We start from the raw sequence: 121,097 nt of genomic DNA on the forward strand, positions 1-121,097 counted from the left end.
CTAGAAATCGCTGTTAAATTGATATTTTCTTCATATTATATTATTTTAGTCTTTCTCAGAAGCAGATTTTCAGTCACCGTGACATTGTTTCAAATTAATGTTGATGACATAAACTTGAACAAAAAGAAAGAACAATGAGAAAACTTGTCAGCGATATTTGCATTGTTATGAGTTCACATGAAAAAAAGAAAATCTTTTCGATTACAATATTCTATTAGTGTTTTAAAAAGCTTGTGGTCGTCGCGCAGCGCGTGTTCGAATTCCATGTAAATAAACAATATATTTTACACGCGTTGTGTACGTCGCTATGAGTCCCATATCGAACAGGACGCGGAGCGACGACCACCGCCCTTTAACCTAGAGGATTGTAGTTGGTTTGAGTCACAATCATTGGCGTTTAAGGGAAACAAAAGCATGTGTATTGACTTACTCATAACTAAAATTAGTTTGGATCAATAATTGATACATTTTTGTACTCAACAATTAAACATTTTATTTTAGAGGTCAAGTTCGACGAAAAACCTTGACGTAACCTGAATTGTATATAATTTGACATTTTTCAATTCAAATGGCCACTAAGCAGGCATGGTTTAACGCTGTGGGACAAATGGGTAAAACAAATAGTTCGTCTAATCTTCTAATTACTGTTTCCATGGTAAAAGCATATTATGGTGAAATGTGATCGGCAACGTGGACTGAAAAACTCGTATATTTTTATTGAAGCGAATCCTAATACAAACATATTTGATTTAATTTTCAGTAACTTAAAATAAAGAAACATAATATTTTCCCACGAATGTAGACATCGAATAAAAACCTTATACAACAAACGAGTCAATTATATATTTTAACCATATCATGTTGACATGTTTTTGGCATTATTGTTTCAAGTTGTAATGGTGATAACTTGTTTTTTATCATAAGACTTTATATACATAGACTATTTATACAAATAAGTTGCTGCTTATGTCAAAGGTCAAGACAATATCGTACAGACAGATATCTTGTAACGTATGACGGCAACGTCCACTCGCTGCATGATATTTTTACTGAGCTGTGACGTGACCTGACCTGTTTACTGTACATGTACCTGCCAATCGTTTTGAAAAGGGCGTACAGGTATATAGGCTGGTTGATTATACAAACCTTTGCATAATTCCCAACAAAATCCCCTTTTAATTTCCTAACAAAATGTGAGTTCCTAATGTTAGAGAAGGTCTCATCGTTTTGTTTTATTTTGTTAAATTAGTATGTCTCCCATGTAATCAAATAACAAATACAGTATTAAATCTTTAAAGCAACTTATAGGGAAACCACTATAGATTTAAGTACATCAACCCGTGAATATGTAGATTTCTAAAGTCAACTTATAGATTATGTATATATCGGTTTACCGATGCAGAACGCAAATAAAACATAATTTCTGTAGATTATATGTAGTGCACTTATTGTGTGACAACGGTTTATTGCGTCCAGTGAGAACACCACACCACATATACCAACCCGAACTGTAACAGTATGTACTGTAAGATGCTTTATTTTAGCTGGAATTAATTTTCTCTGAAAGACATTTTGACTGTTTTGTATAAAGTTTTTATTGGATTACACTTTAACTTAGTACTTCAGCGAAAATAACGAAGTGAATATTAAATATTTTACATTATTGATTTTATGAGTTTTACCCTGTGTTCCATAGAATACACAGAATATAATAAACTGTGTATGTTAACATTCAGTATATTACAAAATTAATGTATTATGTTGTTTGCAAAAACATTTTCAGTTCATGATAAATTATACAATCCAATCAACATACAGTATCACAATCATGGTAAACATTCTCGTCCATAGTGCATCTAAAACATTGTTACAGTAAATCGTTTTCACTTCACTTAGACAGAAATCACAGGGGAGTTCGTGTTTTCCGAAAGTTATGTATATAAAAACATATGACCCCCCCCCCCCAAAAAAAATGCGTGACATAAGATGACCTCACCCCAGTCAGTTAAATGTTGGTTTTAATGATTACCATAATGTAAACCAATATGTTATTAACCGCATTGTTATTTAAACTTATTTAAATTGTAAGTCACATAATATGATTATCATACACTTGTGGTTTTAACTTTTTAACCTTTTCGAAGTTGTGTTAACAAATACAATACAACCCACACATAATAATAGTATCTCACCATCAGTATTTATTAAAATTACACGTACTATGTTGGGTACACCACGGTTACTCTTTTTTAGTAACCGTGGGTAGACTGGCAAAGTCGGGACTTCTTTTTTGTTTTACACAAAGGAATAATAAATTGTTCTTTTAGTCCTTTTAGCGTGATCGCAAAAACTAACTTGACCGCTAAAGAAATCCCAGTTGGGTTATCATGTATTGATTACCACATGGCCGTGTATTTATAAAATTTGGGATTGCTTTTACCCGACATCTGATTAATTTTCAAAACTTTTAACTGCGGGGTTCGGTAGGACAAATACTTGGGGTATATTTGCAATAAGGTCTACCAACTTTTCAATCACTTTTCACAACTTTGGACGCTGTTTAAAATTATACATTCACTTCGTATAATCGCCTATTTATATATTTTGTGATTGCTTTCAATTTTCTAACGTTTAACTGAGGGGGTTCAGCAGCGGAAACACTTTCAGTTGGGAACATTGCAAACAAATCCAGACATTTTGCAATCGCTTTACACAACTTTGTTACACAACACTATTTCTTAACTTTATACATTCAGTTCGTATTCAAATAAAATAACCAGCTAGCATGAGACTTTAAGTGCAAGTCTAGGCGCTGCTTTTTTTACTCATTAATAAACATACTTATTTGAATTATGTGTGATAAAATTTGTCATTCTTACACATGCAACTATGGAAAAGAACACGCAAACTGGTATCATTCCTACCATACAACAAAACCCAGTATAAACAAATCCATATTTAAGATGATGTTCTGAACCATCAACAATGCGTCAGGTCTTCTTCCGATGACACCATTCCAAAACTTATAGTCCAAACCAACAAAACAAACCTTACATTCACACATAGTTTCAACTAAAGCGCAACTGAAAAGGTCTTCGTTTTTTTCGGTGAGAGTGCATGCATTTAACTTGCATATGACATATCACGCTATCACGTCATTATGTGGCCGATGCATGGCAAATGCTGAATGCAAAATCAAACAGACCATATTCGATAGTGATGGTAGCCTGGTGTTCGTCTTCACTTTCTAACTCGATTTGTCTATACAATTTTCAACAAATGATACCATGTAGGTTACACCTAGAAGTGTAAACTTTACCAAACTGTATGCTAATTAGATACAGTTAATAGTTATTTGATTTGCAGTGTAAACGTGCTTTCGTGTGCACACAAAATGTTGTGATTCTCGCTTATTTTACTGCCTTGATTAGTGTAGCCCTCCCACTGTCGCTTGTACAAAAATCGGTGACCCTAAAAAAACACCAACCCTCCTTCTTGTATTTTTTGTCCAGCTCCTTACACTGCATGGTGTAATTGAAACACATATCATGATTGCCATGACTACCATCATGGTGTTCATGGTAATAAAAATAGTGATGATATGACATCCATGGGAGTGACATAGTGTGACTTCTATCTTTAAATGTTACAATTTTATCATTTTAATTTATTTGTAGATTTACGACTTACGAATTATGTAATAGTCAATCTAATGAAGGCAAGCATTCAGTTGTGATTTAATAAATTATCTGGGTCGTATCGAGGATACACGTAGGGGCCGCGAGTCTGTAAAGCTTCAGCAATAGCTACAACTCTCTAAATATTTGGTGCATGTGGCTGTGAATATTCAAAACAAACCTTTGGAACCCACCAGTAAAAAAAACAGTTGCCTGTGTCTAAAAAACTATTCGTGAAATGCACCCTTTGTGAATTAAAAAATATAATGCCCCACACTTTACTAACGTGCCAGTGCCGAAACAAGTCTTTAAATTGAGGTGAGATTGAAACCTTTTTCTTATTACTTCGTGTTTTCATTTGCCCATCGTCCGAATAGCACAGTTTCGCTAAACCCGGCCCACTAATGTTGAAGCTTCGGCCGAATAAATGATCCTTGGCTGGCGAATATGTCATTTGCCCAGAAACAATGTATTGATGTTTATTTTATTATTTATTTCATTAGTTTTCTTTACAGTCAGTTTTGAATATTATATCACAACAGTGACATTCAAGGTCGCAAGGCACAATTAAAATTGGAGTATGATTTATCGTAAACTAAATGCACATCCTAAGCACTGTGTCCATATAAACACTTTTGTGTCCGTTTCGTTATCGCGCCCTCATGAGGCGTAAGTTTGTTATTGTGCAATAACAAGATGGCTGCCACCGTGTCTGTCGAAAGTGCTGCCGATGATCAGAAGGAAACCACCGCACAAGAACCTGCGACGTTCAAGTCTTTGGTGAGTATGTATCACTGGAACCAGCATGATGTACAGGTGGACATAATACGTAAAATGTTCTGTTGTTTGTGACCGTGTGTACTGTCAAATCCGATGTGTTTTTCCGGTCGGGTATGCTGGGCATGGCGCATTGACGCTGCAGGTCGGCGTCTTCTACACCGATCTGACGCATATCACGCAAGGTGTGCCGGGAGTTTGTTCGAAACTTCGAACGTTTTTTAGTCAGTCGTCGGTTAGCACGTATTTTACGGATATATGAAATCGTTTCATGTGCCTGTTTACTAAATAATGATAAATGAAACTTAGAAAACTTGTAAGAACAAACTGGGCCTAAATTGCGCAAATTGCAATAAGTTTACGCTGCTAGAGTCTGGGGCACGGATCTAGAAGCCGTACCTACACACGAATTGGTGACGTCACAAAATACATGACCTTCAATCGGGGTCGTTTCCTTGGTATATACGAATTGGTATATACAAATTACAATAAAGATACTTACGACATTACACATAAGGTAAAATAAATCATGTGACAATATAATGATAATAACGGTAATAAATCCTAGCTTAACAGTTGAACAGAACGATCATATAGTCAGTCGGGTGACGCAGAGGGTCACGCACTTGTTACAAAATGGCCGTGTGGTTGAAACTGGGTCATGGCGTGACGGGCGAGGAAGACATCATTAAACACTCTCAAAATCACAATAAAACGGGGAAGTGGTTGCATATTACGGTGTAGCCAACATGGGAAATAAAAAACCGCCCATTACAAACGACATGGGTTCGAATCACACGAGATACACACTCACCAGAACCGAAGCAATCAGAAACGAGCAATCGTTTTGGCTTTTCCGTTCAACTCATCGGAACACTGGAGTAGTTAGAAAAACGAACACCACTTAACGACCAACGTCGTGGCGTGGTACACAAGCGTGCCATCAAAATAAAAGAAAATTAGCTTGAAAAGACAGTGGGTTCGAGTCCCGCTCAGAGCTACCGTAAAAACGTAAATCAAATAAACTGAAATCTCTCAAACCGTAAACAAGTAAGCAAAGAACGTCACGAAAAAATAATAAACCTCACAAAACTCCACCGTACAAAACTGAATGAATAAATAATAAAATAACTTACGTCTTAAACTGGACGACGAGCAATTTGTTCAACAGTTTCTAGTCACAAGAGATAAACAAGACCCAAGTAAAGGTAAGTTTTGTTAAAGTGTCGATGGCGTTCCCTATATTACGAAAACAATTCAGGCAACAGACGAATATCTTCTGTGGTGTTGTGGAATTTATACTGTGTCTGCGGAATTGTTGATTGAGGGTTCGAAGCCAGCTGTTAACATTTTGTTAGAAAGTTTCACAATTAAATCAAATATCCAATGATACCAGTATATTTATTTCATTATTTTAACAACTTGCAATGGTGTTAGTTGGTCAAACACGAGTTCTTACACCTAAATATGTATCAAATATTTATCCACACATTTATTCTCTCAATTTAACAACCTTGTAGAGGTGGAAATTAATTAAACAACAGGTATTTACTCACAAATATAATGGTCAATATTTGTCCATACATTCATTCTGTCAATTTAAGAACTTGTAATTGTTGGAATTAATCAAATGAGAGTTGTCTACACCAAAATATTTGTCTGCACATTTATTCTCTCAATTTAACAACTTGTAATGGTGTAAAATAATTAAACGAGAGCTGTCTACACCAAAATAAGTCTAAAATATTTGTCCACACATTTATTCTCTCAATTTAACAACTTGTATTTGTGGGAATTAATCAAACGCGAGTTGTTTACACCAAAATAAGACTCAAATATTAGTCCATACATTTATTCTCTCAATTTAACAACTTGTAATGGTGTAAAATAATTAAACGAGAGCTGTCTACACCAAAATAAGTCTAAAATATTTGTCCGCACATTTATTCTCTCAATTTAACAACTTGTAATGGTGTAAAATAAATAAACGAGAGCTGTCTACACCAAAATAAGTCTAAAATATTTGTCCGCACATTTATTCTCTCAATTTAACAACTTGTAATGGTGTAAAATAATTAAACGAGAGCTGTCTACACCAAAATAAGTCTAAAATATTTGTCCACACATTTATTCTCTCAATTTAACAACTTGTAATGGTGTAAAATAGTTAAACGAGAGCTGTCTACACCAAAATAAGTCTAAAATATTTGTCCGCACATTTATTCTCTCAATTTAACAACTTGTAATGGTATAAAATAATTAAACGAGAGCTGTCTACACCAAAATAAGTCTAAAATATTTGTCCGCACATTTATTCTCTCAATTTAACAACTTGTAATGGTATAAAATAATTAAACGAGAGCTGTCTACACCAAAATAAGTCTAAAATATTTGTCCGCACATTTATTCTCTCAATTTAACAACTTGTAATGGTGTAAAATAATCAAACAAGAGCTGTCTACACCAAAATAAGTATTAAATATTTGTCCACACATTTATTCTCTCAATTTAACAATTTGTATTTGTGGGAATTAATCAAACGCGAGTTGTTTACACCAAAATAAGACTCAAATATTAGTCCATACATTTATTCTCTCAATTTAACAACTTGTAATGGTGTAAAATAATTAAACGAGAGCTGTCTACACCAAAATAAGTCTAAAATATTTGTCCGCACACTTATTCTCTCAATTTAACAACTTGGAATTGTGGGAATTAATCAAACAAGAGCTGTCTACACCAAAATAAGTATTAAATATTTGTCCGCACACTTATTCTCTCAATTTAACAACTTGTATTTGTGGGAATTAATCAAACGCGAGTTGTTTACACCAAAATAAGTATTAAATATTTGTTGAGAAATTTATTTTCTCAATTTAACAACTTGTAATGGTGTAAAATAATTAAACGAGTTGTCTACACCAAAATTAATCTCAAATATTTGTCCACACATTTATTGTCACAATTTAACCACTTGTTAATAGTGGAAATTACTTAAACACGACTTGTTTAATCAGTTGACATCAATGCAACTTACCTGCAGACAGTGCACAACAGAGTATCATTATTGAGCAAATATAAACAGGAACGTGTCTTGGCATTAGGTTTAGGGTCGGGTCAGGTATGGGCAACGGAATTATTAACAGGAATGTGTCTTGGCATTAGGGTTAGGGTCGGGTCAGGTATGGGCAACGCAAATGGCAAACACCCAATTGGCAAAATGTACACTAACGGGTTATGCCATGTATATAGTTTACACAAGTAAAAACACAAAATTGCCAATTTTTTGGACAATTGTAACTCAATAATAGAAATATGTTGTATTTCTATATATATACACACTGTATAGTTTTATCAATTGCAAACACAACCAGTCAATCCATCGTGGTCTTGTGGGTCAGTTCTCTACATAGTGATCAGGAGGAGCCGGGTTCAATTCCCTTGCCTGCCCATCTTTTTCTCGCAAACACTATTTGGCAATAAAGCTAAATATGACAAAAAATTATTCAATTTGCATGACTACCCACATAGCTCAGTTGATTTGTACTATGTCAGCAATGTGAGCGATCGCTGGTTCGAATCCAGTATGTTTAGTTAGATTTTTGAATGCTAGTGAAGACAGTGCTCCTATGAATAGGACTTAAATCCTATTATTTGTGTGAAGACACTCGTGGTACAGTGGACAAGACAGTGCGCTGGGAACTCAAAGATCGCAAGTTCGAATCACGTCGAAGTCGACGAAGAACGAACACAGTTGACAGCTGTAGGTCACGTGCAACAACAGACACGAGGAGCATGGCTGCTCTCCAAATGGGTCCCTTCTTTTGTATTGACCCCCTAATGATTACTGATCCCCCTTTCTAACTCTTCCCCCCAAAATAATATATCGCCCCTTTTAAAATGTATTGACCCACAAATTAATGAATATTCATGAGCACAGAAACTGCTACGTCATGAATAAATTAGCATAATTAAAAAAAAATTTGCATAAAGTGTAGGTACGTCTTCTGGAGTCCTGCCGAGTCTGGTTCGGATGGAGTCCTACGCGCGATTTTATTGCGCTCAAGGACGTTATATTTTCGAACTAGTTGAAACCGGAAATAACGCAACTACTTTCGAACTTCAAACACAACTTTGATTATCGTTATTATGTGTTAGTTTCTGTTGTTTCAAAGATTGAATTATGTATGACAATAATATTTCACTCTATAAACAATGTTTCACTAAAATATGTGATTCAAAGGCAACCCAAATTGTAAAAAAGCAATATCAAGTTCCGCATATAAACACTGTTGTAAAGAGGCGCCGGAGCGGAATTTTAGCCAAAATCGGCTAGTAAGGCGTCATATGACACAGGTCTGTGCTGGGACAGCGCTTCCGGTGACGACACAACGGGGCATGGCGATCTAGTAGTTGCAACGAAGTTGCATGGTTGTATGTTGTCTTCTGTCTTCGCCACGTGTGTGATATCTAGTCTACAAATAAGCATGTATACCTATATTTCAAATGGCGAAAATGTGATGAACATAAAGAAAATCCACTTTTCTTGAGTACATCACATTTTCGCGGATGGCTGTCCCAATATATGTTGTGCCGGAAGTAGTCACGTGGTGACCTTGTAAACAGACTGAAGACGTACTCAGCATTGACCTTTCCACCTTGTTGAGATATGTGGGAATGAGAAAAATCACTAGATTTAGTCAGAGGTACATTACTTGGGGTTTGCAACTCGCATAGTACTGTATGGTGACATCATGTCAAGATCCCATTCAAGTCTCTTCTCGTAGATAGCGAGACTGAGGCTACGACCTTCTGACATGACGCATATCAATGTTCAAGGTTTGTTATGAAAAAAATAAACTTTTCTTGTCACTATCATAGTGAAAAATGTAATACATCGAAAATGTACAGAAAATATAGTTCTCGTAATCCGTCATATCGTGGGCAGCTATTTTGATCCACCTGGACATCCCAGTATCCTAGTTACCTCGGGCATGCGCATGCGCATTTTTTCTGAGTTGGAACGCTTATGCGAGAGCGAGATTGTGATGGGATCTTGGTATCATGTCACCGGAGTTACAAACCCCAAGTAATGTACCTCTGATTTAGTATATATATCAAGTTGGTGCCACACACAATTCTTGCGTCTCCGCTGATTAAAATTTGACCCGAAACACTATTCAAAGTTGAAATATTTTCAGTCTGTTGCCAGAAAATGATTGCCTTAACATTGAACAACATCCAGTAGGTGCTTTATCATGAATGAGCTGTCTCACTTTGCATAATTTGTTAAAACAACAAGCCGAATGGCACAGAAATGGCACTGGTCCAAACTCTTAGAGTATCGTATATAGATTTCTTCCATACTCCCTTCTATATATTGAAATTGCCAAATACTTAAAAGTGTAACTGAATAAGGCCAATTGACTTTTTTTGTGTGCAAAATTTATTTATAAACAACATTATGAAAAAAAAATCAAGTGAAAAGGGTATATAATGGCGCCACCAACGAGACAATAAAGCAGGAGATAGCTAGCAGACAAGATGTTTTATCATTTTCCATACGCACGCGTTTAGTAAACCAGCATATACAACGAGTTACCACGATCGTTATCATGGGGAAACGCTGTGTTGTTGGCGGGTGTAGTAACACACACGGCAATCGCGCAAATGCGTTCCCAAAAGATTCAAATTTACGACATCAGTGGACCAAAGCAGTCAAGAACACCAGGAAATATTGGGATGGACCTTCTCCTTATAACGTTATCTGCGTTAGTGCTCATTTTATGCCCGAATCATTTATCAGTACAGGTTCATGTGTTTCGATCTTGCAGTTGTAGGTATTTGTCCTACCGGAAATAGAACATGTGATGTATCGAACGCACACAAATTTATATTTTAGAGTGCAGATTTTCTAACATTACCGATACATTGTTCAGGTGGAGTTTAATAAAAATAACAACGTTAAGATTTTCGGTCACAATGTTCAAACTCTGTGCCTGAATCGTCAGTCATTTTGGGGAGGTACACGGTCACCCACATTGCGTACTTTTCTCGCAGGTTCAAACCTGTATGGGCCACTTTGTCCCTGGCACTCTAAAACAAAATCGTGACATCTCTCGTTGTCATCATATTCCTCGATCTCACAACTCTCGCCAGATGATGATAAGATAGATTCCGTGCCGCTTTCAGAGCACTGCATGCGTATAGCGACCATTGTGAAACGATGACAAATTCACGCCTGTGACGTCACAAATCACCCTTGTATGCTAATTCACTACGTTCAATTACCCATCATAGGTTCGCCAGCTGGAGCCTCGTTCTGAGTCGGCCAAGAAATTGGACGTGGGTGTTTCCTTATCCAGAACATTTTTCACTTGATTTTTTTTCATATTAGTACAAACAGTACAAAACAGAAAGGATACTGGCCTTCTTTCTAGACTAAGACTAAGTGCACATAAATTAATCATTGAATCTGGAAGACACCAAAAACCAAAAATAAAAATTGAAGATAGGAAATGTGCAAAATGTAATATTACTGAAGATGAGCTACACTTGTTCACATCATGCACTGAGGCCAGAGTAAGATTATACACAAAGTTCTCAGAATCAATTGAAAATTTTGTTCAAGCAAATAATACAGAAAACAGACTGCTGAGAATAGACCATTGATAAAAGAATTAATTAAATACATCAAAACAGCATATACAACAAGAAAACAATATTATCAATGTTAAACAAAAACTCATGGAAATGTAATATTCAAATTTTTATCTTCAAGTACCAGTAATATTTCTTTACTATATCTTTATGCTAAGTATAGTTTTAGTTTTTTAGAATAGTTTGTTATACCTTTATTACATTTGTATTCACCTAAATTGAATTTCTTTCAATATGGTTGTAATAAAGAATTATCTTATCTTATCTTATCTTATACATGTATATACAAATGTTATCTATAGATCTTGCTTCAAGAATGGCTGTTGATTGCTCTTGCTATGCTCGGTATTATGCCCCACACCTAGGATAACCAAAAAATGTCTTATTATTCTGAAGTTGTTATTCCTCCTAATCCTGATACTGGGCCGCGTTAACGCCATGACCATGGATTGCAGTTCTCTGATATATACATGACAGGTTATTACATGGTGTAGTCCTTCGTCTTTCAGAATATAGCAAATTTTGAAAAAAAACAACATTATTTTGTTGTTGTTGTTGTCAGACGACTACTGATCAACACAGTATCAAAGCTGTAATCAATGTTTTTGTATCATGCTAAAGTCTAAAATGTACATATTAATTTATTTGTAATTTTAATAAAGCCATGGATGAATAGATGTAAACTCAAACAAGAGTTACACTCGTTTGTATAAATCAGTTGGTTGAATCAAGTTTATTGCTTTTACTTATATAACTTTTCCAATAATGAAAATCAAAAAGACATCACTTCAGTATAGATTATTATTATAAATTACAGGGACTTGTTGATGTATTATGTGAAACATGTGAGCAGTTGAAATGGAAAGAACCTACAAAAATACAGAGAGAATCCATTCCCCTGGCGTTGGAAGGTATGAATTATATCCTTAGATGTTACATAATGATATTCAGCATAACATGTACAATTGAAATTGCATTTCTATCAAATAATACATCAGTCTATGAACCATTGAATGAGAACTAGATACATGAATTATAAGACTAAACTAAAGGAGTTTTTATATTACATGAAACATTGACCAATCATACATCATCACTGACACATGGTTAAAGCAAAGACAATCTCTTTCTATTGTCTAAGTATAACTTTCAAAGCAGTACATAATGATGAGATCCCAGTGCAATGCAAACTCAAGTCTGTCTTGTTTGGAAATATTGAAATCCTATACCAGAAGCTGATGTAAATGATGCATAATTTAATCAATGATGAAAACAAATTAGGGATTATAAATTCAATATTCTATTTTCAAATTCAATTTTGCAACTTTTGTGGTACCATTAATTCCTATTGTGATGTTACCCATATCGAAACTAACCCAATTATTAAAAAAGGAGGAGATATTTACTTGATTAAATATTATTTTAGCAGATTTATTATTGCTGGGATATTCACTACAATACATTTTATTGTCAACTTAACATATTCACAAGATTTTAATTTATGCACATTAATAGCAAAATAATCGAAAATTAAATTAAGCTCTATACAATATTGCTGACTATATCTAAATGAAGAACTGCAGGTTAAACAATAATTTGTAAAATAAAATAATATTTTGTTTTCAATAAAATTATTTGTGGGCTTCTGTATTACAGGGAAAGATGTAATAGGTCTAGCAGAAACAGGATCTGGGAAGACTGGAGCCTTTGCTCTGCCGATATTACAAGATTTATTAGAACACCCACAAAGGCTATTTGCATTGATATTAACGCCCACAAGAGAATTGGCATTCCAGATATCAGAACAGTTTGAAGCCCTTGGATCAGCAATTGGAATCAAATGTGGTAACTATCAGCTGATCTACACTATCCAATCACCTTCCATCTCAAACATCAGCTGATCTACACCATCCAATCACCTTCCATCTCAAACATCAGCTGATCTACACCATCTAATCACCTTCCATCTCAAACATCAGTAAATATACACAATCCAATCACCTTCCATCTCAAACATCAGCTGATCTACACCATCCAATCACCTTCCATCTCACACATCAGCTGATCTACACCATCCAATCACCTCCCATCTCAAACATCAGCTGATCTACACCACCCAATCACCTTCTATCTCGGACATCAGTAAATATACACAATCCAATCACCTTCCATCTCAAACATCAGCTGATCTACACAACCCAGTCTATCAAGAGATACACTGGTCTATATGTACCAATGACTGTCACAGCTATGTAACGTCTACAAATGTTTATTTTCAGCTGTGGTTGTAGGTGGTATTGATATGATGTCACAGGCTTTACAGCTGGCAAAGAAACCACATGTTGTCGTAGCAACACCGGGACGATTAGTGGATCATTTAGAAAATACAAAGGGATTTAACCTCAGATCTGTTAAATATTTGGTAGGTTATAATCCAAGCCAGTGATTGGTTTGATATTGTCACATGTCAAGTGCATCAATCATTCATTGGTCTGTTATAGTATTAATTTGAATAATGCCTTGAGTGGTTACTAAAAAAGTAAAATTCACCAGGGTACAGGCTTTAAATTTATATTCTTGTAACAATTTTATGTATTTAGACAAACATTGTTACGTAAATGTGTGACCTGGTCACGCATCCTGGTACTTTCTAGAGGTGTAACTGAGAAATTTTAATAATTTTGCCAACAACATGCAAGCAGCGTAATGTTCAAAAACTGCTTATCGGTAACATTGCAAAAATTGAATATTAGACAATACCTCTACAAAATGCCAGGATGTATGACCCCTAGGGGTCATATATGTAGTTATGTGTAGAAATAATAATTACTGCTTATTTACATATATGCATAGGTGATGGATGAAGCTGACAGGATTTTAAACATGGATTTTGAGATTGAATTGGATAAGATTTTAAAAGTGATTCCAAGAGAAAGAAGGACTTATCTATACTCGGCAACCATGACTAAAAAGGTGAGTCTCCCTGACATGCCTATATTGAAAATAATCTTCCTCTTTGGATGAAAAATCTTTCATACTGCTGGCAGTACCCGGTAATGTGATTCAAACCCATGCACCTACTGATAAGTATCATTGATAAGCACCAGTTTACTTGACTTGTGTAATGCAAGGCATTTCTAGTACTCATACTCAAGTAGGGTTGCTAATTAACTTGTATTATAAAAATAAGACTTTTCTCGCACTTGTTGATAACTATAGTTTGATATGATGGCAAAACACATTGGTGTTGTATAATATTTTAAACAATTCCACATTGCGCTGAAATGTACAACACAAGAACAAGTTTTCTGTAACGATTTTTTGTCTGTTGTCATTAGTAGGACAAATTATTATTTGCTCTAGAGATGCATCTATGGCCAAAATAAACAATGATCCAGTATGCAAAAAAAAATGTTTGTTTCATGTGCATTTCTATTTGAGATATACTTCCAATAGAACAAATGCAACATTCATATTTAAATTACCATCCTATTGTTCTGATTGGTGGATTGTATTATATAATTGTAGGTTGCTAAGTTACAGAGAGCATCATTAAAAAACCCAGTGAAAGTAGAAGTCAATACTAAATATCAAACAGTAGAAAAGTTACTGCAGTATTATCTTTTTATTCCAAGTAAATACAAGGTGAGTTATTACATGCTGGAACTTTATCACTGCTTATTAACATTTTTGGCACCAAGGTTAACCTCAAGCGTCATCCACAAAATAGTTCCATTTGTCGTCTGCTTCTTTCCACAGAAATTGTTGACAAAAAATTTCAATTTTTTTGATCGAAAAATAGAAGCAGCATCACATTTTATCTGTTTGGTTCAAAATTAAGAATGAATTCAGTGAAAATTAGAGAAAATGTGAACAAATTTACCCATTTTGAGTAGGAACAAAATTTGACACTCAAGGGATTAAAATTAAAGCCTTCATATGAATCACATTGACAGGATACAAAATCATTAAAATACTACATACCCTGTTATTTATGTAAGTGCATGCACTGCTAATAGAGAAAATACAGTAACTTTGATTTTAGATTTGTGGTTGTCATTATGTTAGGCTTTCACTGCCATGTTTTCGAAATGAAAATCATAATAAATGTGATGTGACACTAGTGACTTTCTATTGATTTGAACATCACAGAATTCCTGTATACTTGTTTTACAGGATGTGTATTTGGTTTATATATTGAATGAGTTAGCTGGTAATAGTTTCATGGTGTTCTGTAGTACTTGTAATAACACACAGCGTGTTGCTTTGATGTTACGTAATCTTGGATTGACGGCTGTACCCCTACATGGTCAAATGAGCCAGGTACGTATACAGTAGATGTCTGTGGTGTACTCATGCATAATGACATAGTACCAAGGTGTTTGTAAGAAATTCGGTCAAAACAAATGGCATTATCTGCCATTAACATAGAATTTATTATAATTAGTGGTCAGACCTCTAGATTAAACTGCAGTACAGCACTTGAGGATACAATGCTTGAATATTATAATTCACCAAATTTTCAGTGCAAAATTTTTCAATAATTTTTGACTCCCATGTGCAAAGCACATAATGGGAGTCTTTGCAGTTAGTGTGTCTGTGTTTTTGTTTATTTTTGATCAAATGTACATAATATACCATTAATTTAAGGTCTTGATCAACATTTCTGAAAAAATACAGAAACAATTTTGCAGGTTTATTTCGTGAAAGGTGACAAGTTTGCGTTTAAAGTTAACATCAGCATTCAAAGGTTTAATTAAGTTTAGTTTGTGATTTGTCTAACATGAATATGTAATACCCATCTATGTGATGTCTTTCATTTAATCAGTGTAATGTTGATTAATACAAAAGATGACAATGGTTATTGGTTATCATGTGATCATACTCTCGTTCTCTTTCAAAGTATGTCATGTTCGCGTTCACTCTCATCGACATGGACTACACTTTGTATTTTCTTTGAACAGAACAAAAGACTTGGAATGTTGAATAAGTTCAAAGGCAAGGACAGGTCAATTCTCATAGCAACTGATGTTGCCAGCAGGTAATCTTCTCACACTGTACAGTTAACAAAAAAAGGTAATATGAGGTTATTAAGAGGATACTGCAAAGTATGCATGAAGACAGTACAGCGAGAGTATCGATCGATGCGCAGCAGCGGTCTGTGCATCTGTCGATATGACTGTGTACTGTCTGAGTTATGCTTCATTTCCTCCCAGGAATACATCATGGGAATGCCCAAATACAAAAAGTTTAAAACAGAATCAGCAAACTTTTTTGTGTGGGCTTGGGTCAAACCCTGGAGGCGGCCATGTTTGTTTTTATTATTAGAGGACGCTTACGTGCATAATCGATCCATATTTGGAATTCACGTTTCCTTATATGGTAGAATGAAAATAACCAGTACAATACTGCAAAATTACGGCACGCTGTAACTTATAGCGTTACGGTGACAGATGTATCATAATTATAGTGTTTATTGTACAGCAAGGTTATCCAATAGTGACACTAATAATTTGATTATTTATGGCAACACAATTTTGACAGACAAGCGTCCAGTTGTATGAATTTTGACCAAGTTTAAATTCAAAATGGAACTCAATACTAGGAAAATTTTAAAACTAGTATTGTCATTTATTTGATGGCTTTTGCTCAACAAAATATGAAGAATTTGTATAAATTTGAGTTGGCGTTTTTGAACTAAAGCATCATTTCTGTGCTTGTAAATGATTAATTTTTGTGTTTTTTTCCTCAGAGGTCTGGATATTCCACATGTTGACATAGTAATCAATTTTGACATACCAACACATTCAAAGGTAAATAAATTTGTGTATGTCGTATCAAGTGTATTGGCCTGGTTAAAATCTGATGTAGGCATAGACTTTATTATGTTTTCAGCTTAGAAGACAGTAAAAAAGATGAATAATGGCAAAAATATAAAAGGACAAGGTGGAGCCTATATATTAAGTTTTAATACAATTTTGAGTGTAAATGCCGTTAAGTATGAAAGAAAAAAAACTTGTTAACAATGGAAATGTAAAATGTTTTGCTTTTAATCTCCATAAATAGGACTACATACATAGAGTTGGAAGAACTGCTAGGGCAGGAAAATCAGGAAAAGCCATCACTTTTGTTACACAGTGAGTGTCACATTATTTACTTAATAGTACCTTTATGCATTGCCATATAAATTAAAAAGATGTTGTCTGGAGCCATATTTCTGAAATGCTCTTACTGATCATGTCACGTGACAATTCCTTCCATCGAATTCAAAATTTCAGACTGGCAAGCATTGTTTTAATGTATGCTGATCTGGGAGTCTCTGGCAGGTGATGTCATGTATTCAGCAGCCATATTTTAACAATATACAGGATTGATGGACCGCAAATACAAAGTCATAAAACTCAACTGCAAATTTTATTTTTCCAGATATGATGTTGAGTTGTATCAAAGAATAGAACAATTGATCAGTAAACAATTGCCATTGTACCCATCAGAAGAAGAAGATGTTATGATGTTGGTAGAACGAGTGACAGAAGCACAGAGATATGCCAGAATGGTAAGAATAGTAATCCCACACGTCTGTTGTGTAAATATGGTCCATCAACATAGTTGAATTGAAACTGATATCTTTATTATTATTACAGGAAATGACGGACAACGATGACAAGAAAAGGAAAGGCAGGAGAGGGGATTTTGATGATTCTGAAGAGTCAACTGGAATCAGGAAAAAATTTAAAATGAAAAAGAAATAAATTAACACTTCAACTATTAGATTTTTTTTTATATAATTTGTGAAAATCTATTAAAAATGGTGGCACAGCTATCCCAATTTACTTCCATGACTTGCAACTCCGTCATTAGTTCCTTGTATAATCTTCTAGTTAAATTCAGTTGGTTATTGGTCTAGATGTATTAATTGCACGAGGCGTGAATAAACACATGGCCATTACAGCATACACACATAACTTTATTTTTTTTCAATTATATACAGTAATAATATATACAGTTTGTTAAATATACAAAATTTGAATTTGCAAAGAAAAATTATTATAAAGCCTGGTTTCATGAATTCCCCATATAATAAAATAGTGAAATATGGCCGTCTTACTGAAGATTTACAGAATATCTTTATTACAGAGGATGTCATGTGAAAATTGGAGACAAAACGGCTTTCAATCTCACACCGTGAAAATTAATCTGATTATAACGGTTTCCATAAATGAAAGTTTGAAACAATTTTTATGAGAAACAGACTAATATTTTGACAAAATAGTATGGCTATTAGGGGGTTTAACTTTTCAGTTCCCTTTTTCCTCACGAAATGCCAGTAGTCCTGTTTATAGTCTGCACTTTCTTTATGAAAGATGGGACAAAAATAGATATTGACTCAAATCTGGTCTGTTAGTTCAAAAATTAGGGCGAGAAAGTGTAGCAAATGGTGATTGGCTATTATAAATTAAATTGTTGTATGATATTAGTAGTTGTCCGCAGTAGCATTGGAACTGAAGTGTTGTGATCGGTGTGCCATTTACCACTGTCAATATCTGCTGCAGGACTGAGAATAGACGAGGCAATGCTGTAAACAAAGAAAAAATTCCTTTTAATTAAAACTAAAACAAACTGACCCACAACAAGGGTGCTACCAATGTTTGAATATCAATCATATGTACACAGTCCTAAAAATGCCATTTTCTGATCACCAATCACTTTGTATATATTAACTATTATAAAAATAACAAAATCTCATCTCAAAGTAAGTATGTTTTACAAATACACTAAAAGCTGGTATGCATACTTACTTAGGCAACTTCAATAAATTAACCAGTTCGTTAGCTCGGCTAATCAGAGCTAGTTTGTCTTTCTCTTCTGATCTGTTATACTTTTGTTGTTGTTGTGATATCTTACTGAGACACAGTAACACTCTACTGATGAGATCTTGACATCGAGATGCAAGCTGTAAACGGATTTAAAAACAACTCATTGATATGAAACAGTCAATCATTCAAAGTAAATAAAACATGAAACAAATCTCACTATGCATGTGTGAAGATTGATTGGTCAAGGCAAAACCAATCGGCCATTTTGAATCGGATTTGAAAAACATGTGTAACTAAGGTCTGGTACCAAAATGGCAGAAATGTTTGTTTTTTGCACTAAAATGATCACTATACATAAACACATGTGACGAAAATTTTAATGTACTGTTTGAGTATGATTGAGCAAAGCTCTAAAAAAAAATTCATTAAAACAAAAAGGCCACCAGTCAATCATTTTGAATCCGATAAGAAAAACAAACTGATGTATCAAGATCCCAACGAAATCGGTCCATATTAGACCGAGATCCATGATGTACGTGTTTGAATGTGATCGGTCCAGTTCGAATGAAAACAAGAGAGTGCTATTACATGTGGTTGTCACCAAAATATTTGATTGAACGAAATGAGCTTTTGTAGTCTGTTTTATTTTGTCTGCCAATTTGAATCTTTTCCAAGTATATTGATCGAATATACAGATTGTACCGTTTATCAACAATTTTTAATATTAATTCCCTTAACCACAATAGATCCTGTCATGCATTGCTGTTTTGAATGTTGCTTCAGGTGCACTTAAACACAAGTAGTACAAATAGTCAATTCAGGAGGAAGGGCTTTACACAAAGAAACTCTGAATATTGTGTTCCATCCTTGATTGATGAACAGAGAATCTTGCTTGATAGAGATGACCTTCTAAGATACTGAATCTATAAAAATGGGCATGTATTGTATGGATTTTATTCCCACTGATTGTTGAAGAGTTGGATATAAAATAAAGGGAAAATAGTATATTCACCAGATGTTACTTTTACTGAATCATCCTTACAGTGCAAATAAAATTGTTAACAGTAGGCAGGAAATTAAATTCTGAGTTTATACCATGCATATTAATTAACAACAAAATCTTGCCAGCTTGCTTGTTTGAAGTAATTCGACATGAAAAGAGTTGTAATATACGTGTATTACCTTAGCCATTGCTGACATAAGTACAGTTAACAATCTGACAGTATAATGGACAGTATCACTGGTGTCTGCTGATATCTCATAACTCAAGGTTTCTAATGCCTAGTTAAATACACAAATTAACACAATTGATATAAACAAAGATTATTTTTGTTCTAGATTCCATGAATAATCAAACACAGGTGCCATACAAAGGCCTTAGTTTTATGATGATGAGGGGACCGGGAATCTCACATTTGTATCTTGCATGCATGCAAGCATGCACATGGATGGGTTTGTAAAAAAAATGATCGTTCGCACCCAAAGATAATATAAAAGAGTCGTTCATATTAATGTTCGCGTATCTAACGAAAACATGTATGGGCAATGTTATCACAGCAGATTACAAGCCTGTGCTGATCAGTAAGTGACATTTGATATCACACATTGGCATATTTGATATCACACATTTGCATGCTGGTCACAGTGAGATGGCCTATACTAGTATATATTAGAATATCTCCTGTCTGCCTAGAAAAGACATTTATTACAGTTTTTGTCATTCCAGTAGATTGCAATAAAAAAACTGGAGTGGAAGGATGCATTGGTGGATGCGGGAGTATTTACCTCATAGTATTTAGATATAATTTCAGGCGTACACCTTTCATCATAGACACTAGAACAATATTCACCAATCAACCATACCTAAAATAGATCAGTATTCCTTTAATTTTGAGTAATTGTTAGCTATATAGATGGTGCTTTGTTGGCCATCTATCCATGGAAAAATTGTTCTCAAATATCTTAAAAATAATGCCATGCCATGTAAGACCATTCATTAGGAATATCACAAGTTCTTGACGAAGCTTTATTTTTAAGATGAAACGTTGAAATAAATGTTATCGATCAAGCATAGCACATAGTCATAACTAAGACCAAACCCAATACATAATTTGGTTTTACTAACTGTAAGTATTTACTAGCTTGTCTATAAATGTGTTCTGTCCTTAGCAGCTCTATGAAAACTATATGTAAACAGGCCGCACACAAACGTATATGCACAGTTTACGACAACAGTGTTCTGATTTCAAACCTACCAGATGAATAAAGAAATCCTCCCTGTCATTAACGTTTCTGAGTACACAGATAAAATCTATGATATCAGATCTTAACAGAATAATTAGACTTGGATACAGTTTAAACATCGCCAATATATTATCAGCCAGCACTCTGAAATAAAACAATTTAGAGAAAAATCAAATAGAACTATCAATGGAAGAATGATGAATCACAAACTAGAACACACCTCTACTACTGATGATATCATGTTCAGACAGTTCTCATCTGGAGGGATTTTTCAACCAATTAGAGTGCATCTTAGTAAACAGGCTCTGTCACTTTGAGAGCAGTTACACAAGTTCTGATTGGCTACTGATACTATGTGATCAGAACTTGATTTGTGTTGGTGGTCAGATGTTGCTTGAGTGGTGCAGTGCAATGGTGATCTTACACATGCAGCCAAATATTACTCTACTCTTTAAGTCAATATGACTCCCACACTATCACACAGAGATTAGCTGTGATGTAACTACCAGTAGTTGTGCTAATTCACTGATGTGTCATTCTCATAACAGAAAACCACACATTGATATAGTTATCTTGAAAAAACATCTTTACTAAAGTTACAGAATTTATAATTTGGTAAAACAAAATTCATTTTTTCTGAACAAAATAAGTCAAATTTACATATGGATGTCATAATATTATTTACATACCTTCTGATAGACTGTTGGTAGAAAGGCAACCCGTATATCTGTCCAGACCTCTCAATGATCACTGGCACTAGTTTACACACTAAGTCAATGTCTGCATACTGCAATAATGTCTGGAAATACAAACTGAACAAACAATACATTGCGTTACCATGACAGCCCAACAACTGTAGTTTATCCAAAAATGGTCAGAATTCAACAGGGATAATGTCTGTACTACTAAATTTAATTCAGGTCTGATTTGATTCAATTGTAAAATAAATAAGTAATAAAATCTGCTGATGATTATAAGCATGTAATAAATGTGAGCAAAATTTTGAAATGGTAAAAAGAATTTTAGAATATTTTTAACACTAAAACGGCCACCAATCAGCCATTTTGGGTTGGATTGCAAAGCCAAGTGGTGGGCACCTGTAAACCATGCCGTTTGTATGTATGTAATTGGTCTAAGGAAAAAGATATTATACAAGTATATACTAACTTGAGTAGGACTGGCACACCTTGTGAACACACTGTCACTCTAGGATGCTGTTTCATATCATCTAACAATTGATGCAATGTACTCAACCTGTCAAATAATAATACTCAATTCAATTAACTGTACAAAGGGCAAATATTTTCAATCAAGCAAGCAACACCAAACTTTTCATTTAAAAAATAATATTTGTGTGCCAGGAGAGTGTTTTCTACCTTGCATGTCACTTATTTGTTTGGCACAGTTTTTTTCTCATTCATCTCAGGTATCCATGAAGGCTTTCGGTAGCGATATGTTATGTACAAAGTGAAGCAAGGGAACAGATGATTGCATCATGGAAATTTAACGTCAACCAGACCTGGTCACACACGCAACTGTGCACCATTAGTTGGCGAATTTTAGCCTACCCATTGAATCTATGGCATACACCCCCCCCCCCTCCCAAAGGTATTGGCCAACCCCTATTTGTTATTCTATTAGTAAATATATCCTGTTTTGTCAAATGTCTGATGTTGTAAACTGACCAACCAGACAAGAATCATCATGAGATACGCTACAAACTTACCTGTCAATGGTATCACCATGACCACCTTCCATTCGTGTTAGGAAGTGAAATAAGGGCCTATGTCTTGGCGTGAGATAGGCTTCCAATGAACTACCGGGTATAACCGCGATATCACCTCCAGTCCTGCTGGGTGCAGTAGATTCAAATCGTTCAGCTTTGCACATGACTTCTAATGCTGCTGACATACACGGCAAATCAACCAATGTATGAAACACCTACAGACGAAAAAATCAATCTGAATATGGGTGTGGTGTGGTAACACTTGAAAAGGTATGGTTATGTGAACAAAAGTGAGCGAGATAATCGCTATGTTCAAAAAAGAGAAAAAAAATGTAATACAGTGTAAATGAACACTTAGCAATCTGAACAATTTCAAATTATAATCTGCATTGCACATATCACACAAAATTAAAAAATCACTTGAATTATCTTGGATGCAAGAATGATTGATGATGATTGAAAGATGATGGACATCAATGATAGATGATCTTGGGATATGGCAAAAGTTGGGACTATATTGGTACATGTGTGTGTGTGTGAATGATCAGAATAAGGGCGACACATGCCGAAAATCTTGGTCAGGACCAAAACTCAGCACATGCCAAGAGTTGCTGCCTGAAAGCTCAACATGAAACGAAATCACACCCTCAGTGGTGAATTTCAGAGAACATGCATATACTAGTATGACATGATGATGGCGGGAAGTGCAGCTATATATGGTTGGAATGAAATGAATGCCAACCGTTATTAGTTTTTTTTGCAATGTCACATCAACATGAAAAACCATTGATGTGCATGTTGACTCATGCTAAATATCATAACAGGAAAGGGATATGATTTCTATAAAATAATTATTATTATCATCATATATGTATCATCCACCATGCTTTGGTTAACCAACAGATCAAAGAATGAGGGAGTGATTTTCGACACGAGCTGAGTGGGTCCCGATGGTGGGTTCCGACTAATGTGAACGCAACTGCTGTAATCTCTCTCCAAACATGAAAGATTACAAAATGTTGGCACATGCCATGATCCAGTACCATGGACGTAGTAATTGTGTATTCTGTTAACAATTATAAAAATAAAAAAGTTTATTCACCTCTATGGCTGTTGTAGCTGAAACCATTGAAGGTAGAATATCAACAAAATCAGACAGAAAAGTTCTTGAATTCCACGCTAGAATCTGAAAAGTTATCAGCATACCGGTAACAATAATTACATAAACAAAAAAACATATAGCTATACATGTACTTATTTCAATCAAAAATTACTTTAATTATTACACTATAATGAGTATGCTAAAGATATGGTTTAGCGGACTCTAAACCAAACTTTGCTATTTGTAGCGCATAACTGACCAGGAATGCATTTGTCATGATTAGGAGATTTTATTAACAAGCAGCCTCCTGGCTGAGATAGCTCTCCTGTTAGCAAGGCACATTTTAATTGCAGAATTAAAGATAACATCATGAAATAAACAAATCTGAGAGAGGTCCACCTGAGGTACCTATATATGTAATATCAAAGCAATTGGACTTGCGGTTTTCAACAAGAAGTCGAAAATATCACTTTTTACCAAAAATTACAAAAATATTCACCAAAATTAGAGAATTAAAGAAATCATTACAAAATGAACAAATCTGAGAGAGGTCCACATGTAGTACTTATATATGTAATATCAAAGCAATTGGACTTGCGGTTTTCAACAAGAAGTCGAAAATATCACTTTTTACCAAAAATTACAAAAATATTCACCAAAATTAGAGAATTAAAGATATCATAAGTATAATATGTATAATATCAAAGCAACTTGCATTTTTCAACAAGAAGTCAAAAATATCACTTTCTACCAAGACAAAAATATCAATCAAAATTAGAGAATTAAAGATATCATCATGAAATAAATATACACTAAGTATCAAAACAATCAGACTTGTTGTTTTCGAGAAGTAGTTGAATACATAAAAAGTTGACAGGGATGATAGACAATTAGACGAGGGTTCTCCGAACCCGCCTATTCACATAGTTCATACCCACCATAGATTCCGTAGGCATTAATCAGCGATTCTGCCGGTGACGGAGAGATAGAATCCAGGTCAGGGGAAGCCCCATGACCACAGGGAGCCCAGGAACTATTAATCAACTGTAATACGCAGTCTCTATGAGCGGGGGGCGGGGGGGGGGGGGGGGGGTATCGGCTGGTATCTAGTGTAAGAAATAGACAAGGGATGAAGGCTCCAGCCAGCTCACATTTTTTAAACTCGAAAAAACAGACGAAAAAAATAAAAAATAAAATCTAAAAAAAATACCAGGTTGAAGAATATTAGTTGCTCCTTCGAATTTCGCCAAAGCCTTACCTACATTTTACCGATATCTGCAGAATAAATCAAGAAAACTACACAAATTTAGGCGTACACAACGAAGTGGGTCCACGGGGCTAGCAAAGCGACCCTGGCCCAGGCTCCTGGAGTCAGCAGGAGTGTTACGTACGTCCGGAGCTTTGCGTTCCGGGGTGCGGCAAAACGGTCCAACCTTGGACCGTCCCACGGCCGAAACAGCCTAGAGGCTACCCACTGGGGTATCAGCTACTCCGTGTTCTGGAGACGGAGCCGCCCTGAAAGGGCGTCGCCAGACTGCTCCTCAGAGCAGGACTCTGTGGTCTCGAACTACGGGTAGAAAGCGTGGTAGTGCTAAGTACACTGCTCTCAGTTCGAGCCGGTTGATATGGTAGTCCCGAAACTAATGCGGGGCCATATCCTTGGGCTTGTTGGCCCAATAGATGCGCTCCCCAACCCTAGGGGGCGGTATCTGTTACCAGAGTCATACCTGCGGCGAGCGGGCCCAAGGGGCTCCCCTGTCCGAGGTTGGCCAGTTACGACCACCAGGGCAGGACTTCCTTCACTTGGTCAGAGATCGAAACCTGCCTATCTAGTTCCCATAGGAGAGCTCGGCATTATAACAAGCGTTATACCAGGCGGCTGCGTAGTGCGGCTTGGAAAACGACCCTTCGAACCGAGGTCATCATTTCGATGATCCGTATTAGTTCACAGAGGGACACCGAGGGAACGCTGACTAGGCATTCGGCTATGCTGCTTAGCGCTAAGCAATACGCTTGAAATAGCTAAGCCAAGCTTACCTCTGTGTCAAAACTCCATGCCCAGGGACACCAACTGTACGTTGGGTCGAGGTGGGACTTGTCGATTTACTAATGAGCCCAACTGGTGGAGTAAATCCAGTGTTAGCCTGACGCGTTTGGCTATTACCCCTTGCCCGGGTTGTCGGTAACCGGAAGTCTGGGTATGGATTGAGGTGTACCGACATCTGGTGAAGCAGCAGCACTACCTGTTTCATCACTCTGGTGAACATGTAGGGCGCTGTGCCTAACCCGAATGGGGGGCACCCGAAATTAGAATACTTGGCCCAGCTGGGCGATTCAAAGGGGATGGCAACTCACTGGGTGCATCGGTACGTGCAGGTAGGCCCCGCTTAAGTCCAGCGGGGCTAGCCCGTCAAAACGGTGGATGGAGAGAAGAACCCTGAATGGTATCTCCATGTGGAACCGATCGAGGAGCACGTACTGATTCAGTCTGTCGAGGTCCAAAACTGGATGCCTGCCACTTGTAGATTTGGTACTACGAACACATTTGGGTAGAAGCCTGGCCTTAGTTCCGGCTGATGTACCCTGTGTATGGTGTCTTTACCCAGCACACTGCTACTTCCTGTCTGATTGCTTCCGCCTTGCAGGAGTCCCCTGGCAGTGCCCAACAGGGGGGACACTGAAGGAGGGAAATGGAGATTTCAGCGGTATCTCGTAAACGGATGTCACCACCTGGAAAGGTCCAGGGATCGGTCATCCACCGTCTCCAAACCGGCGCAATCTGTGTACGACAGGGATATGTGGCTATAATGTGTTCGGTAGTTGCGGTACATCTAGCATGCAACACCCCCTAGTGTCGCCTGGCTCTCTCGGCCAGGGTACTACAGGTAGACACAATTGCCCCGACAGTCCTTCGACCAAAGCCCTCAACTCAGAGGCAAACCCGGCGCCGTGCTAGGAAGGGTCCACAAAGAGACCCGCAACGGGCCCCATAGGAGGAAAGCTTCCAGGGGCACAGCCTCGCTGCAGCCGGTAAAATCGGGTAAAACACCGCCTGAAAAAACAGACTGTGAGGATGCCCTCCGATCAGCGGGGGAGACCGAGAAAAATATCGGTACCTCCGCCGTCGGGCCCCTTACTCGACGTCCCGGTACATGAAGTACCGGTAGCCGAGCGTGAGGACTTTCCACTCATGTCAAACACGCAACTCCCTTTAACCGATCTGTTTACTGGACCTTGCTGTGACGCGGTCAGTCTCAGCGCTTTTTGATGGCTCTGAAAGAAAATCTCAGGCCTCAGAACTCCAGTGAAAAAACACGCTTTTATGCAAAAACCCCGAAACCCGCACGTAGCTACGACAAAGTATCTCGGATGCGGGTTCTATGCTGGTAAATTCTGAATATAACCACTGCACGGTCGACTCGAAACACGAGGAGACCGGAAAGAAAACGGCAGCGAGCCCTGGTGCTGTCATTACATCTATATATTGCTAAATACATTGAAAATAAAAGACGACATGCATGAGGGAAACGAATTACAGTTGTAAAAGGTGCCGCCATGAAAACCAACTGGTTACGTAGTGGCGCCGGATTTTGATTTTTTTACTGTGAAAAATACTACACACAAAGGGGAAAACGACACGAGGGTAAAAATGACAAGGAAAACTTATCCTACCAGCTACAATGTTGGATGCCGAGCAGCGGCAACAACCCAAGCCATAAATCCGGACAGGAAAAAAGGCAGGCGATCCAGCAGAGCTCGCTAGATTTCATCTCCACTAGAGGCGGAGAGAAATTAAGAGTGATGGACGGCTACCTGTGACGCTGACAGGTGGCCTCGGTCACGTGGGTTCGTGACGTAAGGGGTAAAAGAATCTTGAGGTCATGGGGCTTCCCCTGACCTAGATTCTATCTCTCCGTCACTGGCAGAATGGCTGATTAATGCCTACAGTTCAAAATAGTCATTTTGACAGACCGGAGTCTTTGGTGGGTAATTGAACGTAGTGAATTCAGTAATATGATTAGCTCCGCTTGACAAGCCTAGAGCTGAGCTAATAATAGAAATGTTGTGTTCTACGACACTGAGTGCTAGTGAAATATTGTCTTTATGAATGCCATGAAGTCCTGAAGTCGCGGAAATGTCTGGCAGTGAAAATTAATCGGTGTACAACATCCCCAAGATTTTAAAATCAACCACAGCGTCATGTTTGATACGAGTCACATGGCAGTGGTGCTTTTAAATTAGACCATGATACCAGAAATCACAAACAACAAATTATCTACCCCTATAGACTATAACGATGAAATCACTAACCCTCAGTAAATTTGGGAAATACTTCTCTATAATATTAGTTTGTAAAGAAAGAACAGCAAGATTATCTTGAAGAAACATTATGATATCGAAAGCAGCAGATTCTTCGAGATAGTGTAAGCTGAGTAACTTAGTAAAGAACGTCTCGTAGGCTTGCTGTGGATCATACATCACAGTGTCACCTGTAATATGAAAATAATATGACGTTTTTACGAGGTACTGCAAAGACAGTACAGAGGAAGTATCGACTGATGCGTAAATCTTTTTCTCCCAAGGATACATCATGAGAATGCCGAAATCCAAAACGTTTAGAACATATTTAGCAAACGTCTTTGTGTGGAGTCTGGTCAAACCCGGGGGGCAGCCATGTTTTTTTTTATTTTTTCATTAGAGGATGTTTATGCGCTCCATACATGTATTTGTAATTCACGTTTCCTAATATGGTAGGATGAAAATACCCAGTGCAATACTGCAAAATTACGGCATGCTGTAACTTATGGGATTACAGTGTCAGATGTAGAATATTTACATTCAAGAATACTTTAAAATGCAAATTATTTTGACCATAGACACACCTATTCTTGATATAAGCCCATGCATAGTCTCTCCCCTGACAGTCAACCAATCAAACAGTATCTAAGTATATCATACTATTTGCATGTATTCATATCACCCATGGAGACTCACCGTGGTTACTGTCAACCAATCAAACAGTATCTAAGTATATCATACTATTTGCATGTATTCATATCACCCATGGAGACTCACCGTGGTTACTGTCAACCAATCAAACAGTATCTAAGTATATCATACTATGTGCATGTATTCGTATCACCCATAGAGACTCACCGTGGTTAAGAAAAAACTGAATAAGAGCCAGATGCACCCTGGGATAGTCCATGTTGTCAGCAATTTGTAAATAAACTCGTTTTATTGTCGGAAATAATCTTGCAATGAGTGTGTTATCTTGCTGACATAGGATATCTAATATAGAGAGAACTTCTACTAAACACTGTAAAATCAAAAATACACAAGTATGCAAGGATATGAAATTATATTTGACCAATCTACTTAAAACATTAGTTTTCTTTTGCACTTTCATAACAGCCATTGTTTCATAAAACTGACAAATGTCACCATTATGCAACGGCCAGTTTAAATATTTTATTCAGATTCATTGTTTGATGTGTTTAAAGAGAATTAAATCAACTTGTGGTCACATTCCATAGATAACTAAGAAAACCATCAGAAAAGCACCTGGTTTTGACCAGGATTGGATAAAATACAAAATTTAATATATACAATGTATTAGCTCCCTTATTATATATACAGTATGACCAATATTGTTCCATTCTCATCTAGTTTCTCCTGTGCGTGAGTTGAACTGTAAACTGGTATGTTCTCACATAAAATAACAATAAAGATTACGTGAGCAATTTACAGAAACATTAGTTATGTCACTGATTCTGTGAGATTTGTCGATTTCCGGTTCAACTCGCCTCCATGTGAGCATGGTCATTATTTGACATTTTAAATACCTGATTTCCCATTTTTTCGCCTATTTTGTTATCACTCACATTATCATAATAATTACTGAGAATAGCATTAGGAAATATACTTACAGCGTGCTGTAAATGTCCATCCTGTGCCTTCATTGGCTCTGATAAAACACAAATAATGGATTATTATTATAGTACAATTGTATATAATATTACATGTACACATATCAAAATGTCACAAGCACTATATTTATAGATAGATACAAATCACCCAATCTGATTAAAATCTGATGTAGTGTACGGGCTTTAATTATTTTGGCTATAAACTTATTTTAATTTTATTTTTTATTCCTTTTGTTATTAATGCCTTTTAATTTTACTTTGATTTTGATTTTGTGATTTTTTTTAATTCTGCCCTACATACATCTGACTCGATGCCTATGTAACGAGATTTCAATGAGACCCACTATCGACGATTTTAGTCAACGAATCACAGACCTCCTTCTATAGCACACATGATCACGTCACCGGGCAGAGTCAGGTGGAAAATACACTCAAATAAAATGGTGGATTATACGGACGTTAGCGACCGAGAAAAACACGGCTTTTCGGTAAGTTTATCATTGTCAAATGCAACGAAAGTCATTTTCTATGTTTATATTGTGGCTCGAATGGTTAGATCGTTATTTTGCGTAGTTATTCTGGGAATGACGATTTTGTTTCCACTGGTTCGACCGAACACCGGTGTCTTTTTCCAGTCGCTTGCCCTGGAGACCGGTGATTTTTGTTGATGACCTGTAAATAGCTGTAAATATTCATCAAAATGTATCAACATTTTGTACATTATACAATAACTCTTTATTAAAGTAATTGAGCTGATTTGGACTGGAATAAAATATTTTTTATTTGAAACACATCGCAATTGATCAGGAAATATTTTTTTGTGCCGATGCCGTGGGCCGGTGACTGTATACAATTTAAACTCAGTTTGCATTGTTTACTATAGCTGTTTACAGTGTTCTAATCATTACGACTTACTTATTTTTTTGCTTCCATTCTAGATAATTATGCTCAGTGTTTGATGTAAAATTGAAGCGATGACTAAAGAAACGAACCTTGGCTGGCGAAGATGTATCACGAAGTGTACACATTTGTTGGAAGTGAAAAAAAATATTCAATGTAATGACAAAAATTGTAAAATGCTGTGGAATCTCTTTTGTTAATAATAATATACTAGCAATTTTCTATTAATGGTTTATTCAAGTATCGCTACACTGAAAAGTAAGCAATCTACAGCCTGTATAAAAGGGGAGCTGTGATTGGCTGCTACTTACGTGAGATTTGAACGGGACTTACATAGGCGTCAGATCAGATGTATGTAGGGCGGAATTAAAAAAAGTCACAAAATCAAAATCAAAGTAAAATTAAAAGGCATTAATAAAAAAAAGTAATAAAAAATAAAATTAAAATAAGTTTATAGCCAAAATAATTAAAGCCCATACACTACATCAAATTTTAATCAGATTGCAAATCACCAACCCCACAGTATGCTATGCGTGATTAAAAAGTACATGATTTGAATGTGCATGAATGAGTGACTGTTAACACAGTACTCTCTCACACACAAATACCATGTGTAGATTGGTGTCACATATCTTTTCGAAATGAATAAATCCAAAGGACAGAAATGCCAATATATTGTATTTTTAATTAAACATTGGGGAAAGAAGTTGGAAACTATGGGACATCACTGCTGAATCATCTTTGTCAACAGCAAACAAATCAGATGAAAAATAATAATAATCGTATAACCATTCTTGGGGGCATCATCATCTGGGCATTTTAATCGCCTGGCAACCAGGGAAAACAAAGGCCGAAAACTCCCAGAAAACGCTACTTTGTGATAGTTGTTGAAAATTTCCTCAACAGTTTAACTAGATTACCCATATATGTTAAACATATATAAATTTGTTTGTTCAGAATTACTTCAAAGTTGAGTTTGTGCTGTTTTTTATTGACTTTAGTTTTTTTGCTCTTCAACTGGCGTATCATGTACAGCAGCTTGTGCAGAACCCAAAGAATTACATTACTATGCGTCTTAGCAACATAGAACGTTATGTAGCTCCGCCCCCCCGAGAATATAAGACTGGAGTGAAAAAATTATTTCTTACTTCTCTCACATTGATCAATGATTCTAAGACAATATTCGCATGATTTCTCTTTCAATACACCTCTAGCTCTCGTGCTGAATCCACTGCTATAGGATTCTGAGGTCTCCAGGCTGGCTTTATCAAGAGGTATAGCACTAGGATGACTGGAAATCAACCAACTTTTAAGCATGGAAAAACTATGAATATTCAAAAGCTGATCTCCACTGTAATAATGTCCGATACTGAGTATGGTGAAGATATCACGTGACGCCGTGCCGTCTATGTCAGTCACCAAGCTACCCTGAAATAATTACCGGTATTTATTTTAAGTAACATGGGATAAAGCATGAAGGAATTGTACTGTCCTGGTAACTAGTGCATAAACATGTAAGAGTAATTAGTACTACGCTGAAAGAAGCAATCAGTTTGGATGAAATGTGAATGTTGCAGACTTGGACTAAGCTGGAAAATGCCTGTTGAATGTATTTGATAGGAGAGTCAGTGTCGCAGGTATGTCAAATTTGAATAATTGATATGAAATGATGATGATAAATACCTCTTCTCCTTTGAAAACTTTTCTTGAGAATGGATTTTGTGCTTGATGTACGGAAGCATTTCGTAACCAGTCAGCTAGCTGTGAACTCACAATGTGCATTTGTTCTGCTCGACAATTAACATACAGACAACAATAAAGCCAAATCTGACAAATTTGGTAATAATAAACTAGAAAGTATTGGGTTGCGATTTTTATATTTAATATTAACTATTCAATAAATACGTACAACTATTTAGTCAGTCAGTTGGTCTTACATTTCTCTGCCTAGTAAATTGTACACATATATATTGCCTGGATATCATATCAAATCACTTACCTTTATCTAGTATGCTTTGATGCAACATCACTGCATTAGCAAGACAAGACAGCGATCTAGTTTGTATTTCATAATCAAAACCAACGGTCGAAATCCACCGAACTAGCTGCGGGATAAATAACTTCTCTAACTGGCCAATGTTTCTTCCCTGAAAAACAACATGGATAACATCTGACACAATGTAAACAAACATTTTACTCATAATTTTGATGATGAATTGCAATTATGAATACTGTATTTGCCTTATATATAGCACATGTGCTTACGTAAATGACAGATATGTATTTATAATCAAAAACTTTTAATGATCCAGCATACAATGCTGCATTGTTTTGGTTAATGGGTGCTCCTAATTAATAGACAAAATATGGTAATATATTGTAACAATAATAAATGGAATATCGGAACTCTACCTGATTATTCACTACAGGCAATATATACGGTATTTGTTTGTCATCTGGTAATGTATTCATACTATCAATAACAAGTGATTCTGTTGGACAATATTCACACAGTACGGTATTACATGCTATTCGAATCCTTCCACTACCCTGGTTTGGCTCTATTAGCAATCTTTTAAGTCGTGTCACCAATTCCTTGGGTAATCTGTCAACAATAAAATATTGTAAATGTTAACCTTAGTTCTAGAATCTGAAATATCCAAATGCAAAACACATTTGAGGAGAAATAGGTGTAATGAAAATACACAGAAGACATGTATCACTATACTAGTTTCACACCTCTCCACACATGCAGGCATTGAAAGACTTGCAAATAGGGGATTCCTGAATTACCGACATACGCGATGTAATTCTATTTGCACATACGTAACCTACCCAGCAACGGGTGAGGGTAGGACAAAAATATAAAAAGTCAAAAGAACAGTGTCAGTGGCATATTTCAAAAAGATAGCGGAGCAAGTGTGGGTGGGTGGGTACAAACGAGGGCAGCTAGAAAAACTATTTAAGACAGCTAAGAAACGTGGATTTCCAGTTAAAAAAAAGATGATTTTTCAAAGAAAATGGACTGAAATAGAGATGGCACGTGTGTGTTTCACATTTGTGACAAAAATATCCGCAAAAAATATGAAAATATTATGCTATAGCCAAAAATAATTAGCTTGCTCATTATTCTTGCTTAGGCAGAATAGTGTGCAACTTTTCAGAAGCTAGTACGAGTTAGTTTTAAGATGATGGTAGTTTTATTTCAGGAGAACTTTTATGTTGCGAGTTGGAAACAGTGATGTTCGGTACACTGCGATTCTGCACGTTCAGAACGTTCAAATCTGTCCTACCTTTCGGTTTGTTGCTCCCAGGTCACGTGATATGTGCAAGCAGCACAAACAATGAACGCGCAAACACTATCAATTCGGGAACCGGGAATTCACCTGGTTAGCAGAAGCCCAGTCTGAATGGTTATCACAGGAACATCAAAAATCACATAGATCCTTTCTGTTTCTAGATATCACTTACCGTCTTTCAAATTTGGTACAAAATATCAATGAATATAGATGCCTGAGTGAGGTGAGGTGACCTTGTCCTTTGTCATTGGATTCTAGAGTGTGATGAACCTTTGTTAGATAAATTTTGAAATCTTCATCATTTACTGACCTATTCAAATATAAAATACAGCTGTATTGGTAAATAGGACAAGACAATGAAAGATTATGTCAACCTAAATCTGTTCATTCCATGTTATCTATTTACATTAGGTATGTTAACTCAATATCACTGGTAAGGCTGAGGAATAAAAATCTGTTTCTCGTTTCCGCACGCATCATTTTGAACTATGCGCCTCAGTCGTTTTTTTCCTTCTAAAGCATTCAAAAATGCGCTTGTACTCGCACTTGTCTCAAATTTTCATGAAACGAGAAACAGAGAATTTTTTTTTCCTGGCCTAATAGAACATGTTTTTTTTTGTGCCAGGCGACAGTTCTGGACATTGAATGTTACTGTTGTCTCTCCTGACTTTTTTTGTATGTGCAAATTGCAATGATGGTGTGATACAAGAAAATATTCTGCTTTTGTTGATTTTTTTTTGCATGTCTGTGTTACGCAAATTTATGGGAGGAACCATAGCTCTTCTGTGTCTATAAAAATCCTAATGTCTGAAAATAGCAAATTTAATGACACCAAATGTATCAGAAATAACTATCATTTAATATACTACATGTATAACTTTGCAGCAACAATTTTACCAAACTTAAAACTGTTGTTGTGGTCTTATAAGTTAAATACTTATATACTACCGGTATACACTGGATTTACAATAAAGCATAGCTGTTAAAATTTCATTTTAAAGAAAGCCCCGCCCCCAACAATAAAACATTATCACTGGAGGGCACATTGCATCACGGTTACGTAATTGCATTTACGCCCAGGGCACATACCCGGGGGGATCACTCTATATGCCGTTACTACCCCATGTGCGTTCCAAATTTAGCGGGAAAAGGGGTGGTTTTTCACTTTATAAAGCAGGCCCGCGCGGGAGGCAAGTAGATTTAACAAATTTAAAATTCTAATGTCTGCAATAGGCCCCCAGGAACAAACTCACAGGGTTGCTGCACCCGCTGTAAGCCTTCTCTTGCAACTACCACTCCCATACACCACTACTACTGTTGATTACACCCCACTTGAGTGAAAAAAAAAAACGACAGAGAATGCTCGCAATAGGAGTAGGATGTCTGCAATAGGGGTGTTTTTTCTTCTTCAATATGTCTGCTCTAGGGGGTACTAAATTTATGTGCTGCCAGCTCTCGGGGCCTATTATTTTTTAGCAAGAACGTACACGGGCGAATTCAATGATAGTTTTCACTGAGAACTACAAAAACATTCACCGTCTTTGTTGTGTCAATCAAAGCTGAATATTCTCGCGTGTCTTAGGTAAAAAAAGGAATCAAATCCAATATAACAAACCTGAGTTGATCAAATAGATTTTCGATTGCAGAAGGTCCCGCCATTTTGATTAGTTTGCTGGTAATTGCTTTTCTCGTGAGTCTCTCGTCAGCTTCCCTGCGCATGCGTTGTAAGATTACCCTTAGCAACGATCGCTGTAACCTCAACGAGCTCAGAATAAGTTGGCAATCAAAACATCGGTGAGTTCCGTCCACAGTTCGTTACTTATTTTTTGAAATTTTACTCCATATAGGATTCACATTGGTTGCCTTCCTGAAAAGGCGTTTCCTTGTATTGCTATGTTTTACATTACTATCAATATTACTCAAAAAAAAACGAATGAAGCTTGTCGAACGAAGTCTTGTCCCGCAGCTCGTCTCAACGCGGGCTTACAACAGTTTTTATCTTTTACAGCTGCACTGGTTTTTTGCCAGCCAATTTGCTGATCTGTGAAGATTCAATACTTCAATTTGTATCTTATATGTACGATTCGATTAATATTGTTTTGCCATGTTGTCCGGGACAGCATGATTATTTGTGTCATGGCGTACTGGTGTGTTTTAAACTGACTCATGATGCCCCAATCGTAATAAGTGATGTCCTGAATTTTGTAACCTTTATTGATTATTGTGAAATGTTTAATTTGAGCTGCAGGCAGTTTTTTTGTTAATGAAATTGGAAATATTGTCAACATATTCAAAATCCACAGCGCCAGTTTCTACTGTTATATTGGTTGGCACCATTGAATGATTCTCTGGTAGTAATTACGAGATACAAATATCTCGTAAATTACTCACATTTTAGTTTGTGTTTGGTTACACTAAAAACAATAACATTACTAAAATTTAATTGCTTTCAACCAGTGAAAACTATTTCTAAGTAAGCAATCAATTTATTATTTTACAGAATTGTTGAGTTGTTGCAATAACACTGGTTCACCATGGAGATAGTATACGTGTATACGAAGAAGCGAAATGAGTTCGGTCGACAGTGTAATTTTTCCGACAGGCAGGCTGAACTACATGTCGACATATTGCCTGATGAATCGTTGACAAGTAATTTTATTGAGAAGAATCCTGTTGATTGTGGTTTACAATGTGTCCAAGAAATGTCCGAACATGAGGTAAGCAGCTGCACTTTGTTACCTATACATTATTTTCTCAGTAGCTTGTGTTGTTCTCAGACACAGATTTCTACATTTGATATTGTAGTTCCTGAGCAACTTCCAATTTGATCTGCGAAAATATGTAGTCCATTGCATGTTTGTTTACCAATGTTATCTGTTTTTAGCAGTTACCATATTTGCTCTATTAGTAGAATATAGTAAAATAGGTATCCATGGTCAAAATAATTCAAATTTTAATGATATCAAGCACACAGTACAATGCAAAATTAACTCTAATATTGATATTTACAGAATAATTTAGATATAGTATTCATTTATTTTGTACTATTCGTCTGAAATGTATGATTTCCACATATACCTGCTTAAAAAGAAAGATAGGCTTACTTTAAATTGTATTCTGTCCCCCGTTTGTTACAGATTAATACAGAAAGATATGAAACAGAAAACAGAGGTATAAACCATGTGGAAGGAGGCTGGCCTAAAGACGTCAACCCACAAGAAGTAGAACAAGTAATGAGATACAGGAAGAAAGTTGAGAAAGATGAGATGTACATAAACACTATCCAACAGCTAGGCAGTGTAAGTATCCAATGAGTTCCTTGGTTTTCCATATTCTATAAATAAGAATATCTGTGAAATGAATTAAATATATTCCAACAGTAAAAACTTAAAGGGGAACTAAATAGAGCCTATTTTGGTGTTTGTATTCATCAAGTTATGTATAGTGATTATAAATTTGAAAAAAAAAATTTGAAAAAATGATTATCTTCAGAGTTATGATGATTTAAATATGAGAAACCATAAACCTGCGAAGGACTTCCGTTTGCGCCATCTTGCCATAAAAAAGCGCCCTCATGAAGTATAAACAGGTAAGATAACAAAGCATGATGACGAAATAGTATCTGATTAAATATAAGCAACTTAGGGAGCCATAGTTGGCTGGACTGGTGAATTGATTTCTAGTCTATGTTGTTTCGACTTTTACGTTATTGTTATTTACAAGCGTATCAACATACAAACATTATGGATGTGCAATTGATCGAGACGGGCATTTTGTTTTGTTTTTTGTCTAACTGTCTAATAAATGCTGTTTCCAGTATTGCACTGTGCGGCGTGCAAATTATTCAAAGTATGGATGCTGGAGTTCGTAGGGTGGTGATGGAAACATTTTCGTTCATGTATTCACGGGGCTGCACTGGCAAATCATGGGACAATTGTCACAGGAACACCAAGCAGATTGTTCACAGACCTCCCGTGTAATTTGAAATAAAACTATTATCCGAACAAGGGGCATCGTCGACGATATACTCTCATCACTCACACTGGACTGATCTGAATCTTCACAGTATACCGTACTTCCCTGATCATAAGCCCGGAGGCATGAACACGTAAGGGAAAAGTAAGGGATGAGCTTATACTCGAGGACCAGCTCAGAAAAGATGATTTTGTTTTGGGGTTAAACACTGTAACCATCTTGCTAACAATGAAAAATTATCCAAAACAATTATTCGTTCACCACGCTGGTCTTGGGAAAATAATATTATTTTCGGGAAAAAAAATGCGTCATTGATTTACTCGACACTTACAATGAAGAAACAAACATGCTCATAAAAAAACACACACATTTTATTACAATACAATTTACATAGCGTCAGAATTTACGGTGAAATAATGGGTAGGATCTGTGAGGAGTGGACGAAGGCATTTATTCGTTTTGGTATGTTTTCGATCGTACGCAAACTCAACGCAAAGCAATTTTCCACCATGAGGTTTTTCAGCACGATTTGACCTGGAACAACTTCCTTTGACATAACAGGTCATGTCTTTCATTAACCAATCAAAATGATGTGTCGTAATGATGAAATTTTCCGATTATTGACGATGATTTTTTAACGCAATGCGGAAGTGAATTACCGCAATGTTAAAATGCGATCTGTAGCACTGATTGCAACGAAAAAACGATGATTTTTTCCCTAAAAACTGGCGATTCGCAATTTCCGAAATATAAACGACGGTTAATAGTAACCGTGGGTAAACTTAGCGTAGAGGATGAATTTCACGGTCGCCAACATCATGTCACATCGTTCAAACCCAAGGCCTTTCATGATAGTCTCAAAGTAAACCATGCCCAATAACCAGGTACACGACTTAACGATCACATTTTTGGCTTTTCGAAAGCTACTACTCAAAGAAATATGGATTACTCCAGTATTGCAACATCGGGGTTCATCCTGAGTAAATGACAGAATGGAAAAGATGCGAACCACGTTGTGTACGTTCGCCATGTACTCTGAAATTAATGCGAGTTTTCTCATAAAAAAAACACGAACCAAACTACCATGCCAATCACGATTATTATGAAATGAAACACACCTTTTACACGCATATTTTAAAGAATATCGTCGACGCCCAGTAAAAACACTCTGGGCTTATAATCGTGAATGCTCTCAACTCGATAAATACCTACCGTAAAATCTGTATTATAAGCCGCATCCCTAATAGAAGTCGCACCCATTCTTTTTGAATAATTGAGAACCAAAAATTCACCATTTTCCATATGTGTAGATGCTCTAATAAAAGCCGCATCCCACCTGTTGCATTGTACCATTTTAATAGAAGCCGCGGTTTCTAATACAGATTTTACAGTAGTAAATATACTGAGGTTCAAACGCATAAGGCTCTAACCAAAGTTTTAAAAAGCACATTGTGCATATAAAAGTTGAGTTTATACTAGTAGTACACAATGCTTGGCAGCATGAACGGCTATGTACAATGGCATATACGAATGCGATCGGATACTAAAACGTCATAGCTTTGAAAAGTACCCGGATGTTAAATATGTTCGTTCGTTGTTTATTCCCCTCCATGAATGGCCTCCATGGTGTTTAATTGCAAGCACTTCAAATGCCTATCCAAACTACAGTTATAATTAAAACAAAATTAAACCACTGCAATATTATTTCGAATACAATTTAGAATATACACAACTATAAATTAAGGCCGCATTTAGGTTCGCTTTAAATCATCACAGGAAAAATGAGGTCATCAAGGAAGTTTTGGGGATAAAGTAGGCAAATACTGTGCATTCTTAGGCATCAGTCTGTGTATTGTGCTGAAAATCTTCAGAAAGTCTCATAAGTACTGGGCCAGCAAGTTAGCAAAATTTGATTTGATTTGATTCAGTTCTGTGAAACCTTATAAACTTGTTTAAAATTCGGTGGTGATAGAATGATGGGCAATATTCAAATTGTAAGACATCTGCTTTAGTCAAAACTGAAGTGGCAAATTAGTGAGCAAGTTTCAAAGGATTTAAAAATTAATCAGTGATTATTTGTCTTAAGTTTCTCTTACTAAATGTTTGTTCTCATAGAATATCGTATGTAAGTAAATTTGTTAATAAAACAATGTTGTATTTTTCAGGTAATGGAACATGTAATCAAACAAAACAATGCTATAGATATTTATGAAGATTACTTTGAAGATCTTCATGTTTCCGAAACAGAGGAACCACCATCAGCCAAAACTATTAATGTTTTTAGGTTAGTTGTAATATGCATGATGAGCTTTTTTTGGTAGTGTTTATGCTTTTGGAAAAACAAATTATATCAAGTATTAGAATCAACATTTGCTCCCACTAATGCTTTATGGGTAAAAATTACTGATGATAACTTGACTTTTCTATGTGATGTACATGTGTAAATCTAAAAATGTTTTTTCAGAGATCCGAATGAAGTAAAGCGTACAGCAACTAACCTGTCCTGGTACCCTGATGGTGCACGTAAACTAGCAGTTGCTTACTCTAATTTAGAATTTCAAAGGTCGTCTCCTGATACCAGTATGGATTCATACATCTGGGATATAGGTAAAGTCATACAATATCATTGCTAGGACAACATTTACTGTGTCTTCACTTTCATGCAAATATGAAGTACACTCGGTAGTTGAGAATATGAATCTTTAGAGGGTTCTTTGTGGACCATTGAAGGATGTATTGTGACCACTACCACTTGTTTTCACTGTTGTTATGAAGCGGTGTTTGCCAAAGTTCAGCTGTATTTTAACCGTTTTGATTGTTTTGGAGAGTGAATTTCACTCGTACTGACAGATGTACAGTAAAACAATTTATCTCTATTTTCACTGAATCGGTGTTTTAGGAGGAAATAAAATCAAGCGAATCTAGTTATTTTCCTATATGTTACATTCAACTCATCAAAAATCAGTGAAAATAAAATCCACACAAAACACCTAAGAAGTATTTTCAGCAAAAATTAATTCCAGCTAAAATAAAGAATTTAGAGTAGTCACTCAATTATGTGTATTTGTGCCCTTGTTCAAGAATATTTCTTTTGCTAACTAATAACTAAACACCCAATATATATTTGTTAATATACAAATGCATCTCATTTTATAACTGATATTGTTTTATTGATGATATTTATGTTTGTTTCATTTTACAGAAAATCCCAACAAGCCAGATTTCACAATAAAGCCAGTTTCACCATTAGTGACTTTGGAGTACAATCCTAAAGATTCACATGTGTTGGTTGGTGGTTGTTACAATGGTCAAATTGGTAAGTTATTTATACCATTCCTATAAATTACGCCCTCTAGTGACGGAACGATTTCGTGACATCAAAGTTACTGTTAAACCATTTATTTTCACTAACATTTAATTATAGTATTTTGATGTTTTGAGCTTATTCCGTGTGTTTTAATTTCATAAATTTGTCTAGAAACAATGAGTTTTATTGTTATTTTACATGTTCATATAGATTTAATTTTGCCAATTTTACTTATCAGCAAAAATAGCGAAATTAAAAACCAGTGAAGCCAATTTCTTTTAAATTAACAATTGTATTTGTTTGTGTAGTGGTTTAGTCAGCTAAAACGTAGTAAAATCTCTCAAAAACTATGGATCAAAACAATATCGACTGTCATCCATTCACATCATAGAAGTGCTATGTCACTAAAGTGTGTGATTTTTGAGAAAGGTGTATTCGGTCTTGCTCTGAGTGGCTAGTATAAAGGTGTGGTCCATCAAGAACATTTTGTGCCATCTGCCAAGGTTTTAGCAAATGAAAAATGTACCCACCCATAAAAAAAAGTACAATCGACATGTGTAATTTTTAAGCAAAAAACCCAACCATATTGTTGGCTAAAACATTGCCACCTTACTACTCCTTTCTGTTTCATGAAATGTGTTTCATATATGCAAATAATAGATCAAAGAATTATATTAGATCACTTGTACCTTCTTAGTTTGTTTAGAACACTGTCGGCTCATGAGTGTATGGTAATGAATTAAAAGCAAACATAAATACAGAATTGCTGACTAATGTTCCTTGTTTTGTAGCTTACTGGGACACCAGAAAGGGCCCTAGCCCTATAGAAATGTCACCTGTTGAACACAGTCATCGTGATCCAGTCTATAAAGTCATCTGGTTGCAATCCAAGACTGGTACTGAATGCTTCTCTGCATCAACTGATGGACAAGTGTTATGGTGGGATACAAGGAAATTAGGTGAACCAACAGAGAAATTAATCATGGATGTTTCAAAGAAGCAGGATCTGGAGAAAGCTCAGGGAGTGATTTCATTGGAATATGAACCCACCATAGTAAGTATACAATACCTGTACAGGAATAGGAAATGTATATTATTTTTAACAACTTACAGGCTAAGGGTTGTTATCAAATTGGTAAAGTTCACAAAAAACAAAAACAAAAGTATTTCAAATGCAGGATATTTTTGTTGAACTGACCACTACAAATTAATGTTTGCCACCTAGAAGAAATAGCCCCCTCCTCCTCAATTACCAGTACCTTTCATTTTTTTGGCAAACTTTGACAATTTGAGAACGCCCCTAACATACTGCAACATGTAACATTATCGTATAACCGTATAACCATGTTTCCTAAAGATCTTGAGGAATATTTGTTTTAACTGCAAAATTCCTCACCACAGTATCATAGCAGTTTGTTAATCTCAATAAATTATTAACTAACTACTTGTTCATTTTATTTCTCAGCCTACTAAATTCATGGTTGGTACAGAACAAGGCTGTGTGATCTCATGTAACCGTAAAGCTAAAACACCGGCAGAGAAAATTGTAGCTGTCTATAATGCACATTTAGGACCAATCTATTCGTTACAAAGAAATCCATTCTTTCCTAAAAACTTCCTAACAGTTGGTGACTGGACAGCAAGGGTAAGTATTAGCACTTGTATATTGTATATTTCCTTTTTAGTGATGAATATATTGGTTCCTTTGTTTGGGGTTTTTACCCTGAAAGAAGTGTTTGCATATTTGATATAAACATGGATATTGTTTTTTGTAGATCTGGTCAGAAGATATACGAGAATCCTCAATAATGTGGACCAAGTAAGTTGTCGTAGTCCTACTAATCACACTTTTTCATAATAGAAATATTAAACATTATTTGTGAATGAAATAAAATGAACCTAAATTCCATACTGTGTTTTTTGACATATAGTGTGTTATTGCTACTGATAGGTACCACATGTCCTATATGACTGATGGCTGTTGGAGTCCTGTTAGACCAGCTGTATTCTTTACAACTAAAATGGATGGTACATTAGATGTTTGGGATTTCTTATTCAAACAAAACGACCCAACACTCAGTTTACAAGTAAGTATGAAATATGAAATGTAGTGCTTCTTGCTGTTAAGTCTCACTGGTGTATCCAATGAATTGATGGTTTGTTGCTTGAACATGTTACCATGACAGTATGATGAAGTACAGCAATATTCCTGGCTATGTCTCATAACATACTATGTTGCTTGGATGTACACCACTGTATAATGAATTTCTATGGGCTACCGTATGCAAGAGCTGCTGTGGAACACCGATCCAAAACAGTTAAGGTCAAGAAAATAGCACAAACTCAACTTTGCGGTAATCCTGAGCAAACAAATTTTTGTATGTTGCACATGTAAGGGTAGTCTTTTTACACTGTTCACGAAAGTCTCAACAACTAACCATTTACATTTTATGAAAGTTTTTGGCTTTTGTTTTCACCGGTGAAAATACACCGTTATTACTCTGATTACTAATCTGTTTGTATTTTGATAGGTAACTGATGAAGCCCTACATAGTTTACGTATTCAAGACCAAGGTAGATTTATTGCCACAGGCTCGCACAGCGGTACCACTACGTTACTGGAGTTATCCAGTCGTCTATGTACGATGCAGAGAAATGAAAAAGCTCTGGTCACATCAATGTTTGAAAGGGAAACCAGGAGGGAAAAGATCTTGGAGTCCCGTCATCGTGAAATGAGGCTCAAGCAACGCACAGCTAGCGGAATGGAAAGGCATGATGATGAGGATGGTGACCATCCCGCTGGCGGTGATGATTATGAAGAGGAAGACTTAGTTGCGCGAGCTGAGAAAGACTTTTACGATGCCATTGAAGCTGAGAAGAAGAGTCGGGAAGCTAAGGAAGCTAAGAGAAAAGAAGCAGAAGCTGCCGAGGCAAATATAAAGGTGCATATTACAAATACATCTGTGCTCAATTAGAAGCAAAACCTGAAAAAAAAAGCCATTTAAACCATTGTTTTTTGGGGGGCTTCCTGCTTTTTGAATTTCTCATCAGAGATAAATCTTATTTAAGAATGACCAATTTATTGAAATGAGTACAAATATACTAGCTTCAAGTATAAGTACATCAAAGATACTGACATTTCAGATAGAGTAAATACGATAGATGAATCTGTCACATACAACATTGGCTTGCATGGAAAATTATTTCAGCTGTATTAATAAAGCTTAGTATGGTTATGTGTATCAATCAAGGGAGACTAGAGGGAATTAAATATGTAATATTTTAATAACTTTATGAATTGAAAATTGTTAAAATATATTTTAGTGAATTCACTATGAATAAATATGTATATAATGTTGTTTTTACAGGAGAATGGTGATGAAAAGATTGATGAAGAAAAAGATGTAAGCATTTTTTCTTCCTTTTTTTCTTACATACCGGTACATATGCAAATCAAATTAAGTGACAAAAATGTTTATTTATTTCTTTATTTAACATGTCTACTGCATATTATTTTTTCTTCTTTTAGGATGAGAATGCAGAGTAGAGTGTAACATTGGAATTAACTGCCATGAAGTTGAGATACAAGTTTGAAGTTGAGATACAAGTTTGAAGTTGAGATACAAGTTTGAAGTTGAGATACAAGTTGTAAACAGCATCTTTCAATGAAAATGCGTATTTCACACAACCGGATACAGAGCTTAACCGACTTATCTCTCATGTATATAAAAATAAATACAAAATCTTACAAGTTATTAACTCATTAAGACTTTGTTCATACTTACCAGGTATCTTTCTTACTTACGCATAACAAAAATGTAAAAAAAAATGTAAAAAACACGAAAAAACTTAAAATACTGGCAAGTCTCTTTTTGCATTGATTTGCTACAAAACATGTTGGTCAAGTAAGAATAATTGTAAATATAATGTACGAGATTCATTGGTAATTTGGTGCAAATATTGGAATGTCTTGTCTTTAATTTCAATGTGTAAAACAACACACTGGTATATACCGGTAGTAAGACTTGACAACCTGCAACATGACTTGTACATGACAGTCTACAGCTACAAATATCATTATTTATGCTAATCTATCGTGATAGTATCATTGCGTGTACCATGTATATATTTATAGTATTAGATTTATCTACAATTTTTGACAAAAAATAATTGTTGTAATCTTTTGAAGTATGTTATTTTGAATGTCAAAATGTGTTTTTTTCAAATACTTATTTCAATAAAATATTTTTACCAGACAACCATGTTTGTGTTGTCAGTACATAAAGTAGTAAAGAGCGTGGTATTATTTGTTTGATGGCAATGCTCACAAGTAAAGACAAGTTATTGGATTTGTACTAGTCTTTATTTAGTACAGAAAAACAGGATGTGTACGTCCAATTTACTTTGCACAGTTTTTAGTGTCTGGCATTTCTGAACTTAGAGCTTGGCTAAGTGTTGAAAAAGAGTTCTAACAATGACTTTGTTATTATAAATCAGTAGTGCGATTTGGTTGGGATAGCTTTACAAAATAAGACATCTAAAGAAAACACTCTTCATCAAGTGATATGTACAACAAAGTGCCTATGCAAATAGGCCTGTTCCACTGACAGCAATAGGGTGAATTTATTTTCATCATGGTACAAGTTGTTAATCGCAACTCTTAGCAATATTGTTTCAATGCAGTACCCACAGTAATGGTGAGCATCTTGCCTATGGTTATGTCATACATACCAGTACATACACCTTTTCTATAAATTGTGCTCTCTAGTGACGAAAAGATTCAATTATGTAATGGATGACTGAAAGACTGCTCAAACCGTCAATATCATGTTGATTAGTAGTCGTCCATCACGACTACACAATCAAACACAGTAGTCGATGTGAACGAGATTGCCTTCACCCATTTACGCATGAAGCCACAGAAGCGTTACATCACTAGGGCGCAGTTTAAAAAATCGTGCATCACGAAATATTACAATTGCTTATCATGAGGCATGAGAAAGTTTTACAATTTTTATTTAGGAACATGATTGGGAAATACTATCATTAAATAGAGAAGTACAGGAGCAACCTGTTTTTGACCTTTTCTGCATGACACGCATATAAAGTAAGCCCTCTATCTACCGTACTTCGCTCAGAATGCACTTGGTAATTTCACGGTTACTAGAAGAATCATTTTCTGTCGTCTTTTAAAATGTCCGGGGAAAATGCGTCTGCAAACGTCTAGAATCTATCGAACAGCCAAACCAGAGCCTGAACGCAAGTTTTTTTAAATTATGGCTAAGCCGCTGGGGGTTATAATTATTTGGTCTCAAGCAGACTCGAAATTGTAACTGATTCTGTTTGAATATGCACGTTTTCTAGTCACAGCAATCTTTCAACATTTCGCTGACCGCATATTTGCGACAGTATGACTCTGCGTATTTTCTATTTCTGATGAATATATTAAAAAGGATTACTCAAGTTGGGGTAAAACCCTCAAATTCACAAAAACAACAACAAAACAATGCAGCAACCTGTCCGATTGATCGCCGCCATTCAGCTTTGAGTAAAATTAGCGGCAAATAAAAGGCACTGACTCGTTGGACTTCATTTGCCAACTTCGTAACGGGTGATACTAAAACAAAAGAGCGACGCAAAGTGTTTTTAAATGGGATGCGTTACTATTACAAAAGTATCCTCAAGATCCATATATCAGAGGGAAATTCTTTCAAACCCATAAACAGTATAAAAAACTAATCAAACATAAAAGTAATCAGAAAAAGATTGCCCAACTCAAAGAATTGGAAAATTCAAAAGCAGACACATCTAAATGTTGGAAGATTCTTCGTGATATGAATGGCGAAAACCCCAGTAATAATCATAATGGAAATGTTCAACCTGGTGATTGGTTGGTTTACTTTAAGAACCTACTTAATACTGATAGCAGCACATCAAACTCTGACATTGTGAATAAACTGGAGAATAGTGAAAAGAGTGCAAGTAGCAACCCCTATTTGGACAGACCAATCTTAAAAAATGAAATCACGAAAGCCATTAGACTTCTTAAAAGTAACAAGGCTTCGGCAAAAGATAGAATTTGCAATGAATTGTTAAAATATGGTGAACATCACTTATTAGATGCAATACATAAACTCTTTAATATTGTTTATAGTTCAAATAACTATCCACATTCTTGGAGCACTGGCCTGTTGGTACCAATCCACAAATCTGGGTCGAAAAATAACCCGGCCAACTACAGGGGAATTACCATCTCTAGCTGTCTTGGCAAGTTATTCAATAGTATCCTGAATATTAGGCTGACATCATTTTTAGGCTCTAATAACATTCTTTCCGGTCAACAGTTCGGATTCAGGCATGATTGTAGAACTACAGACAATCTTTTCATACTGAAAACCCTGGTAAATAAATATCTCTACAGTGGTAAGTCAGAGAGCGCCAATAAACAAAATAAGACAAATATTAAAAAATCAAATAAATTATATGCCTGCTTTATTGACATTAGAAAGGCCTTTGACAGTGTCTGGCATGATGGTCTATTCGAAAAATTAATCAAATATGGTATAACAGGGAAAATGTATAAAACTATCAAAAACATGTACAGTAAAGTAAAATATAAAGTTAAATGTAAAGAAGGTTTAACAAAACAATTTCAGTCGAATATTGATGTTAAACAGGGATGTAATCTTAGTCCAACTCTCTTCAATCTTTTTTTAAATGACCTGCCCACTATTTTCAATCCTAATACCTGTGATCCTCCTTATTTAGAAAACTCACATGTCAGCTGTCTACTCTATGCCGATGATATTGTGATACTTTCTAAAACTAAACAGATTACTGACATGTCTTGATAGTTTGGCATTGTATGCTAAAACAGAGTCAACACTGACAAAACCAAAATGTTAATTTTCAATAAATCAAATAGACGTTTAAATAATGATACATTTTTTCTTGGAGGTATCGAACTTGATACAGTTAAATCTTATAACTATCTGGGACTAGTCACTAAAAACGTAATGCTAAAAAAGCTCTGTTTTCAATGAAAGCAAAGCTTGGCTCAATTCAAAACACAAGTATAAAAGTTTCAATTTCCCTTTTTGACAAACTCATCAGACCTATCTTCATTTATGGTTGTGATGTTTGGGGTGATGAGTTCTCCACTAAATCACCTATTGAAGACGTTCAATTAAGTTATTGTCGGTATCTACTAGGGGTGTCACAACACACACCAATTATGGCCATGTATAGCGAGTTAGGCAGATACCCCCTAGACGTATTTATAAAAAAAACAATTAAATATTACAGTCGGGCCATGAATTCTAATAATGTGTTACTCAAGGAAGCTTTTGTGGTTAACCAAAACATTAAAAGTAAATGGTATTTAGAAGTAACATCGTTATTAATCAATATTCAACAATATCATTCAGTTAACAACCGTGATAAATTAATCTCGGCACAAATGAAACTAATTAATTTTGGCATCAAGGATTTATTTCTAACAAGATGGAAAGGTGAGGTCCATAATGATAACCGCACCAAAGCAAATGAGAAAAACAAACTAAGAACATATCGGCTAATCAAATCAGATTTAAAACTTGAGCCATATTTAGTCAAGCTAAAAAACTTTGAACTGCGTAGTGTGCTTACCAAATTTCGTCTTAGTGACCATAGTCTCAAAATTGAAATTGGTCGTCATAAAAAAATCCCATTAAACAACAGGGTTTGTAACAAAGGTCTAATTGAGGATGAAATGCATTTTCTGCTGGAATGCAACAAATATAATGAGCTGCGTACCAAAACTGTTCAATCAAGCTTAGGATATGATCCCAGCATATGAAAATATACCTGCAGAGAAAAAAATCACGGAATTGTTACAGAATGAAAACATTATTATACCAGTAGCACAGTTCATAAGTAAAAGCTTCGAAGTCAGGAAGCAGGGTCTTACTTGACATCTTAACCTGCTGTCAATTTAGTAATTTCATATTAGATAGTATTGTAAAGATTTTGTATTATTTAGTAATTTATTGATTGTATTTGTTATTTAATATATTGTTTTTATATATTTTTTTTCCTTGTACTTTGTGGCCATTTTCTTTCCCTCCGGGGATTGTGTAAGAGTCAATAAGTAAATAAATATAAAATGCAGAAATATATCACTTGGGTGACAAAAAATGATTTAATGTGACGACCTTGAGCGAATGTACAATAATCGGCGAAAGATACACATTTTCTGTGCATATATTCACTATATACTGATATAAGTTTTCCCGATACAGCTATTATAGGCCAAGAAGAGACGACTACGAGTATTCAGTACACGCCCTCTTTGTTGTAATTTGTCTTTCGTTTTACCTCTCACGTACTTTAAGTTGCGCACGCACAATTCTTTGATGTAATACAGTAATTTCGGATTCTTTAATCTTGCTTAGGGTTGCTAGGCAATACCATTTCCTCATGTTGCATCTGGAAACATTTCCGTGTTTATGGAATTTTAACAAAACGTACCACCCACAACTATCGTGTAGTACATATAAATAATCAGTCCCTCAACACGTGTATTTTAACCAGGCACCGTCATATTTGTTTGAGAATTATGTGGGATTTAAGTGAGATTAGTTTCCTAGAAGTACTTGGGGTGTGCCAACAGATTCACATTCTGAGAAAAATGTATGAAATAATTTTAATAGGTTGCTATAGAAACACATTTACGAGGCGAGGTAACAGTGATGATTCCAAGGGCAACAAACTTTGTAAATTCAAATTTGTAAATCTATGTAATACTGACCCAAAACGTTTGTGATATTGAATGACCAAGTCTCGAAGTAGTTTTATCAATATTTCTGATAATAAATAGTATTTGCAAATGTATTCATTGATGCGATAGATCGAAATATAATTTGTTTCTATGGTGATCGCAACCGGACTTCGGAAAGGAAGGGGAGGTCCTCAAAATATGATTGAAATGTGCACCCGCTTTTGCAGTGTGTATAGCTGTGATATATCAATGTCAGTTCATATTTACTGTTGTATATGCAATGTGTACAATATCGACAACCGAAAAATGATGAGGTCTCCATTTACGGTTGCACATGTCTGTTCACGTGTCTACACTTATGTGTCTGCGCTCACATGTCTACCCATGCAGTGGCGGATCTAGTCTTGGGCCCCCCCCCCCATTAACTTAGTCTGGCGATTTTAAAGTTTGGAACCCCCCATAAAAAAATCCTGTATCCGCCCCTGCCATGTCTACCCACGTTGTCTACATTCATATTGGTAGCATTGAAATTCTTTGTAGAAAATAAATTCTTCACACCAATTCACAAAATGTGACAAGTATTATTGATGTTGACAAAGTAATTTATTTATTTCCAACTCCACTTTAATGCATTGTATATTTATTATAAAGTTAAACCATTTTCAGTTTTATTAAAATTACATATTTTCAGACAATTGTTTATATGTGTGTACCAATGTAAAATTGTCCGGTTAGATGTTCTGTAACTTTATTTTACGAAAAATAACAACAAACGGGAAAAGGAAATATTTCTTTACTATTTGACCGTTTCCTGAGAAATAATGACACACATGCCTACATACTTTGCTCCAGAAATATACATTTACGTACAGCCAGCGAACTTCGAGTAGCGAAAAATACTACCGTGGCGGTATAAGTTATTTACTAATTGTGTTTCAATATACATATAGCTTTCTTTAATAGTATTATTATTATGTTTTTGTGACAGATAACAGTTTCCCGAATCTCGCAGCCTCAGCGATATTACTTTGGCCGATTTAATCAATAAGTAGTCACATGAGTATTTTTTCACGGACGAGGGCGTGACTGCTGTGGAATAATTTGGTTGTACATGTATTTGTGTTTATCTCTATTGGCAACACTCACAAGTGGACAGTTACATTACGCACGCCCATGTGAAAACAAACCAGCTCGTATACAAACAATAGCCATGCGTAAATCGGTAATTGTAAATAACCCGAACTAATTTTATCATATTATTTATTTATTCTCTCTTTATAAGGAGTGAATATCCGATTAATTTTGCCTTTAGTAGTCAGAATATCGTAATTTTAGAAATCAGTTACTTTTTTTAAATGTTGAAACAGTATATTCTGCGAATTTTATGTGTTATTTTTTCGCGATGCGTAGTGTTACTAGTAAACAACTTGTGATGCGGTTTGATTGCATACAACTATGGCGGCTGTCATGTGCAGCAAAGTCGAACCCATGAACCGACTCAGCTACGAAACTCACTGAGGACCGTAAGCAAGGAACACTAATAACAACCCATATTATTGAAATAGGTTTATATTCCCGCCCTGGAATACGATTTTATTGACATTATTGGTTGCAAGACAGTGTTTGGATCGGATCGAGGATACTTCGCAGAGTTTCGAACGAAGTGCAGCACAGAGCATCTGTTCCGATCCGTCGGCTCGCGATAGTTTGTTTGCCTGTTGGATTCTGTTGTTGACCATCAACAGTGAATTGTCATACAGTACATCGCGGCCACACAGACAGCCAACTAATTTCAAATTTAACTAAAATCATCGAGAACCATGCACAAGTCTGAAAACTGAATGACCGCGATTTAAAGTTCCGCTGACTGTCCACGCCATTCAAGCTGTGTGGTCGATGTATACACTGGGAAACTGTGAACACTTCTATTCAACACAGAAGACAGATAATTGTGTTGCTTTCCGAGAATGCCTTTTATGGAGGCAAAACGGAAGGCAATAACAAACAGCGATTATGTCAGCTAAAACTGCGAAAAACTGGAGAGACCACCAATTAACGGTAAGGATCAATCAACATTTTTCAGTATACAAGTTTAGCTGAAAGTTTTTTGCTACGGTATTGCGCTGTACGTTGACGGACGTTGACTTTTGGTTTATTGTTTTCTTATATTTTATAATAATAATAACAAATGCATTATTTTCAAAATGTACATATATTTTTTAATTGTTTTCGAAGGTGGCCCTCCGAGTTCGTCCTTTTACCGAAGAAGAGCTAGAGCTAGCGCCCACCAAGATTGCTCATGTTGTTGAAGACAATGTAAGTTTACCTGAAGTAAGCTTGTACAAATGGTTTGTGTGTGATTTAAAGGTGGAGTCATGTGGATGAAAACAAGTCCACATAACTATACAAAAAAACAGCATGCTACTATTCAATATAGAATATTTGGCCAAAAAAAATATTTTTGTGTAATTGTGCGTAGAGCATTTTGACTAATTTGTGATTTTTAGATGAATCTTATTAAGAGAAACGTTGGTCAACTATTTTACCTGATTTACCATTCCTGCTGTAAAAAAACAAATATTAAACTTTTCAGAAATTTAAAAAATATTTATTAATTGAGTTTGTTGGATGTCAGAGCTCTATACAATGAAATATCCATATTTTAATATAATGACTATTTGTGAACATGTTTCCCATATTTGCTTTAACTGTGAATGACTTGTAACAACCTAGCTTCGACCTCCCTGAACTTTTTTTTGAATAAACGTTCTTGCCCCGCTACTACATGGTATTACGTAAAATAACGTGCTTGGCAACCATGCGCTGTAAATTATATACCGGTACCGCTGTGCACCTGAATAGCGACAACATTTAAATCCATTGGGCAATGAGTAAAAACTACTTTTTTGTCAGAATTTCAGTTTTATATTCCCACCAAATTCTTATTGACTGCCTTTTTAGAACTGTTGTAAATTGGATATACACATTTTGTAATAGATTTTGACTTTTGTTGCTGATCTCTAATTTTGTGTTGCTTCAATAGTGATTACACTGTTCCTGAGCCTTATTATTTTCTACTGTCTCCACCATATTGTTTTCAACCAAAACCGCAATTTACTGATTGCCTGCTATTAGCTGCTGACTGAATTTCCTGAGTTTCTTACAAAGATCAAACCATTTTTAGGAGGGTGTGCTTTGCAGTTAAATGTACCCACTAGAATCCCACCAGCAACTATGTCTCATCATACAATAATTTTAATGTTAAATTTTTTAAGATTGCTTTGCCATTTGTTATACAGCAATTTATACGATTAGTAAAAATAAATTAAAAGGAAATTCTATCTTGTATTGGTATTCAGCGTGTCCCTCAGTATTAGTTTGATGTTAGTTGGTTTGACCCAACTTTTTCCATTTGGTAACAAAATGGGAATAGTAAACCAGTCAGCAACCTAGCTGGCAATGTTTCTGTTTTGATGTCAGAAACCATACGGTGGTTATACAGTAAATATATCTTGTAGTAGGTATTTATGAAAACCACAGTGTGCAACTGATACTGTGACTGTATCAATTAATCGCTTTCATTTGTGTCAACTATGTAATGCAAGAAATGATGCTATGCATGATGACGTATGGTGCTCTGTTCAATTGTTTTTATATTGGAATAAGTCAGCTACAATATATGCATATCTCAATATCAAGAGCCAACTTATGTCACATTTCACACAAAATAAACCTGCATATTTATTTCCATATTGTTTTCAAAAAAGCCAACAAAAATTATTTCCATTTGGTCCAAAATTAACGCAGAAATTAAAATTAACAAAAAATGTGCCTATTTTTGGCCTGAAAAAAAAAATGATTACATTTGCAGAGTTGGAAATTTTAACCATGTGATTTAAGAAAGTTGATATGGACTAAAAAAAATTTCTGATCAAATTCCCACAAAATTGGATCTTGTAGTAAACAATGATCATTATTGCTTTCATTTTATGCAAGTTATTCTACTTGTCACAGACTGTAGTTGACCCACAATGACCTCAGTCTAATTAGCTAACTGTGCCCCTTGAGCCCAGACATTTAAAAGTATGTATTAATTGGTAAGCGTTGTCACTAGATACATGCTGTATGATATTTTGAAATGATACTGCAGACTCTTCCTTACAAAAATGATGGCTCACTCAGTGAAGTACGGTAGATTTGATTTCAAGTTATAACATTAAAATGGGAAATATAAGTAGTCCCAACACAACCACTGTCTGTCCACATGTATGCATTTTATTTTAGTGCTAAAAAGCAAAAAATCTTTTATTCAAAGTTAGTGGTTAGTTTGACTGGCGGCTACTGGCTGTTTTCTACGTCACTATCACTCATTGGAGTTGTGTTGTTTATGATATACCCAAAGCTGGTTAAAGGATATAAAGCTATACCACATCATGAAACACACGGTTATCTCCAGTCTTTTATTAGTCACTGTGCTCATCTTGTTTTGTCTGTACTGGTTCTGATGATCTGTACCTTACATAGGGCATGGCATAGTAATTCAATTTCGCTAATTACCTGTTGAGACCTTAAAACAGTTTGAGAAAAGGTATTAAAAATAGTTCAATGTTCAACACGTCAACAATTCCGGATAATCGGTGAAGGTCCTAATTGTTCACTGGTTTTTAAATTGACTTTACCACGGTTGTCCTGAATTGCCGAATGAGCATTCAAGAATTGCCCTGGTTATATTCCGTAACATGGCTATGGTATGGTAATGATATCAAAGTACCGCACCATGTACGCATCTAGAATTTAATTTTTCAAGTGACAGTGATTGGAGAAACACCCTAGGATTTGCCACAACTGTACTACAAATTAAATAAACCATAGCTACTAGATAGATACGTCGTATAACTACTCATGATCATTGTTAAGCGGCACAATCACATCACCACATTGCTACTAGTAATCTTACTAAATTAAAACCAAGGGTGTGAAATGAAGCTTAGAATAAAACAACTAAACAAGAAAATAAAAATGGAAAATCAGTTTATATTTAATACATTTAAAACTATTTTAGTGATGTAGAGCACGCTAGCCAATGCTATATTTACATTGTTATTAAAATGTTTTATAGCTAAATATGATAATTTTATTATTTTGATTTATTTATTCACTTTTATTGAAGATAGGCGTGTAATGAATATAGAAAACTTCTCAAACCAACAAGAAAAATCAAGGAAATTTTAGCCCCCCCCCCCTAACTATTACAAACAACTTGAGATGAATCATTACAATGTTGTAAGGTCAGAGCTCAAAAACAATAAACTTTGATGTGTTGGAAATGTACTGGCAGTTTATTTGTTGTTACTCAGGGCAATGCTGGCTTCCAAAGGAATGTAGTTTGGAATTGTTTGCGTCATAAACTGTAACTGTTCATTTGCTATGTTATTGACTGTTAGTAAATTTGATGGGTTTCGATAACAGAATCTTTAAAAACTTAACAGTGGTGAGAACACCATTTTATGTAATTTTAAAGAGCATGTTAACATTCTACATTAATATTTGAGTAATGAATTATTAGTTGACCAGCAGAGTTAGAGATACCATCTTTGAAAACTGTGAAAATCATCCTTTTTTTTTTCACTTAGTTTTGAGGTTTTTTTTTTTGAGATTTTTTTCTGCTTTGCTTAGATTTTGTATGTGCGTTTTTGTTTTATAAGTATTTTGTTTTTAATATTCTCTGTGTAGATTTAATATCTTTGCACCCATAGAACCAAACTCATCGCGCCAATATAAATTTGAACCAACATTGATAAGTAAATAAAGAATACAACTTCATTTTACATAACCTTAAATAACAGTCAGATTTATTGGTTTGTCATTTGAACAAAGGAAATGCAACTTATTTCATTGGCTAATAATACTTTAATAATTATTTATTTAGTAATTTTCAGTTAATTAAATAAATTCAATTTTAGAGATATGATCTTTTCTAGCAATTATACGTGTATTATTATCATTAATAAACTATTTTGATCATTAATTATTACAACAATATGATCTTTGAATGCATAGAAAGACTGCAGTCATGTGCGTGAGAATTGTACCCAGTGTGTGTTGGCCAGACAGGCAATCAGACTGTTTTATTCAGTTGCTTAATTGCGTTTGATCTGACAACACCCGTACCGTACAGATAATTTCACACATAATCCGGGTGGATAAATGCTTAGGAACGAGAACATGTCATACAAATGACAATAATACTACAGTTACAGTATTTACTTTATCAATGTTGTGAATACATCATTCTAACTGCTTGTCGGTGACTGTGTTAAAATTAAACCTCTATTCACTGCAATGTTTGCACTGGCAGCAATCCACCCACTTCCACACATTCACTTGTTCTTAGCATTGAGTCGGCTATATCTGCGGGGAAACAGTTATTTGGATCAAAACAAACACGTAACTGTAGGCTTTATTTTTTGAATCCCTAGCTTGCTGAGAGCTGTGAAATAATAAACAAGTTGCATCCTTGAGCTGCAAATAAGGAGTTAATTTCGTTTGTAATATTAGTTTACAGGTCAAGGGTCGAATTCTGGAACCTTGATATTTTATACTTGTGTGTAGTGAAATATACAGAAACCTAACAAAGTAAAAGGCCATTTTTAGCTCCGCTGTCGACTTTGTCGAGCGGAGCTTATCATATGAGTGATTGTCCGTCGTCGTCCGTGTCAATGTTTTACTTCAAACAGCAAGTCCATTTGCTTTGATATTACATATATAGGTAATACATGTGGACCTCTCTCAGATTTGTTCATTTTGTAATGCTATCTTTAATTCTCTAATTTTGGTGAATATTTTTGTCATTTTTGGTAAAAAGTGATATTTTTGACTTCTTGTTGAAAACCGCAAGTTCAATTGCTTTGATATTACATATATAGGTACTACATGTGGACCTCTCTCAGATTTGTTCATTTTGTAATGATATCTTCAATTCTTTAATTTTGATGAATATTTTTGTAATTTTTGGTAAAAAGTGATATTTTTCACTTCTTGTTGGAAACCGCAAGTTCAATTGCTTTGATATTACATATATAGGTACTACATGTGGACCTCTCTCAGATTTGTTCATTTTGTAATGATATCTTCAATTCTTTAATTTTGATGAATATTTTTGTAATTTTTGGTAAAAAGTGATATTTTTATTACAAGTCTGATTGTTTTGATACTATATATATTGTTCATTTTCTAATGATATCTTCTGTTCTTTAATTGAAATGTGCATTGCTAACAGCGGAGCTATCTCAGCCGATAGGAAAAGTATTTGTTTATACAACTGATTAAATTAATAATTAGCAGATTAATATGTCCGTATGTATATCTATCTAATGGATATAAGATTTCTTGATATCAAGGAAACATGTTGCTGTGCGTCAATATTTCTTTTATGACTTTTTATCACTACTACTATTTTGTGATGTTTGATTAAATTGTTTAAATAATATACATTTTATTCATTTGACATTATTCTTATGCATATTTTAGTCTCTAGTCTAATCTTCCACAGACTTATCAATATAATATTGCTTTTATCTAGTCTGTTTTATTATATCCTTGTCTGTGTCACTGACTACTCACTAAAAAACTAATAGCAGATTATCAATAAATATGAATAAAGTCCCCTATTATACATTATAATATTTAACAATTGTTCTGTGGTTGAAGTGATTATAATGGTAATTGTGTCAGGGGCCCTTTATCCACTAGTTACATGCATAGGCCAGTCACAGTTACATTGTACATGTATATGTCTTCAAGTTCAATATTGTCCAACATCAGAAATTTGACTAAAAATGATTGAAAGTACAATTTGAGAAGAGAGTCCCGAGAATTTTTTTCTATATTGATCAGAGATCGTGGATTCAGATTCTGAATATTACTATAAAGTAAATTTGGTTTATTCATTGTTCACAGTAAAGAGGGCTCTGTACAGTAAACCTACTCGGCATACTTTAGTAGTTCAATCACCATGCAACTAATTTTTATCGTACAAGATCTCAAGTCAGCATCCTGGGGGTAAAATGCAGATTGCACTCTCTGACTGCCCTTGATGCATAACTAACTGATGCCCTGGGTTATAATGCATACTTATTTTGTTCAAATGTATAATGACGCCTGTAAGTCCATATATTTAATTCTATCTAGCGGCACAGATTAGTCTCCTCTCATGCCCTTCTTGGCCTTTTCGTTTCTCAGGGTTCACAGAATATATGTTTAAGCGATTTGATTGGTAGAAAAGTAATGTATTTACTTTTATAAGAAGGACATGTGATTTCTCTTGTCTAGAATGTGCTTAATGTGCTTATCATATGAGTGATTGTCCATTGGCGTCCGTTGTCCGTGTCAACTTTTTACTTGTTATTGCTATGATACTTAGAAGTTGGTGTATATGTACTATGCGCAGACCTCTCTTAGATTTATTCATTTCGTGATGATATCTTTAATTCTCTAATTTTGGTGAATAGTTTTGTAATTTTTGGTAAAAGTGATATTTTCGACTTCTTGTTGAAAACCGCAAGTCCAATTGCAATTGTATCTTCAGTTCGTTAATTGAAATGTCCACAGCGTAGCTATCTCAGCCATGAGGCTGCTTGTATTTGTATTTTAATTACTTGTTTTACAGATTTATTTTTGTGAAATTGTTCTGACAACTTGTTTCACATCTAATAGAGATACGCTTCTAATAGAGCAAATACTGGAGTGATAAAAAATATTACCGATTTAATAGTGTAGATTATCGCTAATACTTGAGTGTTTTTCTCTCCTACTACTCCCTTGTGCACTTTATTACATAATAAAATGTAATATTAATAACAAAAATAATTCAAAAACTACATTATGTCATAAAGATTTGAGCTGTTTTTTTGCTTGAAGGCTTTTACTGCTATATTTATTGTATGTTTCTTAATTATGTTAGTTAAAGCTGAATTCTAGTTTTCCATCAACTGATCGTTACTGAGCATTGCATCTTGGGAAAAACATTAAATATAATGAAAAAATATTTTCAGATATGTTATTTGCTGATGATAACTTGAATTCTCTAGTTTTAGTAAATATTTTTATTATTTTTAGCGAAAAATGAAATTATCGACTTCAGAAGTACTATAAGCCAGTTTCTCGATAATGCTGGATAATGATATTGAATTCTGTAATTCAAATCTATAATTTATTTTAGCTGTCTCAGCCAATATGTTTCTTGTTCTATAATTTATTTTGGTCAAAATTGACATAATTTCCCATTTTCTACAGATCTTGATTAATTTTTTTTAAAAGTATGAAAAAAAATTATACGGCTTTATTGTGCGAATGATGTGAAAAATTGGCAATCTGAAGATGGAAAAAATGAGTATTTTTTTTAACTTAGTGTCATAATTGTGAGCACCAGAAGTGCATGTATCATTGCAGATATTTAGATTGTGTTATGGTGACTTACTGAATACTCACTGTAGCATGTTCTGGTAACTCATATACTGCAATGGTAATTAATGACAAGCTTTGAAATGAGTGTTATAACTACAATGCATGAGTGAAAGGTTCAATTTTATTGTGTATAGTAGTCTGGTCTTTTTGTTTGTTTTTTAAACTATTAACCTGCTTGTATAACATTTAATTATATATCCCCTTTGAAAATTAATCAAGTGTGAGGACCAATCATACATGTCCAATTGAAAATAAACGTTTCTTTCAGTTCTTAGTCTAGTCAACAGTAACTACCTAGAGGTAAAAAAAAATACATCAGAACTATGGCAAATAATGAATTGAGATGATCCCAGGGATTCATGATGGGGCCTTTAACACATTGTAGTCGCTGAGGATTTACGTCTGTGCATGTTGTTGTATTTTAATTGGTAATTAACTTGGTAGCTGTATTCATTGTAACTATGGCAGATTATTTTGTGTGTGAAATAGTTCATGGATTGCTGCACACTAATTACAATTTAGTTGAACTTAAAATAAAGTGAGTTATTTACCGACTTGGTGAATTCAGATAGATCTCAATTCTAGGATCAGCTGTACAATTGGTTCACTTGTAATTGAGACACTGTTGTACTCAAATCAGCTGACTTATTACTTGTACATCAAAAAAGAAATTTCAGAAAATGTACTACCTATGTGTGGTTCAACAACAGACAACAACAAACATAGTAAACAGTATGTGTCTGTGAATCTTTTTATACCATACTGTAAGTGTAAAGGCATTAAATATTCAATAGTTTTGAATTTCGTTGATATTAAAGTAAATTTCGCTAAATTAATTCCACATGAACATGTAAAATAACAACAGAACGTTTTTTTTCTCAGTAAAATTATTGATAATTGCTCAAAACATCAAAATTAAATGCTAGTGAAAATAAATGGTTTTACAGTATGAGGTCAACCATTGGTCAACTACATGTAATACCTTTTTTAAAACTTGTGCAGTTATTTTCAATATTATTTTCTCTATTAGTAATGCTTGTGCTGACATAAATTCAATAATCCAAAATGAAATAATGCAATTTGTTATATATGTGCACTTCTATTGGAGGAGGACATGCATAAAAATAATTAATTCAAGCAAATAAGTGTTTTCAAATTCAAATGAAAGGTTTGTATGAAATGTCAGTACTTGGGATGGAATGTAAATTTTGGAGTTGATCAATACTGTTACCATGGTAACATGTAAATACAAGCTGTTTGCATAATTGAACATATTTAAATAACTATCATACACAATAGCCTTGTTTACAAATGCTAAGAAACTAAGGGTTGGATCAGTTTGTAAATATTATTATCATTTATTATAAATATTATTATCAGTTAGATAAACCTGCAATCTGTTCATGTGTCATGTGAGGTTTTATATTTTACTCAAAGTTCCTTCCTTTTCACGCCTTACTCAACTGCCATTGCATTGTCATCATAACATCTTCACACATGATTCATCTCAGATTCGGGTCCGAACTATCTTTTTCGACTTTGAGCTAAACTAACCTGGTGAGTAAATCTGTTCACACATTTTCCAACAGATGATTAAAATTAACTCACTTTGCTTCTGTAAAGTGTATTTTGCGTTTGATGAAATTGTAGTTAAACTAGGGATTTATTCGTTTTATATTGATTTTTTACTGTGTATCTTAGTGAGGTCACTTCAGAGCAAACTGTGAGCATGCATGGCTTGCACAGGTCATTTCTACGTTATAAAAGTGTAAATCAGTATTTATTTCTATCAAAGATATTTTAATACATTCATTTACGGCGACTTACGCTAACAACATTCTTACACTTCATTATGATGTCATTTAATAACTCATCATAATAATCAGTTTATTATACTACATAAATTAAACTTTGCTGTTGAATTAAAAGATGATATATTTCATATTTTAAGTATTAAATTGAAAGCATGTCCCCAGATTTAACATAAATAAAGATGTATGTATATATGTATTGATTTACTGCTTTAGTGATGTAGTTGGTGGGTGTACCACTATGGATTGTGAAGCTTTATACTTCTCATTTACATTCTGTGAGTCTTGTAGTTTTGCCAGAAGGCGTCCATTATCGCAGAAAAAAGCCGTTTGACATTTGATATTTCTCCCGCAGGTCAGGAAACAGTCTTCTGATCAATGTATATCTGGTGCATATATCCATTACATTACTGTTAGAATAATGACAAAAATTGTGAACAGAGACAGATAGCACTGTGGCAGTACTGTCTGTGAATACTGCTGCAGTACTGTCTGTGAATACTGCTGCAGTACTGTCTGTGAATACTGCTGCAGTACTGTCTGTGAATACTGCTGTAGTACTCTCTGTGAATACTACTGTAGTACTCTCTGTGAATACTACTGTAGTACTGTCTGTGAATACTGCTGCAATACTGTGTGAATACTGCTGTAGTACTCTCTGTGAATACTACTGTAGTACTGTCTGTGTGAATACTGCTGCAGTACTGTCTGTGTGAATACTGCTGCAGTACTGTCTGTGTGAATACTGCTGCAGTACTGTCTGTGTGAATACTGCTGCAGTACTGTCTGTGTGAATACTGTTGCAGTACTGTCTGTGTGTGAATACTGCTGCAGTACTGTGTGTGTGAATACTGCTGCAGTACTGTCTGTGTGAATACTGCCGCAGTACTGTGTGTGTGAATACTGCTGCAGTACTGTCTGTGTGAATACTGCTGCAGTACTGTCTGTGTGAATACTGCTGCAGTACTGTCTGTGTGAATACTGCTGCAGTACTGTCTGTGTGAATACTGCTGCAGTACTGTCTGTGTGAATACTGCTGCTGTACTGTCTGTGAATACTGCTGCAGTACTGTCTGTGTGAATACTGCTGCAGTAGTGTCTGTGAATACTGCTGCAGTACTGTCTGTGAAGACTGCTGCAGTACTGTCTGTGTGAAGACTGCTGCAGTACTGTCTGTGTGAAGACTGCTGCAGTACTGTCTGTGTGAATACTGCTGCAGTACTGTCTGTGTGAATACTGTTGCAGTACTGTCTGTGAATACTGTTGCAGTACTGTCTGTGAATACTGTTGCAGTACTGTCTGTGTGAATACTGCTGCAGTTACTGTCTGTGTGAATACTGCTGCAGTACTGTCTGTGTGAATACTGCTGCAGTACTGTCTGTGTGAATACTGCTGCAGTACTGTCTGTGTGAATACTGCTGCAGTACTGTCTGTGTGAATACTGCTGCAGTACTGTCTGTGTGAATACTGCTGCAGTACTGTCTGTGTGAATACTGCTGCAGTACTGTCTGTGTGAATACTGCTGCAGTACTGTCTGTGTGAATACTGCTGCAGTACTGTCTGTGAATACTGCTGCAGTACTGTCTGTGAATACTGCTGCAGTACTGTCTGTGTGAATACTGCTGCAGTACTGTCTGTGTGAATACTGCTGCAGTACTGTCTGTGTGAATACTGCTGCAGTACTGTCTGTGTGAAGACTGCTGCAGGTACTGTCTGTGTGAATACTGCTGCAGTACTGTCTGTGAATACTGCTGCAGGTACTGTCTGTGTGAAGACTGCTGCAGTACTGTCTGTGTGAAGACTGCTGCAGTACTGTCTGTGTGAAGACTGCTGCAGTACTGTCTGTGTGAAGACTGCTGCAGTACTGTCTGTGTGAAGACTGCTGCAGTACTGTCTGTGTGAAGACTGCTGCAGTACTGTCTGTGTGAAGACTGCTGCAGTACTGTCTGTGTGAAGACTGCTGCAGTACTGTCTGTGTGAAGACTGCTGCAGTACTGTCTGTGTGAATACTGCTGCAGTACTGTCTGTGTGAATACTGCTGCAGTACTGTCTGTGTGAATACTGCTGCAGTACTGTCTGTGTGAATACTGCTGCAGTACTGTCTGTGTGAATACTGCTGCAGTACTGTCTGTGTGAATACTGCTGCAGTACTGTCTGTGTGAATACTGTTGCAGTACTGTCTGTGTGAATACTGCTGCAGTTACTGTCTGTGTGAATACTGCTGCAGTACTGTCTGTGTGAATACTGCTGCAGTACTGTCTGTGAATACTGCTGCAGTACTGTCTGAATACTGCTGCAGTACTGTCTGTGTGAATACTGCTGCAGCACTGTCTGTGTGAATACTGCTGCAGCACTGTCTGTGTGAATACTGCTGCAGTACTGTCTGAATACTGCTGCAGCACTGTCTGTGTGAATACTGCTGCAGCACTGTATGTGTGAATACTGCTGCAGTACTGTCTGTGTGAATACTGCTGCAGTACTGTCTGTGTGAATACTGCTGCAGTACTGTCTGTGTGAATACTGCTGCAGTACTGTCTGTGTGAATACTGCTGCAGTACTGTCTGTGTGAATACTGCTGCAGTACTGTCTGTGTGAATACTGCTGCAGTACTGTCTGTGTGAATACTGCTGCAGTACTGTCTGTGAATACTGCTGCAGTACTGTCTGTGAATACTTCTGCAGTACTGTCTGTGGAATACTGCTGCAGTACTGTCTGTGTGATTACTGCTGCAGTACTGTCTGTGTGAATACTGCTGCAGTACTGTCTGTGTGAATACTGCTGCAGTACTGTCTGTGTGAATACTGCTGCAGTACTGTCTGTGTGAAGACTGCTGCAGGTACTGTCTGTATGAATACTGCTGCAGTACTGTCTGTGAATACTGCTGCAGGTACTGTCTGTGTGAAGACTGCTGCAGTACTGTCTGTGTGAAGACTGCTGCAGTACTGTCTGTGTGAAGACTGCTGCAGTACTGTCTGTGTGAAGACTGCTGCAGTACTGTCTGTGTGAAGACTGCTGCAGTACTGTCTGTGTGAAGACTGCTGCAGTACTGTCTGTGTGAAGACTGCTGCAGTACTGTCTGTGTGAAGACTGCTGCAGTACTGTCTGTGTGAATGCTGCTGCAGTACTGTCTGTGTGAATGCTGCTGCAGTACTGTCTGTGTGAATGCTGCTGCAGTACTGTCTGTGTGAAGACTGCTGCAGTACTGTCTGTGTGAAGTCTGCTGCAGTACTGTCTGTGTGAAGTCTGCTGCAGTACTGTCTGTGTGAAGACTGCTGCAGTACTGTCTGTGTGAAGACTGCTGCAGTACTGTCTGTGTGAAGACTGCTGCAGTACTGTCTGTGTGAATACTGCTGCAGTACTGTCTGTGAATACTGCTGCAGTACTGTCTGTGTGAAGACTGCTGCAGTACTGTCTGTGTGAAGACTGCTGCAGTACTGTCTGTGTGAAGACTGCTGCAGTACTGTCTGTGTGAAGACTGCTGCAGTACTGTCTGTGTGAAGTCTGCTGCAGTACTGTCTGTGTGAAGACTGCTGCAGTACTGTCTGTGTGAAGACTGCTGCAGTACTGTCTGTGTGAATACTGCTGCAGTACTGTCTGTGTGAAGACTGCTGCAGTACTGTCTGTGAATACTGCTGCAGTACTGTCTGTGTGAAGACTGCTGCAGTACTGTCTGTGTGAAGACTGCTGCAGTACTGTCTGTGTGAAGACTGCTGCAGTACTGTCTGTGTGAAGTCTGCTGCAGCACTGTCTGTGTGAAGACTGCTGCAGTACTGTCTGTGTGAAGACTGCTGCCGTACTGTCTGTGTGAATACTGCTGCAGTACTGTCTGTGTGAAGACTGCTGCAGTACTGTCTGTGTGAAGACTGCTGCAATACTGTCTGTGTGAAGACTGCTGCAGTACTGTGTGTGTGCTGCAAATTACAGAATTTATTGTATGCTAAATTCATTATACTAAGCCATATTTTGATCATCTACACATCTCATACATATAATATTTGATATTTGATACTAGCCAATTTGATACTTGCTAATTTGAAATAATTAAAATTCATGGCAGAAAAACCATATTTAAGATTATTTGAACAGTTACAATAGTCAGGGTAGTCATTCAGGAAAGCCTTTTAGTACGTGACCACATGAGTATTAGAACCACTTGTTAGATTCGCTGTGGACATTTCAATGCAGAACCATTTAATTAAATGTCAATAAACTCTAGAAAACACTTCACGAATACTATCTGTAGATAGTTAGTTAAATATAAAAGTTTAATAACAGCACTGCTGATTCACAAGATGGTATACACGGATTATAATCAATTATTTTTTAAGCATAATAATCCCCTGACCTTGTTCATATGCACATTTTTTATCAGGCACATCTGTTTATTAAACTCTTACAGGTTGCATTAAAACTAAGATAATCTTCAAAGGTCAATCATTAATACTTAGGGGTCAGGGGTCAGTCATTAATTTGTTGGGGGTTAGCCAATAATTCATAAGGGACAAACCAATGATCGATTTGGGTCAAACATATTTCTGTACCGTGTTCTAACTGTTTTTGTTCTGTTTTGGAACCAATTGGCATAATTTCATGTAAAATAACAACCTAAACTGACTGACTTTTGACACAACATTGCAAACCGGCCTGCTTTAAAAGATAAACTGAAATACAGCAGCACTCAAACTCGTTTCAGGATGCCAACACATGTACAACACCTGTTGCGAATGTTCACCAGTGTTGCCCCAGCCATATTCATGCCCCTTTTTGCTTCTGCAACGTGTTCACATTGTTTTTCTATTATGTTGATGTAACTTGCGTCATCGTAAAAAGACACAAAAAACAGAACATGGTACTGAATAGTTAACCATACCTGTGTAAATAAAACGATTGTTTATTAATTGGTTTATAGTTACAATCTGCAACTAACCCTAGCCACAGTCAACTATTGTCATATTCACAATTTTAAACCTTCAGAATATTTTCATCATTTTTCCAAAATTTTGATCAAAACTTGTAGCCAATGGAAAATTATGTCCATTTGGTCAAAAGTTATCAAAATAAATATAGAAAAAAACATTTAAACAGCCAAAATGCATCAAAGTTTTCCGAGAAATATTATGACGACCAAAAGGTTAATATATTCGTGTGCAATATGGTGCATGGAATGTACATTTCCATATGTAAAATAGTCCATATTTCCGGCACTGCATAAAAATTAGTTTAATTACAATGAAATACGTGTCAGTGACATGACTGTCATCACGTACACATATAGCTACCACCTGTACCAGTATGTTGAAAATAAAGTAGCATGATGCATTAGTTGAAATATAACTAACTGTGCATGGCTTGTGTTGAAACCCAATCTTAAGCTGAATCTTATACATGTATAATTGTATTTTAGATTATCGCTAATTTATCCACATGACGTAGTCAAAGTACATATTATTTTTGGCCTCTGTTATTGGCAGTACATGTTCCTCTTTTCTGTTTCACAGCCATCATTGACAGTAATAAAATATGTTTTGTTTACTCACCTGACAGTCTGTAACAGTTCTATTAATAACAGTAATAATGTAGCAATGTCAACATAGGTTACCTACCTTGTTTCATTTGTCCTTGGTACATATCTTTTTGTACTGTAGCCATCAGTGGTAGCCATAGTGCTAAATACATTTTTATTTTTACCTTTTTCAACGGTATTATGGGATCTTTGTCTCGAGGCCAAAGTTGTTCACTACACCAACATTGCACAGGCAGTTTATTAGTGTTTATTTTAATACCTTGTATACTGCTATAATTGGTGAACTGATTGGAGCATTGTATAAAAAGATTCCCAGAACTCCTTTCATGTAGCAAAGTATGTTCTCTATCAAGCAATTTTTCTAATGTAAATATTGACATGCCAAACAAGAAGTTGGACATGTGAAAATCAAAACACAGGGGGCCAACCAATATCTTAAGCCATGGCCTTTATTGCTACGTGTACACAACAGCATTCTATCGGAGCCAAACTACTGCTCCTCTCACCGATTAATAAATTATTATCTCCAATGCGTTTTACACGGTAGCATTTTAACGGAGCTCCTCTCCCTAATTAACAGGTGATAATTTCTTGTGCGTTTATACAGATGTGACCAACTGTGGTCGAAAATTCAATTTGATTCATTCAATGCCCAGCTGGCTTGAGCTAAATGCATTTAAACGACGATGTTTGCTGGTTTGAGCTGTTGATCTTTGATAAAATATTGTCTTGTAAACAAAGTACATGCAATTCAAGCAGCTATTTCTCAAAACTGAATGGGCAACATTATCTCACTAAAACATCTGTATTCAGTTTGTGGAATACAGACAAAATGACAGCTCATCTTACTAATATTAAACAAGATCCTCAATAAATTATTTACCAAATTATTGAATTATCTTTGCCAAGTGGTCATTGCACATATATAACAAAATCATCAAAGGGATGTATTTTTCCTCTATGACATACCAGCTGAGTCAATTAAATATCTCTGGGGTTCATGATCACCCAATAACTGATGAAATAACCCTCACTCTACTGGATGATAACAAAACTCAGAATTGTATAGTTCAACAGAAACTGTTATAAACGAATAATTATACAAACTTTCTGAATAAGCACCACTTAAAACTGTCTTATTAGTTTAATACAGCATGTGGGTATAGCTCTCCAAGTTTTGAATTTAGTGCGTCAATATTTTCTGTTTGGCATGTTTACATTAAAAAAATTGTCACCATGCAGGATAGGACGTATTCATACGCCGTTCTGAAAACTTCATGTTTTTCAGTAGTATTTTATAATTATTTCTTGTATGAAAAATCTAAAGTGCATCCACACTATTTCAAGAGAATGTTTCCCTGAAACAATCCCGCTTTATTTTTCACTGAGGCAGTTGAATAGCAATCGAGATCCAATTAATGTAACAGGCTTCTTAAAAGGAGAACTGTACATGCTGTGTTTCATCCCTGTGGATGCCCTGGCCTAATATGCCCCCACAGCATGACATGTAGGACAGTATAAACTCTGCTACTTTATCAACAGAAATTGCACCATAGAATAATGGAATATTATTGTTCATGCTATGTATGCCTTCTCTTTAACGTTGTAATTTTACTCCAGTATTAACGTTAGTTCACTGTGAGCTGCTGCAGTCCTGCATCACATGATTGACACACGAAGCAGTCTATTTTTCAAAAATGGCCTAATAGTGTGTATTCCTAAGAGCCCTTCAAATGTATTATATCTCCCAATCTCATTAACATTTGAAGATGTAAGGAAACCTTACATTACAAAATGATGTATAGATGCAAGAATTAAAGGCTAATTACAAATGTCCATTAATTTGGCAGTTGTCATGGAAACCACATTACTTTGTTTGAGAGATATGGTCTTTGGGTGAATATTTTGTTTCAGTGTTACCTATTTTATTTAGTGCTGGACATTGTAGTTAAGTGGATATTTACCCATGATGCATTTCACTAAATGGGTTATCTGTCAATCACTAGGCTCTGGGGAAATACTATTACTACTGTGTCTCTCGCTTGAGTCGCAATGACGTCTAAAGCCATGCAGTTATCATGTATGTCTATTATCAGATTAGTCAATTCCAGATACTCAAGTCTATGCTAATTTCACCATGTTTAGTTGATAAATCCCTGAACTTGCATCTTACTTTGCCTCTGCTAATAATGTTGCAGTAATGAGAAACATGATTCGCTAGTCCTAAGTAAAAGTCACTAGTCCTGAAAAATGACTGACAAATAGACTAGAATAACCCGATTTTGATTAATAATGGTTTTAAATTTGAATTGAAATCCTCTCAAATCCAGCATTATTAATTTCTGATAATTATTTGTGATAAATATCTTAGAAAATCAATAATCGGTATTTTGACACATTTCTTATTTTTTAAACAATAAATCAATCAGGATGTATTTGGCCAACTCTGAAACTTGTTTTAAAATGTTCTCATGCAGTACAGGAAAACAAAACAAAACAGCTTTTGTTTTTGACACAGATCCTGTCTGAAAAACAAAACATTAAAATTGGGTTGGCATAAAAATTGTGTTTGTCTGGATGTTATCATTACGTGACAGATATCAAGAAAGACAAGTTGTTACATGTGTTACTGCATGGTGTTTTGAATTTTCAGTGTGACTGATACGCTATGCAAGAACACCCATAAAAGGTTGCTAGGACGTCATCAAACATATTTACATGTGGATGATGTTACCTTAACTATTTGAATAATGTATGTTCTTTATAGGATACAAATCATAGAATTTATTGGGGTCTCTTTATTACAGCAATAAATTGAAAGATAAATTTACACATTCTGCTATTAGTGTTAAATGGTATAATTGTAGATTATAGTATTTTCACAGCTAACTGAAATCCGCAAAAATACTATGTTAGTCATTGTTTTACTGAAATTTGTGAATTTTAAACCAAGTGAATATGCAAATTATTTAAATGTTGTGATGGAGAATTTTAACAAATATATTTTATTTACATAATGGATTACATACAGACCATTTCAGTCATTCTAAAAAGTCAGCTTTACAGACAACCACTGTTTTGAAGTTGTGAGTTGTGTGATTAATGTGGAGAGTCCGAATCTGAAATACCTAAGATGGACCCAATTTGCAAATGTTTGCATATTAAATAGCTCATTTGCATATCAGCAAATATGTTTTTTTTCTAATATGCTCCACGTATGCGTGATTTTTCAATTGAACTGTGTTAAAAAAAAAAAATCTAATTTTTGTGACTATTGTAATTTGATCACAGCTGCATCCTGTTTTGCTGGTCTCATGATGAAAATAATGCCTGAAAATAAATGCTCAATTCCTAAAGTTTTGGATGATTGTAAACTAATTTAAAATAAAAACACAATGTTTATGCTGGCAAGAAACTTGCTTCACAACAACTTGTTTTTCTGTAGCTACTGGGTACTGATGTAACCAGAGATTGTTTACTGCTTAAAAGCTTGTATTGATATCCAATGTTCAGAATGCCACTCATTCTGTGTGAGTCTTGAATTATTTTTTGAAAAATTTAATTATGTATATGTTTGAATTCAAATATGAATGAAAATTGAATGAATTAAATAACATTTATGATGTATGACATCATTTATTTACGAATTATCTATGATGTCATCATGAGATCACTGTAAAGTTTGCCCAGTACACCGATCATAACAACTCATAATTCACTGAGAGATAATACTATAGCCCAAAATGTGTGTATTTTTGCATTCAGTGCAGGGATTCCTTATTAGTCCCCGTTCGGACGCAGTCCGAAAACGGGGACTTATGTTTTGCCCTGTGTGCGTCCGTGCGTCCGTGCGTCCGTGATCACCTGTATCTCGAACATGCATGGACCGATTAAGTTCAAACTTCACTCATACATCACACCTTATATGGGACATATGCACATGAATTTTTTTCATGATCCGATTAACGATAGCCGAATAGCGGCCATTTTAAGGCCGAAAATGCATCAAAATCGCACATTTTCACCATTCCGGACCCGGATCTCAGTTATGCATGGATGGATTTTGTTCAAATTTGGTACATACATTAAACATAATAGGACCTTGATGCACGTCATTTTTTTTTTTGGATCAGGTTCGAAATGGCCGACTGGCGGCCATTTTGTTTTAAAGAATTCAGTTCTGGATCCGTATCTGAGACATGCTTGGATTGATCAAGTTCAAACTTCACACACACAAGGTACATCATGTCACAAATATGTATGTGCATTTGTTTCATGATCTCATTAACGATAGCCAAATGGCGGCCGCTTTAAGGCCGAAAATGCATTGAAATCGCACACTTTCACCATTCCGGACCCGGATCTCAGTTATGCATGGACGGATTTCATTCAAATTTGGTACATACATTAAACATAATAGGACCTTGATGCACGTCATTTTTTTTTTCGGATCAAGTTCGAAATAGCCGACTGGCGGCCATTTTGTTTTAAAGAATTCAGTTCTGGATCCGTATCCGAGACATGTCTGGATTGATCAAGTTCAAACTTCACACACACAAGGTACATCATGTCACAAATATGTATGTGCATTTGTTTCATGATCTCATTAACGATAGCCGAATAGCGGTCATTTTAAGGCCGAAAATGCATCAAAATCGCACATTTTCACCATTCCGGACCTGGATCTCAGTTATGCATGGACGGATTTTGTTCAAATTTGGTACATACATTAAACATAATAGGACCTTGATGCACGTCATTTTTTTTTTGGGATTGGGTTCGAAATGGCCGACTGGCAGCCATTTTGTTTTAAAGAATTCAGTTCTGGATCCGTATCTGAGACATGCTTGGATTGATCGAGTTCAAACTTCACACACACAAGGTACATCATGTCACAAATATGTATGTGCATTTGTTTCATGATCTCATTAACGATAGCCAAATGGCGGCCGCTTTAAGGGCGAAAATGCATTGAAATCGCACATTTTCACCATTCCGGACCCGGATCTCAGTTATGCATGGACGGATTTCATTCAAATTTGGTACATACATTAAACATAATAGGACCTTGATGCACGTCATTTTTTTTTCGGATCAAGTTCGAAATAGCCGACTGGCGGCCATTTTGTTTTAAAGAATTCAGTTCTGGATCCGTATCCGAGACATGTCTGGATTGATCAAGTTCAAACTTCACACACACAAGGTACATCATGTCACAAATATGTATGTGCATTTGTTTCATGATCTCATTAACGATAGCCAAATGGGGGCCGCTTTAAGGCCGAAAATGCATTGAAATGGCACATTTTCACCATTCCGGACCCGTATCTCAGTTATGCATGGATGGATTTTGTTCAAATTTGGTACATACATTAAACATAATAGGACCTTGATGCACGTCTTTTTTTTTTTCGGATCAAGTTCGAAATGGCCGACTGGCGGCCATTTTGTTAAAGAATTCAGTTCTGGATCCGTATCCAAGACATGTCTGGATTGATCAAGTTCAAACTTCACACACATATGGTACATCATGTCACAAATAGATATGTGCATTTGTTTCATGATCTGCTTAACAATAGCGGAATGATGGCCATTTTAAGGCCGAAAATGCATCAAAATCACATATTTTCACAATTCCAGAACCGGATCTCAGTCATGCATGGATGGATTTTGTTCAGATTTAGCACAATGTGTTGTACATATGCAGGTGCATTTCGGTCATGATCTGCTTTGAATGTATATGTCACTCAAATATGAACGGAACGGGGACGTGTCATTGACAATGACTTGTTGTGCTATAGTACTTCTGTGTCTTTTTGTAAGCAAAAGACGTCAATAATCTAGAACGTATCAATATTAGTGATGTAGTTCACCCCAATAAAGGGAATATTGTAATGTTCAAACAATTGCAAATATAGTTTTTTACAGTATGATGCGATATAATACAAGTTATCAAATTCAAAAAAACTTTCAAATTCAAACATATCGGTCATCACATTTTATTTTCCCCAGTTAGCGATTCACAGAAGTCATAGATTTCATCAATGTCCACACTATTTATTCAAAATGGACAACAGTTTAGACTTTGGTATGATGGGGATAATATAAAATACAATATCCATGGAAATGAGTTTGGTGACCTGTTCTTGTTGTGCCCTTAAATGACACAACGAAGGATACTGTCATAAAATATTTTCATAATTTACAATTTTATGAGATTCTTAATGATTGAAATTTTTTATACAGTAGCAATAATTGTAACATAGACATGCTTGTGTACAACATGTGATAAATGTATATGTTAAAGTGGAAAAAATGGTCATAAATCGCATGACAATGTTCATTGGTTTATTATGTAAAATCATGGAGCCATGATACCATGAAATAGAATTATTTTGTGTGTTACAGTGATGTATTTCGAGAAACTTGTCCTAATATTTTCAGAAAATCGCTATATTTTGAAAAATTCCATAGAGCACAATGTTAAAGAAAAATAGCATTTTTTGACACTTTTCAAAATCCTGATTTGTGAAATAATTGAGGACAACAAAAAGTACCCCATCATTTACAAAATATAGTTTTTCAGCCTATGTCACCAGACCATAGTTTGAGATATGGCCTAATATCTGTGCCATAGTAACTAAAATCCACTCAAATTTGACCATCATTTTCTTGAAAATTAAGTTACATGTACTTACCCCTAATTTTTTTATCTCCGCTGTTGACTTTGTCGAGTAGAGCTTATCATATGAGGGGTTGTCTGTCGGTGCCTGTCGTCCATCGACCGTGTCAACTTTTCACTTTTTCGACTTCTTCTTGAAAACAAGATACTTGGTGTATATGTACCTTGTGTAGACCTCTCTCAGATTTGTTCATTTTGTGATGGTATCTTCACTCTCTAATTTTGATGAATATTTTTGGTAAAAATACTGTCGCTAACCTGAACTAGGTCACTGCGTGATGATCTTGAGTGGAAGTGATCTTATTTTGTTTCTTTCCAACTGGAAACAGAGATCCGTGGCTTGTTCATGTTTCATGTTACAAATACCCACTATTGTTAGTGGTGCTTTAAGCCTCTCGATTCACTGCAATTCAAAACCTATCCCAAGAAACTTCTTCTTTGTATTTTTTTTCAGGTATTTTAACTGAAGCATTGTCATTTTGAAAACTTCATTACTTGCATAGAGTGGTTCATTTAATCATGCGTGGGAGATTTCTAAGTGAGATCTATCACTTTCAGTGGCTTAAACCAAAATAGTTACCGTTGTACGCTGATATCTCAAAATCACAAGCTGGTGGCAAAAAGTGACAGATTTAATCTGATTGAATTAAGACTTTACATAATACTTCTTTTAGAATAGTGAAATCCTTTGTGAATATGACTGCATGTAATCTCAGCTATTTCATTTATTATACCAGTTACAGTGTTCTTGTATAAAACTGAGTTAAAATGTGAATGCACAAAAAGTTTGGTTTGCAAGGCACAGTGCGTTAACGGTATTTGATTAGAAAAAAGCATCGGTTTGACGGAAGTAACTTAACTGAAAATAGAATTTATGTATGGAGTATAATCAACTTGTTATTACTGATAGTATTATTGCTGCTAAGAGAATTCCTGTTAACAACTCGCAGGGAGACTTCATCCACAAACAATTTCATCTGCTCAACGTTTCATTTGTAACTTCATTGCACTGTAATAATATGAATTCATAGTTGCCAAAGAAATAAACAACATTCAACTCACTTGAAAATTTAATCTCAGTATACATTTGTTTCTTGATGACAAGGGTGTATAATAAAGTACTCAATTTTGCTGCGAGTAATTTTCGTGATTTGATGATTTTAAGGCATTTATAAAGAAAAAATGTCATTTCCCAGTGAAGTTTACACTGCTACAATTTTATTTGATTTTCACTGACACTGATAATTTGTCTCTGGTGAAATTAATGAAAGCAGTATGGATCTAATGATGGCTGATGATATGCAATGGTTATTCCGTCTACATGCAAGTCTTCCAAGCTTGTCTAATGGCATCACAGTAAGTTAACTTAATTGTTTGATTGTGGAGACAAATCAGCAAGGTTATCTGCTTGTTCAGAAAAATTACCAAAAAACATGTCATTACACGTAGCACGCAAGAGCAATGAAATAAACGACTTGAAATAAACACTGATCATTTCTTTCATAAACTCATGATCACTCATTTTCATTCATATTTTCTGAAAATTTGTGATTAACTTGTAATTCAATTGATTTCATTTGGGATCTTCATCTCGTATCGCTTCAGTTGCGTACATTTTATAAATTCTTGATATATTAAAACGAGACTTGAATTTCAAACGACGGCACTCATTTTCAGGCAAAACATTTTGAAAATGCTTTGGTGTCATTGAAACTGTGTAATGAACATATATGGGTACCTCTGCAGTCAGTCAGGTAGGGCATCATGTGGTCTCAATTCACAATCTCCATAAATTTCAAAGGTACTGTATGTGTTGACAGTCAGTCAGTCAGTCAGTGATTTTCAATGTCATAATCAAGTGCATGCTCTAACTGCCATGTATGTGACCTGAGTGGAGGGGAACTCACCCTTGATAATTATTAATGCTGTCAGTGACAACATTTGATGGCCATGCCAATCAACGTGTCATTAAGGATACAATTCCTTTCTATTGGCTAATGGTGTCATTTTAGAAAATTATTTCCTTTCTCAAGTGTTTTATTACTAGAAAAATAGTCCATTACTGTGCTTTTTAGTGTCTGCTTATCCAAGGGTGTCTCTGCCTGCCTACAGCCTGCATAAGTATCAGCGTAACCAAGGCTACAGTGTGTCTGCTATGGCCTATGGTTCAATGTAACACAAAGAATATGCAATGTACGATTTCAGCCAAAGTACTAAAAAATTATATCAAATTTATATTTGTGATGATACTATTCCTGGTAGTCAAACCACCTGTTAGCTTCAGCGAGTTTTTTAAAATAAACCTTAGTATCGGTAGTTTGAATAGTGACGTCTTTAGAATTAGTCTGGAAGAAAACAAAGTTTGATAATGTAAGAAAGCAATTTACACTGATTGATTTCAAGTATTTAATTTGAGTCATTTCTTTTTGAAGTTGTTATTCTGCTTTTGTTAATGGAAATTGAACACTTTTAAAACACCTTGAACACAATGAGGACAGCCCATTATTGAATTAAAAAGTTAAAAATAGACATGCATTGTTGCAATGTGAAACTTAATTAGACTGTGTAAAAGCTAAAAATTAAGTCAATTTTCTTTGACTTTGACATGTGCATTGATAGTTGAACTGTAAATACACCCTAATTGTGAACATTTTGACTTTTACTCCAGTAGCGGCTTTGATGAAACGGCAGTAATTGAAATATAGTTTGGTTGCTAGCATCAGCAAGTAACTTTTATATTGCCTTATGTGTTCCATTCAGGTGCTGTATTACAACAATATAACACGCACGCATGTGTTTCATATATACATTAGCGATTTGCTGTCTGATGAAGGGTTTAATTATTCGTTATTTCCTCTAATTTTGCTGATAGGTGAGTGCACTAAATTGAACCCCAATAAACAATCAAATTTCACTATGGAATATAGTGTTTTCTTAAAATTGTCAGTTTAAAATCAAGTGAATATTTCTGCAACATCAAATCCACTAAAATTAAATCCAGGAAATACATGTATTTCTGTTTTTACAGTATACTGGCAAACTGTTATTTTCTAATTTTGTTTTCTGAAATGGGGATGTAAATATGCACCCTGGTATGCAAACTACTGAAAGTTATTTAGAATAAAAGTATGAATATTTTAACAATTTGTCCAAAACTTTGAAATAATGAATGTAAAAATGAAATAAATACTGTTATTCTACAGTATTTTCAAAATCATCCTAAAATGCAATATTGAATGTTTGATCAACAAGCATGGATGAGAATATGGTTAATGTTTATTATTTTATGATATTGGCTGAATGGACGCCATTTTGTCTTTTAAGCGACTTCTCTGGGATCTATTAACCATTTTGTCTTGTACATGTAGATGAATGCATATAGTGATTTTTCCAACAATTCAATAATTGACACTACCCAAGATCACAATTTCTCAGACGTGTATTGGCTGTTTCTGCTGAAGCTCAATGCAATGCAACATACTGGCTATTACAATTTTGATTAATTTTGGTTTAGTAAATAACGACTGGTTTTGGTTTGAATCTAATAACAATAAGTACAACTATTTTTTCAATGAAACAAGATTACAATGTTGACACAGCTGCTCCATTTATCTATGTGCTATAGTCCTATTGTACTAATTACATTGAACATTTGACATTGTATATATTTGGCATGCTCTATTACCCAATTGTTGATAACATATTTCAAAAGAGACCTACATTTAATATTTTGGGTCAATGATAACTTCAGTTGATATACATATACCATTTAATGATAAATGTGAAAATGCTATCAATTAGCACCCACTAAATAAACTATATTATGACAATCAAGCTTCAATCATCAAAACAAGGCTTGAGCTATTGGATAATTTGATTACGCTATCTGGGCTTCAATTTTCTGAAAATATATTTGATTATTTTGAAGACCATCAAGGCATTCTGGTGGGGCATCATGGCAATCACCTCAATGACGTGCATCATGATTTCTGGTGTTTAATACAAAAAAGATACAGAGAAAAACAACACTGTGTCATTGTTAATGACTTGTTATTGGTTTTCAACATTAAGTTCTCTGAATTGACAATTTAACTTTTATATTTAAGCCTCCACTGCAGTAGAAGGATCAAAAAGTAATTTCCCAGTGTGCAATATCATTTTTGTTTTGCTTGTCACCATGCCAACTGATCCCAAACATTGCAGTATGTGGTTTATATTTACCAGTTGATAGAAGCTGAGATGATGAGAAGATGTTATTGCTATCGTGTAGACAGATGATTTTTCAAGATGATGTCTGTCTCGCTATAATCACTATTTTTTTTCCCAATTATAAAAGAAGATGTACATTATGAGGCTTCTTAGCATTGCATTTACTTGGGGGCATCATCTTCTTTTCAGTAAAGAGGAAGATGATATTTGTGCTATTGCCATGGTGATATCAATCTTGACTGATAGTGGGAATTTAATTATATATTCCCCTTATATGGTTGAGGAATTCTGATAGGATTGCCATGGACAGAGATACTGCAGTCAGTATCTGTGAATTTCATCCTCTTGTTGGAAGTGTGATGTGGTCGGCATGGAAACCATGTCAAAACAGTGATACAACAATAGATTATATTTTCACCTTTCATATTTATTGATTTATGTAGGTTTTACTAATTGATATTAGATTTTATGAATAAACAAATAAAATGCATGGCCCTGTGACGCCAGGGAGTGTTACATCATGCGAACTTTTATATTTCTGGTATTTAACCAATCAAATTTAACACAGTTTTGCCAACTCACATGTGATGTTATTAAAATTAATATAGACATATAACAGAACTTTGCCTTGATGTCATTAAAAAAATACAGATATTTTCTTTATACAATTCCCATAGCTAAGGTAATTTTATAAAATTTGAAAAATGAGTCTCCTCTAAATTCTGAAGTGCTGGGCCTGATGTAATTTATTATAAACATTTGCAAACTACTGTACTTAACTATACTGTGCTGAGATGTGCTAGTAATGCACTGTAACCTTGTTATATGGGACGTTCAATTAGTTTGTTATAGTGAAGTGTTCACTATAATGAAGTATATAATGCATTGGGTTTGTTATAGTGAAGTGTCCACTATAATGAAGTACATAATGCATTAGGTTTATTAAAGTAAAGTGTTCACTATAATGAAACACATAATACATTGGGTTTGTTATAGTGAAGTGTTCACTATAATGAAACACATAATGCATTAGGTTTATTAAAGTAAAGTGTTCACTATAATGAAACACATAATGCATTGGGTTTGTTACAGTGAAGTGTTCACTATAATGAAGTACATAATACATTGGGTTTGTTATAGTGAAGTGTTCACTATAATGAAACACATAATACATTGGGTTTGTTATAGTGAAGTGTTCACTATAATGAAACACATTACATTGGGTTTGTTAAAGTGAAGTGTTCACTATAATGAAGCACATAATACATTGGGTTTGTTATACTGAAGTGTTCACTATAATGAAGTATATAATGCATTGGGTTTGTTATAGTGAAGTGTCCACTATAATGAAGTACATAATGCATTAGGTTTATTAAAGTAAAGTGTTCACTATAATGAAACACATAATACATTGGGTTTGTTAAAGTAAAGTGTTCACTATAATGAAGCACATAATACATTGGGTTTGTTATAGTGAAGTGTTCACTATAATGAAACACATAATACATTGGGTTTGTTATAGTGAAGTGTTCACTATAATGAAACACATAATACATTGGGTTTGTTATAGTGAAGTGTTCACTATAATGAAGCACATAATACATTGGGTTTGTTATACTGAAGTGTTCACTATAATGAAGCACATGATGCATTGGGTTTGTTGCAGTTTAGTGTTCACTATAATGAAGCACATAATGCATTGGGTTTGTTACAGTGAAGTGTTCACTATAATGAAGTACGTAATGTATTGGGTTTGTTATAGTGAAGTGTTCACTATAATGAAGCACATAATACATTGGGTTTGTTAGAGTTTAGTGTTCACTATAATGAAGCACATAATGCATTGGGTTTGTTACAGTGAAGTGTTCACTATAATGAAGTACGTAATGTATTGGGTTTGTTATAGTGAAGTGTTCACTATAATGAAGCACATAATACATTGGGTTTGTTACAGTGAAGTGTTCACTATAATGAAGCACAATGCATTGGGTTTGTTACAGTGAAGTGTTCAATATAATGAAGCACATAATACATTGGGTTTGTTATAGTGAAGTGTTCACTATAATGAAGCACATAATGCATTGGGTTTGTTACAGTGAAGTGTTCACTATAATGAAGCACATAATGCATTGGGTTTGTTACAGTGAAGTGTTCACTATAATGAAGCACATAATGCATTGGGTTTGTTACAGTTTAGTGTTCACTATAATGAAACACATAATACATTGGGTTTGTTATAGTGAAGTGTTCACTATAATGAAACACATAATACATTGGGTTTGTTATAGTGAAGTGTTCACTATAATGAAGCACATAATACATTGGGTTTGTTATAGTGAAGTGTTCACTATAATGAAGCACATGATGCATTGGGTTTGTTGCAGTTTAGTGTTCACTATAATGAAGCACATAATGCATTGGGTTTGTTACAGTGAAGTGTTCACTATAATGAAGTACGTAATGTATTGGGTTTGTTATAGTGAAGTGTTCACTATAATGAAGCACATAATACATTGGGTTTGTTACAGTGAAGTGTTCACTATAATGAAGCACATAATGCATTGGGTTTGTTACAGCGAAGTGTTCAATATAATGAAGCACATAATACATTGGGTTTGTTATAGTGAAGTGTTCACTATAATGAAGCACATAATACATTGGGTTTGTTAGAGTTTAGTGTTCACTATAATGAAGCACATAATGCATTGGGTTTGTTACAGTGAAGTGTTCACTATAATGAAGTACGTAATGTATTGGGTTTGTTATAGTGAAGTGTTCACTATAATGAAGCACATAATACATTGGGTTTGTTACAGTGAAGTGTTCACTATAATGAAGCACAATGCATTGGGTTTGTTACAGTGAAGTGTTCAATGTAATGAAGCACATAATACATTGCAGTGTTCTCCCCAGAAAAATGTATCAGAGTGGCGGCTAGTTTGCATATAATTTACATATCATTAGCATTTGTCTGAAGATAAAGAAAACAATAATGACAGGCTTGCATGGATGAAAATGTGTCTTTATTTTTTAACAAATTTATGTAAAAGATTAAATGAATCTGCTGCTGTGTGATTTCTATGTAATGTTGATTCTTCGGACTTTCATGGAAGCCCAGTGATCTGCAGCTTTTGAGAACGCCGTGATTTTCTTTGCTTCCCACTTCTATTAAATGACATGGCCTTCTTGTGCATCTCCGAGTGTGCGTGTTTATCGATAGCATATTTCGTAATAGTTATACATGGCATAGAATTCCATACCAAAGAACTATTTCTGGATGTTTTTAAGTTGAATTTTCCACATATGTGTCACAGCATTCCTAAAAGATAAGAAATAGGAGCGAATCAATACTTGTATTTAAAAAATATCGTCACGATCAACACGAAAATAAACAAATTGCCGCCATTTTGAAAAGTCGCTAAACTTAAAAATTGCCACGATAAACTTTACCCAACTATTTCAAAACACAATACTAGTATTAGTTACTTTGATAAATCGTAGCCAACAATTTTTGAACTTCCAGAAAGAAGGTCGTTTCCAAAAAAATGTTTCGACGATCGGCAAAAAATGAAGCCATACAAAAATTTACTAAACTAGGTCAAAACTCGCTTCCAAGTAAAACGCTACAAATAAATACTTTTTTTACCTTTGCCATCGGATGTTTCTCTCAGCCACGTATATTTTGTTGTCCATTGTGCATCAAATCTAGAGTTTATTTTTTTGCACTTTTCGTTGTAACATCATCTTGGACACGTTTAGTACCACTGCCGACAGGGGTACCGGTGACCGCGTTGCTGGTGGGTTTATCGCTCGCAACCAGGGGCCCAGCAGGGCGTTCTACGCGGAACCACAACGTAATATTTCTGCTGTTTGACATCGTTGCTTCTTCCAGCCAAATATGCTACTGAGAAAATACTCGCTATTACCCCCAATTAAATAGGGCGAAAGTGTTTATTGTCGAAGTACGAAGCTGTATTAGTCCATTGTCTTTGCGTAATCACTGACATGTTTCCATTCACACCTGATTTGGCTCACAGTACCGGACGCTGATGACGCTGACTAACAGATTCGCACGTGTATTAACAAGCTAAAAGAAAGAGTAACAGGAAATGCCACAGAGTAGCGGGCAATCTCTCAGAGTAGCGGCATAAATAATGGAGTAGCGGCCCCGCTACGCTAAAACGCTTTGGGGAGAACACTGCATTGGGTTTGTTATAGTGAAGTGTTCACTATAATGAAGCACATAATGCATTGGGTTTGTTACAGTGAAGTGTTCACTATAATGAAGCACATAATGCATTGGGTTTGTTACAGTGAAGTGTTCACTATAATGAAGCACATAATGCATTGGGTTTGTTACAGTTTAGTGTTCACTATAATGAAACACATAATACATTGGGTTTGTTATAGTGAAGTGTTCACTATAATGAAACACATAATACATTGGGTTTGTTATAGTGAAGTGTTCACTATAATGAAGCACATAATACATTGGGTTTGTTATAGTGAAGTGTTCACTATAATGAAGCACATGATGCATTGGGTTTGTTGCAGTTTAGTGTTCACTATAATGAAGCACATAATGCATTGGGTTTGTTACAGTGAAGTGTTCACTATAATGAAGTACGTAATGTATTGGGTTTGTTATAGTGAAGTGTTCACTATAATGAAGCACATAATGCATTGGGTTTGTTACAGTTTAGTGTTCACTATAATGAAGCACATAATGCATTGGGTTTGTTACAGTTTAGTGTTCACTATAATGAAGCACATAATACATTGGGTTTGTTACAGTGAAGTGTTCAATATAATGAAGCACCATAATACATTGGGTTTGTTACAGTGAAGTGTTCACTATAATGAAGTACGTAATGTATTGGGTTTGTTATAGTGAAGTGTTCACTATAATGAAGCACATAATACATTGGGTTTGTTACAGTGAAGTGTTCACTATAATGAAGCACAATGCATTGGGTTTGTTACAGTGAAGTGTTCAATATAATGAAGCACATAATACATTGGGTTTGTTATAGTGAAGTGTTCACTATAATGAAGCACATAATGCATTGGGTTTGTTACAGTGAAGTGTTCACTATAATGAAGCACATAATGCATTGGGTTTGTTACAGTGAAGTGTTCACTATAATGAAGCACATAATGCATTGGGTTTGTTACAGTTTAGTGTTCACTATAATGAAACACATAATACATTGGGTTTGTTATAGTGAAGTGTTCACTATAATGAAACACATAATACATTGGGTTTGTTATAGTGAAGTGTTCACTATAATGAAGCACATAATACATTGGGTTTGTTATAGTGAAGTGTTCACTATAATGAAGCACATGATGCATTGGGTTTGTTGCAGTTTAGTGTTCACTATAATGAAGCACATAATGCATTGGGTTTGTTACAGTGAAGTGTTCACTATAATGAAGTACGTAATGTATTGGGTTTGTTATAGTGAAGTGTTCACTATAATGAAGCACATAATGCATTGGGTTTGTTACAGTTTAGTGTTCACTATAATGAAGCACATAATGCATTGGGTTTGTTACAGTTTAGTGTTCACTATAATGAAGCACATAATACATTGGGTTTGTTACAGTGAAGTGTTCAATATAATGAAGCACCATAATACATTGGGTTTGTTACAGTGAAGTGTTCACTATAATGAAGCACATAATACATTGGGTTTGTTATAGTGAAGTGTTCACTATAATGAAACACATAATACATTGGGTTTGTTATAGTGAAGTGTTCACTATAATGAAACACATAATACATTGGGTTTGTTATAGTGAAGTGTTCACTATAATGAAGCACATAATACATTGGGTTTGTTATAGTGAAGTGTTCACTATAATGAAACACATAATACATTGGGTTTGTTATACTGAAGTGTTCACTATAATGAAGCACATAATACATTGGATTTGTTAGAGTTTAGTGTTCACTATAATGAAGCACATAATGCATTGGGTTTGTTACAGTGAAGTGTTCACTATAATGAAGTACGTAATGTATTGGGTTTGTTATAGTGAAGTGTTCACTATAATGAAGCACATAATACATTGGGTTTGTTACAGTGAAGTGTTCACTATAATGAAGCACAATGCATTGGGTTTGTTACAGTGAAGTGTTCAATATAATGAAGCACATAATACATTGGGTTTGTTATAGTGAAGTGTTCACTATAATGAAGCACATAATGCATTGGGTTTGTTACAGTGAAGTGTTCACTATAATGAAGCACATAATGCATTGGGTTTGTTGCAGTTTAGTGTTCACTATAATGAAGCACATAATGCATTGGGTTTGTTACAGTGAAGTGTTCACTATAATGAAGTACGTAATGTATTGGGTTTGTTATAGTGAAGTGTTCACTATAATGAAGCACATAATACATTGGGTTTGTTACAGTGAAGTGTTCACTATAATGAAGCACATAATGCATTGGGTTTGTTACAGTGAAGTGTTCAATATAATGAAGCACATAATACATTGGGTTTGTTATAGTGAAGTGTTCACTATAATGAAGCACATAATGCATTGGGTTTGTTACAGTGAAGTGTTCACTATAATGAAGCACATAATGCATTGGGTTTGTTACAGTTTAGTGTTCACTATAATGAAGCACATAATGCACTGCGTTTGTTACAGTGAAGTGTTCACTATAATGAAGCACATACTAAGTAATACATTGGGTTTGTTATAGTGAAGTGTTCACTATAATGAAGCACATAATACATTGGGTTTGTTACATTGAAGTGTTCACTATAATGAAGCACATAATGCATTGGGTTTGTTACAGTTTAGTGTTCACTATAATGAAGCACATAATGCATTGGGTTTGTTACAGTTTAGTATTCACTATAATGAAGCACATAATGCATTGGGTTTGTTACAGTTTAGTGTTCACTATAATGAAGCACATAATGCATTGGGTTTGTTACAGTTTAGTGTTCACTATAATGAAGCACATAATACATTGGGTTTGTTACAGTGAAGTGTTCAATATAATGAAGCACCATAATACATTGGGTTTGTTACAGTGAAGTGTTCACTATAATGAAGCACATAATACATTGGGTTTGTTATAGTGAAGTGTTCACTATAATGAAACACATAATACATTGGGTTTGTTATAGTGAAGTGTTCACTATAATGAAACACATAATACATTGGGTTTGTTATAGTGAAGTGTTCACTATAATGAAGCACATAATACATTGGGTTTGTTATAGTGAAGTGTTCACTATAATGAAACACATAATACATTGGGTTTGTTATACTGAAGTGTTCACTATAATGAAGCACATGATGCATTGGGTTTGTTGCAGTTTAGTGTTCACTATTATGAAGCACATAATGCATTGGGTTTGTTACAGTGAAGTGTTCACTATAATGAAGTACGTAATGTATTGGGTTTGTTATAGTGAAGTGTTCACTATAATGAAGCACATAATACATTGGGTTTGTTATAGTGAAGTGTTCACTATAATGAAGCACATAATACATTGGGTTTGTTACAGTGAAGTGTTCACTATAATGAAGCACAATGCATTGGGTTTGTTACAGTGAAGTGTTCAATATAATGAAGCACATAATACATTGGGTTTGTTATAGTGAAGTGTTCACTATAATGAAGCACATAATGCATTGGGTTTGTTACAGTGAAGTGTTCACTATAATGAAGCACATAATGCATTGGGTTTGTTACAGTGAAGTGTTCACTATAATGAAGTATGTAATGTATTGGGTTTGTTATGAGCAGGGAGACATGCAATCTGTTCATTATATCAGGAAATTTATTATAAAGGTGTTCATTATAACAAGGTTACAGTTTAAACCCTAATCTTGTCGGCCCTCTGTATTTTTTCATTGACTTGACCATGAAAGTGTTAAATTTGTTCAAACTAGATTGCATTGTCATGTCTCTATGTTGTTCCATGTACAGTCCTAATTTGTGCTGTATTCTCTGCATTCAGTTTTCTATATCACTGAATAACAACAAGAAGGTCAATGTTAATCCTAAGACGTATTTGCTGGGTTTGATAGTGTATTTGGTGATAAAGCTGTTGTAATGATATCCTCCATACTGTACATACATACAAGTGATGGCAATTGAAGGAACACCATGTGGCTTTTCATCAGATAACACTCTTCACAACTAAGCATACAAAGATTTATATCTGTTATACTATGTTACCATGACAACCAAAATATAACAACACAGTTGAGCACACTTAACAAATTAATCATATCTTGGGCCTTATTAAATTCTTGTTATTATACCACACGATTCATTTATTAATTCATTTATTAATATCAAGGAGTGAAAGCTTGTAGATTTTTAATTATATAAAATCAAGCGTATACCATTTGATTGACATGTCTGTCTTTTAAAACGAGGAGTCAATTTTAATAACTTGTCTAGTTATTTGAAACACTAAAAAGAAGAATGAGAGAGGGGGTATAGTCATTAAAGCTGATATACATGGTATATTTACTTACGATAGCTTTCTTTACTCTCTATCTATGAAATGATACATGCATTGTATGAACACTACTACGGTATGGTACATTGATAGATTCATTCCAGATGCAGCTTCTAACATACCGCTACATATGAGCAACCAATAGATCCATATTGCTGAAAGAAAGCCTTTTTGGAAAACAAATGACCAAAAGAAAATGATGGACTAAAATGCAGTCAGTTTCAACAAATATCAACAGTAAACAGTAAAGAGATACAAAAATAATTATTTTATCAAAATACAAGATTATTAATAAAAAAACTGAAATAAAAATTGTTTGTTGCAACTGTGAAATCTGTCTAAGCGTCATATATAAAGCTTTTTATTTGTATTACCCTAGTGTCTATAAAATAAATACCTTTGAAAACCGGACAACTGTCTCTGTCACTTTGGTGCCATTAAGGTTTGGACATTACCACTTCAGTCAGTTTTTCAAAATATAAATGTACATATTTATGTACATTATTAATATTAGACATACCGATTTTTATTATACATCTGTCACCATAAAGCCATAAGTTACAGCGTGTCTTACATTTTGTGGTATTTTACAGGGTATATTTATCCTACCATATCAGGAAATGCGAATTCCAAATATGGAATGATTACGCACGTAAGCGTTTTATAATAATAAAAACAAACATGGCTGCCACCAGGATTTGACTGGACTCCACACAAAGAAGTTCACTGATTCTGTTCTAAACATTTTCGATTTCAGCATTCCCATGATGTATCCTTAGAAGGAAAAGATGTATAATAATAAGGTTATTACGAGGATACCTCAAAGTATGCTCTCAAACAGTACACAATCGCATTGACCTTCGCTGCGCATCGGTCAATACTCCCTCTGTATTGTCTGCGTTAATACTTTGAGGTATCCTCGTAATAACCTCATATTATTCAACTACTGAAGCAAATTTATATAAATGTGATCTTTTAATTAATTGAATTGTTTTGTTTGTCATTACAGATGGTGGTATTGTTGGATCCCACTGAAGATCCAGATGACATCCTTAGAGCAAATAGGTCAAGAGAAAAACAGTACGTCTTTGATTATGCATTTGATGCCAAGGCTACACAGGTAAATAACTGCACTTTACTGTCCATTGGTGAACAGCCACAACTGTATGGTTTTTGTAGGTAGACGAATTAAAATACTAAAATCTGTGATAAATATGGAGGTTTTGGTAGATGGTATACAAATATGTGCAGCATGTAGTGAAAGAAGTGAATAATTGTGCTCTAATAATGTATACTGTTTGAAAAGTGTTTGGTGCTGTGCGATAAAGCTTAAATTGAAACATAAAATTATCTTCAACATAAAACACCTACATGTATATAGGGAATTAATGATAATGGTTTGATACCTGGTGTATATGTACCTTGGGTAGACCTTTTTTGGATTTGTTCATTTCATGGTGATATCTTTAATTGTCTAATTTTAAATGAATATTTTTGTCATATTTGGTAAAACGTGATATTTTGGACTTTTTGTTAAAAACCACTAGTCCGTTTGCTTTAATATACTACATATTGGTGCCTCAGGTGGGTCTCTCTTAGATTTGTACATGTGGGTAACTGAGGTGGATTGATCTCAGATTTGTTCATTTTGTGATGATATCTTCAATTTTCTAATTGATATGTGCATTGCTAACAGCAGAGCTTTCTCGTCCGAGAGATTGCTTGTTGTCTTGTCTGTTGATACGATTTTAACAATTGTTGTTATTGGTTTTGTACTCTAGTACACTTGGATTTACTGTTTAGGTTTCACATTGAAGGAAATATTGTTTTCTTTTTTAATTCTAGTTTTTAAATGTTATTTCACACATAAAAAAAGAGGAAATTTAAGATTTACTCAAAACTGGCATGTTTTATTGATTTCTCACATTAATTGTACAGAAAACCTGTCGATACCTAACGCTTCACGTAAACTAGTCTGGCTAAACCCAATTTCTTATTTCCCAGTCCATTCTCCTGGAAAAACTGTACAATATCCTCACTTCTTTTGTACAGTTTCACTATAATCATTCCTATGTCACAAAGGTCAATTTTCGTCTGAGTTTTTCTTTGGTTGCTTATAACAAGAGGGCCATGGCTTGTATTGGCATGCTGATAATATTATATGTTTTTGAACAAATAACCATACACTGGTGGTTCTTTATTGAATACAGCTTTCCATTACTACCAGCAATATATATTCATCGTCTTACATCTGTTACCTTTATGTCATGCAAGTTGCTATGGCAATATATCAATATTTTGTCCAACTATTGATTTGTCTATTTTTAGCTCAAAAGAGAGGTAGTAATGACCTGACTTGACTGTCATTTCACTTATGAGTCTGTTTTTAGTTTTCTTATTGTTTATGCATATTAATTAGCTATCTTACATAATAATTAATCAATCTTATATTTTGTATTTTCACGATAAATTGTTCATTGAATATGTACCAACTTTTAGATTGCTATATGCAATTGATACATTGTATGCGCAATCAAGAATATAATCATCTAATTTGCATATTTAAGGCTCTTTCAAATTTTGCATCCTACTGCACATATGTGCAATGCATTATGGGAGATAATATTCTAGTGTATATATAGAACACTAACAATATTTGGCTTCTCTATACAAAGCACAAAGTAAATCCATCAGTCTCAAATTTATTGTAAATATCTGATAACTGCTTCGAATTAATCTGTATATATTAATTAGCTAATTAGAATATTGATTAACTCTTTTCATCTTGTTTATTTTAGATTATAGTAGTTTGCTCCATTTGCTTTAAACTTGATATCTGCATACTGTGTGTTTAGTTAAATGTCTAACCCTTATTTGAAATTAATCTGTATATTAATTAGCTAATTAGAATATTAATTAACTCTTTTCGTCTTGTTTATTTTAAATTATAGTAGTTTGCTCCATTTGCTTTAAACTTGATATCTGCATACTGTGTGTTTAGTTAAATGTCTAACCCTTATTTGAAATTAATCTGTATATTAATTAGCTAATTAGAATATTAATTAACTCTTTTCGTCTTGTTTATTTTAGATTATAGTAGTTTGCTCCATTTGCTTTAAACTTGATATCTGCATACTGTGTGTTTAGTTAAATGTCTAACCCTTATTTGAAATTAATCTGTATATTAATTAGCTAATTTGTATTCTATTTAACTACTTTCATCATGTTCTGTTCTTATTCTAAGTTTGCTAAAATGGATTTAAGCATAGTGTACTGTTTGTGTAGTTTCGTGATCGATGATTGCTTAGAATCAGTCTTCGTTTTAATTAACTAATTTACATAATTGTTTGGTTTAGCTTGTTCTTTGCACTGTTTGTAAATGTTTACTCATTAGTAAATTGATTAAAATTTGTTATGTGTTTGCTGTTCGTAGATTAATACCTAAAAAGTGTTTTGGATACTTTATGCATATTGATTAGCTAATTTGCATACTGATTAACTGTGTTTTCTGTATTTTATCGCAATAACAAAAACACATAATATCAATAAATAGTTTGGAATTTATCAGTTCAATTAATTTGCATATTTAATAATTGATTAACAAACATAAGCACTTTCATTTCATATCTGGTTTGAAATGTTTTAACAATATTAGGATTTATGTAAAAAATAATGACTTTTTCTATCTCGTGTTACCAGGCTATGTCACTATAGAAACAAGGGCAAAATGCAAATTTGTTGTCATTTTCATGACATTTCAGTGAACCCAATTTTGTTTTAATATTCCTGCATCCTAATGATATTAACTGATAATAATGAGAGTGTGTAGAAGACTTATAATCTTCAATTTGGTCTGAACCTCCATAAATCACACCAACAGATTCATACAGGCGTGACAAATTATTACAAACAATATGAAGCTCTTACAAAAATAACTTTTATTCTGTATGCAGTATAAAGATTTGTTTTTAAATCGAGATGCTGTTCTAAAAATTGATTATTTTATTAAAAATGATGTACAGTAATTTCAAATATTCCTGAATTATATGAGAAAGAAATGTAGCAGTGAAGGTTTCTGTGGGAGTCACTGTGAGTGCCACACCATAAAACTGAGGATGGTGGGACATTACACTTTTCAACGTTATCCGATATTATCGTCTAAAAATGTCTAAGTTAGACAGGTCTGTCTGGGCAACTATTATTGATAATATCGATAATATCGTCTAAAAATATCTAAAAATATCTCCGCAAACATTTCATGAGGTTTTATTAGACTATGACATTGTCACGTATTCATGATAAACCCATGAACACACTGGTAATCAGAATGTAATTCTGGTGCCACAAGAATACACACCTGAAGATATACATAAATTTGTATTGTCACATCTATGAAGTAATCACAAATACAGAAGTAATAAGAATTGAAAACTTGTATACAAATTGGTAAGCAGCACACAAGCTGTACAAAAAAAAACAAAAAACATATTAAATACCTGAATAATAACAGGACTGAACATCTCTACAAGTCTGTACCCACCCACCACATGCTTGAATGCACCCTAGGGGGTGGGTGGTGGGTTTTTCACCCGGAGCTATGTGTGGAGTTACACAGCTACTATTACAAAAATGAATAAGGCTGCTAATTGTGCAACTACGAAAATGCAACTACTTAATAGCAAGATGAGAAATAAAACTAAATGAAAGGGGAGTGGAAACACATAAATGCAGTTGTAGAGAGTTGAAGAATACCCGTACGATCACACTCAATCCACCAGGCTCCTGCGTATCAAAAGAAATTCTATTGTTTAGCTGAGACAATTTTTGGTTATGTGTGAGAATAATTTTTATATCACACATTATTATTATTTTTGATGAACTATTTTCTATGATTTGTTAGTATTTTGGTATAATTTTACACAATAATAGAGTTGCCTTTAAGGTAGCAAGAAGGGAAATTTTCACTTTTTTCTTGATTTTTCAAAAATTGATAAAACGGTTAATTCAGACCTTGATACATCATCTCAGGTTTACAAAAGATCGAAATTGCAAAATAACGTTGCTTAAATTAGTGTTTTAAAACGCTAGAAGAAAAGACTACCCGGTACACCTGCCGTTTCATGCATATTTGCATAATGTTTATCTTTGGAAGGGTTTAAATGATAACATCTTATCTGTATACTCTGTTGTTGACGATTCTGATATAACGGGTGATAAGCTTTCCATCGCAAACAATGCATGTTTATCTAACGTCCATTGCCAGCATTATTGTCAGTCAAGACTTCGTCGGAGAAACATGGTCATACAGTCCGGGCATACAGTATTCATTTCGCCCAACCTTCCGCTTTTACATTAACCGCTTATCGCTTAATTTCCGACCATGCGGTCTTGTCCGACCGGAAACTGACCGCATTTTAATCGCGGTTTTTTCGCTAGCTCGCTCATTGAAACACCGACCGCTTACCCAAACACGGATCACTGGTCGAAATGGTGGTTTTGATAGTAAAATGTGAACATACAACTTGTACTAACTATTATTAAATTCTGAATGACACTTCGAATCTAATAGTTGTATGACACTTGTATCGTGAAAGCAACTGAACTGTGACCTCTTGTTACATGTTTTGGGTGCTTGTTCTAGATGTACTATTTTTTATTATTTTAATGACAGTTACGTGAAAAAAGCATAGGTAACTCATTTTGACAGAGTAGAGAAACGAGGAAATGTTAATGATTAATTCCAAAAATAACGATACCGAATCCACGTCGGTCCATGTCTGCTAAAATTTGACATTCAATTTTCAAAAATAAGTCACGATCATTGAATGAGTTCAGTCTATACTGTACCGTAAAAGTTTTCCCACAACAAATATTTTCAACTAAAAATGGCCACATGCCCTGAAAAAATCGAACAGAGCTTGACATGTATGAATAATTTATTGGGCTTAAAAAAAACGTGTCAAATTTAGTTATAGTCATAAATATTTGGTGACCAGTCGATGAACAATTTGTAACTCAGGATTCACACGGAAGTCCTTCAGGGCTGAAAATCATCGACCCTACTCTGGTTTACTTTATTTCCCAACTTGCAAAGAAAACTGATTCGCCGTGGACTCTAATGTATCTAAGCCTAGTATTTTCTGTTTGAACTGAGGTCAAATTCCATTCGTTTGTCAAAATATACCGATGTTTTTCAGCGAATTTTGAAGCCGGTCACAGCACAAAAACACTATGTGAATCAACGCCGGAAATTTGATGGTACGACGACCTTTCACTTAGCCTCAAATATGCTTTGTTACAAAATGATTGATTGGCTGAAAGTCACATGATCGGAGCACGACCTGGGTCACAGAACCATATTTGTCCGTATTATCAACAGGACCTCGCAAAAGAACCACACCCACATTTTCAATCTTTTTTAGAGTGGAAGTTGCCAACAAATGTCAAAAAACTCGTGAATTTCGTGGATTCGAATAAAATAAAGCAAGCGATTGATAAGAATGATTATTAATATTTTCCCCGATGCTCTTTGAATTTTTAGTTTTCTTTTATTTCAAGGTAAGAAATGGCTAGTTGAAGTTGCATCGACTTCAAGGCGGTTGTTTCACCGCGAACAACTCCAGCTCTGTTGTAGTTTTGCGATGTACTGTGAAATACTTTATTTTCGCTGGAATTAATTTTCGCTGAAAAGGCTTTTTGGGCGTTTTGTATGGAATTTATTTTCACTGATTTTTGATGAGTTTAATGTGAAATATAGGAAAAAAAGTATATTCGCTGGATTTTAATTTCACGGAATCATTCCTTCAGCGAAAATAGCGAAAATAAATTCCAAGCGAAAATAAAGTATTCTACAGTAATTAAAATATATATTAAAATAATAATAGTACTTGTTAAATTATTTGGGGTCTCAGCCCACAAATTACGGACATGATCCCCATGAATTACGGTAAATGTTTGTCTCGTTTCGGCTGATTGTGTTGATCGACGTCCTTCCTAAACTCAGTATGGATAAACCAACTGGGATCGACATTCCAAACAAATTATTGGGACACGGTAAACAGACATTCCAAACAATCGAAATTATCAACGAAAACGAGATTTTTCTAGATATTTACAGACATACTGTCATTAAAAACATATGTAAAATTAACAAATACACAAAGAGGTGTAATATAAGGTTTTATTTTAGGCTTAAAAATATTTCCTTTCACTCAGCCCTTGCATGAAACTGCCATTTAGCTTCATCGTCCTCGGGGAAAACAACAATAATTATACAAAACACATTGCGAAGACTCAACAATCAGGAAAGAAAACCCAGACAACATGTCGTACTTGTGTTGAAATACATTTTGTATTTCACGTCAGAATATTGTTCAAAATAAAATATTCAGTCCAAGCCAAATCGAGGTCAAAGGTCTAATTGCGTGCATATAATTATAGATAGTTAAAACAAAAAGTATTTGAACTTTTGTCAGCTGTTGAACATTCATAAAAACCAGAAAGACAATTATAAGACAATGTGAACCTCGGAAATTTTTCTATTAATCCTAATTTCAAATGCGCGCGAGCGAGCGGGCGGTGATATTTCAGGGTTTGCGTGGTCAAAAATAAAGCGGAAATTGTCCGGTCGAATTCAACAAGCGGTCGCAAAAGCGAGTGAAAAAGGTGATTGGAAAGCGGAAGCGGGTGGGAGGTTGTGCGAAATAAGTACTGTAACTTTGCGCAACTTTCTTTTACATCGTTTTATTTTTCAAGTCAATTATCTATTTTACTAATACCATTTTTTATAACGCAATGGCGAAGAAAAGAAAGCGTTGACAGACGAGGCAAAGAAAAATCTGCCACTCAGTGTCGCACTCTGACACAGCAATTTTTTTCAAACATCGGCCATTTTGTTTCACCATGAAAACCGTTTTATTAGATCTCTTATCAGAGACACTGGAAGGATTAGCCTGTTTGTAAACTGTCAGCGTGTACAGTGTGACAGTAATGTTTGTCAGTGAATTATCCCTCGTTGTTCATTTGCATAACAATGGAAACCCGAACGTTCCTGGAGTACGGACTCAAATGCCAGCAGTTTTCTTCATTTTTCATGCTCAAGCATGAAGTTATTCATTATCTGACATTCTTTATGAGTTCTATGATATCAGTGGTTAATATGTTTGGCCATTTTTAGTGTATATTTATAATAATGCAGCAAATCTACAGTGTTTTATTAACCAAAACTGTTTTTCGCGTTTTTCTCGAGTTGAAGTTTTGACTGAGTACGACTCATTGGGACCGCCGCCAAAGGAAGTGCGTTTGGACTAGGACATTCAAACTCGCAGTTATCATTCAAAAGATAATGATGGTGCGAAATATGTCTGGGTTTTTAAAGAAAATGCTTTGTCAAAGAATAATAGTCTGATAAAGATGCCAAGTATGAAATAATTTGGGGACAAAAAAACAAACCTGCATAGAAATCGGAATACTAGATCTTTTGATTACCGGGGACACATTTCAATGGACTTGATTACGGACAATGCATGACGAAAATTTCACCAGGAAATTCCGCAGTGTGCTCTCGCAATCGCGGACTTAGTCATTTTTACAAGGTTTGCCATTTTTGATGTCACGTGATAATTATGTAAACAATGACTGTCCAGTTTGTGCGAACTTGTACCTCTATACTTAGTCTTTTGAAATATATAAGCTAAATTACTGTTCTGAATGAGACAACAGACAGAGAATGTTTTATTCGAAAACGTCACAAAACCTTCTCGCTACCTTAATCTTGTAATTGCAAACATGTAGTGTTGTTAATGAGGACATTTAGCGATTACATGTGATTACATTTGAGAAAAAAGTTTGGAGCTCACATTTTCCAATCACATGTGGCTTTTCATTTGAGTATACCATGAGTTTTTATCAAGTTATTATCAATTCTACTATGGAATTGATAGTTACCTGACTACAAGAACTTGTGTAATGGGATATCTACTTTAATCCTGTGACAACCAGGTTTGATTTACGAGCTATGACAGCAATATAATATTCTGCTCCATTTTTGTGACAATGATCTATTTGTAAAACAGCTGGTCTGATATGAACAGTTGTCAGGTATATAGATGCTGTAGTGAGAAGTCAATTAGTAACAGAAGTATGGCCAGCTGTCTAGTTTGATTCATAACTTAGAATGATTTACTGATACAGATAAAGAAACAGGATGTATATTTACCTGCAGCTGTTTCGTAATAAACTTAGGAGTTATGTGACTTAAATAAAACAATCTAGCTCCTTATAGCTTTGTTTGCGTTGTTCTCATGGTTTGACCCTGGGTTTAAATGGTATATTTAAGATTAAATGTAATTTCATATATCATATTGAATGAATTCCTGAGTGCTTCACAATCACACAATAGTAAAAAAACATGTACGTATATCTATATGTTATTAGCTCAATTTGAAGTGCACATAAACCAAAATTACATTAATGCGAAATCATTAAAATACAACTTACCATATTTGCAGTAGGAGCAAGTGCACACATGAAGTTTAAAAATTGCCCTAATTGTATACTGGAACATCAAAATACAAAAATTCGCCTCTGTCATTTATGTAAAAGCATGTGTTCTATTAGAGCAAATTTGGTATTTTTACGATAGTCCCCTGTCATTTATTTATTGAAGCGTATGTGCTAATTCCATAATCACCCTTGTTGACAGTAAACTTGTCTTACAGACTTGTATGTGCTGATGTTAATATAATCAGTCATAATGAAATTAGTACAAAAATAAATACAATGTGAAATTGAATTGCCGGTCCTTTTATTGGAATAATTAGTGTTTCTGGGAAAAACATAGTGAACGTACATCGATCACTGACAAGGATTTGATTAATGTCATGTCATTATCAGATGTTAACAAAATCTACTTGTCATGTCTCAAGGCAGCTGGCAGTCTTCATCACTCTGGTTGGTGAGTGTTGTCTTCATCACTCTGGTTGGCAAGTATTGTCTTCATCACTCTGGTTACCAGGTGTTGTCTTCATCACTCTGGTTGGCGAGTGTTGTCTTCATCACTCTGGTTGGCAAGTGTTGTCTTCATCACTCTGGTTGGCAAGTGTTGTCTTCATCACTCTGGTTGCCAGGTGTTGTCTTCATCACTCTGGTTGGCAAGTGTTGTCTTCATCACTCTGGTTGGCAAGTGTTGTCTTCATCACTCTGGTGTTGTCTTCATGACTTTGGTTGCCAGGTGTTGTCTTCATCACTCTGGTTGGCAAGTGTTGTCTTCATCACTCTGGTTGGCGAGTGTTATCTTCATCACTCTGGTGTTGTCTTCATCACTCTGGTTGCCAGGTGTTGTCTTCATCACTCTGGTTGGCAAGTGTTGTCTTCATCACTCTGGTTGGCAAGTGTTGTCTTCATCACTCTGGTTGGCGAGTGTTGTTTTCATCACTCTGGTTGGCGAGTGTTGTCTTCATCACTGTGGTTGCTGGATGTTGTCTTCATCACTCTGGTTGCCGGGTGTTGTCTTCATCACTCTGGTTGGCAAGTGTTGTTTTCATCACTCTGGTTGGCAACTGTTGTCTTCATCACTCTGGTTGGCGAGTGTTGTCTTCATCACTCTGGTTGGCGAGTGTTGTCTTCATCACTCTGGTTGGCGAGTGTTGTCTTCATCACTCTGGTTGCTGGGTGTTGTCTTCATCACTCTGGTTGCTGGGTGTTGTCTTCATCACTCTGGTTGGCAGATATAGTCTTCATCACTCTGGTTGGCAGGGGCAGTCTTCATCACTCTGTTTGGCAGGTACAGTCTTCGTCACTCTGGTTGCTAGGTACGGTTATCGTCACTCTAGTTGCCGGGTATTGTCTTTATCGCTCTGGTTGGCAGGTGCAGTCTTCATCACTCTGGTTGGTGGGTGCAGTCTTCGTCACTCCGGTTGCTAGGTACGGTTATCGTCACTCTGGTTGCCGTGTATTGTCTTCATCGCTCTGGTTGGCAGGTGCAGTCTTCATCACTCTGGTTGGTGGGTGCAGTCTTCATCACTCTGGTTGGTAGGTGTTGTCTTCATCACTCTGGTTGCTGGGTGCAGTCTTCGTTACTCTGGCTGGTGGGTGCAGTCTTCGTCATTCTAGTTGGCAGGTACAGTCTTCCTCACCCTAATTGGCAAGTGTTGTCTTCGTCACTCAGGTTGGTGGGTGTTGTTCATCATCACTGTGATTGACGGGTGCTGCATTTGTTGGAAAAAGCATTATGGATGGATGCTGCTAACTCGTAGTGCAGTCTTCATCACTCTGGTTGGTGGGTGCAGTCTTCATCACTCTGGTTGCTGGGTGCAGTCTTTGTTACTCTGGCTGGTGGATGTAGTCTTCATCACTCTGGCTGGTGGGTGCAGTCTTCATCACTCTGTTTGCTGGGTGTTGTCTTCATCACTCTGTTTGCTGGGTGTTGTCTTCATCACTCTGGTTGGCAAGTGTTGTCTTCGTTACTCTGGCTGGTGGGTGCAGTCTTTGTCATTCTAGTTGGCAGGTACAGTCTTCCTCACCCTAATTGGCGGGTGTTGTCTTCGTCACTCAGGTTGGTGGGTGTTGTTCATCATCACTGTGATTGACGGGTGCTGTATTTGTTGGAAAAAGCTTATGGATGGATGCTGCTAACTCATAGTGCAGTCTTCATCACTCTGGTTGGTGGGTGCAGTCTTCATCACTCTGGTTGGTGGGTGCAGTCTTCATCACTCTGGTTGCTGGGTGCAGTCTTTGTTACTCTGGCTGGTGGGTGCAGTCTTCATCACTCTGGCTGGTTGGTGCAGTCTTCATCACTCTGGTTGGTGGGTGTTGTCTTCATCACTCTGGTTGGTGGGTGCAGTCTTCATCACTCTGGTTGCTGGGTACATTCTTCATCACTCTGGTTGGTGGGTGCAGTCTTCATCACTCTGGTTGGTGGGTGTTGTCTTCATTACTCTGGTTGGCGAGTGTTGTCTTCATTACTCTGGTTGGCGAGTGTTGTCTTCATCACTGTGGTTGCTGGATGTTGTCTTCATCACTCTGGTTGCCGGGTGTTGTCTTCATCACTCTGGTTGGCAAGTGTTGTTTTCATCACTCTGGTTGGCAAGTGTTGTTTTCATCACTCTGGTTGGCAAGTGTTGTCTTCATCACTCTGGTTGGCAAGTGTTGTCTTCATCACTCTGGTTGGCGAGTGTTGTCTTCATCACTGTGGTTGCTGGATGTTGTCTTCATCACTCTGGTTGGTGGGTGCAGTCTTCATCACTCTGGTTGCTGGGTGCAGTCTTTGTTACTCTGGCTGGTGGATGTAGTCTTCATCACTCTGGCTGGTGGGTGCAGTCTTCATCACTCTGTTTGCTGGGTGTTGTCTTCATCACTCTGGTTGGCAAGTGTTGTCTTCGTTACTCTGGCTGGTGGGTGCAGTCTTTGTCATTCTAGTTGGCAGGTACAGTCTTCCTCACCCTAATTGGCGGGTGTTGTCTTCGTCACTCAGGTTGGTGGGTGTTGTTCATCATCACTGTGATTGACGGGTGCTGTATTTGTTGGAAAAAGCTTGTGGATGGATGCTGCTAACTCATAGTGCAGTCTTCATCACTCTGGTTGGTGGGTGCAGTCTTCATCACTCTGGTTGGTGGGTGCAGTCTTCATCACTCTGGTTGCTGGGTGCAGTCTTTGTTACTCTGGCTGGTGGGTGCAGTCTTCATCACTCTGGCTGGTTGGTGCAGTCTTCATCACTCTGGTTGGTGGGTGTTGTCTTCATCACTCTGGTTGGTGGGTGCAGTCTTCATCACTCTGGTTGCTGGGTACATTCTTCATCACTCTGGTTGGTGGGTGCAGTCTTCATCACTCTGGTTGGTGGGTGTTGTCTTCATTACTCTGGTTGGCGAGTGTTGTCTTCATTACTCTGGTTGGCGAGTGTTGTCTTCATCACTGTGGTTGCTGGATGTTGTCTTCATCACTCTGGTTGCCGGGTGTTGTCTTCATCACTCTGGTTGGCAAGTGTTGTTTTCATCACTCTGGTTGGCAAGTGTTGTTTTCATCACTCTGGTTGGCAAGTGTTGTCTTCATCACTCTGGTTGGCAAGTGTTGTCTTCATCACTCTGGTTGGCGAGTGTTGTCTTCATCACTGTGGTTGCTGGATGTTGTCTTCATCACTCTGGTTGGCGAGTGTTGTCTTCATCACTCTGGTTGCTGGGTGTTGTCTTCATCACTCTGGTTGGCAGATATACTCTGGTGCACTCTTCGTTACTCTGGCTGGTGGGTGCAGTCTTCGTCATTCTAGTTGGCAGGTACAGTCTTCCTCACTCAGGTTGGTGGGTGTTTTTCATCATCACTGTGATTGACGGGTGATGTATTTGTTGGAAAAAGCTTTATGGATGGATGCTGCTAACTCGTAAAAAGTACAATCATTTTTGAAAGCGCTGCAAACTATTGATATTTTGGTGAGTGAAAGGTTTCATCAAATAAAAAACAAAGAACAAAAAAATGTGGGGGTACCTGAACCTGTTACCAATAATTATGAATTTGTGATTTCCCTGTATAAAGCCTACTTTGGCAGCCATTTTGCATTGAAAAAAATGGTAAAAGACGTACAATTAAGATTATTAAAAACTAGTTCAGGTACTTTAAGTTTTTCCTTCTCAGTTTTAAACAGCCAATAACAACAAATAATATAACATAGATTCAGGAAACTCTTGTCCTTAAATCATTTAAAAGTTGCACTTAATGCTTAGTTTTGTTACTACCAGTATATGAGCTAATGTAAACAGATTTTAGATTTTGACAGTATTTTGTGAATGACTCTAGTATCAAATTTTGTCTCTGTGATGAAATGTTCATTGCTTCAAAAGATTGCATATTCTAAGACCCGGGAAAATTAATCTCTTAAATAAATTTGTTTTATTAACAAAATCGATTCTGCTTTACAATTGTACTACATGCATTGCCTTTTGCATAAGTCACTGAATATAACTATATCTTGTAATTAATGGTACCAGAATTGACTGCGAGCACACTTGACTTGTTATTGATGTGTATTGGATGGCCAACAGGTGTCGCACATGCTGATAAAGAATGCTGATATTTTAATGAAATTCTTGACACTAATTCTCATGGATCAGATAATCCTGCTTATACCTTGATATTAATAAAGCTGTAATTTGACAAGGATAACATTTGTGTAAAGATCCATTGTTTCAAAATTGTATTGGGCTTAGGAAAATTCCTGAAGATTGATCGTTTTTAACCACCATATTTGTGATCACGTTATGCCATGCTTCTTTTGTTGTGATCTGAAAGTAATGGCATATGACGTACGTGATATTGATTTGATGCAAATGTAAAACATTCTGCATGCAAATTTGTACACATTTATCTTTATATACGAGTCGATAATTCTAAACACAGATGAAATGAGCCTTGGGGTGTAATTTTTTAATTAATACATAGTTTAACAATAGATAGTATTTTTCAATCTTGTATTGTTATAATGTATTATGTGTATTGGAAACATTATGATTGAATTGCCTACAAGCTTTTCCCCATCACTGTAGTCAATTTTATATCCTCCTTTGGTAACAGAATGTCATGACACTAAGCTGACACAGTGTCAGCGTATCGCAGGTGTATCATGTTGATAGTCACGAACTACCTGTCAACTATGATGAATTATTTGGTTCGTAGCTCATTTAGACTACAAATCATCCAGAAAGGCAACTATGCCCCTTACCTAAGTGGTAGTGTAAAGTCTTCTTGCCAAACTGTCATCTATCATTTCAAGAAAGTTAATTAAACTGATGTTTTCATTCAGTTCTGCACGTCAATTCTGCATGTTGATTGGTGTAAACAAACAAAGGGACATGCATGGAAACTTTTTGTATGAAAAAATACTGTAAACATATTAAAATTTCACTGGGTTGTAATTTTCAAAACTTTCTGATACATGAAGTCTGCTGTATAAATATATAAAATATGATGTGGCATATATGAGAATTTAAAACTCATTGAGTGTGATCAAAATAATTTGCATAATTTGTGGAACTGGTGTCCTTGATTCTCAAATTTGTCTTGTGAAAGTAAAGGGTTTTCTAGTATTTGCAGGAATTCACAATATTTTCACTTTTCTCTGTAGGAAGATGTATATCAACAGACTAGTTTTCTCATTGATGGAGTATTGGATGGATTTAATGCAACCGTATTTGCATATGGAGCTACAGGTAAATAAATATATCCCAGCATGCAACAGTGTTGGCCTGTGACGTGATGCAACATGGCTTCATCAACACATAGAAGACAATTGTCTCAATGTCAAGATGTTTGCCTTGGTACTCTTTGAAAAAAACAGATTCTTTTCCCATACTGTTCTTATACATTTAGTCCATTTTTATCAAACTTGGCTCGTAAGCAGCTACCCTTTCATATCTTAAGTGCAAGTTTTGAATTGCAATAATGGTATCCCATAATTCAACAGTGTTTTCATACTATTCTCCAGGTAAATGTGATGCAATGATATCGTTCAAATTAGTTATGCATTCCTGTAGAGTATTGATCAGTGAATAACCATTGAAAATACAGTATATTAAATCTTGGCATTATAGCAGTACATGTGGTCTTAACGTGTGTCTAGAGGTTCCTTTGAGTGTCTGTCAGCAGGCACATAACAGTATCTCTCTCATTCTGTAGTCTTTCTTTCATGTTATATTTGCAAGACATTTACACTCTTGATTGTTGCTGGTTTCCAAGGATACAAGGTAGCTTACTGTGCTTCGATGAAATAAATCATTAACGTTGTGTAAAATTAGTGTCACCCGTGTCCCTTCGTATTTGGCCCGTACACAAAGGTTATATTGTGTTCACACCTGTATAACTGAGTAATTTTCAGTACAATAACCCTTTTCACCATGTTATAATTAGGGCTCTGTGGCCTCTCATTTCTACATGTAGAGTACCAACAATTAAATTGATATTCTTTTGATCCACATGATAAAGAAATGCATCACGTCTGTTTCCTTAGAATTCTGTTCATAGCAATATTTAATTCTGCAGCATTTGTGTTCTTTATTGTCTGCTTATGACCAGCTTGTTTTTCATAGCGGTCAAGGTGTCTTCTCACCAAATTGAAATGTTTTTAGTTATTCCTGTTTCACATTTTGATTTCAACCAAGAGAATGTATAGATCATTACAGATTGTGATCAGTGTGAAACTATGCCATTACCACAATCCTCAAATTAATTGGACCATAAAGAAATAATTTTTTCTGGTGAATGCATTGTTTAAAAAAAATGTAAAAATCTCTTTTTGTATTGGTAACATAAGGCGAATAAACGCATGACAAAACATTTCCAGTTATATACATTGTACAGTAGCCATTTCAGGGGAGCACTGAAAACTTTTTTGTGCATTAATGCATTATAATTCATATGAGAATATATAGTGTTTATGCTGTTTATTTGCTGAATATTTTGTTGTTATGCACTCTTGATCATTCAGTATTGTAAAAATTGCAATTTAGGTGAATAATTTCTAAATGTGCGTGTGATTTTTACCAATGATTTAATTATATGTGCATTCCTAGGTGCTGGTAAGACGTATACCATGCTGGGACAGGACAATGATCCGGGAATTATGGCAAGGACATTAAATGATTTATTTACAGCCATGGAAGATACAAGTGAGAATCAGGTTTATAAAGTGACTATGTCATATCTAGAAGTGAGTAAAAACCTGACATATGTCCAACTTCATGTACCAAGTTTGCTCTGTTAGTAGTGCATACGCTTATATAAATTGTCATATTATCGATAAAATAAGTCATATTTTAATGAGCAGTACATGTTCACAATAATGTGTGCTACTATTAGAAATGTGTAAAGACAGCATTACTGCAGTCTAGTGCATTATTTTATCGGCAGTCGGTGGCCGCATGCTTGAATTACCCCCAAAAACAATATATATGCTAAGTAGGTTAATTGTAATAACAATTTTGACCATGGTAAGAAAAGCAAATATGCATTGCAGTCATAGTTAATTCCCTGCTCATATATCGAACCACATGTTTGGTTTTTTGTTTGTCATATGAGCTTTTCTACACACCAGCTGGGATGTAATGATACCCCTAATGTATTTTCTGTATATTCAAATATTTACATAAATGAGTCTGCCAAACCCTCTGCTTCTAAGTGTAGGCTTAAAAAATGCACTTGCTGCAACACATGGGACTTAACATGTGTATCACACTCTTTGCAATAAATATTGAGGTTTTGTCTACCGCCCTCTTGAGGCAGAAGTGTAAAGCTGTTATTTTAGCAATCTCACCACCGAGGGCGTCACTTGTGATAGAAAAAGATCGAGTTCCTATGATGTTGTGGATTCATGTATTTGAGAGGTGCTGTAGTTTTGGATGTCATCAATTTCAGATTTACAATGAGATGATCCGTGACTTGCTTAATCCGTCGTCAGGATTTCTGGATCTCAGGGAAGATGCTGCTGGCAATGTCCAAGTAGCAGGCATATCGGAAGTCTCTACGAAGTCAACTCGAGAGGTGAGATACTTACACTGTTATGCTTTTATCTCTAGCATTGTAACTAATTTGCTGACTGTGAATCAAACCTAACTTGCAGGAGTCCCTGGCGGTAGTGTGCAAGCTGCACCCAGGTCAAAACTCGTACTTGTATTTCCATTAGAAGAGTGCATTGGATCGTGAGAAATGTTGCACATGTGCAGTGCTACGACCACTGCCATTTAATATTTATCAGCTTCATTTGTATATCATGTGACCATTTGTTTGTAACACTATGTGCACCTTCCAGCAAACCGAGCAACGAACCTGTCATCGTCTCTGAATTCTATGAAACCAACAATGCCAACTCAAAGATGTAGTCAATCACATGACATTGCAAAACATTGAACAAGAAAAGTGTGAATGAAAAATATAATAATGAAACAAATGATAGTTTCTTTCTGTCAAATATCATCTTTATATTATGAAAATATAGTAGTTTCTGATTGGCGTAATCTGGTTATTTCATAAATAGATCCTAGTTACGGGAATAGCTAGAAACCTAGACTGTGCAGCTAAGCTAAGGAAGGGCACATACAAAGAACACAAGTCTTTTTTTTTTCACGATGATTCCATTAATAATATTTCTCAGTTTTGCTATTTTCATATTTTTTTTTTGATTCTTTTATTTTTTCAATAAAACTTGGAAGCCAGTGTTAACCTCATCTTACTAATATATCATAATCAAGTGATTATCAATATCTGACAGAGAGAGCGATGTTTATACATTTTGTTTTACATGTAGGTGATGAGATTATTGACAAGAGGAAACAAAGAAAGAACATCTGAACCCACAGCAGCCAATAAGACATCATCTCGGTCACATGCTGTATTACAAGTGACAGTCAAGAAACGTAATAGAGTTAGAAATATATCGCAAGAAATTCGTGTTGGTAAATTATTCATGATAGATCTAGCCGGGTCTGAAAGAGCCGCACAAACAAAGGTGAATATATAAACAATCTGAATTAAAAATAAAGCATGTACTATTTACAGTTCCCTGTGTTTTAGGAGCTATACCGCAAACTGCTTTCATTTTCAATGCAGGAAATTTCTACAATTTCATGATTTGTCAAAAAGTCACTGACCCGCAGTAGTAGGACCCCAGCGAAATTTTCACTGCTACAAAATTTTGCAAATTCGACTCGTGGAAATCATAATTAGTCTCTCGTGACATAAAAATGGTTTACAATACCTCAATACAGTGTGGAAAGTATGAATATTTTATCGTCTTAATTAAATTAAAGTGGTTTACAGTATTTTTACAATACAGTGTGCATCATGCTGTGACTTTTATACTGTGTAGCATTTCTGTATTCCATCCTTTACTGTGCCACATTGAAGAAATATATGCAATGGTTGTGGTCAAATACCTAATACTATAAAATGTTTAATTTGCACAAACTTTTACACTTTGTACTGGTGCTTGTTGCTACCAAATTATGAGAATATTTGTCTTGTGAGTGGTTAACATTATGTTAGTAGCGAGACTTAGTATAATATGTTCACAATTGATATTGTACTCAGGATTTCTTATAAAGCCTCAATCATTAGATTAGGTGACTTGATTTGTTCTTGAATTTCAGAATCGTGGAAAACGGATGATAGAGGGCGCTCACATAAACAGATCCTTGTTAGCTTTAGGCAACTGTATCAATGCATTGGCTGAGAAAGGCGGAAATTTCAAATATGTTAATTTTAGAGATAGCAAACTTACAAGATTACTTAAGGTAAGGCCAAAGGTCACCTCATTACCATACTAAAAATCAGTATAGTTTGTTACTTTTCATTCTTTAAAATTCGCTCAAGATTTGCTATGGTGTGGTAAATAACGAGAATTAATTGTTGGTATTGTGATATTAGTCATTACTAACATGTGTCATTGTTCACGTATACCATGGGTAGAACCAATCTTATCTAAAGACAGTGTTCTTCTCAGGGTACAAACAGTGGTGTGATACCACCACTGTGCTTGGTTTTACCGTCCCATTTGTCTTTTGACGTTGCCACGGTCATCATCCTGACTCTCACAATGGTTGATTATATGCATGTTAACCATTACAATTTCTGTTTTTATGCAAATGATATGCAAATAAGTTTGGAGATTTTTACTGCCACAGTAGTTGTGTGGCAAACACAGTAAAGGTGACTGACTGTCTCTACAGTATCACATGTTGTATATTGCAGGATTCTTTGGGAGGTAACTGCCGCACAGTGATGATAGCTCATATCAGTCCTGCTAGTATGTTCTTTGAAGAGTCAAGAAATACCTTACTTTATGCTGATAGAGCTAAGAATATCAAAACTAGGGTAAGCTTTCTGTTTATATGTGTGTCTTTGCTGCGTAAGACAGTTTTACTGATTCAGAACTGCTCTTTATAAGATTACCTTTGAGGACAATAAAAGCAATACCATCTTTGCTCTAAAAAAAAACGTATCTGCAATAGAAGCTCATATAAACCAAAAATTACATGTGTTTTATACAAAATAATTAAAACATGACTTATTTTCCCTTGCAAAAACTGTAATGTACCTAAGCAGATGTGCTTCTGATAGAGCAAGTATGATAGATTGATAAGCACCAGTAGGTAATAGAATCACAACAACATCAACATTTAAATGAAAAGAAAGTGTCTCTACCCATTTCTATAAAAACTTACTTGGTCTATTTCATTTTCAAGAAAAAATATTTTCAATTTCATTGAAAACAAATCAGACAATAGTGATTACCGGAACATCCAGTGCATGGTGCCTCACAACGGACTGTAATGCACCATTCATTGTTTGGTTTTAGTTTAGAATCAATCAAAGATGTTATTTTCTGAAAATTTTTTTAATATCAATTTAATTAAATGACATTTGACCGGCTCCCTGGTTACATATTTTTGTTATTTTTCAGGTGAAAGCCAATTTTTTCAACGTGTCCTTTCACATAGCTCAGTATACTGGTATCATAGCCGATTTAAGAAAAGAAATAGCTAGACTTAAAAAGAAAATAAATGAGCAAGAAATCCAACCAACACGAACTCAGGGTTCAGCCAGCATTAAAGACATCCAATGTAAGTCTTTCCTATCAATTCTATTTAAACCTCTTCTTTTAACTATAATTGATATTATCAGACAGTACCAGATGTAAATAGATATTGTTGGATTAACGAGTCTTAACAAGACATAACCTAACAAAACTTGTCTCCACCAGACATAACTAAACACAACCAGAAATTACTATTAGTAATGGTCATTTAAGTATTTTGATATTGATGAGGAATGCAAACACAATAGAAATCAACTTTGCAATTGCTTCCTTGAAGTTAAACTTTTAGAGCCAATCACAAAGTTGGTGTATCAATGACGTCAATCAAACTATCCAATTGCTTAAGCAATTACTTATCAAAATAATTTCTGTTGTGTAGACACTGGATTCATTCTTGTACTTGAAAATTTTCTAAACTTATTTTCGGCAAAATAGCCTCAGCACAAAATTGGCTTTATTGAACCGAATAAAAAAAACATAAAAGACAATTCTGTGCAAAGTCCTCTATACTCCTCAAGCCTATAACACTTTTTCAAATGTTGTTGATAAACAAACTCAATTTTGTATTATAAAATTTTGAGTGCCTTAAATCTACCAAAAAGGGGCAAAATTATGTTTTCTATGGAACTAAATTTTTAATATCTCACATAACATACTTTATTTTCAATTGGAATTTATTTCTATTTTGGCTGAGGACATGAAGCAGTGAAAATAAACTTCATACAAAACATCCTAAATGTCTTTTCAGCGAAATTAATTCCAGCTAAAATGAAGTATTATAAAGTAAGAGCTACGTCCAGACCAATCAAGTATAGAGCAACTATATTTTTTTGGGCTTCATCAGTACCACATGCAAATGAGCACTTGTACACATATACATCCATTCATTGGTTGAGTTGTCTTCTTTGGAAGTATATTCTTTATCCATGATAAACAAGGGAACATAACACCATGTGTCTGACTTCCTGTTTACTGATTGGATGTATTCACTTTGCAGCCGAAGTGGAAAGGACAACAGCTTTTCAGGATCGTAAAGAAATGGACAAACTCAGACAACAACTTGTGTCCAATTTCCAGGAACAAATGGAAATTAGGCGCAGTTTAATGGAACTGGAAAATACAAACATGGAGATCGCTATGGATACCAGTAAACATTTACTAACCATTGCTGAGTGAGTACTATGTTCTCAAAGACGAAGCTACGTCACAATCCCCCAAACGTTGCCAGGACCAATCGTAAACAAAAATGAACAATGTATTTTCGAATTAACACCTCTTTTTCCCTCACACTGACACCCCCACCCCCCCATGCTAAAGAAAAAATCTTTTGTCTTCCTGTTCCGATCCATCTTTGAGAATTCTATTACTTTGATACATATTAGTAGTTTATTTTTCAGTCAAAATTAGGTGCTATAATTCAGGTGCATATTCTTAGTCTTATTGATCAATATATAAACAGAATTCTTATTTGATTATACCATAGAGCTAACAAATCTATTTTTTAGCCCCATGATTACAATATTGTACCTAGTATTTTTAATGTTATAACAATGTACTGATACGATGCAGTTTGTATCATTGTACATATCATTCAATTAGATTGTAGACCTGGCTTGACCTAGCCCCAGTGGTGTGCCAAGCCTTTTTGAGAATGCAAGGCCGTTTTGCCATGTTTGGTCACAAGAATTCTGTACTTGAACTTATATGAAACTAGAGATTATTGACATATTTATTATTTTGATTGCCACAAAATAAATATGTAAATTAGACAGTATTATGCAAATTTGTCACCATGTTTGGATAGTTTGCTGGAGAAAACTCACAAAAGTTATTGCTATGTATGATGATGTAATGATTGAATCTTTTCTTTAGATGGGAACAAGAGAAAGTCAGAAGAGCTTCTAAGAAAAGTAATGCATCTAAAGAAAGTCTAGACAACAGAGAATCAGGTAAATACTACATAAATTATGATGTACTAGTACAAGGTAAATACTACATAAATGATGATGTACTAGTACAAGGTAGGAGAAATACTGGGGTTAATTTTAATGGATTTGATGTGGCAATTATTTTCACTAGGTTTGAAATTTACTGGTTTGTGAAAGAATACATTTTATTAGTTAACTTTGTATATTTTGCTATCCTTCCTCCTTGTCTGTAAAAATGCTTCTATGCATTGTACTGTAACTGTTTCCACTGACTTGAGAATCTTACAAAAAGTTGTCTCTTGTGAAATTGAGCTGAATATAGTATTTGTTGTCATCACAATGTTTATTTGTTATTTACATAATACACTTACAGAAAAAGATCTTGAGAAGGATGTAGAATCTAGTAGTCAATCACCAGAACCAGGTGAAGTAATTGAAGCCAGAGATGAAATCACTTCATTACTCGCTGAGCAGAAGAAAACCGCTGAATTGAAATCTGATTTGGAAAAGAAATTAGGAGTTATAAAAGGAAGTGCTTCTAAACTGGAAGAGGTATGTTTCTTTGAATTTTACATAGCATATAATATTTTATTGTACTTTGTGAGCACAACAGTAAGTCATTCAGGAAGATTCATCATTGATGAGACTCCTTCTTGGCCAAAGTCACTGACTTGAATTGAGTCAGGGGAACAATAGTTGTTGACATCATAATTAATATTCACTTAAAAACACAACTGACTGGTCTCAATAAAAAGAATAAGGTATGATTACTGTAAAATTAAAATGTATTTACTGGCTGCAAACATTTTTATCTGTAGCATCTTTGTTCTAATAGTACATTACTACATGCACTCACATATGTCACAGAAGTGTTTTTCTGGTTAAAATAAGTTGTATATTAATGATTTAGTATACAATAAATGTAATTTTAGGTTTATCTGTGCTTCCAATTAAGCAAATACAGTATTTGTTTAATGACAAAAATAAAAATATGCACAGCCTTTGAATTACTTGTATATATACAGTAGCCTGCCTAGGTAAATCCAGACACATTTTTTTTTTTTTTTTTTCATTGAATGAATAATGTACGGCTATATATTCGCTGCTAAAAGTACCGGAGAACAACTGTAAAATGACTAATTTTCACTAGGTTTAAATTACACTGAATTAGGATTTTGAGCAAATTAAGTGGGTTATAAATTCACGGTTTTATAAATTTGATATAAATTAGATAATGTGTTCTAATGTGCTCAATTTAACATATTCACTGGGATTTAATTTAGCTCATTTTCCAGTCAGCGAAATAAGCAAAATTAAAACCCAGTAAATAATTAACCCTTTTACAGTAATCATTCTGCTAGGGAGAACATCTCTGGCAATTGTGTTAAAAACAAAAAAACAACACTAATCCTTGCACTAATTTATCAAAAAAAACAATAAAGGATTTCTACTGATTGGATGTCTAAACAATATTGAAACTAAGATAATTATAAATAAGTAATATTGTTTATTTTGAAGATTCTCCCAAATCGGATTAATAGTGAGGAACAGCGGGAGATACTGAGTCTACTGTGTAAAGTACACGAATTAGAAATTGAGAACACAGAGATTCAGTCTACTGCATTGATCCGGGAAAATCTACTAAGACAAAAAGATCTGACAATTGCACGATATGAGCAATATCGAGGACTATGTGATGAACTCATACAACAACAACGCTCGTTAATTGATGAGAATCACGTGGTATGTACGGATGATTTAGACGAATTGTATGAACAGTATCAGTTAATGATGGATGAAGGGAATTTATCGAGATATGCATCCCAGACAATGACGGCATCACAGGTATGTAATTATTCTTATGTATCCAGGTTTCTTTTTATTCTAGAATTAAATCACGAGAGATATTCCGTGAGTTGGGGAAAAACCCCAACAATTTTGTTTTGTGTATTTAGGACACAATATGTGACAGTTGCTTACAAATGTCCAAAATCAAATCATAAAAAAAACATAGCAGTGAAAATATATTAGTTTACGGTCTTTTGTAATCTGGGAAATATGAACTAAAATAAAAATTAAATTGTTGAATGTTACATACAATGTACTGTAAATGCATTAATTATTCACTAGGTTTTAATTTTTGCTATTTTCACTGATAAATAAAAGCTGAAAAATGTAAATAACAATAGAACTTGTTGTTTTCCTGGCAAATGAATATACTCTTAAAATATTAAAATTAATTAAACACCAGTGAAAATAAATGGTTTTACAGTATTGTTAAATGATCTATAGCATTGGGTACAGCAAACCTGGCAATAACCTTTTGAGTCCAAATTTGTTCAACATTGCAAATTTTAAACCTTCATAATTGTTTTTACAATTTTACTAAAATATTGATCACAACTTGTAGCCAATAGAAATTATGTCCATTTGGTTCAAATTTAGCCAAATAAATATAGATAAAGAGACAAAATGGTACACCAATTTTTGACTATAAAAATGATGGTGCTTCAAAAGGTAATTTAGCACATTCAGTGAAATATTGTTATGGGTGCGGTGTTGAGTTTATATTTTACCAAGAAACAGATTTATCCATTTAAACCATTAACAGTGTAATGTTTGTGAGCCAATAAAGACAGAGACACCTGCACAACACGTGTGGCCACGTCCAAGCTTTATTCCAGACTGCCCCATACTACCAAAAAACTACAGACTCCCTAGCATCATTGTCATTCTTAATATATTACACACTACAACAAACTACAGACTTCCTAGCATCATTGTCATTCTTAATATATTACATACTACAACAAACTACAGACTCCCTAGCACCATTGTCATTCTTAATATATTACATACTACAACAAACTACAGACTCCCTAGCACCATTGTCATTCTTAATATATTACACACTACTACAAACTACAGACTCCCTAGCATCATTGTCATTCTTAATATATTACATACTACAACAAACTACAGACTCCCTAGCATCATTGTCATTCTTAATATATTACATACTACAACAAACTACAGACTCCCTAGCACCATTGTCATTCTTAATATATTACACACTACTACAAACTACAGACTCCCTAGCATCATTGTCATTCTTAATACATTACATACTACAACAAACTATGGACTCCCTAGCATCATTGTCATTCTTAATATATTACATACTACAACAAACTACAGACTCCCTAGCACCATTGTCATTCTTAATATATTACACACTACAACAAACTACATACTCCCTAGCATCATTGTCATTCTTAATATATTACATACTACAACAAACTACAGACTCCCTAGCACCATTGTCATTCTTAATATATTACACACTACAACAAACTACAGACTCCCTAGCATCATTGTCATTCTTAATATATTACACACTACAACAAACTACAGACTCCCTAGCATCATTGTCATTCTTAATATATTACATACAACAAACTAGACTCCCTAGCACCATTGTCATTCTTAATAATATATTACACACTACAACAAACTACAGACTCCCTAGCATCATTGTCATTCTTAATATATTACACACTACAACAAACTACAGACTCCCTAGCATCATTGTCATTCTTAATATATTATATACAACAAACTACAGACTCCCTAGCATCATTGTCATTCTTAATATATTACACACTACAACAAAGTACAGACTCCCTAGCATCATTGTCATTCTTAATATATTATATACAACAAACTACAGACTCCCTAGCATCATTGTCATTCTTAATAATATATTACATACTACAACAAACTACAGACTCCCTAGCATCATTGTCATTTTTAATAATATATTACATACTACAACAAACTACAGACTTCCTAGCATCATTGTCATTCTTAATAATATATTACATACTACAACAAACTACAGACTCCCTAGCATCATTGTCATTTTTAATAATATATTACATACTACAACAAAGTACAGACTCCCTAGCATCATTGTCATTCTTAATAATATATTACATACTACAACAAACTACAGACTCCCTACAGACTCACTGTCATTCATAATAAAACAGTATACTATGTTAAAGTCAAATTGTTGGTCCGTACTCAGGACATGGCAGTTCTTCATTCCCAGTATCAGTTAGACAATGATGACAGTAGAAGTGAAGACAAAGATGAGACACCACCAAGTAAAAAACTGTTACCCAGAAGATCTCAGGAAAGTGACAGGTATGTAATGGTATCTATACAGTTTGATGTCTGATTTTTGATTCTACTGGTACAGTATTTGTGGGGAAATTCATTTGATTTATTGATCTTTATTCATAATCATGTTTTCTTCGGATTTCATTTTTTTCGTATTTCATTTTTTTATTTGGCAAATATTTGTTTTGAACGTCAGAGTAAACACCATATTCATAATCGGGCAATGAGAACGCCTCCCACCCTAAAAATTGTTACTCGATGTGATATATGGCAACATTGTATGTTTTTGCGCTCGTTTTGAGCAGTTGCATTTCAGTTGTTCTTGAGTTAACATCTGTATGTATGTTGTTGAAGAATAAATGAGATTGAGTTCTAGTTTACATGACGTGTCCGCTTCAGTTTTTCTCTGTAACACATCTACAATAGAAGCACACTCAAACCAAAAAATATTTGTATACTGGGTCATTGAAAAACCAACTTTAGACACACCTTTGTCATTTACATAAAGCACATTACTAATAAAACAAATAGATTGTATAGAATTCATGATTAGAGTTACACAATGTATATGTGTTAGATCCACTGTAAAACCTCTCCAGTATATGTGTACAGCATCCACTGTAAAACCTCTCCAGTATATGCATCTACTGTTGTAGCCAATGTAATTGTTTTTGTTTCTTTTTTTTTCAGCCCAAAGGACAATGAGCCAACAAGATTGTTCAAACAGAGTCCACGTTCCCGACAGCTGCGTGAAAAGCAACAAGCATCGTTGATACCAAAACAGAGTAAATCTGTTCCATCAGAGACGTTTCTAACACAACTGAGTCCACATAACAGCCAGACAAACTCACCAACTGATCTACAATTCTCATCTGCGCTAGGCAAAAACAAGAATCCCAATGCCAATCCTGCTGCAACACCTAAGCAACTGAAGCAAATGGCATTGAAAACAAAAAACATTTCGGCCATTGCTGCCAAGAGAAAGAGCAAACAGGTCTATTCCAAACCTAACTTTGATAGGTTGAATTTACAAGACAAGGCAGTAATGTCTTTAAATTCTGTTCATGAAGTAAGTGAAACGGACGTTGAATATCTATCACCAAGCAGACTGGCCAAACACAATAAGTTATTGGGACATTTCACGCCTCCACCAGGATCGATGAGACAAACATTGAGTGATGATAATTTGTCAACTGATGCATCTGATAGGAAAGGAGTAATGAGTGATTCATTGAGTCTCAATAGTAGACCTAAATACAGACCTAAGAAGAATCCATCAAGACAATTTGACATGAGAAGACGTGGAAAATACGAGTCATTTGAAGTTCAGGTATGCATTGCATTTATTGTTCAATGTAGAAGGCTTGAAATTACTGTTAGTGAGGCTGGTTGAACCTTTTTAACACCAGACTTTCTTGGCCAAATTTGTCTGCACATTTATCTTACATTCTTTAACATTTTTGGAAATGAACCCTAATTTTGGAGACAACAATTTTTTTGATTTGAGTAAATTTTTAGTTTTTACTCAAAGATTTGGCTATTTTTGTCCCAATCGTCTGCAGAATATGAACAATAGTGAAAAGGTTACTTTGTAAATAGTTGGTTGTCCCATGCTAATATTATTCTTTTGCTACCTGCAATCATACATACAAGTGTTGACAATTTTTGCTCCATTTCCATAAGAATCTTAGCTTAGATGGTTATAATCCTTGGTCTTGAAGGCCAACTTATACTGATTGGTAGTTTGTGTTACTTGGATCATGTGTCATATCATCCTTTTTTTCAATCACAGTATTCTAAGAAAAGCAATGTTCAAATGAAAACTGGTAAGAAAGGAAAGAAGTCGCATATAAAATACCCACCTGCTCTCCAGTCAGGTAAATATTTCATGAAATACTCAGTGATCAATTGTCATCATGTACGATGGACAATATAATAAAACTTACTGTTAATTGTATTATTTTCTTTGTAGATGACAATGATCTATTGTCTTTTGATGTTGTTGACTCTCCACCTGTTGTGGTGTATCAGAGTGGCGTGGATAGAGGCAAAGGACAAACAATACAGAAAAAATACAGAGGTGAGTAGACTGTCTAATACTACCTCCCCTCTATCACATGCAGTTTATTTAAATACATGTAAAGGCAAAGAAAATGCGTATAATATTGAATATAACATTCAATGTTGGCCTTTTGTTAATTATTCACTCAGAATGCATTAATCTGTTCTCATCAATCATTGGGTTCTTATGAGTATTATATATGATGATGTAGTTAACTCTTCCGAATTACTCGGCCTTCAATAAACAGATTTGTATTTTCGTAATCCAAGCACATGAAAACCATATTCAAAATCGTTTAAACACTCAATTGAAAGTGAACTATCGCCAGCATTCAGACAGGCTGAAAATCATTGAATATTGCTGTAGGTACCTGTTTGCCTCAATTTGAACAAAGTCAGACCATCGAATACTTCAAGTAATTATCACTGTGACAATATTCCAGCCAAACACATTTCTCACCGAAAGCATTACAGAACACAGAGGATACTTTGAAAAGTTTATTTGCATAAACAGAAATGAGCAAGAATATCAATGTATTCAAAAACACATTTAATTAATCAGTCAAATATGTTTGTTATTGTCAGGACCTACTGGCAACTTGAATTCTGACTCGTCAGCCAGCAGTACCCCCCAGGGATCACACCGACCATCAAAGAAGCAGCAACCATCTATTCCCGCATATGCCCAGAAAACATCGCTCTCTGTATCAGGATTCACCGTTCCAAGAAACGAACGAATAAACCGACGTTTATAAGAAGCATTCAATGAAGAACATTGACATGAGTAAACTAGATGATACAACTAGAAATGGTTGTTGGTGTGAGAAGGTATAGGAAGTGGATGATTACTGAATTTAGTTATTCTTACAAAAAAACCCACCTTTGCATTGTGAGAAATATTAAAATATTTTTTAGCTCTGGATATTTCACAATTTTGAGATGACTGAATGATCATGATGGCTTCCATTGTCTATTTACCAGTACTACCAGAGTAGTATCTTTTTAATGATGTTTGTTTAATTTTAGTAAAATGAAATTATTGATAAAAGGCTTACAGATTTCATTTTATTTATGTACCAAAGCTATTTAGTATGACACACATTTTCCAATTTCTTGTTTCTTTTTCTGTTTTTAATCAAAGATTGTATAGACACAATTTGCAACAATTTAAAATTACCACTGGTAATCATATTTGTGAGAATTTAATATGGAAGGTATGGCAGTGATAGAGTTAGTGGTATGGATTCTCAGACCATGGGTGCTCCAATTTACTGCCTCTTTGTAGTGGGCAGTGGCATGGTATAGAGACTTGTGACTTATTATGAAATTATGAAACAGATCTCAGAGTACCTGTAGTGTACTTGACTAGAAGGACATGCAATGAGTTTAAGATCCTGCTTTTAGAAGTGTCCTTTATTTTTACCATGTTTTTAAACCAAATTTGTAATCCTTAAAAAAAACACATACAAATGTGTGAACATTCCTGATACGATTGCATTTTGTTTATATAACATATGATGTGATTTTAATATGACAATGTACTTCATAGCAATGATGACTATTGTGTATAGGTTTGAATATTTTGTGTGTCATCGCTACTAGTATTCATACTGTCTGTCTCCATTGAAACTATCACAAATCCACATGTAACACTGCTCAGATTGTGTGTCATCGCTACTAGTATTCATACTGTCTGTCTCCATTGAAACTATCACAAATCCACATGTAACACTGCTCAGATTGTGTGTCATCGCTACTAGTATTCATACTGTCTGTCTCCATTGAAACTATCACAAATCCACATGTAACACTGCTCAGATTGTGTGTCATCGCTACTAGTATTCATACTGTCTGTCTCCATTGAAACTATCACAAATCCACATGTAACACTGCTCAGATTGTGTGTCATCGCTACTAGTATTCATACTGTCTGTCTCCATTGAAACTATCACAAATCCACATGTAACACTGCTCAGATTGTGTGTCATCGCTACTAGTATTCATACTGTCTGTCTCCATTGAAACTATCACAAATCCACATTTAACACTGCTCAGATTGTGTGTCATCGCTACTAGTATTCATACTGTCTGTCTCCATTGAAACTATCACAAATCCACATGTAACACTGCTCAGATTGTGTGTCATCGCTACTAGTATTCATACTGTCTGTCTCCATTGAAACTATCACAAATCCACATGTAACACTGCTCAGATTGTGTGTCATCGCTACTAGTATTCATACTGTCTGTCTCCATTGAAACTATCACAAATCCACATGTAACACTGCTCAGATTGTGTGTGGGACACATATGTGGTTTTCATTCCCCAGGGAGTTTAAGAAAAGATGATTCAAGTTATTTGTTGACATATGTAAAATCTGTATTAGAAACTTGGTCTTCTAGTAAATGGTACAATGCAACGGAGGGAATGAGGCTTCTATTAGAGCATCTAAACATATGACAAATAGTGAATTGTTGCTTCTCAATTCAAAAGAATGCTTGTAAGACAGATTTTAGGGTACTTAATTATCTGTCTGAACAAGTTTGCTTTACAGTTTGTTTTACAAAGCTTTTTATGAAAATCAATACTATTCTGAAAGCGATTTCAAATTTTCTAAAACCATGTACACTGTATTTTTTACATACTGGTTTGGGAACATGTATGAACATATTATTTTTGAAAGTGAATGTATGAGAAAAATGCGAGAAAAAAAACGTGAGAAAAACTTAAAAATTAGGTGTGGTTATCACTAAAAATTTGTGTGCAATATGTTGCTATGGCAATGTGTTTAGCACTTGATACGGTACACCCAAGACTGTTTAAATTCAGTATTACAATTTACAAACAACTTATCACATTTTAACAATAGCTATTCTATCTTTTTTCATGGATAATTTTTTTAAAGTTCATCCTGACAACAGAATCATGTAGTCAACTTGATGTTTGAGGATATGACCTATGACCTATGAACTCTGAATACATGCATATTCTGGCTAACGGTTTTGTAACATCAAGATGTACAGTAAATATTTCATTGGGTTCTCAAATAAAAGTACACATTTTATAAATACTTATAATGTAAATAAGTTACATGTAACAAGTTATAGCTATTTGTAGAGAAATTTTCATCATATCCACCAGACTGTCGGTTTTATGACATGTCAAAGATTTAATCATATTATATTCAAATGAAATGAACAATGTTTCAACTATAATAATTACAGAAAATCTGTTCAGTTGATGATGTTTATATAAGCCAGTATATAAATTTGATATGCAATAATTTGGTTGGGGACAAAAATATACAACTTGCTACTCAACAATTTGGCCAAACTTGTGTTAAAAAGATATGGCACTTTTTTAGCTCCGCTGTCGACTTTGTCGAGCGGAGCTTATCATATGAGTGATTGTCCGTCGTCGTCGTCCGTCGTCGTCGTCCGTGTCAATGTTTTACTTTTTCGACTTCTTCTTGAAAACTACAAGCCTAAATGCTTTGATACTTGGTGTATATGTACCTTGGGTAGACCTCTCTTAGGTTTGTTCATTTCATGTTGATATCTTTAATTCTCTAATTTTGGTGAATATTTTTGTCATTTTTGGTAAAAACTGATATTTTCGACTTCTTGTTAAAAACCGCAAGTGCAATTGCTTTGATATTACATATATAGGTACTACATGTGGACCTCTCTCAGATTTGTTCATTTCGTGATGATATCTTCAATTCTCTAATTTTGGTGAATATTTTTGTCATTTTTGGTAAAAACTGATATTTTCGACTTCTTGTTAAAAACCGCAAGTGCAATTGCTTTGATATTACATATATAGGTACTACATGTGGACCTCTCTCAGATTTGTTCATTTTGTAATGATATCTTTAATTCTCTAATTTTGGTGAATATTTTTGTCATTTTTGGTAAAAACTGATATTTTCGACTTCTTGTTAAAAACCACAAGTGCAATTGCTTTGATATTACATATATAGGTACTACATGTGGACCTCTCTCAGATTTGTTCATTTTGTAATGATATCTTTAATTCTCTAATTTTGGTGAATATTTTTGTCATTTTTGGTAAAAACTGATATTTTCGACTTCTTGTAAAAAACCGCAAGTGCAAATGCTTTGATATTACATATATAGGTACTACATGTGGACCTCTCTCAGATTTGTTCATTTTGTAATGATATCTTCAATTCTCTAATTTTGGTGAATATTTTTGTCATTTTTGGTAAAAAGTGATATTTTCGACTTCTTGTTGAAAACTGTAAGTCCGATTGCTTTGATATTACATATATAGGTACTACATGTGGACCTCTCTCAGATTTGTTCGTTTTGTGATGATGTCTTCAATTCTCTAATTAATTTATTTTGGTGAATATTTTTGTAATTTTTGGTAAAAAGTGATATTTTTGACTTCTTGTTAAAAACTGTAAGTCCGATTGCTTTGATACTATTCATATTGTTCATTTTCTAATGATGTCTTCAGTTCTTTAATTGAAATGTGCATTGCTAACAGCGGAGCTATCTCAGCCGATAGGCTGCTTGTTTTTCTCCCCAAGATAATCATTGGAGAATTACCACCACCAAATTATTACATACACCGGTACTACTGGCCCCTATAAATAATTTTCCAAATATCAACAGGTGTTGTGAAATTACTTTGGATGGTAATCTGCGATCTCATAGACCAGGCATATAATTTAACCCATTCTGTGCCAAAGTTAACTTTTGTTAACATTCACTAAATTAAATGCATAATTATTTCCATATTGATCAAAACATGTATGCAAATTAAGTCTAAAATTAACAAAGAAATTCTAGAAAAAAGCAAAATGTTGTATCAAAATTGGGCCAAAACACTTGTGGCATACAAAGTGTTAATTACTGGTAAAAATATGGTAGCATTGTAAAATTGACAGAGTGGGTGGATAAGTCTTCATCAAATTGTTCAAATTCTAAATCTATTACAAATTAACTGAGGATATATCTTTCAACTTTTCTAACATTGACAAATAAATTGTGGAAAGAATAATTAAAAACAATGATATTGAATTACTGAATTGTACCACCATTCACATGAAACACATCAAACAACTGTTATCTTTCAGCTTGTCGTAGTATCTGATCTCACTATAATACTTCATGTAATACCTGCTTTACCTTCTGACAGTATTAAAAATAATATATTTTTAACTAAATAATTTTGATAAAGTTCATATGCTCTCCTCAATATGACTATGTAAACATCTCACAAGTTTACTAACAATTCTCAAACAACAAACTACTTTTGATCAGTATTGAACATTAGTCGTGATATTTTTCATAGCAACCTTATGAGTTCAGCTGCTCATTGTTTTTTGTGTTCAATCCTACAATGGTAGCTAGACACCAGTGCATATTATTAACAGAAGATATGTATTTGTTACGTAGCACATGTCAGATTGACCTCGCTGTACGTGTCTATATTTATACTCTTTAACTTCTGTGGCAAATGCGCATCTGCTGATGTGTTGTCGAAAATAACCAGTTGGAGACGAGCTGCTATCAAAAAAATGGTTTATAAATCTACAGAATTTTAATATACAAACTTGATTAGATTTACCATATTGATTTGATTGAATCCAGCATTGTACAATTTATCAACCTATTACTCGGTTTGATCTCTGTAATCAGTGCATGTTGTGTGCGTTTTTCATTGTATAATATCGTTATTTTCAGTATGTATATATTTTAATATAATAAATCAGCATTATCTTGTATTTAAAAATTATTGCTTTACAGTAGAGGGATAAAAAGACTGTAAAAACTTCACAATGAAAGAGAAATAAAACTACTCTATTTAACTGTGTGTTTTGTTAATTGACTGAGAGTGAATTGGAAGGTGATTATTCAGTAAAAACTGGCGTGACTATTGATGTCTTAAAGTCCACAAAACTCTTGATGATGTCCTTGTTCAAGTGATGGAAATCAAAGAAAGCTTTGGAGGC

The 121,097-nt window shown here is 35.1% G+C and overlaps 4 protein-coding genes and 1 long non-coding RNA gene across 5 annotated transcripts; 3 read left to right on the forward strand and 2 right to left on the reverse strand.

The window, feature by feature from the left end:
* The first annotated feature begins 4,364 nt into the window (after nucleotides 1-4,364).
* On the forward strand, nucleotides 4,365-17,947 carry LOC100378521 (putative ATP-dependent RNA helicase DDX47). Its single transcript, XM_002735222.3, has 12 exons — nucleotides 4,365-4,457; nucleotides 11,932-12,025; nucleotides 12,771-12,959; nucleotides 13,394-13,536; nucleotides 13,968-14,087; nucleotides 14,643-14,759; nucleotides 15,291-15,437; nucleotides 16,079-16,155; nucleotides 16,867-16,927; nucleotides 17,181-17,251; nucleotides 17,541-17,670; nucleotides 17,759-17,947. Exons 1-12 carry the CDS (start codon nucleotides 4,374-4,376, stop codon nucleotides 17,864-17,866), a joined length of 1,341 nt encoding a protein of 446 aa, XP_002735268.1. The 5' UTR covers nucleotides 4,365-4,373; the 3' UTR covers nucleotides 17,867-17,947.
* A 113-nt stretch (nucleotides 17,948-18,060) lies between these two features.
* Nucleotides 18,061-35,800, reverse strand: LOC102802821 (AP-5 complex subunit zeta-1-like). The gene is made up of 17 exons (XM_085502562.1): nucleotides 35,748-35,800; nucleotides 33,246-33,438; nucleotides 32,833-32,980; nucleotides 32,517-32,620; nucleotides 31,982-32,261; nucleotides 29,934-29,971; nucleotides 29,161-29,323; nucleotides 28,315-28,493; nucleotides 24,004-24,087; nucleotides 22,902-23,116; nucleotides 22,343-22,429; nucleotides 21,865-21,987; nucleotides 21,187-21,319; nucleotides 20,717-20,794; nucleotides 20,114-20,212; nucleotides 18,914-19,068; nucleotides 18,061-18,690 (listed from the first exon to the last, which is right to left on the reverse strand). The coding sequence occupies exons 1-17, from the start codon at nucleotides 35,789-35,791 to the stop codon at nucleotides 18,564-18,566; spliced, it is 2,250 nt and encodes a 749-aa protein (XP_085358688.1). The 5' UTR covers nucleotides 35,792-35,800; the 3' UTR covers nucleotides 18,061-18,563.
* Nucleotides 35,801-35,839: 39 nt separating this feature from the next.
* LOC100378071 (dynein intermediate chain 3, ciliary-like) lies at nucleotides 35,840-45,673 on the forward strand. Its single transcript, XM_002735219.4, has 13 exons — nucleotides 35,840-35,926; nucleotides 36,633-36,849; nucleotides 37,270-37,431; nucleotides 40,273-40,391; nucleotides 40,572-40,714; nucleotides 41,310-41,423; nucleotides 42,206-42,468; nucleotides 42,880-43,059; nucleotides 43,190-43,233; nucleotides 43,366-43,501; nucleotides 43,946-44,356; nucleotides 44,783-44,818; nucleotides 44,944-45,673. The coding sequence occupies exons 2-13, from the start codon at nucleotides 36,667-36,669 to the stop codon at nucleotides 44,959-44,961; spliced, it is 1,809 nt and encodes a 602-aa protein (XP_002735265.1). The 5' UTR covers nucleotides 35,840-35,926; nucleotides 36,633-36,666; the 3' UTR covers nucleotides 44,962-45,673.
* A 5,934-nt stretch (nucleotides 45,674-51,607) lies between these two features.
* On the forward strand, nucleotides 51,608-118,181 carry LOC100378372 (kinesin-like protein KIF19). The gene is made up of 19 exons (XM_002735221.4): nucleotides 51,608-52,230; nucleotides 52,408-52,488; nucleotides 87,374-87,484; nucleotides 101,474-101,558; nucleotides 102,918-103,054; nucleotides 103,759-103,884; nucleotides 104,648-104,848; nucleotides 105,489-105,632; nucleotides 106,090-106,212; nucleotides 106,802-106,961; nucleotides 107,934-108,108; nucleotides 108,809-108,885; nucleotides 109,238-109,416; nucleotides 110,383-110,709; nucleotides 112,955-113,073; nucleotides 113,740-114,379; nucleotides 114,842-114,926; nucleotides 115,022-115,129; nucleotides 115,696-118,181. Exons 1-19 carry the CDS (start codon nucleotides 52,186-52,188, stop codon nucleotides 115,863-115,865), a joined length of 3,093 nt encoding a protein of 1,030 aa, XP_002735267.1. The 5' UTR covers nucleotides 51,608-52,185; the 3' UTR covers nucleotides 115,866-118,181.
* Nucleotides 80,864-81,685, reverse strand: LOC146740154 (uncharacterized). Its single transcript, XR_014930225.1, has 2 exons — nucleotides 81,509-81,685; nucleotides 80,864-81,181 (listed from the first exon to the last, which is right to left on the reverse strand). It is a non-coding gene; the product is annotated as an uncharacterized LOC146740154 (long non-coding RNA).
* Nucleotides 118,182-121,097: the final 2,916 nt, after the last annotated feature.

The sequence above is a fragment of the Saccoglossus kowalevskii genome, chromosome 8 (genome assembly GCF_978046115.1).
Source record: "Saccoglossus kowalevskii chromosome 8, keSacKowa6.1, whole genome shotgun sequence".
NCBI lineage: Eukaryota > Metazoa > Hemichordata > Enteropneusta > Harrimaniidae > Saccoglossus > Saccoglossus kowalevskii.

Coding starts and splice junctions, on each gene's coding strand:
- LOC100378071 (XM_002735219.4), top strand. CDS start 36,667: ATGGAGATAGTATACGTGTATACGAAGAAGCGAAATGAGTTCGGTCGA. Junction 40,715..41,309: donor TTCATACATCTGGGATATAG/GTAAAGTCATAC, acceptor TTCATTTTACAG/AAAATCCCAACAAGCCAGAT. Junction 42,469..42,879: donor TGGAATATGAACCCACCATA/GTAAGTATACAA, acceptor TTTATTTCTCAG/CCTACTAAATTCATGGTTGG.
- LOC102802821 (XM_085502562.1), bottom strand. CDS start 35,791: ATGGCGGGACCTTCTGCAATCGAAAATCTATTTGATCAACTCAG. Junction 22,430..22,901: donor CATGGTGATACCATTGACAG/GTAAGTTTGTAG, acceptor ATTATTTGACAG/GTTGAGTACATTGCATCAAT. Junction 18,691..18,913: donor AATTTATTGAAGTTGCCTAA/GTAAGTATGCAT, acceptor CTTTGTTTACAG/CATTGCCTCGTCTATTCTCA.
- LOC100378521 (XM_002735222.3), top strand. CDS start 4,374: ATGGCTGCCACCGTGTCTGTCGAAAGTGCTGCCGATGATCAGAAGGAA. Junction 12,026..12,770: donor CATTCCCCTGGCGTTGGAAG/GTATGAATTATA, acceptor TCTGTATTACAG/GGAAAGATGTAATAGGTCTA. Junction 12,960..13,393: donor AGCAATTGGAATCAAATGTG/GTAACTATCAGC, acceptor GTTTATTTTCAG/CTGTGGTTGTAGGTGGTATT.
- LOC100378372 (XM_002735221.4), top strand. CDS start 52,186: ATGTCAGCTAAAACTGCGAAAAACTGGAGAGACCACCAATTAACG. Junction 108,109..108,808: donor CATTTACTAACCATTGCTGA/GTGAGTACTATG, acceptor TCTTTTCTTTAG/ATGGGAACAAGAGAAAGTCA. Junction 114,927..115,021: donor CCCACCTGCTCTCCAGTCAG/GTAAATATTTCA, acceptor TTTTCTTTGTAG/ATGACAATGATCTATTGTCT.